At 40.5% G+C, this 144,179-nt stretch overlaps 1 protein-coding gene across 5 annotated transcripts; it reads right to left on the bottom strand.

Annotated features, from left to right (window-relative positions):
• Positions 1–23,268: 23,268 nt before the first annotated feature.
• mid2 (midline 2) lies at positions 23,269–118,650 on the bottom strand. 5 transcript variants are annotated; one of them, XM_078260520.1, is made up of 11 exons: positions 118,475–118,650; positions 93,396–94,276; positions 69,847–69,912; positions 68,438–68,533; positions 57,256–57,363; positions 49,078–49,226; positions 47,800–47,927; positions 47,332–47,475; positions 39,893–40,054; positions 24,859–25,066; positions 23,269–24,522 (listed from the first exon to the last, which is right to left on the bottom strand). In XM_078260520.1, the coding sequence occupies exons 2-11, from the start codon at positions 94,218–94,220 to the stop codon at positions 24,099–24,101; spliced, it is 2,310 nt and encodes a 769-aa protein (XP_078116646.1). In that variant the 5' UTR covers positions 94,221–94,276; positions 118,475–118,650; the 3' UTR covers positions 23,269–24,098. The 5 variants fall into 5 exon arrangements, with proteins under 5 accessions (XP_078116646.1, XP_078116641.1, XP_078116644.1 ...); XM_078260515.1 differs by lacking the exon at positions 118,475–118,650 and adding an exon at positions 104,516–104,621; XM_078260518.1 differs by lacking the exon at positions 118,475–118,650 and adding an exon at positions 104,511–104,620.
• Positions 118,651–144,179: the final 25,529 nt, after the last annotated feature.

The raw sequence follows: 144,179 nt of genomic DNA on the forward strand, positions 1-144,179 counted from the left end.
CCAAGTCTCACTCAGAGGTGGGGGGGTTTGTGTGAAAAAATGTTTTTCTTTGCTTGCCAATTACATTGAATCAAGAAAGCCAACCATTTATCATTTTTTTTATAACAGTTAATATTTTAAATTCATCATTATGATAACATTTTTGGGGGGTTAAACTGGCCACTTTTGATTATTGTTAACCCCCATCCCCCAAATGATACATTTGCGTGTACTTGTGGACCAACTCAACTCTGACAGATTGGGGAGGGGAGTGATAGTGGTCATGTAATATGGATTAATTTATAATTTATTATTATTATTATAAAAATTACTGTTCATAAACGAATAATGTATGGTCTTTCAACAATTTCAAAGTGAATAATATAACAATTTACAGAAAATATTGTTAAAGCTTGTGTCATGTGCTGGCCCAAGTGCCCTTATGGATAATCCGGGCATGCAGCCAACGTACAACTGGTCGGGGGTCACCCAACTTTTGTATTCATGAAAAAAGCAACATTTCAAAGTGGCTTGTTTGGTGCATATTTTTTCATGTAGCTCTTAGTCTCGGCCCTCCTTCGCTAACAGATGGGTCTAACCCATGAGTTTGCTGGGGGGTAGGGGGAGCACTGCCCCCCTGGTGGCTGAAACGGGTAATTGCATTGTTTAAAAAATGAGTGGAATAATTAATTATATCTGGCATGACCAGATATTTTATAAATATCTTAAATAACACTAAACAACTAAATGGTGGTAGGTAATACATCTGATTTCATATACTGCTTTAGTAAATAAAATATTACCTGGCTGACGATGGAAGCAGCAGGACGCAAAAAACGAAAGTTACTGTTGCACTATGTCTGGACATCTTGCCGTGCCAACCTTGCAATAAAGGTTTCCTAAATGCCATGTATATACATGTGATGTCAGCTTACTAATTGATTGCGGGTTTTGTTACTTTTATACGTTTATTCCACATTGTTTAAACGGTGAAGTGGAGAGGCCTCGTTCACCTGTTTGGAGCTGGCTGGTGAATGTGACGCCTTGCTGGATACACCGTGACTCTGTTTGTGGATCTACTGATCGCTGTGGATTACTTTTTTTCCGTGTTGTTGGATTATGGCAAAATACGGATCTTTTTTCGTAACATGTCTTAACGTTTTATGGTGAGTTTGGAGAGGAATTTAAGCGTCTGTCTATTGCGTTCCAAGACAACCGTGCCGCGATTGGATTTCATAAGGACGAATTGTTAAATTGTTACAATGTAACTTAAAATCTGCTTTAAAAATAAACATATGTGTTTTGGAATATAATTTTCAGCTTCGGCACCTTTACCTGTGTGCTAAAATATACAATGACGAAGCCTAGTGACTAAACTAAATTAGTCAAATTTAACAACTTAATGTTTCATTCCCACACTCTTATAACAGCGTAAAAAGCACAGAGCCCTCGCCAGATGACTGACAACGTTGTTTGGCTTATTTTCTGTAACTTTAACCAGTGTCCTGATAGAATGAGCAAGCGAACATTAACTAACTAATGTAAAGTTAGACAGCGGCCGCAAGCGGACTGCTCGTTCCCTGCACTTCTTTGCCGAGACACAGCGTTGAAGCCCTGGAGATGGGCAATCTGTTTAGCCATCTCCCGGTGTCCGCTGCTCGGCGGGGATTGAAGCAGGTGAACCGTAGGCTGCCGCTGCTGCTGTTCCGAGCAGCGCCGTTTCGTTTTGTTGTCACAGCGCTGCTGACGGACTCTGGGTAAAAAAAAAAAAAAAGTCCAGGCGGAGCTGGGAGGGGCAGTTATAACCTACGAAACATGCGCAGACGCTTACCCTCTAGGTCTCTTAACCGGGTTATGAGAACTCCGATTTTTAACCGGGGTAATGTGTATACATTGCATTTGAGAAACCGGGGTATTGCCTTAACCCGAATATAATCGTTTTTTTTAAACTGCATGTAAATGCACTGAATAACTTTAAAATGGGGATTCATCCTCAGGCTGCTAGAGGCTAACATCTTGTTAGATTATTAGATTGTTACGTGAACAGGTACATGCACACATGACTACATGAGTATACACAGCAACAGCACTAAACAAACCTGACCTATGTAAGTATGGCCCTGGGAGTAAGTGCATCAAAAATGACCTCACCCCAAGCTGTTTTCTCTGCGGCACTAACAGCACATGTTGCCCTCATAAATGCAATAATAGAGCTAATGTTCCTTGACTGGTCTGGAATTGCATTATATTCATGTGAATTATAGTCTGCAAAGAGGATTCATTTTTTTTCAGTTATGTTCCTGAATTTGACATTTGTTACAAGCTAGAATAGGTTCCAATGGTTGGCTGAAACTGAGGTTGAAAAATAAAACAAGGATTGTCTTTTCTCCACCACGTATACAGGAAGCATAATTTTCTCATGCAAAGTCGGCTGTAGATATTTCACCCTCTCTTCAGCTTTCATGTATGCGTGATCTTCTCATATCCCTACATGAAATTTGTGGCCTTGGGGACTCGCCTTTAACCTGACCTCTCTCTCAAAATAGCCTCTGCATCCTGTGGGAATTGATTGATGCACACGCCATCCAGCAAGCAGCATAGAAAAACGGTTATGCTCTGCTGTGTGGAAGCCGTATGGGAACAAATATACAGTTTGCATTATGTATTGTGCAAATCAGGATAGTGAAAGCTGTGGAAAATGTATTACATTAATGTCACTTTTCCTTGAGGAGTGCATAAGTGAAAGTGGCACAGAGAGTCATATTCGTGCACACATGAATGCACTTACAGGACATGAACATGGAAACAGGCATACTGACAAGCTTAGTCACTCACTCATCATCCACGGACTCACTAAAGCCAATTTGCACAATGCTGAAGGATCAAAGTTGTATAGGTTATAATGTACTTAGCTTGTAGATCACAAAATTCTGTCCCAAAACAAAGTCCCAATCCTGTACTTTTTACTCCAGATGATGTGTAATATTTATAATTACTAAATATCTTAGATAACTTTTACTAAATGCAAAGGAATGATGTTGATGTTTCTGATTTCGCTCCAATTTGCCAACTGACACACTATATCCTCTCATCCAACAATAATCCTACAGGATTAGCAATCAATGTCAGCCTCTATTATGCCACATACAAACATCTGTATGAAAAGTAATACCATACCAACACAACAATACAAGTTTCCTTACTGCTGCTCTTACAACTTGTTATTGGTCCACTTGTCAATCAAACCAGTTGTGATAACTGAGGTAAAAAACATTATATAACATGATTTCTAAAAACTAAGATGAAGATAAAATGATATGTATAAAGTACAGTTGGTGTTTAATGTACTGCACTGGGGTTCTTTGGTTTTCACAGTGCATCTACAGTGTGCATAGATGTGGATGCTTGCAGTTTAAAGAAGGAAGCAAGTCTTTGTTTTGCTGCATGCTGTGTTCTACTATATTTTTTTCTGCAGCTGTCTAGCACCTCTTCTACCAGCTGCTGTGGACAATCAGAATGAAATTTTCAATCAACCATCTGCAGTTCGGTTGGAGAAGGAGAATGTAAGAGCTCCAGAGTGCTGAGCAAAAGAGGGAGAAGCGCAGCAAACTGATGGTAGGCAGCTGGGATTAACAACCCAGAGTTGGTAGAACAAACTGCTAAACCTTGGGGCCACTCGGGACAAGCAAGAAAGTGAGAATCAGACAGAGCATTACCTAAACAGTACAGAGGCAAGAGCCCATTTTAAAGTGGTTTGACTAGCGACATGAGGTAGTGCTGTGAGACGACTAGTTTTCTTCATGTAGAAAAGGACAGAAACAGAGTGTATGTGGTCAAAGTTACCTTAATTTGAAAAAATAAAGATTGATGAATGATTAGAAGATGAATCATTCAAGCTATCATCATTCAAACTATTTTGCTACTCCAAATGTATTCACTTTGAGACCTTCAACTCAACAAAGAGACAAAGAACCTTCAATGTCCTTGGTTTCTAGTTTAATTTAGCATCCTGATTTTTTAAAGCTCCATTGTGTAATTTTTTGAGTTGATTCTTAGCAAAAAACCCTTTGTTCTTTCACAAATATGTGCTCATTCATGTGTAATTACTTCCACCCACTAATCAAAGTATTCTCGTATCATAGAATCTGCCATTCAGAATCATTCAGAATACATAGGAGCGATTCGCTCCTATGTATTCTACCATGTTGCGCATCCATCTTTAAAATACATTAGCCAAAGAGGGACATACCTCCATGTTTTGCGCTTTTACACTCAGTGGCAGCGTGACGAATGCCAGGGAGGGGGAGAATATTAATCAGCGACTGCCGGCAAATTTGAAAGCCAGTTGAAGATGGAGCATCATGCCTATTCTCTAGGACATGTAACAGAGTCGCCAAGGAGGTTAAAAACAGGCAAAGACCAACGTTAATATTGGAGTGGCTTTTCCAAGATGGAAAGAGCTCATAAGGAGCAAGGATTTTAAAAGGGACGCCGAAGTTGCCTGCTTTCTTCTCAAAAGGTAATTCTGCCTATTTGTGTAACTTCAAAGTTTTATAGTTGCTTGGCTAAATATAGCATGGTTGTGCATAACGCTAGAACGACGTCTAGGATACTTTTCCTTGTGTCAATGATGAAAAAGGATTGTCTACCTTGTAACATAAACGTAATCATATGTGTCGTGATTTCCCTGGCAGACAACTCACGTAATGGAGTTGTAACACATACTAGCTACAGCTAGAACAGCTGCGTGTAAACGATGGAGATACTAAGAGCTAATTTCGGTTTCATTGACATTGTTTATACTGCTCAGAGAAATATATTAAAAACACAAACCTCCGTTGCTTCTCTCCTAAGCTGTAAACATTACACTATTAATCTCGTACATTCTACAGAATAACGATAGCACTGATACTTTACTAACATTAGCTTGCATATGTTTGGGAACCTGATAGCTGATGTTAGCAATGAAATGGTACCAAAATAACGTAAAACTATTATTACACTGGAAGGAACACTCACGGGCGAAGTGGTACTTCTTGGAATAATACGGCCACCAGGAGTTTTAACGCGGAATGGGGGGGGGGTTAGAAAGTAATATTCAGTTGGTTGTCATATACAATTTCAACGCTAAATGGGAGAAATTCTTACACAATGTAGCTTTAAATAATTGTACCTACAGTATACTGATGCAGTGTTTCTCACAGATTAGAAAGCAATTTGTGGTGGGGGGGATACTTATTTTCATATCAAGTATCAAAAACTGCTGTCCTCCTCTCCTACTTCAATGCCTAATGAGTCTCTCTCTTTCTCTCCCTGACCCTGTCTTTCACTGGTTGAAGCCTGAAAATATTGTAAACAAATAACATAACTAATTAGACTGGTCGGACTGTTCAGCTCTGTTTCAGACTGATACCTCCGGTTCAGGCTGGTCCTCAACCTCAACACGTGCCTTTTTCAGTCGCGGAAAATATTTTTCAATTCTCATCTGGGTTGAAGCAGCAAACATTCAGTGTAAGAGTAAAAAAATGACATAACATTATTTATAATAGGTTTATTTGATTCATAGCTGCTACATATACCTAGTGTTTTTACCTCGACAACCCAACTGCATTTTACCGCAAACTTGCGACTAGTTAACTTTCTAAAGCAGGCACAATCGCTTGTTTGCTAAGAGTCGGGTCGGGACTCCAACATTAACACACTGACAACATTGTATTCAGAATATAAAATATTTTTATAGCACTTTTTAATGTGTGATTGTGATTGTGTGTGTGTGTGTGTGTGTGTGTGTGTGTGTGTGTGTGGGGGTGTGTGTGTGTGTGTGTGTGTGTGTGTGTGTGTGTGTGTATGTGAGCGAGACGCAAGTGACAGAGAGACGGAGGAGAGCAGGGAAAGGAAATGCAGCTGAACGTGTTTTAAATAGCGTTTAAAAAAAAAAAATTATAACGAAACGCAATAGTGCGGCGCACCGCCACACATTAGTCTATGTGTGGGAAACACTGCTGACGCACTGAGTCCTTTCTTGAACTCTCTCAAACACTCTGATGTTGAACATATTCAGTCCCTCTGAACATTGTAATATTAGACCCTGAAAATATAATTCACACATCACAGTGGTTTGATTAAAGCATTAAAGTCACTAATTAGAATAAAGAAACAAAAAATGCATCCCCCCCTTCCCTTTGTCTATTTAATATCTATTAGACCCTGTTCACCCTTGGTTTTAACAAGTGTTTCGGTGATCACACATGGACAGCGGAGATACATTGCAGCTGACATCTGTCTGTCATGCGTCTCCAGCTAACCAATTGTGTTCAGTTTTCGTTACTGCCTTTGTCGTTTCTGCTAGAAGATAAAAGGGCCCCGCACACAGTTATTATGTCCGCACTCTCGGAAGTCACCTTAGCGGTTGAGTCGGTACAGCTAGAGATATCGCTGTCAGCAGAATCCAACACATCCCCATACAGAGGGAAAAACGATGGACGGTCACGCAACACTTCGTCCAACTCAAGATATAGAGCATTGGCACGCTGTCACCAAAACAACCACCACATCCTGCATTGATGATGTATTTTCCTGTAACATCCTTGTTGGTGACGCATCAGGCACATTAGCATTTACTGCACACTACAAAAGATATGGTCAAATGTGTCCCAGACCACCTCGACAAGTAGTTGGAGTGATCGGACCACAATGCACCTTGGTGGTCGTTTACGCTTGCATTTTGCGCTGTCCACATGTGATCCGATCTCCCAACACGCATTTTTAAACCAAGTGTAAACAGGGTCAAAGTAATCTTATAGTGTACATGTTTTGCCAGACCAACAGAGTTAGTAGATACATGACATTTTAATGTTGGCTGTGGTGAAATGTCATCTTACAGATGAAAGTGACCAGTTCTCCACCCTGTGGATGTCTTCGCAAGTGGAACGGACAGAAGATTTAGAACTGGTTCAAAGCCAACTGGCCTTTTCTCAACACCCAGTGTACATTACGCTGTGATATTATATCATCATAGTGGTATTATGTGTGGAACTGGAGAGGTGATAGTAGCTGTCCACAAGTTATTGTATGCTGCTGTGAGAAATCTCTACTCAGCCCTACTTAGAATCAATAGAGTCAAAATGCAACAGGCAGAAATAATCTTCAAGACCAGGTTCATTATGATCAAAATCAGAAGCGTTGCAATTTATAGGACATCAGGTAGATGAGAGTGGTAGTTGTGGGGTATTGATGTGAAGCTGTGTGGGGCCTGAGGATAACAACATCATCATCTCTTCCTCTCCAAGGAATCCTGCTGTTCATGTCTTAGAAGAGAGGAAAAACAGTGAAAGCATCCTATTAATGCAAAGAAAGGATGACGGTCTTAATGTTTGTCCATTTATTTTATGACTGATTCATATTCAACTATAACTTTGCCAGCACTAGCAGACTATGTATGTATGAAAGTTAATGCCATATGTTTGCATTTGTTCAAGTCCATAAATTAACCATGGAGGAAATCCACATTCTGTATAAGCAGCTGGTCAAACATAGATTCTGCTGAAATGCCTATCCTCTGTAAACATGAAAAAGATGTATATAAAAAAAATAGCCATGGCCACGTTTGGAATTTTATTATTAAAATCTTGTCAAAACATCTTAGGAACAGAAAAATCTGTTGGCTGAGTCCTGCAGCGGTGCATGGTTCAAATCTGACCTGCTGCCCTTTGCTGTGTGTCATCCCCCATCTCTCTCCCCCTTTCATGTCTATCCACTCTCAAAATAAAGGGAAAAGCCCCAAAAATAATCTTTAAAAAGAAAATCTAGCTGTAAAATTGTAAAATTATTAGTGTTTACTAGCGTGACATGCAGTGATGCTTCTGTTGCCTTTAACATTTGTTTCCGAGCATCACAAAGCAGCACAGACATTTAAGTGACACCGTAATGAGGCACCGAAATCCGCGTAGCTATTTCGTCCGGTAGATACCGGGCACTGGTACCATATTAGGACTGGATTTTAACATGCGCCCTTAACGTGAACAGAAAATTGTGTTGCCTGTATGTTTTCACGGCAAACGCATGTGTGGAAAGCGCTTGCACAACAGCCAAAATGTTGTGTTGTGCACATACGTAGTGTTTAAACTTTACGGAGACAACCAAATAAAATATTGACATTTGACTTTTGAAATAAGATTTTTCAGTTTTGTAGGTTTTGATTTGTTTTTATATATTTAAAAAAACACAAATACTGAACAGGTGGTTGCCAAAGGGGGCAACCAGAGGCCACAAAACAAACACTCTTTTTCAAATATTTCTTTTTACAATGTACAATATTTTATCTTAATGCATCAATGGGTAAGTAATGGTTGAATCTCCCATTTTGAGCACACAATACCCAATTCTATATTCCTAAATTTCGAGTGCATGTGCTGAGTATCACATGTGCATGAAGAATGGTACTGGACAGTAGCAGAAAATAGTTTTTGGCAATGAAACAAGCTGAAAATAACGTTAACATATTATCACCTTATAAAGTTGATATGATGAACATGTTTAGAAACCATTGCCTTCACACATTGAGGAGACTTGGAGAAATATCACTATCAGCAACAGCAACACAATAACAGTCTTTTGATACATTGTTTTGCAAAATATTGATTACATGTAGAGCAGCTTTAGAAGAGTTGTGTCAGAAGAGTGATTTAGTTGCATGGTGAGTTGTTATCAAAGGTTTTAAAATCTGGATACTAGATGTAAGTAAAGGAAAAACATTTCAAAGGCAAATGCCATATTGCCAACTATCTGTTGTTAGAAATATTGTATTCTGGTGGCATCACTCTATGCCTGTAGTGGTTTATCATTATATCTCTGCCGTCACAGCAAATCCCTAGTAAACATCTCTAACCAAGAAAAGGCACGCACGTGGGTCAAGGTCAGTTATTTATATCATGAGCTGTATCTAATGTTCCATGTTAACTACATGTCAATCTTAAACCATCTGCAGCTAATGGGCTTCCATCAGCATGAAAGATAGCTTGATAAATATCAAAGGTGAGGATAGACAAGAGAGGAGACAGCTTGATATTAATGATAATACATGGGATCATTTAGATGGAGATGGCGGTTTTGGTGCACGGATCAGATATGCATAGATCAAAGTGTCAACATGGTTCACTTGACAAAATCATCAAGCTGTGTTTACTTTTGATTATGATCTCTCCCCAGAAAATGAATTAGGTTGAGAGTTTAGATAATCAATCATAGTGGAGTCACTGTCACGCTGTGTTTATGAGCTTGTAAGCCTCATAGGCCCAACAAAAGGGGGCCTGCTTCTCACTGCTTATAATTAAACTACTGTTAAAAACTAGGGGTGCAACGGATCACAAAACTCACGGTTCGGATAAACTTTTGGACCAGCACAAAAAAGGGGGGGTTTAAATGATTTATTAAAAAATTTAATAATTACTTATAAAAATAATAACTTATTTCACAAGTAAATTGCTGTTAAAACAACAAAAACAGACGATAAAAGGGTATTTTACAATAACTTTGAATGCACCACGAGGTTTACCAGTTTCAAGTAAATGTACCATTTATTCCCGTCTTTGTTGTTTTTCTGACAACAGCAGTGACCTAGTGCTAGTTTTTATCTTTAGCTGCAGACTGTTGTACGTCCCGGTGAATCCTGTACAGTGAAATACAGTCACACTTTTACACTGTTAAGCTGTCAGCATTTTAACAGTGTTTAATCCAGCTACTAGCTAAACTTTGCAATTTATTGGCTGTTCACATGCATTCCGAACCATGTTGATCATACGGACCACGGATCAACTATGGTCTGTTACACCACTAGTAAAAACTGCTTCAACAAAGCCCACTTAAGTGCACTAAACCTCTGATGTCAGTCCACATTTAGTCTCTGCACCACGGTGGCTCAAGGCAGGGAATTTATTCTTCATAAAAAGGATTGTTCACAACTGTCTGTGAAGTTTTGACATCATCATTTTGCGGCTTGTGTATCAGCTATTTCAATAAAGGTTATTCCATTTTCTGTCTGTCTGCAATGATGTACAGAAACATATGCAAAAAATACTGGCCTCACCAATCTCTATCAAGAATCATCAATTCCCCATCAACAAAGTGCGCTGTAAATCACAACCTGTGAAAGTGGCTGTAGGGAATGATAAAGAGATCCTCCAAGACACTCTCCCCTCTGGCTAAACCAAAACTGTTTCATCTAAATAGAAGCACTCAATCTTACGGACAGCTTGGTCAAAAGTGATGCAGCACATCCACTGTAAGTGCGGGTCATCCATTAGTGCTTTAGATACAGTTTTACAGAACAGAGTTGTCAAAATGATGCGGAACTGATACCTGAATCATTTTATCTTCTACAGACATCTCATATAAACCTAAAGAGCCCAAATATCAGTAAGGTGTACAATATCTCTAGAATTTAATGTCAATTCTTGCACATCACTTAATACAGTTTACAGTCATAACAGTGCCAGATTTACTGTCAAAATAGGTTAAAAAAAATTTAACGCAATGGGTCCTTATTACAGACCATTTTAGTCAAAAGTAGGCTTCTTGGTTAGCCAGCGTCCACTGATTTTTTCACAGATTTTGTCACTTAATTAGCTAGCTAGCTAATTAAGCTAGCTCCATGAGTTGGTTGAAAATGCTGTCTCCAGCAAACTTTTAATGTTTCCAGCTAACTCTTTGAATCTTGTAAAAGGTGTCTTGATATCAACTTAAGTTGCATACACAATATCATGCTAAAAGGCTGAGTTTAAATCTACATGTCACAGGTAAAAAAAAGTCACTATCCTCACCAGTTTATGATATTCCTATGATTGAGAACATGGAATTACACAGCAATGCAGTAAGCCAGTAACAGTAGTTGGACATGCAACACTTCTTCACACTTTTTCTCTTGTGTATGTGGTTTTGTAAAGACTATGAGAATACAGACACCACTCTCAAAACTGTGACGTTTGGAGCTATGATCTAAACCCACTGTTCAGGGTTTAGCTAACGGTCAAGAGGATAGAGAATGACCCTACTAACACCCAATCCTGCCCACATTATTCCTCCGGTTTTCTCCCAAAACTGTTCATCAATGTGTCAGCAACAGCAACAATATCTCTATGAAACCAACCCCCTGTCACATCCATAGGGAAAGATGGAAAGGTAGAGATTTTCTGCTGAGATCTCTCTAAAGCACCTGGACATATCACTCTCTTTCAGCAGCACTGTCAAGCCTCCATGGCTCTCTGAGACGCCACCATTCTGGTTGATTGATTCCACCCTCAGAGATAAAGATATTGAATGTGTGTGGTGTGAGTGTTAGTGTGTGTCTGGGTGTTTGAGTCAGAGAAGGAGAGACAGTGTCTGATAGAGACAGAGCCAGTGGGGTTGGTAATCTACAGCCTGTTTAGATCCTCATTTCCCAAAGTTCATAGCTCTCTTCCATCAACCCGCAGGCAGGGAGCCAAGTTTTTGCACTCTCCACCACGGTGGTCTAATTCATCCTCACTTAGGAAAGGAAAGGCTACCTCTGTCTACCTCAACAGGTCCAAAGGCAACTCATTTTTATCACTTCACTTTGATCTGCATTTGCTGTATTTCTTATCTTTGAATCATTGTGTGGATTGTGTGATGTTGATCTTTTTGTTTTTATGCTGCATGCACTTAGTGGAAATGGAAAAAGGAGCCTCAGTCTTTGAATAATTTACCTAAAGTAAAAGGTTAAATAGATGAAAATGTAGGCAGGGGAAGAAAACAACCTTACAAGACATGTACCCACCCACACAAAATGCACAATGCAAGTGGTCATAAATACACACAGAACACACATGCAGGTTTGTGCACACTTGCACTACACATTGTCAAACTCCTATTTGAAAGCAAACCACCCTCTAATTAAACCAGATTTAAATAACTTCCTCCAAAGCAGATGGTAATAAAATGAGGTTTTTTTCTTGGATATCACTCCTGGGCAGGTATTGTGCAGCTGGAGCAAGTGTATGCTGGTGAAAACAAGGCCAGGGGCTTGATGTAGATTTGCAGTTCATTATATCCAGCTGTGCATTGTGTAGCTCTGACAGACCGTCACTGCAGACACCTCACTGCCACACACAGATGGCCGTCCACAGCTGATGACAAATCTGGCTGGATTTAGTGAAGGGGGCAGAATTACTGTGATGGGAACAGTAATGACATATTTTAATGTTGGCAACAATGATTAACCCACAGACTTGAATTTAGTCCAACTTCTCTCCCACATATGATGTATTGACAAGAAGAAGTAATAAAATATGCTAAAGGAATAGGGTCTTTGAATTGCCCTGCCAATAATTGTTTGCACTATTTATTACGTTATTGATACGTTTTGATGAGATGCTATTAAAACTTAAGAGACTGATTCAGTTTGGGAGGGTATCAGCCTGCCTGCATTTATTCATGTACATCATCTTTAGTATACTATTTATAGAGCTGTTAAATGTACTGCTTTGAATGAGCCATCAGAAGTAGGCCTATATTATTTCATACCAACTATGCCTAATAATCTGCAACAACAAGGAATGTTGTGTTCAATGTGCTTCACAATTAATTAAAGTCAAATGCAGAAAACAAAGCCCCAGTCAGACCAGAAAGTGGCTTAGTTTGATAGAGTTACATCAAGAAAAAAAATGTGATGATAGAGATAGAATGTCAAAGTATACATAGGCCTAAATGGAATAACACCACAGAGCCCTGATGTCCAAACCAACAATAAATGCCATTATATAATAGCACTTTGCAGCCTGTGTGTACAACTGATTATCAATTACAAATATACAACCACGTTCCTCAATAGCTTTGGACACCAAGGAGGGTGCAACAATATAAAGCCACAATAACCTGCAGACGCTTCTTTTAGAATCAACAGCAGCATAAAACATCACCAAAGCTGACACAACACGGATAAACAATAAACTACCGGCTGCAGCCACAAACACACATATTAAAGCAAAGGAAAGGAGAGTGCCCAGTTTGCAAACTCCATAGCAATGTAGTAACAGCAAAAAATACGTTTGTTTTTGTAGGACTTCTCTGAACGACATTCTGTGGGCCTCGTGCACCGCGAAGTCATCCTCAAACTGCTCCAGGTTCAACTTCTCTGCTCGTTCATTTTGAGTGCATAATATGCATACACTCAAAGTCCCAGTATAACCAGTCCACCCAGCCTCTCAGTCCAAGTATAACCAGTCCACCCAGCCTCTCAGTCCCAGTATAACCAGTCCACTCCTCTATCTGTCGCTCCATCTGCGCTTTAGTCAAAGTTGTCAAAAATATTGAGCTGAATGAGGCTCTGAAGTCACATCAGGGATTCCTGTCAGAAACAGGCCTCACCCACCTAATTACTGAAGGTAAAAAGCCACAGCTGGACTATCACCAAAATGCAACTTAGGGTCTTTTTGTGAATGTACCCGAGTCAAACTTTAGCTCGATGGTGTTTATTGCCCCCAACGGCTCCTTCCAGGCATCGCTGCGACCGCTGCCTCCAAGGCACGTAACCCTAATCTAAACCATAACCAGTGCCTAATCCTAGTAAGCCGTTTTTTGTGATTGTTGCGGGCAAAAATCCTTGATTATGCGGCACGTTTTCTTTGAATGTGATGGAATATGCGGGATATTTATGTGATGAAATTGCGGGAACTTGCAAAAATTGCAGTTTCATCATGGCTTCATCGCAGGGTTTGCAGCTTTTTGATGATGTTCATGTCACGTAATTACGTCACTTCATAACGTTCCCATGGCAACAGGGGAAAATGGCTGCTCTTGTGTGAAGTAAACGCAACATTTTTCAACTTTCTGCTAAGATATATGTGACTTTTTTGCAACGAAAATGCGAGGATTATGAAATCATGCAAGCCCCAAATATTTTGCACGGAAATCGGCAATTTATGCGCGAAAGTGCGGCGTATTTGAAAAAATGTGGCCCCCGCATTAATATGCGGACTTTGGCTGATTATGCATTGAATTATGTGATCGCATAATCGTGTTTTTCTGGAGGGACTGAAAAGCATAATTACGATGGAAGCTCAACACAACATGAAACTTTGCTCCAAGTATCACCAGGGGCTCACATGAACTTGAGCATTGAGAACATTGTTTGTGTACACAGACACTTTTTGACTGGCAGGATGGCGGCAAGCGGAAAAAAAACAACTGCTAAAGTGAGTTGTTCAAAACCTTTCTTCACCAATTTAGAATTTAGCATGTTAGCTAGACACAGCCTGGTGTGCACCTGTCGGTGGTTAGCTTGTAGGCTAACGTTCCCATCTGGGTGTGTTCATTTGGGCTCGCCAGGTGGTGCATTAAATCATTGATTAATTAAGGTAGATGTAACTTCAAAATGCCATTTTTTTTCAAACCATAACCACATCCCGTAATGATGTGATCCGTAATTGTATTGCATTGGTTTTTTTTGTTTTTTTTGTACTGTTCACTAACTGAAAGCCCCAGCCCAGGTGCGACCACGCCTCCATCCTCCATTTCCAATTCTTCCACTTCTTTGTGGTTTATTGGCGGTTGGCAAACAACGATTTGGTGCACTACCGCCATCAACTGGTATGGAGTGTGGAGGATATCTAATGTGTATAATACTCAAAAACGAAAATAAAACAATGACAAAAAAAGATAATGATGAGAAAAAATACATAACTAAACTCATACCTTCTCAATCATATTTATTTGTCTAAGATACTGAAATAATACTTGATAACTACTTGCATTACTACTTGAGTGTGGAGCAGTAGTGGCAGAAAATCAAACCAAATAAAATAAAAATAAAAAGCAGATTCCCCAATGTGATATTGTATTTTTCATCAGTTAGGCTAGTCCTGATATTAATTCCCTTCTTTCTTCATCATACCTGTTGCAATCTATCAGTACATGATTGACAGTCTGGGTTATAACAGTGTATGCACAGCCCAGTAGGGAGCTTGCCTATTCTGTGGAGTGTTTGATTTAATCCTGTATGAGCTATTCTCAGACAGGTAATGACCATCTCTTCCCTTAGGCTCCTGCTCCGTATTCCACCAACGCATACGTGTTTATATATAATGTAAAGATGACATCCTTAAGTCCCAGTATTCCTGCCACATTTTGTGTGTGTAGTCCTTAATGATTGGATTAATGAAGTTTTAACCCCTGCTTTACCACCTGACACTCAGCTGAGTCTGACTGTCACTTTCTTTTTCTCTGCTGCTGCAGCAGCTGATTGGCTCCTTTGTTTCTTTTCAAATCGGAATAGGAAGCCATAAGCCAAACCATAAGACAGAAAACATGCAACATGCAGCAAATATGTGCAAATAGTTACTTGGTTTTTATTTATTAACTTTAACTAAAGTCTCTGGGTGGTAAAAAGAGTCATCAGAGGACCTGAGCACTAATGCGTCTATGAAGCATTTTCTGAGCATGTTCATATAGTGAGGAGATTTAAAAAAAATGCTTTGCTAAAACAGCATTCTGAGTTGTAGAGTTGTTGCTACTGTCTTTTTTGGGAGTACATTATAATAAGCTATGGCCTGCTGGTGAAGAAAGCGTACATTATAGTCTTTCACTGTTCTCTGAAGCCTGACCTTGCTGTATTTCATAGGTGAGAGAAAGCAGTTTGGCCACATCTTTAATGCTCTATGCCGAGACCACACACACACACACACACACACACACACACACACACACACACACACACACACACACACACACACACACACACACACACACACACACACACACACACACACACACACACACACACACACACAGTGTTTTGTGATTAGAAGCATTAGAAGATTTAAACGTAGATGCTGGACAAAGTAATGGCCCATTTAGTAAGGAACAAATAATAACAAACAAAAAATCAAGGAAAGGAAGAAATATGCTTTTTCAGGCGAAATTAAAGCCACAGGTAGTGACGCAATGTTCCCCCCCATGTAGACTTTTCATTCGATGTAATTAGAGAGTTGTTGTACGCCACATTAGAGGCTTTGGTGACAAATGACTTAACGAGCTACGCAGGGAGTCCTAATTATTCTGCAATTAGAAATGTAATTACGGGTTGCTCCAACAGCTTGCTTGCTAGTTGGCTGGCAGTGTGAGGGAGCAGAGACAGAGTGAGCACCACATTTAAATGCCAGCTAATCTGTCACACATGGAAAGGTGCATAGGCCTCAAATCACAGCCCTTTGTGGACAGTATGGGACAGAGCTTAGGCACTAAGGTTTGTAATCTATCACTGCGAACCCACACTGGGTTAAAATACTGCTTCAAATGTACCTAAAACAAGTAACAACCAGTTTCCAGACTACTGCTGTTCTAATGTACCAGACAGAGTTGTCAAGTGTTGATCCAGAGGCAGGCAGGTAATGGGTTGTAATTGGATTTCCCTCAGCCTCTCAGTGTTAAGCTAGTAGTTATTAGGTTACTAAGAAAATTTACACCTCTATATGATCATCTCATGGAGGTCAGAAAATTAAGAACAAGACGATACCATAGACTTTTATTAAAGCTAAAACCAATATTACCATATCAGAGACCTAAGGGTCAGAGTCTGATGTGGTGTGTGTTCTGCAGCAACAATCTATCCATTTAAGCTAAATGTTTTGGCTTGATTGAAATGAAGTAAGATGTCTGCCAACAGAGCAAACAAGTCTGAAGTCATTTATCAATATGCTGTTTGTACCCAGACAGGACTGAACAGGGATAATATTTATACAGCAGTTTCAGCCAATCAAATGATTTATAATGGATTTATTTTTATTTTACAGGTCTGCTATTTGCTAATAATTTCATATAGGTTTCTTAGAAAGAGCTGTAATTTGGTACAAATGACAGAAAAAAAGAGACACAAAGTTCTGAGATTAATTTCTTTAGTTTGTTGTGTTGAGTTTAAAAGCAGTTGTTGATTTCCAACTGAATTTCTGCTTCACTTTTACCCCAAGTACATATTAATTCCTCATTAATTAGGTCTAATTCTATGTTTATCTGTAGACAATTTTCACATTTTGCATGTTCAGCTGACCTGTGCACTGACTCTTTTCTAAAAAGACTCTAGGATCTTTTAATTTATTGAGTTTCAAGTTTTTAATGGATTTTAAGTCTACACAAAAATCTACACAAGGGCATTGGAGCCGAACTACACTCTTTGGCCTTTCCTCCAAAAAACTCTGGAAACTTCGACGTTCTGCCTCCAGCAGTAACAGCACTACTAAGGAGTTGGGTGTCTTCAAAATAGGTATAATATAATCATTTTGTAAAGAATTTGTAAAGGTTACAACATTCAAGAACAAAACACATTACTATGTTGTATGTCATGTCTGTGTCTTCTGAATGGACCTTGAGTCTGGCAATAAAGTTGATGATTGATGATGATTACAGTTACAACACTGCTGGGCTGAATAATATCATTCAGTGTCACAGTGCACAGTGGACGCCAGGGTAACAATGGCAATGCTTTCACTTACAGGTGTTAATTCCAAATAATTTCCAAGTAGTTTCTTGGAAAGAACTATGTTATTTTGATCTAATGATGGCTATTCCAGGGTCCTGGACTGTTTTTGGACTAACAATTTGTTTTAGCACATTTTCTAGCTTTAGGTTAGACATTTGCACAGATTTGGTCCAAACCATCCAAGGTCATGGATATAATGTATGTGTGTGATGCCATATTGATCCCCGAGGGAGATAATTATTTTTTTCAGCAGGGGTAGCAGTGTGAGTCACAACAGTAACCTTGCACATAATATTATTTCAGTGCCTTGCTCCAGGATATTGCAGGGCAGACAAAGGGTTACATGGCCAAATAATTTGCATGCTATTATTTGTATGTTTCTATATTCACATACTTTTTTTATAATTTAATATGGTGATCAATATATGCTTTCAATGGTTTTAGTGACTGAGATTCCCTTGGCTCCCTCATGACATTGTCTTCCTCACAGGAAAACAAGCTACAAAATATATGAGCATATTGTTCATCGTTTCAGGGTCAGTGTTGGGACCCATGCTTTACAGTACTATGTTGTAGTAATGAGGCATTCATGCAAGACGGTATAGTCCTACTAACCCCATCCTGAGTTCTGGATGACCTGCCAGCCTGACAGCCTCACTCTGCCTTTAACCCAGCTCTTTTGAAAGCTTTGGGCTGCATTTTAAATTGGTGTCCAAACACAAAAGAGTTCAGAAGCTCTATTTATGTATGACATGCCTCTCAAAAGTATATTTATTACAATTCTTTATATATTCATGAGCCACATTGCAGGTTTAGATGCATTAAACATTAATAACTTAAAGAGCTTTTTGCTTTTGAACAATGATGCATTCACTTACCGTTGTAGTTGTACTTATTTAAGTATAGGTCTAAGTGTGTCTGTTTATGTGAATATATAATCACATCTTTTGGAATAGTTGTATTTTTTAATGTGCTAACAAACTAAATAAAAAGAGTATCAAGGCAACACAGCTGAGAAAAAGAATTGTGACACCAACACATTTGGGATCAGACTTTTAATTGGACTTAAATTCACATAAATAACATTGGTTCAGATATATTTAGTATATTATACAACTTTATATAATATATATTTCCCCCTATGATATACATTCCTCTCTGGCTAAAATTATCTCTCATATCTACGGAAACAGAAAGCCTTGCATGAATGCAACGCAGCTCTTTTTGTGCTGTTTATCAAAGTCCAAACGCCAAAATGAGAGGAGCATTTCTCATGAGTTGTAAAAAATAATTTCCCAAGTTACACAAACAGAAAAGCAAAAAAGGAGAGTCTATTGTATTGTCTCTAGGGTATTACACTGCACTACAAGGAGTGGGTAGCTATTGAAAATCATTCACCGTATATATTTTACTGTATTGACTTGTGACACAAAGAAAGAAAGAGCACTGCAAACTATTTGATATGCATGGCAATATCTACGTGTTCATGGTTCCTTTTTTTTTTGCAAAAAAAGAGGATATGCTTGACTCAAGATAAGAAACCGCATCATGAAGATAAGGAAAGAATTATGAACCTGTAGCAAGGTCACGTAATCATGCAGTGACCCAGCCAAGCACGCTTGCACAGATGAGTTGAGCTTGTCAGTCTGGATCACAAATCAACACATGGCCGTTTCGAGCCTGTGACCGACATTATTCAACAAGATGGGTGGATATCTGGAAGTCAGGAAACATTCACTAATCTCCCTGACAGAAAAAAGATAACCCTCCCCCCTTATACTGGAGCTCCTCCTGCGTTGCCTTTGACCAGTGGATTATCTCTGTTGCCTGTAGCGCTCATGCAATCAATATCTCCATCACACAATCATGACTGAAGCATCACCACACAGTTGCACTAAGTAAACACTGCAGTTTGAAAGGTGCACTGGGAGGTCATTACATGTCAGATTTTCACTACCTTTCCATAGCTGAGAGTTTAACATCACTGAAACTTTGCTTTAATTCATGATTAAGTAACCAAGTTACTAGCAAATGATTGAAATCAGTTTTCCTGTATTTTTTATGTCAAGCAAATCATATCTTGTCAATATAAATGTTACATGACATTCAACATTATAAGTACATACCTGGTGATGTGTTAAAAGACTGAAAATGGCCATGAGGTGTCAAATCTAACAAGATGGTATGTATAACATCAGCTTTTTATCACAATCCCTCCCTACTGCTTCCTGCTACACACTCTCTTAAATCTGCATAAACTATGATACACGTTTGATTGTCTGAATCAGAGCCGCTACCTGAATATCAAACCAGAGAGAAACTGTCACTGTCACCCACACAAGGCCTTCAAATCCAAATAAAAAGCAAATAATGGATCCGGCTACAGTTGTATGTGAATAGTGATGGTTGACAAACAGAGGTCAGGTCTGTTGTAAGCGAAGGTGAGTCAGTATCTGATGAAAAACAAGATTTAGTGAACTTGAAAAAAGCTACTTAAAATACCCAGTAAACTGGTGTGGGATCCTACAATGTTTCATGCATTTATCATGACAAGGCCAACTTAAAGGAATACGCCGACTTATTGGGACTTTAGCTTATTCACCGTAACCCCCAGAGTAAGACAAGTCGATACATACCCTTCTCGTGTCGGTGCGTGTTGTAACGCTGTCTGACGGTTCCACCGGTAGCTTAGCCTAGCACAGAACCTGCAGGTATCTGGTTCCAACTAGCCTACTGCTCCGAATAAGTGACAAAATAACGCCAACATGTTCCTATTTACATGTTGTGATTAGTAGAGTCACAGCATGTACAAAAAACAACGTAACATGAGCCACAGCCGTCTTCTAACCGTAAACAAACTGGGAACTATATTCTCAGAAAGGCTTGTTGCAAAGCAAATCACTCCGCCCAAGTAACAGAAGTAGCAGAGCTTCACCTTTCTGAGAATATAGTTCCCAGTTTGTTTACGGTTAGAAGACGGCTGTGGCTCATGTTATGTTGTTTTTTGTACACGCTGTGACTCTACTAATCACAACATGTAAATAGGAACATGTTGGCGTTATTTTGTCACTTATTCGGAGCAGTAGGCTAGTTGGAACCAATTACCTGCAGGTTCTGTGCTAGGCTAAGCTACCGGTACACATGCATGGACACGAGAAGGGTATGTATCGACTTGTCTTACTCTGGAGATTGCGGTGAATAAGCTAAAGTCCCAATAAGTCGGCGTGTTCCTTTAAATGAAACATGACATGTGTGTTGGTTTGTGTATATATGTACCTGTGTGTGTGTGTGTTAACAAATCACAGAGAAAAACACAATCATGCCATGACATTGCGACAGACAGCAAGTTAAAGTGTTAACCCCCTCCTTCTCTGAATAGTCGACGAGCGAAGTTTTTTTTTAAAACAGCTATTAGTTTATCATAATTTCATCATGATAAAAATCGCATAAACATCATCATAATCATATCCCTTTTCTAAACAAGATAAAGTTATTAGATGCTGTTGAAAAGAGCCACAGGGAGGGAAAGTCACTTGTGTTCAAAGCACAGTGCAAAAACCTTTTTTAACTTTACAGCAGGGGCTTCTGTTTCATTACACTAGATAAAGCCCGTGACACACTAACCTGACGGCCGACCGTTGGCAGAAAAGGCAGGTGGACTGATCAGTCGGCTCCCTGAGGTCCAAAAAGTGCCTCAGAACACACTGAAACGACGCTGACTTGACCGTGTAATACGTCTTCATAACAGCAGGCGGCGCTAATCTGTATTGTCGCTAGAGATGCACCGATAGACCGACCGGTGACCGGAATTGACCGGTTTTCACGTGCTCGGCCATGACCGGTGACCGGTAGGTCAGTCTGACATATGCCGATTTCATGCCAGTCAATGCTACAATTAACTGACAACATAAGTTATATGAGTTACAGTTCTCAAGGATGCGACAGCATAGTCTCTTTTTCCTTTCTCTCAACTTTTCCGCCGTGTGTCGCGCGTACCCGCTAGCGGTGTGAAGCGTGTGTCCGTGCTATTTTTGAACATGTAGGGAACCTTGTGAATTAACCTGCAACATGTCAGCTGTTTGGAAATTCTTCACCGTGTGTGCAGAAGATAAGAAGTCTGCAATATGCAACACCTGCAAGGAAAAAGTAGGGCGTGGAGGCATGACACCAAAAACCAAACTTTTTTTTGTTGGATATTGGATGTGAAAAAAAGGAAATGGTTCTAACGTTGCACTTTAGATGTGTGTGAATTTCCCACACCTGGAGTAATTTATATAGTTCTATTTTATAGTGATCCATTATCTGTTCAAAAAAATGTCTATGTTCTGTGCAAAATGTTCTATCAAAGAAAAGATAGAAAATAAATATTTGTGTGTGCTGTAAAGTGGTTAGAAAAAATGAAATCGGAATCGGCTAAAATCGGTATCGGCTGGCCTAACTCAATGAAAATCGTAAATCGGAATCGGCCTAGAAAGTTGTAATCGGTGCATCTCTAACTGTCGCCCAAAAAATGAAAACTGGCAGCTGATTGGACGAACGCGTCACATGGGTCTGGTTTCTCCGGAAATTCAAAGCCAGACTGTCATGGCGGCTTGTTCAGAATATGATCTCATATTTTACTAAAATAGTTCACCGAAACGTGTTTCTGAAAACATTTTAAGCGAGAAATAGGCCATGCAGTTGCTGAATCTGTCTTCATTTCAGATCGACAAAGGTCAGCTTAAAAGATTTTCGTCAGATTTTGTGAGGCTTAGTCACGCTCATACTGCTCGTCATTTCCGGGTTAGCACTCCACCAATCAGATTAGTCATGGAATCTGACTGCCCGCCCTCTGACGCAACATGTCAGGCCGACTGCTCCTCGGACAGATGAAAGCACGGAACACACCGAACAGACTCGGGTCACTGACCTCGCCAGACTGTCCGACGGCCGATTATCGGGTTGGTGTGTCACTGCCTTTAGGTGTTAGCAAAACATTTTTAAATGACAGTGTTTTATTGCAATACTTTATTATGGTTAATATCCTGTAACCATTATTAATTTTAGACTATAAATCAATTTTGAAATATAAGTAGGAAAATAAGGTGATGTATATTTTTCAGAGGAGTCTTTCACGGCCAGCAGTAGTGCTAGTTGTCACTTTGCCTCCTCATTACATCCCAGCCTCTCAGCTCCATCTACTTTAATACTCGTAGAGTGGAAATAGTGTTAATCAAAAAGTGCATCATGAATATGTTGAGATTAATAATAAAAGTAAACCATCTTTTTTGTCATAAATAACACTTTTTTCCTATAATATTCAATAAACCTCTTATTATACAAGTTGAGTAGTCACATGAACATCTTGTTCATATCTGGGAGCAAAGTTAACACTTCCTGAAACTCAGAAGCTACAACCAGCCAACACAAACAGGACTGCTGTGTCAAAACTAGCAGGAAGATCAAGGAAAAGACTTTAGCAACGACCACTTACAGCTACTGAGGCTACAACACGTGAACAGTGATGTGAAGCAACACAAAATGTCCACAGCTAGCATGTATTTGCATTAGCAAGATGGTAGCATCTAGTTCACACATTAAAATGGATTAAAGAAGGCACATCCTCATTTAAAGGAAGAAATGTTTTGGGAGACATGCTTATTCCCTTTCTTGTCAAGAGTTAGATTAAAAGAATGATACCAACTCTCATGTTTGTACGCTAATAAAGCTAGCAGTTAGCTTAGTTTATAAGAAAGGCGGGAAACACAGGGAAACTGCTAGTCTGGCTCAGTCCAAAGGTAAAAAAACACCTCAAAAGCTCACCATTGTACACATAATATCTAATTTGTTTACTGAGAAATGTAAAATCAACACTGTAGTTTTACAGGAAGTTATGTGCTGGAACTAGGCTGGAGGCCGCCCAGTCTTTATGCTATGCTAAATTAACCCGGCTGCTGGCTCTAGCTTCAGATTTAATGTACAAACATGAGAGTGGTATCGATCTTCTCATATAACTCTTGCCAAGAAAACAGATAATGTTAGTGTATTTTTCATAAAGGCAAACTATTATTTTAGCTGCTAATTTAAAATATATTTTTTGTCACATTGAGTTCACTTGACATATCAGTTAAAATGTCTGTAGTCTTCATTGGATATTTTTTTACTGCCTCTGCATTGTGCTGAGTTTTTTTTTTACCTACCACAGCTGAGACGTAATCTCACTGTTCAAATGTTGTAACTTCAAACTCTAAATGGCGGATGAGAACATTCCTTCCTTGGTCTTCAGCCTAGGGTCAATTCAAGAGGAAGATAAATCAAAAAGGAAGACCTTAAATGGTCATTAAAACTAGATGCCCAGCCCTGCCCTGAGTGATGCTAGGACATCAGATGATTTTAGGTCTACTGACGTTTGCGCTCAAGAGACCTTGTTCCCACTGATGGATTAGCAAAGCATTGGATCGCTACAAACTAACAGGACTGACATTTTTCCAGACTGGTGTGCATATCTTCAACACTTTCTAAATCCATAAGAAAGTAACTGTTCCTCGCTTAATGCAGAGAATAGAACTCAGTCACACTGTCAATGTCTTTCAGCTCCCAATCAACCAGTCACCGGTCATGAGTGGACTCTGCTAGGCCCTTGGTGGGCCTTTTCTCAGTGGCAGGTCTTCATCCCGGTCAAGTATGGAGACTCTTGTCGGCACAGGCCCATCTGCTGCTGTTGCTGCTCTTGAAGATCTGAGGCCAAACCATCGACAAAGTCGGGGACGGGTAGCCCTGAGAGTATCATGACTGACTTGTTCCAGATCATGAAAGTGGGTACAACGGGCAGGAGGAAGGAAATTTCAAAGGTGTGAATGTGCTGGGAGTTCATGGCATCATAGAAGGACAGTGAATTGTTGTCGTAGTCCAGCAGGACACCCAGCCGCCTCAGCTGCAGGCTTGCCTCCACCAGCATCTCCTTGCCGTCATGGCGCACCATAAAGTTGTTGTTGCAGCGCGAGAACACCCATGAGGACGAATTCTTGCCGCTCCATTCGTTTTTCGGGGCTGATTTGTAAGCCACGCCGATGGCATACCTGCAGGGAAGGAACATTTTAGAATGCATTAGTGATCTGAAATGAGTGTCCTCCTTAATGACTTTACTTGCACAGTCAAGCAACCTCATGCTGAGGACACACAAGATAGGCTCGGGCCCTTTGGGTCTTTCCTGCATGAAGAGGTCTACTTCAGAGCCAATTAGTGAAAAGAATATAAAAAGGATAAGAGTATACACTGTGTGTGGTGAGAGTGTCTGTTGTGTGTGTGGGTTTGCATAACAGCCTAGATTTAAACTCCCTAAAGAAAGACATTACAGTTTATCGAGCGTCCTTGCAGTCTTATATAATGCACTCTTCTGCATGTGTGTTTCTTACCATGTGGACGCTCCCAGCAGCACCTCCCAGTAGTGACACCCGCTGTCAATGAAGACGTTACCAGCTGCGCCATAAGAGCCCGTGCCGCTGAAGCGTTCCGGGGTGTGGCTCTTCTTCAGCGAGCTCTCGTCTTTCTCCATGGTCAGACAGTCGTTGGACAGACGCAGCTTCTTGTGGGCCGTCTTTGGGTCTAACTTAAAGGGTTGACCTGTGAAGAGACAGCATGTTGTGCTTTAAAGGGTATTTTACTGTGTTGGCAGCTAATGATGATAATGATGACATAATCATCATTATCACCAACATCATTATCGTCATCATCATCATCGTTTTCTTTGGCACAAAGTGTCTTTCTGAAAAGTATAAAACTGTAACATGATGCAACATACATGGAGACAAAAATAACTACATTAAGAATAATATATCAAATTAAAATGAGTTACATAAAAGCAAGGCTAATAAAATCCCTGCATTCCCTTAATGTAATCACTGTACAAATCCCAGTCTTTTTATCATGTTATAAGCTATTTTCCTATTTATGTACATAAGATGGCAGTAACTGGAAGCCAAGTCATTGTGTGTAAGTTTTAGCTTTAACTTTGCCTTTGTGTAGATGTTCTTGTTGAACAGAACAAGCTCTGGCTACAGAGCTTCTTTCTTTATCACAAACTCAATGCAAAAAAATCTGAAATCTAACTTTTTTGAACAATTTCCAATTTAAATGTTTTGTGTTTGTGATCCCTCGATATTGTCACGCGGAAAAAGGCAGAAGATACCACAATATCAGAAGGCGAAAGAGCTGAGAGTAAGAATAAAAATTAGAGCAAGATTTTAAGTCAGAGCGGCAGCAAAAGACGAAAATAAATAGAAAGTGGGGTGAGAAGTGCTCGCAGAGAACTCACAGAGAGAGACAGAAGAGAAGAATGTTTGAAATACAAGGGCAAGAGTCTAAACTTCAAAGCCTCTTGCAGCCTTTAGTGAAAATATTTCATAACAGTGGAGGAAGCCGCCCGGCATTCTCCTCTGTGCCTCCCATCACACAGACTTGGAAAGTAAGGAAATAGCCTTCACTTCCACTGCAGTAGGTAGCTGTTGAGGCTATCCAGTGGAAATGTTGCTATCCGGTTGCAACAATTCAATTTGCAATGACACCAGTAATTTGGGTGTAATGGGTGGAAAATTGAGAGGGTGAAAGTAAGTGAGTGGCAGAGAGAGAGAGAGAGAGAGAGAGAGAGAGAGAGAGAGAGAGAGAGGGGAGTTAGGGAGTGAGGAGGAGAGGAGAAGTTAAGGGGATAATATGAGGCTGAAGATTCAGCAGAGGATCCCCTCTCTATGTCCGTAATGTGTGTGTGTGTAGGCTTCATGGAGGTCAGCCACGTCCCTTCCAGACCTGACATTTAACTCTGACACCTCTCATCTCTTCTCTCAGCTTCCCTGAGCCTCCCACGGCTTAATGAGCAACACAATGAGGACCTCGACTCCTCTTCCCCTTCCTCTCTCTGTCCTTCCCTTCATCTTTCTTCCCCCATTCTCTCATTCTCATCCTCTCTCCTCTCTCACACACTCCCCTCCAATAATCCGCGTGGTGAGTGTGTGTTACCACGTGTGGATATGAGACGACAAGGCCAATGTGCTGCTGGCAGCCAATTACATTAATGCGCTCTCTTCTTTGAACTGCTTATCGCTGCCAGCGCAGCCATTTCCAAACACTGGGGCTCTGTCATGCCTTTCCAGGGGATGACTCCTGAGAGCCCTGGCTGGGCCCGAGGTTGGGGAAGGGGAGACACACGTTAGAGGACAAGCAGACACACACACACAGAGCATCAACTCCGGCCTACACACAAGCAGACATACAATAAGTGGCCAAGTGGAAATGTTTTGAACCAATGCCAGCAGGATTCTTGTAAATGGATAAGCTTGGGTGTAAATGGTGAATTCTTGGTATGTGAGAATAAATGTGTATATCATATATACATAGGGCTGGAAGAATTCTCCAAATGAAACTGAACTTGGGGGTTTGCAAAGACAAAATGGCAGGTGCACCACTAAAAGGACTCTTGTACTCGGTTTTAATTGCCATAGTATTGCCAGGCTGGCAAAGCAAATTGTTCCCAATTTTCACACAACTTCAATGAATCATTGTGTGCAACTACTCAATGCTGTCATGTGATGTTGGGGACCCTTTGGTCTCGCATTGCAGACCTATCTCTACAGCATTGTCAAGTATAATTTTTACTTGTGTACTGTTTTGTGGAAACCATGTCCACAACCAAAATGAGTCACAAGCTCTGACTTTTATGTCAGCCCCATGAAGAGACAACAAACTTACATATTAAATCTACAGAGATGACACTGATTCTTATCATCTTGTCACGCACACACACAAGCACACACACACACACACACACACACACACACACACACACACACACACACACACACACACACACACACACACACACACACACACACTCCCATGCTGTCAGATTGTATATTACAGAAAATAAAGACAGGTCAAGATAATAGCACATTATATCCCACAGACTGGATTTCTTAGCAGTGTCTGCAATACAGTAACAATTAGAGATGTTTTCAACTGTCTGCAGACGTGATAAGTGTTCTCTGTTTGAGTGCCTGGAAGCTGTGCTTTGTTACGAACTGGGAAGTCTTTAATGGAAACTTGTAAAACACAAAAAAGAAAGGAAAAATAGGGAGTGAAATAAAAGGGACTACTGTTGGGGGAGCGTTTATAAAAAGCAATTTCATTCCGACTTCATTTCACCGGGTCCTTGTTGGAATACTTGCAGTGGGATAGCATCTGGGTAATCAACTTTATTTCAATTCAGTCAATTTCACTCACTTCTTTTTTTCCTGGCTCACATTTTTGCTGAGGGATAGATTGAGCTGCCTCTGTAATGAGGTAGATAGAAAAAAAGATCCATTTTACTGCATAACTAAACAATTACTGCAGTAGAAACAGAATTATCAGGGACGTAGAAAGCTCTTTAGAGCTCCAACCTTATATCTTTTCATGTTTCCACATCTCTGTTGAACTTGCAAATCATTCCATGTCATTAAAATGCATGGCTATGTGCCACTTGGCTTCTAATGATTGATCCATATGTAATGTCTTATGTAATCCAACAGTGCTGACTACTAAAACACAGATTTACACTGGCGAGATTAAAAATGCATAAATCATGTAACATGGTTATAGCACAGCAGGCGTATGAGGTGCATAGCAGGGATTCCTGGCAATGTGTATTACATCTTGTTTTCTCGCCCCTCACTGGGCAATTCTTGGCTCTTTCTACTCAACTTCCACAAAAACTGCAAATGTCTTTGTTTAGTAAAGGGCAAAGACAAACAGTAGTCACTGATATTCTCCAACTTCACCCTTTAATGAACTCGACAATCTTCAGAGTCCAGTGCTAGAAAAATCTTTTTCAGTAAGGCTTTTTCAGTAAGGAAGAATTTCACTGTGATTAAGGAGCTGTTTTTGGAAGGAAAGTGTCTGTGATGGTTAGTTAGAGTAAAAGAATGTGAAAGATCCCCCCTCCCCCCCAACAAGTCACTGTCAGTACTATTGGTTTTGTGTGTAAAATGTAGTAATTCATTAAAACTCAGGCCTTTCTTAATGATACTGATCAATGCATGTATTGCAGAATAAAGGACTTGAAAGCATTATCAGTTAATATCAAGGTTTCCTTGGTGAGTGCCAATTCAGTCTGTCTATCTTTGAGAAAAAATATTAGCAAATAAGCAAACAAAAAATAAAAACAACTTCCCAGCCAACTGCCGTTTTAATACACTCCCAATCTCCCTTCCACCTGATGGCATTTTCACCTGCTCAGTGAATGAAGGAAGGTGCTTTGAGCTGGCAAACACATCACACAACTCTTTGTTGTTAAGCTCCAAAAGCCAAATGACAAAACATTGTGATTTAATGCTGTTTAATGTTAATCTCAGTTCTAATAAGCTTGCTCTCGGCAGTCCATTGTGAAGAGGTGACTTCATTTTTGCATCAATGACAGCCAAGCTGAAATATGTAATGTTTTAAAGGAGGAGGGGAAAAAGTTACAGATAAAAGATTCAACCTGTCCTTTGCACTCAGCCCCAAGCCCATTGGTTCTTAAGTCAATCTATGAAACTGAGTCACAAATATGTAGTTTCATTTTTAAACACTGATAACATTTTTTTTGTTTTTTTGCAATGTTATTCAAACAGGAGTAAATAGTGCATTTGTTGGGAACTATTTTCAGCCGCAGTGCAGTGAGTAGTAAGTAAATTGATTGTAGTCTTTAGTCGTTTTTATGGGATTTGTAGACAAAAAGGAAAAACATACATTATCACCAGCCTTATCCTTTAAGCAGGGCTAGGGACACGATGTCCATTTTACTGCAGTTCCTACTGCTTGCTGATAGAGTTGGAGAGAAGTTCCTACATTATTAAGATTCTGATACCAAAAGGGTGCTGCTCTACCCCTTTTTATGTTAATCTATTTTAAAGCGGGACCTTTCTATCCTCAACAAGGAAATATGTCAGAACCAGTTTGTCTTCGCTTCTCCTCTCCTGTTCTTTTTTGTAGATACTTTGTCAGCATTTTTTGCCTTTGTTTGACATTTCACAGTAAACACAGACAGGAAACACGGGGAGAAAGCACAAACAGGTTACTAATAATCCTAAAGGGAGTAAAGAGAGCAGGACGTCGCCTATTAGTTTGTGGTCTTCCGTTTTCAAGCCAGCAGTCATGCAACAAAGGTCTCCCACCAGAATCAAACCAGGGACATTGTAATCACAGAGTACATGCATGCGTAACATACTATTCCATGGGTACACCTCTGTCCTCTCATTTTCTATCCTCCTCTTCACATCTTTCTCTTCTTCTTCTCCCAGCACCCATCTTGCCTCTTCCCTCGCTATCTCTCCACCTCCTACTGTTTACTTTAGGGGCTGTGTGGTAGCTTGAGGCCTGTCATCAGAGATGCATGCAGGTCCTTTAACAGGAAGTTAAGATGTACCCTGGGGCACCTTGACGTGTGATATTTTCAGACTGGATTTTAGCTGCTTATACTCAACACAGGGACTGGGATCCGAGAAATACACACATACTGTACGTGCACTCACATGTACACACACACTCTGGGGTGTTTGCTGAATCCCTGCTTCATAATATGGATGCCGAGAATAGTTTACCAACAGGATGGCTGCCATTATAAAGTCAACAGTCCAGTGTTTGACTGTCAGCACTGTAATGCATTCAGATTAGCTTTTGTTTTGACACAAACAATATGTTCACTCAAAATAGAGCTCAGTCTTCACTTGTAAACAATAGAGCTGCTAAATGTAAGTGTGGATTTATGCTGTTGGTACTCCTACAGTACTTCACACCATCCTGCAGCTTTGGACTACAAAATGACAAAAGTGGATGTTGATGTTTGGATGACTGTGGGACAGGGGCTACCAGGATGCTGGGATCTCAACTCGATTGTGTGCTTACAATAAAAGCACACAATCGTACGCCGAGCAGGATTTAACCAGAGTTGGCCCCTTTTCAAATGCACCATTCACAATTACAAAATCAGGTACATTAATCAAGTAATTAATAAAGTTTTACCTTCCTGTAAAATGACATTTAAAAACCTGTGAGGAAAGCAAATATCAGTGCGCACGGAAATGCAACAAAATATTCCACATAAACAGCCTTCACAGAACCTTCAAAACATCTTTAAAAACAGATGTTCTGCCCTGGGTACATGCGCTGGATTTATAGCTGAGAAAATCATATCTTGTTGTTGACTTCTACCTGCACACACAAACGTTGGTACAAACAGGTGTTTCTGATCGGACCTGATAGTCACTGCCTACAGTATGGAATAGTAAGCTCAGAGAAGAAGAGACAACACAGATACGGACACATCCTGCATAATAATACTGTAAGACCACCTAACAATCTATAAGCTGCTGATACTACTCAGTCTAAATTTGAACACTTTCCTCCATCGTTAATTAATAAACTACTTTCCTCTCCTACTGCAACTTTGTTTCTTGTTGGTATGAATTCATCACTGAGAGAGACAGCCAATTAAAAAGCATAAACAGAGCACAGTCTAATAAAAGCTGTCCTGATTTACATGGCTTCTTGTTCTGTCAGATGCCACTCTAATAACTTGTGACCAAACTCAGACGAAACCTTAATTAAATTTCATGCTTATGAATGCCTGATTGGAATACAGTGCTATGAACACAAATATAATGATTATTATGTAGCCAACCAGAAGATGCGGCTTTGCCTTTTTAATGTTAAAATGGAAGGACACATGCTTGGATTTTAATTAATTAATTCTGATTCTAATTGCTTAATTATTTCTGCTTTTGATACAAAATTAATGTATATATATTTAATATAAAAAAACTGCAAATCCTGAGCCGTATGAACAGAAAACAAGTGCTTTTATTTTGTGTTTTAATAATATTACAGTTTGATTGTTGACTTAAGATTTAGAAACTGTTGCTGGACTGGCACAGTGTAATCTTGCTATGTGCATTGCTCAGGCATGGACTGTATTAATGGGTAAAAAGCAGTGGATTGAGGGCACTCATGTCCGCGGACACTCATCACTGCAAAGTGCTATTTGGTGTCCTCTATTCGTTCAACACTCTCCTCTCACTCTCAATCTGTCACTTTTCATCCACTTTCATACTCTCTCTGTCTCTTTGTAGGTTCCACCCTTCACTTTAGAGGACAGTCGTGTAGAAACCTGGTCACAGTTCGCTCTGAGGTAAAAGCAGAAGTATGGTCATAGCAATAAAAGGTCACACCCACACCCACACCCACACACACACACTTCTTAACTGCCTCCTTCTTCATCATACTATATTCATACGCGTTTCAAGAAGCCTTCTTCACGTTAGCTATGAGAATGTAACAGCACAGTGACACTTCTACGGCATATACTAACTACAGCATTAGTGCCACGGTTGGCTGTGAGCCACTCAGGGTTCAATGAATGGTTTCATTGGAGTGACAGTGGAGTGACCTAAAAATGCTTCGAAAGCTTTAAGACTTCACAACAGGATTTTAAATGTTGTCTCCATCAAGCTGACTGAATTGCACGAGACAGGACTGCAGCAGAGGCGTGAAGCCAGTAAAAAAGTACTTCACCAATTTCACATTGCAGTCCTATAACATTGTCGGACTCATGGTGGATTTAAAACAAAAAGGGATCAACATGTGGCAAAACCACAGAGTCTTCTTGGTTCTTCCTTGTCGCCTACATTATCCACAATGCAGCACGACCACTGACAGTTTGGTCAGAGAATTGTGTGTTATGCTAGTAGCATCTAATGTCGCCTTCGAGCCGCTACCCTTAAGTAGAGATGAGGAGCGTGCTACAGAGGTCTCATTTCTTTCTAGTTCCACATCCACAGATTTTATTAATTTGTCAAACAGTAGCTTGTAGTTTTCAGCTCCCAACGATGCTGACTCAAGTGACATCACTTGAGGCAATTTATCATACTTTGTAGCTCCCTCTGAAGCCACCAAAGGCCTTTCATATGCAGTAGTGCTCACCAGGCCTTGGTAAGTAAACTTGTAACATTGGTGCAGTTCCCCTTTCTGTTCCTGGGTACCATGATGATGATATTATACCTTCATCATATACCTTCATTTTTTTCACGATTTTCTTAAATAGACAGTATGTTGTTTGGACACCATTTGACAAACCAATGCTTAAGGTCTTTGGGGCTAATTTGGCTGTCTGCTGCTGTAACATTTAATCAACTCCACATAAATTGCTACATTTGACCTTTCTAATACAATTGCACAAATAGCTACAAGCTAAAGTTATTCCAGGTGTCTTCATAGCGATGCTGAATAGGGTTCTTGAAGGCAGACGCAGTAGCAGCAAAACATTGTCTTGTTTCTCCTTACCCTCTACCAGACAAACACACACATTTACATAGCCAAAAAGGTGTATACAAACCGAGTTTGTGTTTACATCTGTGTGGGATTACAGCACACATCTGGCCTGTCCTTGCAATGAGACCAAAAGTTGTGGCATCTTGGGATGAAAAGATTTACCTCTCAAGTGAATTGTCAGATAGAGATTGAAGAAAGGGCACCAGAAGAGGAGATCATATGCCATAGCCAGTGGTAACAGAGGACAGCAGACCAAGAGAGGGGTTAGAGAGGGACATAATGTAGGAACATGCAAAGATTGAGGCCAAGACATTGCATAAGAGAACAGACTTTAACAATGCCTCTTGAAGTCCAGGACAACAAAAAAAAGGCCTGCGTCAAATTCTTTCATTTCTTGCCAACATGAGCAGTTCCCATGAACTTTGTTTCAGTTGTTAACAATCAGTTGGTTGTTAAGAGAGACGAGGACACGTGTTGTGATGCAAAACTTCAGGTGTGTGAATGAGCTTTTCCTTAACATTGTATGTCATTGTTGTTATGTCCTCTGAGGTACCGTTAAACTAGAGCAATGTATTCTTTTGCAAAATCTGTGATTGCAGAGAAAACAGTTCAGATGTATACTGTAATTGACATTATACAGTTGAAAAAATAGCTGGCAGTGCACTGATGTGCTTGCCTTTGTGGTGCAATATTGACACAGTTTCATTCAAATTTGTGTTACACATATACATACATACAGTGCAGCATTTATGGGTGTACTTGAACAGACATGGCTGTGATGCACTACTTTCCAGTATCTGCATGACTTGTCACTGCCTTCTTTGCTTTGTAAGCATCTGCCTGAAATATATGATGAGCTTAGGCTAAAAGCCTCCAGAGCCTCTCATCTTAAAAATGTGACAGCAGTAAACCCTCCAATCTAGCCACAGACAGAAAGAGAGACTTCAAGTGCAAGGAAAATAACTTGTGGTTCTCAGCACAAAAGCTTGCTACTAGAGCTTGAACATGAGCGGAGTCTCGAGAGAAACCCTAATAAGCCTGTCAAAGTGAGATATTTGTGATCAGTTTTGTTGCGACCCATTTTAATCCAAAAACACTGCATGGCTTCACCAGAGCAGAGGAGCGAGGCACTTTAATCTGAATACCGATCCCTCTGAGAAGAAGAGGGAAGAGGGAGGAGGGAGGAGAGGGAGTGGGAGATAAGAGAAAAAATGAGAGACAAGGACGTATGAACAGACTGACAGACACATGCACAAACACACATGATGTGGTGACATGATGCCAAACCACAATAGCTCAATCATGGATAAAAATATTGAATGTTTTATTTGTTATTTTGATGGCTTGTCTAAACCAGCACAGCAGAGAGAAATGCCCGTTGCCAATCACAGGCTCAAAATCTCAACCAAACAAGCCGTGGGTGGACAAGCTTTCCCCCCTGATAGCACCGGCTGCCAGAGAAGAAGATGACCGACAGTGGGAATGGAAAAGGAGAGAGGGGGAAATTCTCTTTTAGCATTGTACTGTACACTGACACTGGACATTATATACTGCACTATATTGTACTGATTAACACGGATGGTAATGGGAACAGAGAGGACAGAGATTTGTTTTTTAATTTCAGGTTGCTGTAGATTTAAAGGAACACGCTAACTTATTGGGACTTTAGCTTATTCACCGTAACCCCCAGAGTTAGATAAGTCCATACATACCCTTCTCATCGCAGTCCGTGTTGTAACTCTGTCCGACAGTTCCACCGGTAGCTTAGCCTAGCACGGATCCTGAAGGTAATCGATTCCAACTAGCCTACTGCTCCCAATAAATGAAAAAAATAACGCCAACCATGTTCCTATTTACATGTTGTGATTTGTATAGTCACAGCGTGCACAAATAACAAGGTCACATGAGACACAGCCATCTTCTAACCGTATATAAACTGGGAACCATATTCTCAGAAAGGCGAAGCAGTGCTACTTCTGCTACTTGGGCTGAGTGATATGCTTGCAGCACCTGAGAAGCCCCGAGCAGATCAGCAATGCTTCGCCTTTCTGAGAATACAGTTCCCAGTTTATATGCGGTTAGAAGATGGCTGTGTCTCATGTGACGTTGTTATTTGTACACGCTGTGACTATACAAATCACAACATATAAATAGGAACATGTTGGCGTTATTTTGTCACTTATTGGGAGCAGTAGGCTAGTTGGAACCAATTACCTCCAGGATCCGTGCTAGGCTAAGCTACCGGTGGAACCGTCGGACAGAGTTACGACACGCACGGAGATAAGAAGGGTATGTATGGACTTATCTAACTCTGGGGCTTACGATGAATAAGCTAAAGTCACAATTCATCGGCGTGTTCCTTTAAATAGATTCTGCTCTCCTAGAAATTACATGTAAATGTTTGTCATGAATTGCATGCATACATTGCTGCCTAGATTATGTTAACAGACATTTTTTGCACCGCGGCATGTCATAAGGAGGAGGTCAGGCTGGAGCATGGGCTTACAGAGTGCCGTGGTCTACATCCAGAGAACCAAACCTGAGAACTAAACAAAGATATTTTTCTATCCTCTACCGAGTGCTTTCTGTGCCTAAACATAACCATAAAAAGTGCAATACCACTTTAGTTGCTTTGAGCAGATATTGTAGGGAAAACAAATTAACATTTTGTGTGACTTGCCAGAAACTTTAATTAAAAACATTTCCTCGTTACCTTGATAAAAAAAAACCTGGTGGCATTACACTTCCTTCAAACGTGTTAGCTGTTGCAAATTAGTATATGAACGTCATTTTTAGGGTTGCTGTGACTACAGGTACAGTATATGCTTTGGAAAGATATCTATATGTCATTCCCAAAATAAGACATTATTCAGATCCTCTTTGGTGAAACTGTAATGTGGCAAAACTGGCAGAAGAATAATATATACCTGTTTTTCATGAAGCAAGCTTTTGTGTTAATTAGTGTTATTACTAATAAGTTGTTTAATTTCATATAGTTCACAAAACAATATTTATGTATTCATTGTATGTAGTATTATTGAAAGGGTTGAAAGGGATTGGAAGTATCTTGGCATGTTGCTCGATGACATTTACATTTAAATAACCACATTAGGAACCTTGTTTGCAAATTATGACAAAAGATTGGCTTTTATTCAGAAATAAACTTTCCCTTAAACTGTAGGAAGGGGATAGTTGAATCAACTGACCTATCAATTTTGGCTTATATGGATGTAATATACAGACACACTGCTGCCTCCACACTAAGGCCCTGAGATTGTGTTTAACACTCAGTCCTGACATGTATTAACGGTGATGGTGAGAGCTACAGTACTCGTATGTTTGGGCCTCTCTGACTAAGAGACGTAATAATCACTGATATCTGTTTATCTTTAAAGCCCTGGTCAGAAACTCACCATCATATATTACATCTATATTGCGTTGAAACCCTGGTCCCCTTTTAACTCGATCCAGTGACGGGCTGGTTCTTCAGGTACCTCGTGCCAAGACTGAACATGGAAAGAGTATTAGTATTAGTGCAGCAGCCACTTGCATCTCTTGCAACATGACCTTAAACTGCATACTTTTATATCGCTTGGACGCTATTTATGTAGTCCACTATCAACCTGTAACTCTTATTGTTACTGAACTGATATGGTTTGTTGGTTTGTATGATTGTATTTCTTTTCTTTTTTTTGTTTGATATTTTTTGGGCATTTTTCCGCCTTTAATGATAGGAAAGCAACGAAAGGGAGAGAGAGGGGGGGAAGACATGCAGGAAATCGTCCCAGGTCGGACTCGAACCCTGGACATTCTGCGTCAAGGCATAAACCTCTGTATATGTGCTCCCGCTCTACCGACTGAGCTATCCTGGCCACTGTATGATTGTATTTCTATTTTGAACTGGTCTGTTATTGATTGTTTGCGTTCTTTGTTCATGCTCAATCGAAAATGAGGATCTCCCTCAACTGATTCCCTGAGTCTTAAACAAAGGTTTTAAATAAAACGATTCACTTTAATCTGTTTATGTATATTGGCAACATATTTTTTTAAATGTAAATGCAAGGCAACAAATCTTCATTAACTGAACTGAGAGACAGAGACATAACGGATGTGAGATTAACGATGAAAAATAACCTAAACACGCTCATTCCATTTATCTGTGTTAAGGGAGCATATTATAAATCCAACTGCTACTTAGTGTTATTTATATTGTGCCTGGTAAGAGTCATGAGCATCAGTGACAGTGAGCTGACTGCCAACTCCAGATACCCTGCACTTCACCTCAAAACGCTCCCCGGCTACATGCCGTGCCCAAATCACAAGGAGGCAGTAATCCACTGTAATGCCATAAGAAAAGAGTTCAAGTACTGACATGCACTATGTCCCACAGGCAGGGTGGGTCTAGAAGATTTTGACTTGGGGGGCAGAGATTCAGATGAGAGGGCCTGCTGATATTGGATGGATAAAGGGTTCACTTAAAAGTGCCAGATGGCAGTATCAAATAGAGGACAGGTGAATTGGTTGAGACAGGGTAGAGCTCTCTTTAGAGGCCACTCACTCTTAACTATAAAATATATTTAATGGGTAATACGAACATAAAAAGGGAATAAGATGTAAAGCATGCCCATTTGCCCTATAAGCTTGGCACCAACATTCTGCTACCAAAGGTATTTAAAGAGAGAACATTCCCAACAGTAATGGCACTTTTTTTTCAAAGATTTTTTCGGGGCATTTCAGCCTTTAATGGAAAGAACAGATATATGAAAGAGGAGAGAGAGGGGGATGACATGCAGGAAATCACCTCAGGTCAGACTCGAACCGTAGGCCTTCTGCGTCGAGGTATACACCTCCATATATGTGCGCCCACTCTACCAATTGAGTAACCCGGCCACGGGTAACAGCACTTTTAACAACAACTTATATACTTTATGCTACATCTTGCTGTTAACTCAAAGCAAAAATCGGATTGATTGCACACACATTAGAACACGAACAATGCAAGTTGTGATTGCAGTAGTCTCTGCCACACCTTCCTCCACAGCACCGCAGAGGAGGGTCTGGCTAGTCCACATAGCATTTCGGTCTGGGAGAAAAACATGCTCTGGTTTATTGCCATTTCTTTAAACCAATCACAATTGTCACAGGCGGCACTAAGCTCCGCACGGATGTGCTGCAAAATAGCCTCGGTAAGGAACTTGTTTTGGTGGACCGTGTACGTTCAAAAGTTGTTTTAGTCGTGCAACAGAAAACTCAGATTGGACAGACAGTCTAGCTAGCTGTCTGGATTTACCCTGCAGAGATCTGAGGAGCAGTTAACCATAGTCCTCATAAATCCCCTGGAGTTTAAAATTCCAACACATAGAAAGCGGAAGGAAACGGAAACGGAAAAGTGGAATGTCGAGGATATAGACTATGATTGCAGTAACAGCACTTCAATAGAGTGCAGGCTACACTGTAGAGTCCCTATATAGAAGTCCAGCAAATAAACTCTTGGTGTTTATAGTTGTATTTATTTATGCCTGTGCTTGGTCATTAGTCTTAAAGATGGAGCTGACAGGTTTAGATTAAGTGTCACCCCTGGACCTTTCCCTGCTCAGGTCCATTTAGAGGGCAAGCGAGAGTAAGTAAAGTGAGAGAGAGAGGGTGTGTTTGTGTCAGTGACTGAGATCCCCTGACTACTGCGGTTTCCCACACACCTATTTAAATTTAGCAGAGTGTATCCAGATTACAGTTAATCCTAAATGCCACAGCCAGACTCCAGACAGCAGCTAAGAGGAGGAGTTGGCATATCAACTCCATTTTAGCTTCACTGCACTACTGCTGTACATTTTAAAATGTTATTGGGCACCCTTGAGGCATATCCTAATTAGCTTTATAGCATTGGTTTTAACCCTTTATATGCTACAGTTGAGCCTGAAACATTGGTGAGGAATATTTACATAGAGACAGCCATATTGCCCCTCTTTACTGTTTCAAAAAGGTACATTAAAAATGCCCACCTTTTACTTGAACTATGATTTGTTTGTTATGCTGTATGCTGTGTAGTATGTTTTCCTTGTTAATATGTATATTGGGTTAACTGTAACCTAACATGCCCCAACTTAAATACTTATGATACTTTACACATTTTCTCCGTTTACTTAATCACATTTTGTTCATCATTGCTTTATTAAGTGTATTTCCTTATAAGTATTTATTGTGTACTGTTACAGGGACATTTCAAGTCCAGGACAAGATTCTGCAGCAGAGAATAACAACAAAAAACAAACAGGTAGAGGTGTCAATGAAACACATTATTTTCAAAGTGAAAAATATTGCTTTCACCCAGTTAGAGAAACAAGTACTGTATATGTGCCAGAAACAAGGAGAGTGTGACTATCGAAGAAGAGAAGAACTTCCTTAGTGTAGAAAAGTCACTGCTAAACATGAAACTGAGCAACTCAGCTGAGACAGAAAGAGAGAGAGAGAGAGAGAGAGAGAGAGAGAGAGAGAGGTTGGGGTTTACCCAATGCAAGTCAGGCTAGTTTGTGATTTTTTTGTTAAAAATGTCTGATCTCAAACCCTCTGTTAAAAAAAGTCACAGAAAGTGTGTTCATATCCAGATTCTCTGTTCTCATTGTCGATGCTGCAACTGTAAAACCGGAAACTTCTAACACATCATGTGATGGACAACGACACCTAACTTTCATATCTCAAAAGAAGTGTTTCACACTTATTTGACACCTTGCATTTACACGATCCATTTTGTATCCAGAGATTTCCAGCAGATTTTGCATTCTGCATTGTATTTACTTATAAAAGGAAATCATTCATGGAAGCACTCATGGAACATGAAAGGAAATGTTTGTGACATAAATCTGTCAAGCACTAAAGGCACTTGTTACCTTTTGGACAGAACATATTTTTCTACTAATCAAATTAGTTCTAATTCTGCTACTTATCCTTCACTCATTTATAAATCAAAGATACCCCCCTGGGGAGAGCTTTGATAAGTTATGTTGCACACATGATACAGACAGAAGAAAACTTTGTATTAAATATCAAAAAACTAAATTAGCAAGGCTTGTAAATATTCATAGAAAAGCAGGCAGAGGTGTCACATAAGCCTTCACTTACTGTTGGTTTTGAGGCGGGCTGGCTCGCTGTTGCGGCTTCCTGCCTGGTTGATAGCCTTGACAAAGAAGATATATCGGGTGCCACTCTGCAAGCCGTGCACCGTGTAGTGGTTCTGCTTGATGTTGGGTACGATCATCCAGCTGTCTGCTGAGTTGTACAAACCTGGCAGATGCAGAGAAACACACACACACACACACACACACACACACACACACACACACACACACACACACACACACACACACACACACACACACACATACAGCATGAGTAACTGTTACTGTTTTCAGAGTAAGCACAGTGAGCCCTGCTGAGAATATTTTTGGTGATGTTCAAAAGAGCAAGAAAACAGTTCTCCCCAAAAATCTGACCACAGCAGTATGTTATTTTTTCTCCAAACATCACACATCAGTAAGAAGCTCAGAGACCATACAGCCTGCGATGTCATGCAGTGTGTACATACTGATCCACCCCATTTCCTTTCCATCAGGTTTATCATAGCGAGCTCCCCTGAGGCGATATTGTTGTTCACTAAGCTGAATCTATAACCCATTAAGAACAAGGTACTTCAACAATATGACAGAATGTCTGTAGTAAGTGCCGGAGGGCAAAAGAGTGTGATACCTTTAATGTTCAAATGTATGGAAATGTGAGAAATACCAACATGAGCACAGTTGGTGGCACTTTAATTCAAAGTGGCTTGTAGTAGAGGGCAAGTAATGGCTGGGTTAGCTCTGCAGTCACCTGCTTCTAAACAGTCTTTTCAGTCTCTCAGCTTCAGCCGACTGTGAAGGATAAAAAGGAAATAGCAGCTCAGGGCTGAGGCTCGTCTACAATGGGGTGTTCTTTTTGGCCTCTAGTCTTGTGTATAATAACGTGGATGAATTTAAACACTAACATTACTACTACCTTCCCCTTAACTAACCCACGGCATATCATTTTATAAGTGGTGTTTGTCATCTGCGCTCTGCACCGTCATTGCAGCCAGGGAATGACTGTAATGGCACTGTAGTGGCACTTTCTAGTATAGTTGTGACATCACTACCGTACGGAAGTCCTGACGGCTCGTTTAAAGGCACAGTTTCTAAATGTGCATTTTTCCTTGGATTGAGCGTTTTGATGCTTTTACAGTTTATGTACCACCTCGACCTGCTTTATAATAAAAAATTACAAGGTATCTCACTTTTTACAATATGGAACCTTTAAAGCTTTAAAACTTTCAACACAAGGTGAGAGCTGTGTATTTTAAGATTGCAGATTGTAGTTGTTGTTGAATCAGATATTGCAAAACTTGAAAATGTGACAAAATCTGACAGACTGCTGCACTTGTGTTTTTAGTGGATGTGTGAAAAAAAAAGAAGTGAAATGTGCCACTGTCTTGCACAGATTTTACTGGCATTGTCATTGGCTGTAGGGAATCTCTTACCACGTTCAATGATGAGTTATTAATTACACTGCTAACTTCTCCACCAGTCTGAGTATAACTGCCATGATGTGCCAATAGAAGACCGGACAGAAATCATGTTTTATGAGCAAACACTGACTGCCAGCCTTAACATCTTTTTCACCCATCGAAAAAATTCTGAATACATTCAAATATACCCTTGCCAAAACAAACAAAGCATTTTATTTAGTAGCACTACAGCTGAAGTTAATGTTTGTAGATGATGGTAGAATAACAATCCTTTTCATTGTCCCATCCTTCCTCCACCCTGCAGATTTGCAGGAAAATAAAAATCCTTAAAGGGAGAGAGATTTCAGGGCCATGCCTGCCTTGTCCCTTCTGGTGAGTATGCCTTGTGAATTATTAAACAAGATGGCAACAGCATGCATAAGTAATAGTGGAGAGTCTGCTTGTAAATATAAATACTTCACAGGACGCAAATAAGGCCTTTAAAAGTGAGGCAGCTTTAAGAATGAATGAAGGGAGGTGACTGTTAAAGTAAAAGTGAAGGTTGCATCTTTACATATCTGTCAACTTCCACAAGCTTTACTCAGACAAAGAATACACTGCAGAGGGCTTTCATCTTCCTTTAAGATTAGAGAGAAAGAAAAAGTGAGGGAGTTTAAGAGAGGCTTCTTTACACCTTGCATGTACACAATTCATTTGGCCAGCAGATTAATGTGCATTTTATCTCAGCCTGCTCTTACATATACACACCCACTATCAACAATGTAATCCTTACAAAAAAACAAGTATGTTGTTTCACTGGGACAGCTGTCCCTTGTTTTGGAAATTATGCCTCCCACCTGTCTTTTTTATGCTTCCTGTAGAAATTAGTGAGGCTACAATGTTATGTGAACTTTCAAAAAGAGATACAGGGTAAAGACGAGGGAGAAGGACTTTACACTGATTTCCATTTTTAAAGCTTTTGATCTCCATAGCACCTCTCCCTTTTTTGCTAAATCAAATTAGGTCAGTACACAGCAATACTGCTACTGCTACTTTTACCACTGAAAAGGGGCTTTCTGCTGCTGCTATTGGGAGCATTGTGACTTCAAAGTGTAGTGGAGCAACAACTGAATATGCCATTGTAAAAGAGATAGAAAAAGGGGGAGAAATAGATTGGTTTGTGTCTTGCATCCAGACATCAAGTGAGAGTGTGTGTGTGTATGTGTATGTTTGTGTGTGTGTGTGTTTGTCTGTTTGTGTCTATGGACAGATGAGGAGGGAACCGAAACACAAAGTATCCTGGGACTACAGGATACTACATTGTCGTTTATGATGCAATAGCAAGTTAATGTCGACTGTGTGTGTGCGTGTGTGTGTGTGTGTGTGTGTGTGTGTGTGTGTGTGTGTGTGGGCCTGCATGGTTCTGTGTTGCATGTGTGTATAAGTGCTACTCATTTTTTTCTGGAGGAACAGACTGTGTGTATGTGTGAGCAGGTGTGCATCATTAAAAACAATACTACGTATCACCTGCATCTATCTCTTGGTGCCTCCACATAACTTTGATAAACGTACTGTAGTCTGGCTGTTTTCCTGCAAAGACTGTACCCTTATCAACATTTCATCAAACTCTGCTACGAACATTGATCCTGCTGATACTCTAAAAGATGCCCTGTCAAGAGACAGAGATTTTACTAAACTCTGGGCTTTCCTTATGCCCACTGCGATACTGCTTTTACCTTTGATAATTATATTAATGCTTCAGTGCTTATGAATACACATATTGCTTGTGTGGCTAACATGCAGGCGCCTAGAAAAATGTACAAATTGACAATAGAAACGAAAAGTCATGCAGAGGTTGGTGCAGGAGTATGGACCCTTATCAGTCCAGACAGATACAGTACAAATCAGATGAGCAGTGCAGGAAAACTGATGAGTCTGGAATTAGTGAGACTATTTGGGCAATAGTTATTAATATGACAGCCATGAGGAGAGGCATTAAAAGAAACAAAGTGGCTGTAAGAGCCTACAATGGCGCTATAGATATAAAGTGGGAAGACTTATTACTGGAGGCCATCATGACGATGCTGATACATTAGTATCTTGTTTTTACAAAACAGTTTCAGAACAGATTTCCTCTTGAGGTAGTCAAAATATCTAATATTCAGTAACAACAGTTTGACATTTTGAGAAATGTGCTTATTTGCTTTCTCACAGAGTTAGATGAGAATAATGATACAACTCTCATGTGTGTATGCTAAATAAGAAGCTAGAACATAGAGGTGGTTAGTTTAGGTCACATGTGTCAAACTCAAGGCCCACGGGCCAAATCTGGCCCCTCGCAGATTATGATATATTGATATGCCCGCATATGAATTTAGGTTCACAGTACATTTTGACCCACCTAGTTTTTGTCGCTTTTTCTGACGTTGTTGTCATTTCTTTTTGACGATTTGTAACTTTTTCCAGACAAGTTTTTGTCACTTTTTCTGATGTTTTTGCCACTTTTTCCGAACTGTAAGTGCGAAGACTATATTACGCATGCAATAATACAGTCAAAGATATTTGACTTTTTCGATTAAATAAAAACAATATCAATAAACTAAACATGGCTGGCCCTTGATGTGACTCTTATTTTCCAGTGTGGCCCTTAGTGAAGTTGAGTTTGACACCCCTGGTTTAGGTGTAGCCTTAAATAGTGTTTAGATCAGCGTCACTGTCTAACATAAAATAACAACATCAAGAGAGTGTGAATCAACACTGAAGGCTCAAAAGGAAATCATATATTCTATTTCTAGATCAATTAATCAGCAATTACACCGTCTTGAGCCCTGCCATCTTTCTTGATCTTCATCGCAGGAATCAACATCATAAAATATAAGTCAACTGACTATAATATGTATGAGTATTAAGCATGAGAATGAGATTACAAAGTAAAAAGAAAAATAAATATTTTCAGTGGCGTGGATGTATAGTATAAGTAGATACTTGGGGATGTCAGCTGGCAGATAAATAAATAGGTCAACAACACTAGACATTGGAACTTGCAAAGGGCCACAGGTAGCAGCTACACTAGTATAGACATCTTTACTTGGAGTCATATTTGGCTTTTTGACACTGCTTACTTTTCTCCATGGTTTTTGGTTTCACTTGCTGATTCTATTTTCTGCTGCTGTGCTTGGATGATCCTGCAGAGGCAGGGTTCACAAGACCTCCGTCCTCATGGGAGGGCCAAGGCTGAGGATGAGGCCAGGGAAATAGAGAGAGAGAAACGATGGCGCTCAAGTGGGAGCATTTAGCCACTTGGAAAGTTGGAGAAAAATGCTATGGTAAAAATCAAGTGGCATGGCAGGCTAAATGGGTTTCTCTCTTTCTCAGTTTCTCCGGTGAATCTCTGAGGACTCTGTGGCAGCACACTGCTGAATATCTGAGTCACTCAGCCTATCACAGCTGAAATGTATCCGTATGTTTCAAATGGCTGGGGCACTTGAGTTGCATGGTTAGATGGAGAAATGTCAGGCTGCACAGACAGGAGGAGAGGAGAAGAGATGAGATGATGAGGGAATTCAAGAGTGGAGGGAAAGTGGAGAGGCACAGGTGTGTGTGCACGTGCACAGTTATGTACATCAATCATATCCTCCTCATTTATGTAAGTGGTAAGTCTCACCTCCCCTATGTAACCATTATCCACTTTGATTCTCACCCGTTTCTTCAGTTCCTTTCCTCCTCCACCGTGGTCTTTCTTTCCCTTCAATTATGTAGTGATAGACAATCAGCTGTAATGCTGATTAGCTAACAGGGGCCAGGCTTTTGGTAAATATCTAAATCCTGTCCAGGAATATTAGAACTTTGAATAAATATTGAGTAAAACCCATGACTACAGAGTTCATTTAATGTACAGTGTCATAACGCCATGGCCTCAACCTTTGGCAAAATGTCATCACATTTTGCAGGTTTGTTCAGATATATTATGTGCATGTGTCATATAAATTTAGTTAGAATTGCACACAAATAATGGCTCATTCTGACATAGCATGCAAAATATGGGGAGGATTGGATAATATATTTAAGGAGTGATCAAAATCAAAAATCGTTTTGTGACCATGGTGGTGGGTTTGACTTTAAAGAAGGAACTTTCTGTTCTGAGCATCATGCTCGGGAGTTATGAGCCAAAACATGAAGGGCTGCATAGACAGCCACATGGTGGTGATAACCTTGTATCTCCATATTTTGTCTTTTTTTTCATAAATCAATGCTATTGGTCACCCTTTATGTCTGTCTGTGGGTTTTTACAAATAAATTATTTAAACAGTGATGAGGCGATTTCTTCTGACTTTGTAAATAGGTAAATAGCTCAATCAAATATTTTCAACTTAGCGAGTCTTTTTTCATTTCCTGAAAAACAGCGGTTTTGTACATGCAAGGTTTTCACCCAACAAGAACGATATGTAACAAGACAAGCACCAATAGAAAGACCTGAAGCATGACAGGGTTAGAGATGGATTTATGAGGCAAATCAGAAAATGTAAGATTTGAGAGACTTTAACTCTGCTGCCAGATCCAAAATGCTTGCAAAATATCCCAAATATAAATCCTGATATCCTGACAAGGCTAAAACAAAGATGAGCTTTGGTATAGGGAGAAACAGAAGAGATCAAAAGAGGGCAGCAGTGATTTTACATTCTCATCTCTTTGTTCTGCAATCGTTTCACACAGCTTAAACGAAAACCAGATACTAAATAGTGAATCTCTTCAAAGCATCCCCTCGTGATGTACTGTATGTCCTATTTTTATGACAAGAAGTCTTGATAACTCAGCTCCATCTCTTTATAAATATAAGCACGGAGGACAACAAAAAATCTAGGTTATGCAACACAGTTGGTATTAAATATTGAACATATGAAAATAAGACTGAGCAATGCTGAAAGTATTGTGGTGCTCCAGATTTTGCCTCTTTGTGACTGTAGAGAGGTCAGTGCCAATGGAAGATTTATTTGGAGCGTGTGCATGGGTGTGTGTGTAGGTGCAGATAGGTATTTGTACATTATATGGCTGGAGGACTCTTATTATGGTGAATGCTACTAATAAAGCTGCCGTCTCCCATATTTGTGCTCCTTTGTATATTGTGTTTGTGTGCATGAGTCAAAAGAACCCACTTTTAACAGACTTAAAATTAGATTATGTCACTTTTGCTAAACAGCAGCACAATTACAGGATACTGGTAAATAAAATGTAGCATAACAGTAGCACAAGCTGGGAAGAGTCAGACATCCAGAAAACTGACTCTGTAATGTTAAGCAGCTAAATCTTACTAAAATTAGCTAACATTAGTTACCAAAAGCTACTGGTCTTACCAGACCATGTGAAGCTTTAGCAGCAAAACCCCTGTGTAAGATAGTGTTTTATGCTTATGAATTCAACTTTTCATTTAGTAAGAGTAAGATGTTATTTCTTCTTTCAAAAGTTACATAATCTCACTTTAAAAGCTTTTTGAATTGGCAGCGTTTGATAAAAACCCTCTTGATGATTAAAACCGATCGAGACTTTGAAGTTACCATGCAGGTATTTTGCTCTAATGATATAGCAGGAGGCTTCATGTTAGCGGACCTTCAAGAGTGCAGTTAGAATCATGCATTACCAGTGTTACTCAGTTGTTTCTATTGGCGACTGTATGACTACTGGATGGGAATGCTCCTTCGAAAGCTTTATATAGCCAGTTTGATATTTAAAGGAATTACTTCCTCAGTGAAGCATATCAGAAACAAATCAAATATGTCTGCCAGTTTCCCAATTCTCTATTAAATTGAACTTGTATGGCATTTAAACAAAGGTCAACAAAGTATATGATCCCTCTTGGCCAAACCTTGAGTAAAACAAATCCCATGAAAATCCCCTAGATATTGCTGAAATGCATTTGAATATGAACTTCCTTCTAGGCTCAGATATTGAGTGCATGTGATCTACAGTACGGATCTAATTACTTAACTTGTGTATGTGTGTGTGTGTGTGTGTGTGTGTGTGTGTGTGTGTGTGTGTACACAAGACTCACTGATGAAATTTGTTTGGCCAGTGTAGATGGTGTACTGCAGCTCGTAGGAGGTGACACTGAACTCGTCCTCTGACGTCCAGTGAACAGTGATGGTGTCATGGGAGGCGGTGCACAGCTCGTCTCTTATGGATGGCGGGCTGGGAGCTACAGGTGTAAGAATCAACATCAATATGATTGATCGTAAAAACAAAAGCTATAAATGGTCATAATTAACTTGTTTGAACTAATATATAAGTAATTCTAAGAGAGATAATGTGTTACCTCAAGATTAACATGAAGTAAAGTACATCTTTAAATGCAGCAGAGCAGAAACCACTGTCAAATATAATAATATAAAAAGTAATAAGTAATCTAAATAGTTATAAGTAGAAAATGAGTTTAATCAAAAGTTATGTTTTGTTATTGTTATGTTTTATGTAAATGCTATATATATAAATACTGTTGGTGTCCATCGTGGACCAGACAGACCTGTTAGGTAATCTAGTCCTTCCAGAATCTTCTTCTCCCGGGAAAAGTCCAAGGCAAAGTTGTCAAACGCCTCATTCAGGTTGACGTCAGGGATGAGTACCTGGGAGGAGGCCGTCGCCATGGCAACCCTTTAGTGCGGTCAGGACACGGGAGCGAGGAAAGGAAATGTCAGAGGAACGGCGGAGAGGTGAGGGAGCAGAGAAGGGCCGAGATGTCAGATGGAAAAGACGAAAGGTGATGAAGAGGTAGACAAATGTGAGGAGAGAGAAGAAGGAAGTGAGGTGACAAGAGGGGAGAGGTGGCAGACAAGTAGTTTGTGAGAAAAAGATGAGAGAGAGAGAGAGAGAGGGAAGGATGGAGGGAAAGAAAATATAGAATATATATATTTGAAATTGAAAAAATACAATATAAACATATTTACAGCATCAAACAGAACAGTGTCTGCAACATAAATTACCACTAACTCACAGTTGTATGTTAACCCAGAGAGCCATCAAAACACAGACAAACCAGACACACACTGACACACTGACTCCATAGTCTGTGCAGCTTTGTGGAAACTTGTGCCTACTTCTGCTTTGGGCATCAGTGATCCGTCTGTGGCAGGAGCCAGCCTGAACCACAGTGCTGGCAGGGTTACCGAGCAGTGCAGAGCTAGTCCTTGAGACTTGCGCTCCTCAGTGAAGAGAAACAAGACGGCCAATAAAGCGCCTGGCCAGGTGCTAGAAAAAATTAGAGTCTGTGCCAAATAAAAAGATGCTACGTTAGCTGCAGATTTTGCACAGACCTTTGTCTGTGTGAGAGAAAGAGAGAGACAGCTGTCGGCTGCCTGTGGTGGGAGGAAGGGATGAAGGTATTACAGAAGGAAGGCAGAAAGAGAAACGGCATAGTTGGCCTTAACAGATGATTTTCATTAGAGGCCTGGCATTGATCTCAGGAGCTAAAAAGGTTTTGATATAATGCTGATTTCACCAGCAGCGTTACAAGAACAAAATCATTCTCATTGTAACGTAGGGCAGGGGTTTTAAGATTTTTGTGTCTTACCAGTGATAGTCAAAGGACGTTTATTTCTGTGTGTCTCTTTTTATGACTCTTTCTAAGCAGCCTGTTGATGTACATATGTCCAGGTCTGTCACTAGGGATGTGGTGTAAAATAACTGAAAACTACCTTCTAAACATCCACGGATGTAAGCAAAGTTTACCGTCCACTACGTCACTTTTTCTCCCTCACTGTGTGTGTGCATATGTGTGTGTGCGTCTCTGCATTACATCACCCACCTTTCTGCTACATTTCGAGCGGTCTGGAGGAAGCGGGCGTGGTCGTTCTCCTTCAGGCTCTGTTCGGCTTGTGTGATGAGGGCACTAGAGCGCTCCAGACACTGGCGACAGTTTGCGATCTGCTGAGCCAACTTACGCAGTTTCATCACCTGGAACAAACACAAATACAGTACACGTCACTATGTTGCGACACATCAATTTATATTCAGCGCTCAATCTGAGCCTTGAAGGAACACATTGCTGTTTGGGTGACTTGACTGTTCAATTTTTCTCTTGGTCTCTCGGTATGAGGCATTTATCATTGTGACAGTCACTAATCCGCAAATATGTTCAACACTTCCTGAAATATAATTCAGCTTTCCTGCCAAATTGCTCTAAAAGACTAACATAAGGTCATCACTGGTAGCACTCCCTGAGATAATTCCTGCTAGGTGAAACCAACAAGTTGCCATATTGCACACAATCGACAAAGCTGAAGTTGTATTACAACACTAAAACAAACACAAACCCTCTGCGGGAGTCTTGGATAGATATTGAATGTGTTGGACACTGATTAAATATTATCTTGTCAAAGGAATCTTTGAATTACGTGCAATTAATTTAGCTTTATTTAACTGATGGAAGGAGTAAAAACCTGAAAATCTGCATTAAGCTGTCGTTCTACACTCAGCCAAGCCAGTGATGTAACCCATGTTTCAGATAAACTTCTCACAAATCCACCTTTTCTATCACCTTGTGACAGTTGGCTGTCATACATTCAATAATAAACCTTCCATGTATAAGCACGCTCATAGACACAGTGATGCAGATACATGCACAGACATAAGACAGGAAAACACAGAGACAGAAAGACACCAAGAATGCAGCAGAGAGGACAGAGGTGAGAGTTGAAGCGAGGCCACTGGCTCTTTATTTTCACACTGACCTTATGAACATGTTGCGTAATAGAAGGGCAGAGATGAATAGCATAATGCATTGTTATACGATATAATAACCGTCAGAGCAGGGGTTACAGCATGCTAATCCTAATGTGTCCTTGTTTATTAATTAATGTACTAAGAAAAATATTTGCAAAATGGACTAGAAACCACTATGGATGTACTTTTCTTGCCCTCACCAACTAAACCACAGTTACATTGCTTCCGCCTTGTAAACACTTATTTATCTCCATACACTTGGTGTGCATGTTTCCAATGTACCAGGCAGCTGGAGGAATTTCACGTCCTGAAAAACAAGCAAGAAATGGATGATTTTGGCCCACAAATGCCCTTATTAACTTGCTTCATCTTTGTCACAAACAACCATGCCGTGCACGGCAAGAGGCAGGTCAATCTGTCAGGTCAGATTATACACAAACACACATAGGGTTTGTTTGGTTTGTTTTGACTGTAATTAGTCAATGGCTCTACTGTAATATTATTTCCGACTAGGAATAGGAAGTCATTCTATGCTCATTTGAAATTAAAATAATCAATTTATCTTCGTTACGGTTCATATCCTGATTCCTCAAATAAACTTAGTTTGATGAAACTCACCACAGGAAATAACACAGGCTGCTTGTGAGCCTCGAGACTGTCAATGAAAGGTGAGCTGTAGAATTAAATAGTAGCTTTAGTATGGAGAGCCTCTTGGCAATGATGATTAAATGAAACCTTGGTGAACCTTTAAATGGCAAATGGTAAAGTTGCTTCATTGTCTGAAAAAGCATATTTTCAGTGACAGCTAATAACTTGAATATCTAAACACTAAAATAAAACAAAAAAGAGAGCAGATTTAACATTCAAAATCATTAGTGCCCTTAAAGGATTTCAGCAACATATGTTTTGCTTGCAGGGCTTTGATTATGCAAATAAGAATTCAGAAAAAACACACTGGGTTACAATCGGTTAAGAGCTCATCATCAAAAGCTCTCAAAGAATCAAAACAATATCTAATGTTCACTATCTTTCGACTGCTGAGAAAGCTGGTGCTGCTTAGAAGCCTCTCTTAGCTGACTTCTTAATGGAGTTTTCAATTGACTTCTTGACTACTGACCATAATCTTTAGTCACTAAAAACAACATTTAAGCAGGTTGTTGACTGCACTGAGAGGAAAGGCAAGATGGGTTTAATGGATGGGTTATTATTTGGCAACATGTTCACCAAACAACGATTTTAAAGATGATTACTCCCTGTCTTTCTGAATAATGGACAATATGGCAGGGTTTGTGTTTGTGTGTGAGCGTCATACCTTGTGTAAAGACACCCTTATCTAAAGCTAAATATAACCGTCTAATCATAGCTTAAATGTTGGGACGATGGGAAATTTTGAGCAAAGAAAAAGATACTTTGCACATGAATTATATATTTTGTAGGATGTAATTATTATCACGCAAGGAATAATTAAATCTGGGCAAAGGAAAATCATTGTGCTCAATACATTTATTTGTGTGTTTGCTATCATCCACATAAGCGCACAATTATGGCTGCACGATTATGGCCAAACTGATAATCACGATTATTTTGATCAATATATTGATCACGATTAATTATCACGATTATTTGTTGATTTTAACCAAAACAAATTTTATTGTCACATAGGCTAATTATAACTGCTTTCACATCCATATTGTGCTACATTCCTCCTTTGTTGAAAGATACTATGAAAGAGAATGCCATTTCAGCTGTTGTGCGACCGCTTTCCAAACATGCGCGTTTGCCGTGAAAAGACACAGGCAACGCAATTTTCTGTTCACGTTAATGGTGCATGTTAAAATCCCGTGCCAATAGGGCACCGGTGCCCGGTATCTACCGGTCTAAATAGCAACGCGGATTACGGTGCCTCATTACGGCACCACTTAAATGTCTGCGTTGTGCTCTGATGCTCCAAAACAGACGTTAGAGGCACCAGAAACATCGCTGCATGTCACGCTAGTAAACACTAATAACACGTTACACAGCAGGTAACGTTAGCCTACCATTAGCTACAGTAGTAACTGGATTAAACACGGCTAAAATGCTGACAGCTAAACGGTGTAGTGTGACTGTATTTCACTGTAGAGGATTAAAACAGCGGGACGTACAACAGTCTGTTGCTAAAGCTATGAGCTAAAAGACACAAACTAGCATTGGTCACTGCTGTTGTCTGAAAAACAACACAGACGGGACAAAATGTTGCGTTTACTGGTAAACTGGTAGACCTAGTGATGACTTATGACCGACTGCTACCTGTTGTGGAATTTTCCTCACGTTACTCTGTCCTCTGTGACTGTCAACATCTAAACTAAGCTGCGCAATGCAGGCAACAACTCTGATTGGCTCATGGAGGCACGTGATCAGAGAGTGGGTTACGGAGCTTTGAAAAAAACAAACTTTGACACAGAGCGTTCTATGAACGTAATGAAGCATTTTAAATATCGCTCGTTCACGTGAATTTGATCGTGGGAAGCCAAAATCATGATCGTGATTAAAATGTGATTAATTGTGCAGCCCTACGCACAATAATACCTATCTTACTAAATTTTACTCATTTGCTCTCTCTTAACATCCCTGCCATGTGTGCTCTCAAGTTCGCAAAGCCTGAAACAGAGTTACAGTGTGTGACAAGTCGGACTCATCCTTCTTTAAAATGCTAGGATAGCACAGGAAGTGGAGGGTCAGAAAATGTTGTCTGAACAACAATATAAACATGGAACACTACAGCCACTCGTAAGTAGTTTACACAGTTTTGTCAAACTTTATGAAATCAGTTTGTAAGTTAGTCTGCACTTTATTATGTAAGCTTCTTGAGTAGCTAATTTTGGCCAGAGAAGCAGTAGTTTCAGTAACTAAGCTAGTTAGCTAATTGGTTAGCCATTTCTGCTGTTTCTAAACTATATGCTAATTCTATGCTAGCTAAGCTAAGCAACTGCTGGCTCCAGCTATACATTTACTGTATAGACATGAGAGTGATATCAATCTTTTCATCGAACCCTCGACAAGAAAGCAAACAAATGTATTTCCCCAAATGTCAAACTATTCCTTAAAGTCATTTTCAGGAGATATTGTGGTCATGGTTAATCAAAACCAACTTTTTTTTTTTTTTTAAGATTATTTTTTGGGGCTTTTCCCTTTATTATAGTGACAGTGGATAGACACAAAAGGGGGAGAGAGATGACATGCAGCAAAGGGCCACAGGTCAGATTCGAACCCAGGCCGCTGCAGGACTCAGCCAACGTGGGGCGAGCGCTCTTACTGGGTGAGCTAGAAGATGTTTTTCTACTCTACCAGCCGTTGTACACTGAAGGTAAAAGTGGAATCTGTTTTGAGAAATCAAGTGATTTTTAAAAAAAACATTTGAGTTGTTAATCCTGAAGGCTCTGAAGGAGTTGAAATAGTTTTCCGCATGAGAAAGAGAGGCAGAGAATGGTGGAGGACAAGCAAACACACACCAGAACATGGAAATAGTGTGTGTTTTGTTTGGGCAGGGAGAGATTAGACATGACTGCCGAGTCTCCTTAGAGAGAGAATGGGAGCACCTTGCAAGGCTCTGCTTACCATGATCACGCCGACATAATCCTGTTATTCTGTTGCAGAGTCACCTCTGAACACTTCCATTTCCGACACTGTCCTTAAAGGGGTGATAGAATGATTCTATAGGGTATTTTACCCTGTTCCTTAAGGTCTCCTAATAGGGTATGTAACATTGGTTGGGCTGAAAATTGCCCAAATGCTATTTTATTAGGCCCTTAACTACCCTGTGAATATGGCTTTATTTGGAACAAGAGCTTTTCTTCCAAATACGGTATCCTCATGAATATTTAGATGAGCTGCGCGCTGATTGGTTTGAGCGAACCCCATAGAAACACATTGGAGACGAGACAGCAGGTCTCATATTTCAGACACTGCAAAGGTATACATTGTTTGTCGGGCTATTTCGTTATTAAATTCACTTCTGAGACTTTTTTAAGCGAGAAATCAACTATATAAAGCTCAAATATGGGCCGTTTTACGAAAACGTATGGCTAATTGCAAATTTAGTAAGACGTGTCGGACTTTAGGAGCTCCACACAGTCTGACGAGAAAGCGGAAACCTCCATACCCAGTTAAAGTCACCGTTTCTCGGTTACTGGACGACCGGGGCTCGGGGCTCCGCGGAGCTCCGGAGCTGCAAGCTAGGCTATGTGTCCCATTTAATCCTATGAAAAGATCGTTGCTACACTTTCGGCATAACTTTCGTATATTTACAGTTTGAATTTCGTCACGCCACTTACATAACATGTACCCCAAGGTCTTATAAAGCTAACAATGGTGTCCGATTTCAATTTAATTAATTTTTGTGAACATTAGGGGTTTCGTTAGCTGCGACTGTCCCTCCAATCCTATGTTTACAGATTGCGGCTAGTTAGCTTCACTTTCGGCATAATTAGAGTATATTTACAGTTTGAATTTCGTCATGCCACTTACATAACATGTACCCCAAGGTCTTATAAAGCTAACAATGGTGTCCGATTTCAATTTAATGCATTTTTGTGAACATTAGGGGTTTCGTTAGCTGCGACTGTCCCTCCAATCCTATGTTTACAGATTGCGGCTAGTTAGCTTCACTTTCGGCATAATTAGAGTATATTTACAGTTTGAATTTCGTCATGCCACTTACATAACATGTACCCCAAGGTCTTATAAAGCTAACAATGGTGTCCGATTTCAATTTAATGCATTTTTGTGAACATTAGGGATTTCGTTAGCTGCTACTGTCCCTTCAATCCTATGAATCGCGGCTAGCTGCAGGCCCTGGAGCTCCATCAGGGCCTCGGCATTTTGTAGTCCAGTAAGCCAGAACTGGTGACTTTGCGCGGGTATGGAGTGCCGCGGGCTTCCCTTCGTGACGGAGATCCAGCTAGCTCACAGCGAGCCAGAGTCTATGAAGTAGGACACGCCGGGCGGCGAGGCAGCACCGGCCGCTGTCACGTAGCCTGCTGAGCTCCTGCTGAACTGCGACACACAGTCGGAGAAAATTTGCAATTAGCCATCAATTTTCGTAAAACGGCCCATATTTGACCTCTACATAGTTGATGTCTCGCATATAAAAGTCTCAGAAGTGAATTCAGTAATTGAATAGCGGACCTCTGGAGATCTGCATGACCTAGTTAGATTCAGAAGACTAAGCTGACCTCAGGTCAGTGGTGTAGCCTATGCAAATGTTGGGGCGTGACAAAGACTAGGATTTGGGATGCTTACGTCAGCTTCCAGCTTTGTTGAGATTCGCCCGTTTTCAGCAGGAGTTTCAAAATGTGAGATTTGCAGAGGATAGGGGTATCAATGGGATTTTGAGCTTCTATGTATGTCCTATTTACCCACCGAACTGTCATTATTCAACTATGACAAGGTAAAATCGGTTTTGCATTCTATCACCCCTTTAACAGAAAAACGTTTTTTTGTTTGCTGAAATGCCTTAAACAACCTACTTTACCTCTGGTGGTCTTCTCTTTTCTCATCTCAGGCAGACATCCATTTTAGCACATCCCTGATTAGTTGAATTACTCAAGGTGCATTTCATTCATATTTCTTGACTGTTAAACAGTCTCAAATATTAACAAATCACCTGCAGGGTGACATCAATCAAGCGGTCCTCTGGTGTTTTATGTGTACTTCCCTCTATTCTCCGTCTCTTGCATTTCACTCCTCTACCCTCTGCTAGACAGCCTTTTACAGACCCAGACTCTCAGGAGAACAAGCATTGCTCTTTGTCTGCAATCACTGTGGACACACTCTGACACGCTTGCACTCTCACACCCACACCCTTCAGTCCTTGTGTACGGTGTTTGGAAATCTTTCATCTCTCGACAAGGCTCTATTTGCTCCCTCAGAGGATCTTCCACAAGCACTTAAAACTTCACCTCTGGGAGGGTGAGATTTAGGGTTTGCCTCTGTCCAAAATCCTTGGCACTCATAGGGCAACAAACCACACACACACACACACACACACACACACACACACACACACACACACACACACACACACACACACACACACACACACACACACACACCTGTACAGTAAGTCCTGCAGCAAGTTTACAACCGTCTTTCTGCCATTTCAAATTCTTTCCACACACATTCAGGTTGGTTGCCTACATGTGGAAGAGGCAGTCACTGCTCTCTTTATCCTCGCTTGTCTTTTCCATTTTTCCTAAAGCCTCCATGTGATGTATGTTTGGGTAAACAATTGAGCAACTACAGAGGCAGCATTAAAAAACAACAACAATGAAAGACCTGGATGAATATACTGTATTCTGTCTACAGCGCTCCTGCTCTCATAGTCATTCTCAACCACTGTTTCTCCGCCAGTGGACTTTGCTGAGCTGAGCTGAGTTTCTTAAATATGTATTTGCCAATTTGGCTGTTTCAAATGGCAGTTAGGCATACCTGTTTAAACTGATGTACTGAATGCAACAATGTGAAATCAATAAACCTAAAACTGCAATACAGAGAATTATCCTTAAACTCTGTATCTCTATGGAGCTGGCTACTTTTAGCTCTCTGTTTTAGTTTCAAGGCACATCTGAACAAAGATGTACTATATGGTTTAGTCTCACCACTCCCATCAACACCATTTCCACCAGCAAACCGAATGTACGCTACCTGACCGCCACACAATGTTAGTGACTAGCTGGTGAAGAAAGTCAAATATCTACGTATATTTCTCAGGGGTTGGTAGAGACCAAACCAGAGCTAAAACGGTCAATGAACCGCATTTAAATAGCTCTTTTTTAGTCTACTGACCACTCAAAGCGCTTTACAACACATCATTAACCCATTCACACACATTAATACACTGATGGCAGAGGCTACCATGCAAGGTGCCAACCTACTCATCAGGAGCGGTTAGCGGTTCAGGGTCTTGCTTAAGGACACTTCGGTACGCTCTCTGGAGGAGCCGGGGATCGAACAATCTACAATCCACCCCTATGGCTCAGGGGGCGGCATGTACGCTTTAGCTTTAGTAATTCACCAAACGGTCAGTGAAATGATTTGACTTATATTTGTTTACATTTTGTTTTTATGCCAGGCTTAATGGCCAAAAATCAGTCCATGTAGCTTTAACTTGCTGAAACCAGCCATCTTCATATTTCCAGCTTGCAATTTAATAATCTTGTAGTAAAATCTCTCTCTAGCCGAAAACTGAAAAAGTATAAAAGTTATCCTGGGAATATTTTACCTTGGATTCTTTGATCTTCACAGCGATGACCTGTTTTCTCTGGCGGATTATTTCGACTAGCTCATCACACTCCTCCACCAGCTTGGCTTCATGCATGGCTGTGTTCACCTGGAGACAGAAGCAGGTACACACGAGAATATGAGGCTTGCTTACACACATACACACTCACAAATCACACCAACCTGGCCATATGTTACATTTTTAAACAAAAACGATATATGCCACTTTTTCATCCTTTTTGTTTGCAGGGAGCTTTGTAAGATGTCTGGATTGGCAGCCAAGACGATTCATATCATCACTTACATGCAGAGCACGTCATTGTTTTCTTCATTTCATTATGCATTCAACACACCAGGAAAAGCCTTTTTTCTAACAACACATGTTTATTTCACTCATTATGAACAAGAAATATGTTCTTCATTAAAAAAGATCCCGAAAAGTGCCTGTGTAGACACTCATTAATTCACTGACAGAATTTTGCTTTCACAACGTTGATTTAATAGATTCCGTGATTATTTTAGGACCAAAGTTGCCAAGGCAACCCATCATCAGTTTACCATCTCAGGCTAACACTAAATGAAGAGCCAGCAACTTTAAACTTGTGTGGGTGTGTGGATGTTACTTAGACACTAAGGGTGTCTGTTGAATTGAAATACTGAAATGCTACCAAACAGTTTGCCAGTTGTAAAATCCAATTATAACTTTACCAAAATGGGGCAGAGGGTTCAAATGAAAAAAGTTCAGATATACTGCTCCAGCTTCTCTGCTGAGGGACAACTGACCCCTCAAAATTCAGGGACTGATGGTTTACCACTGAGTTGGCTGTAGTTGCCGTTTCATCTAATTCTAATCAATTCCGCCACAGTGGTGGCAGGAGTCACTGTTATTTTGTCTGCACAAGCCAATTCAGAACACCAGAGAAATCAGACATTTACTCCACAATATACTAAAGAAAATCACTCAGCACAATGACAATGGGAAGCTTTCACTCAAACTGGCAGCTTCAGAAGTACCCAGAGAAGTCAGCACTGGAGAGGAGGAATTCCACTAGCAGATCAAATAGAGGCTCACCATCAAGGATGGCCTTTAAGGCCACCAGAACTCACAAACAACACTAGTGCTTTAACTGCTTCACTAGATGCTATAGTCACAAAAACACGGGTGAGTGTTTTATGCAGTGCACTGACTGTAGCAAGAGTACTGCTGAGCTGGCAAACCTAATACACCAGAGAATACATTGTGAGAAGAGACCCTTTCACTGCTCTGACAGGATGTGGCAATTTGTAAGTAATGCAAATATTCAATATAATCAGCATTGTGACAATAAAGACACACACACACACACACACACACACACACACACACACACCTGCATGAAATGGCTAACAAGTACAGTATGCTGAAAGATTGAGAATCTAAGAAAGTCTGCTCAGTTTGGATTTGGAAGAGCTTCTTAATAACTAATTGTGAGAATGAAAAACGAGAGATCAAGTCTACATGAAATGTAGGTTTTCTTTAAACTTACAAATAAAATAGTTTATTTCAGTTTTATTGTGACTCTTCAGCAGTTACAGTTTCTCCCTGATTGTCTCTAATGACTTCTTTTCATATCAATATAAATAGATGCAGCACCTGTGATTTTTATGTCTATACTTTTTACCATTACAAATAAAGTAATTTTTATTTATTTTTGTTATTTGTCACTTTCGGTCATGCTGCAGACTATCAAACTACTTACCGCAACAACCAAGTTCTACTCATCACTCCAGAAAGCTCATTACAAGGCGCCGATCCACTTAAGCCTCATTATTCTCACACTCACACTCACACACACACACACACACACACACACACACACACACACACACACACTTAATTCTGCAAAAAGCAATCTTATGATTGCAGGTTAGTAATTAAGCAGGATAAATGCAGCCGTCTAGGATCACTTTGAATTACAACTGAGCTACTTGGCAGCTTAGAGTTACGGAAACAATCTTCATCTCCGTTCTCCTCCTCTTTCACCTCACTCAAAACCTTCACCTTCCTGTGCCAGCTCCTGACATTATTATCTACTCCCAGCTACACAAACACTGTTACCTACTGTGCATCTCCCTATTCATCAGCCTCCTCTGCAGGTGCACTGCAATCACAGTGCAAACTCCACGCTAAAGGTCTTATTGGAAAATGTGAAGAACAAGATTGAAAACACTTTTAATGCCAAAGACTTTCTAGATGCTCCTGCTTTCAAGAAGGTTGTGAAAATCAGTAAAAACAGGGTCTGAGATGGATTGAAAGAAAATAAAGCTACACTCTGTGCTAATTTAATATGTCAGAAATTATAATAAAAGGGATCTTAGTGGTTGATATTTATGATTATGATATTTCATTATTGTACACACATTTAGCACACAATGTATCATATCTTATTAATTCATCCTGTTAATGCATATCTATTCTCACTTGGCTACGTATTCATCTTTACGGTAATGAAGCTGACATTTGAGTGCACTGCATCCAGTATCATCCAGCCAAAAAAATAAATAAATCACAGCTACATGTTAGCGTAAGCAGCCATCATTTCATTCTATTAGGTAAGGAGATGCAGACTTAATTAGCAACTGAATAGTATTAAATAAGCCCATCTAGACCAGTATAATCACAATGTAGCCCACAGAGTGCGATCTGACAGCAGAATCAATAAATGAAAAGAATTGTACATTATAAACCTTATAACTTCACCACATCCTCCACCTCTGATTCTCTTACAGGAGGGTTACACTGAGCACGTATGCTCCCACACATCATTAGGTTGAGTTCAGCTCCCGCATTATGTCAAGATTAAATGTATCGCCCTTATTTACATACCATGGAAATGAGGACTGTATTACTTACAAGCTAAAATGAAATAAAATGAGCTATGCAGCTACATTTTTGACTGACAGTCACCATTCACCACCCACTCTGTGCTGTTTCAGCAAATAAAGACATGACTGATGTGTGTGGCCAAGCAGAGTCACTCAGATGCTGTCGATCACACAGAGGTGGGCTGAGGTCCAAATGAGGAGGCAAGTCCTAAATTCCTCTCTTGTGATTCAACATTGTAATCTCTCTATTTTGTGATTTTGACGAAATCTATTGACTCCAGATAGATGAACTGAATTGTGTGTGTGAGTTTTAATGATGTTGCAATTCTCATTAGTCTTGATAAAGCTATGTGTATTTGTCACAAGAACTTGTCACAGCTGCAACACCACAATAACATCACAAACCCTGGTAAACAATGCTAAATTACCCTCCCACTCTGACATAACAAATCCCAATTTATTTTCTTAAACTCATGTTGTCTTATCAAGCATTGTTCAAACTCACAACTTTATTTTGTGGCGCTCCCAAATGTACCATAGTGTACATACCAACTATGGCAGGTGTAGACAATGTTTAACAAGTTGTCTACATTATTAGTAGATCCAAGGAAGTGTTAGAATGAGAAGATAGAGAATAAAACAGTATTAAATATTTAGATTTTCTAAAGTTTTTGGGGAAAAGAAAGAGTTTCAGCCTAAAGTTCTAAGTCAGTTTAAAACTTCTGTGAAAGCCTGAATGTCATCTTGGACAGATGGCAACTCAGACAGTAAGACACAATCACACATGAAGTGACATAATTTCAGTTGTGGTTTAGTTTCAACAAAATCTGACCACTGTTGTCTAAGGTATCATGTTTTTAAAAGTGCCCCCCACATTTTGGGCATTAGTACAAATAAGACCAGTGATATATAACCAAAGATAATATACTGTATTTTTATAATTATATAATTATTTTGGGGCATGTAATGCTTTTACAGACAGAAAACAGAAAATGAGTGAATGTCACACAACAAAGGTCCCAGCTGGATGTGAATCAGGGATCATGGTTGGCGCCTTAACCCTAAGGCCACCAGTGCGCCCCCAACATAGATCATTTTAATTAACTGGCACAGTCTATAGTCCCGCTCGGGCTGGGAGATAATTTAAGTTTAGCTGCTACTGACTTTCAGTGGAATTGTGTCATACTAACACAATCATATAGTGATTTATAAAATATTGTTACACTGTAAGTTAATGATTCTAAGCAAACTGTAATTAAAAACTACAGTTACAACACATTATAACACATTTGAATGCCCTAAACATTATTTATTCAGATGTTATTTTGCATGCATTTGCCATATTGTGGTATATCAATATTGCAAACAATTTGCCCTGCCCTACAGCACACCAACTGACTTTAGCATGTGGACACCCGGGGTTCCAAATGCAGACAACAAGCACGACAATTGAACAATGTATGGCTCCCAAAACAATCTCCTCTAGCCAAAGTGGCCTCCATTCAAACTGAGTAGGGACTGGTCCAGGTTCGGAACAGCTGTTAACCTCTTGCTGACACCAAAACCTTCACATCTTAAATCAATTCTGTGCTCATTCCAGCCCTATCAATCCTGTACTGCCTCCATACCACTTTACGTTTTCCCACTTTATTCTATTATTCCTCTCGTCCCCATTCTGTCTGCTCCTCACTGACCACTTCAATACCCCCTGCCCCGACATATCTCTTCTCTCTCCCCCCACACACACACAGTCGCCTCTGTCTTGATCTTGTTCTTCTCAAACAGATGCAAGGATTCAGTCTGACAGCTTTGTCTCTGATGCTGTCCAAAGACTCTGGGATGTTTCCCAGAGATTTATGACACCAGAGTGGCACCTAGCTCTAAAACCGGGCAATGTGGCTTTATGAGTGGAGTAAAAGAAACTGCGAGACATATATCTTGGATGTTATGTCAGAAAGAGGTGATAACTGGAAATGCTTCACTGGCAATGAATTTGAAGTATGGCTTTTTAAGCCCACAAATGTTCATGTAAACTTTTATATGCTAACTAGATTTACTAACATTAATCACTGACTATTAACCATGATAATATATAACATATGTGTTAGTAGATAAACCTAGACAGTCCTGTTTAAGTAGTAAGTACATTTATTCTGTTTTAGTCTTTTTAGCCACACTAGCTGATAGCAATGTTGGTCTGCTGTTGGTCTGTACAGACTGAAATATATCACACCTATTAGATGGATTGCAATGACATTTTGTACAGACATTCCTGGTGCCTAGAGGATGAATCCTAATGACTTTCGTGACTCATGACATTTCCTCTAGAGTCATTTCAAGTCACAGTTTTCACTAACTCTAACCCTATTCTGTAAAAGATCTCAACATCTACTACATAAATTGACTCAAGATTGTGTACAGACATTCATACGTAGTTCCCAGACAATGTAATCAAAGACTTAGATGATCCTTTGACTTTTCATCTAGCGTTCCAAATTTCAACCTGTCCATTACTTTGGTTTTGCCAAATACCTGCAAAACAAATAACATCAGCCGTACTTCATGTTTAGTGCTACTTATAAGATGTTAGAATGCCAAAATGCTAAACTAAGATGGTGAACATGGTAAACAGTATAGGCGCTAAACTTGAGCATGTTAGCATTTGGCTAAAAGTGTTGCTGCCCTTTCACTAAAATTAATTGACTAGACAGATAGAAGGAGGAGCATTGACACAAAAACTGAGAAATATATAGATTTACACAAAAACATGGTGTGGCCCTCTGTTAAAAGCATAGGCGAGAATTTAATTTCATTATATGCCATTATCCCACTGCACTGATGTCTTCATCTTTGGCTAAAAATGGAACCGCAAATGGCTTTAGAAATATAGCAAAGACAAACAACAGCAGTGGACTCTTCGATCTCACTGATACTCCGGTATAAAAAGGTAAAGAGAGGCGAGATGAGACCTGGTACAAAGGATTAGGCAGCATTACAGCCATCTCAGGATCAGCTTCAGTGTACATAAACCAAGACAAGTCTGGCTAATGACTTCCAGCTCAATGTTTATACATGTCTGAGCATTAAACCCACTGGACTTCTATTTGATGCAATACTTTCCTTTTTCCATCAGTCCTATTACGCACAACTTACAACCCTATCACTGAGCTAATTTAGTTTCCTCCAAACACAATTTCTGGGGTTGGAAAAACTGGCTGCTGCTTTGACTGCTTCCTCAAACAATTCTTACGAGTTCCCTACCCTGAGACACAGTATATGAGTTAGGCATTGTATGCTTATTAGAGAGTGCCATCATTAAAAAGACGCCAAAGAACACGCCTCATCACAACACAATCTGTGTTTCAGGAGGGTTAGTTGAACCCCAGACATAGAGAGTAAAAGTTAGAGAAAGTAGGACAGAGCCAGAAAATCGGATCAACTGTAAAGTTGCAAGAAAAATTCAAAGGAAAGAGATGTTAATGTGTAAATCCTTAACTTCACAACAATTACAAGTTCCAAGTCTCAAGTGCACAAGCCTTTAAGGAGGTATTATTTAAGTATGAAAGAAGAGGCTATATAGGTATATATATACCCCAAATATTTTAATAAGAAGAGAGGCCTCTCAACAAAAAAAAAAAAACACATTCTACTAGGGCTGTCAAACGATTAAGTTTTCTTAATCGCGATTAATCGCTGAATTTGCATAGTTAATCGCGATTAATTGCATATTTTATTATTATTATTTCACATTTCAGAACAGTTTTTAAGTACATATTAACAATTGAAAGCAATTCTTACCAGTGTATCTTGATTGGGAATCAAATTAATGCACAGAAAGTTACTTTATGAACTTTACTTTAAGATTTATATTTGTTATTATTTATTTACTGTAAACAAAAGAAAAATGTGTGAATCTGTCATTATTGCACAATTCCTCCAAGTACCTAACTAAAAAACTAAAAATCCCTATCCTTACCAGAGTCAATATAGTGTGCAGTAACTCCTAAATAATTTTGATTACTCACTGACGTCCAGTGATCACCGGTTAATGAGACAGCGTTTGCAGCACCTTGCAGCAGGGCTGCTTTCTCCGTGTCATACAGGCTGTGTATGGTGAAACTACTGTCCCCCTCGACGGCAATGAGACGGGTCAGAACATGCCAACCGTAGTACGTCTTGACGGCACGACGCAAAGTCGAGTGAAGTGTAAAATAAATTAATAAATGCCGGCATGCGATAAATGTGATTAAAAAAATGAACGCGTTATGATCGACCCTTAATCGCATCGCGATTAACGCGTTAATGCTGACAGCCCTACATTCTACACATCAGCAAGTCATCTCAACTTTCCTATAACTGAAGAGAACTCCCCAGACAGAAGCCCAGGAGAACAGGGCTGCATCGGTGCTGTGCGCTGACACTGAAAGCTGACTCACACTGTGTTTGATCATATCTTCAGCATAAATACAATATAATGCAAACAAGGAGGAGAGGAAACCAGGTCATGCTCAAAGCCCTTCAGAGATTTCTTACTTTGTGCACACACTTCTCTCACTCCACCAAACCTCTCTTTTCTTTAAATTCCCCATCTGTGTTGTATTGCATTCTTGCTGAGCGTGTTGTTCCACACAGTGCCTGTACTGTAACTGTTTCAGTCAGAGAGATCTTTTGTTGTCATGTTAACACTCACAGCCTCTTTTCCTCTTCCTCTGCCTGCCCTCTTAACCCTGCTCTTTATCTTCTCCTTTCATTATCCTCTGGCTTCCTCTACTTTCCTAACATTTCCATCTTCCTCAATCTTTTTCTCATTTGTGCTCCTTTCTCCTCTCCTCTCCTTTACTCTAAAGACCCACATTAATATGAACTCACCTGTAAAACATTGCACTCCCTCATTCCTCATGTCAATAATTAAAAGAACCTCTTGACATTGACATCACACAGGAGAATAGTTCTGAATTGGTACAAGCATGGCGGGAAAACAGTTTCTTTTCATGATTTGCGTAAGAGTCAATGGAGCATGTTTCCCTCCATGCTATCACTCCTCATTTATTTTTGATGAATAAGTGATGAGATTCTGCTGTTGTTGTTGGCAGTGGCACAACTTGGTATGCAGGCCAAGACAATATGCAGACAGACTTTTCTTTCTCTCTCCATGCGTTGTTGACAAACAGTTTGTCTGTACGTAATGAATCACTCAGCGATCATTTAATTTTGATTGGGTGAGCGGCTGCATGAGTTGTTGTTCATGGACCTCAGAGTGAAAATGGAGTCAGGCCCGGCTAATAAGAAATGAACCGCAGACAGAGTGATGGCGGCACCAAAGTGCATTTGTCCTCTATGGCCATTACTGTCAACTCTCACAGAGAAATTATGGCGTTTATTAAGAGCGAGTGCGTTGAGACAGAAATTATGCGCTTGCGTGTGTTTGTGCATGCACATGTTAGTGATGCAGGCGCAAACAACACTAGGTGGCTAAGCATTAGTATTCTCTGGCTGGATTCACACGGTGTCTCCATTAAATCAAAGCACAAGCCCAAATGGAAGAGGTCAGCAGTGACAAGACTGGCTGAGGTATAATGTTCTGCAGATAGGTATGGGTTCATGCTAAAATTATAACTAAATCCAAACCAGGTGAGCTGTGAAACATTGCCGGCTTGTGACAAGTCAAATATAGTTTCTACTTGGAAGATACATGCCATTTGACACAATCTTTTCTGCTTTGACCTGAGAGTATACATTTCTTGTATGAGTGACTCCAGCGGGACTTAAACTGTTGAGTGCTGCAACAGTAATTCATCATATTCAACAGAGTAAGATGCATGAGAACCAAAGCTCATAGTATAACAAGACACAGATGAGAAAATGACCTTAGAGAGGCAAACAGTAAAGGCATCACATTAAGCTGTTAGCACCTTGGAAGTAGGGAATATTGTGTGTGTGTTTTGGTAGTAGCTTTGCTTTTCAGTAAAGTGGTCATTCCAAACTTTGAAGTTGTCTGAATTACATAACTGCCCCCTTTAGAGAGTGGATGGTTGCTGTAACAGAGCTACTCCAGCTCATCCTTTGTTCTTGAGTCATGGTTTGAGTCAGATTGTCTGGAGAGCTACCATCGGCAAAGTACAAGAGGTCATTGAGAGCCTAAATGGTATCTGGTGTTTTCATTTTCATGGCAGTACATTGCATCAGTCACTGGATCAAATGAAAGATAACGAGATCATTCTGCACAAATACATTTCAGCGCATGTCTGCATTTGTCTGTGCTATTAACTTTACGTTTATGTATGTATTGATATGTGGCAGCCTTTATGTCCAAGACAAATTTCCTGAGGGATATATTAAGTACTGTAATCCTGAATCTTGATTGTAAAGATAAAGAGATTACAGATAAAATAGATTTTAAAGACACATTTAAGTCATTGTTAATGTATCTATTTATTTGGTATGGTTTCCTCTCGTCTTTGGCTTCCAAGTAATAATACTTTAATATAAATTGTCTGAAAACAGTGCTGCAATGCTGATGTTATGAACCCACAATAGGGAACTGAAATTCACTTTTAGTTTTGAGACAAATCAATATTTGATCAGTAGCAAGAATGGAAGATGAAAGAATGGAGTGCTGATTTTATTGCTGGCACAACCGTGATCCAGGAGGAGTGAGAGAAAAAAAAAGGAAAGCAAGAAAGAAAGAAATTAAAGTTCAATTTCTACCACTGTGCTTTTTCTATCAGAAATGTTCCAGAGTCAGAGACAAAGTGTCAGGAGCGTGACATCAGAGCAGTCACCAATAGCAGAGGCAGTGAACTGTACACAATCACAAAACAAAACAGGCTTCGGGGTGATTACGGTTTATCTATTCGTGAAAGAGAGAAAATTCATTCAGGTTGAGGCCTCAATCATCTAAACTTTCTCTCTAATGCCTTGCATGGGTCAGCGACAAAATCTTTAAACTTCAGCTTCTTTTGTGATTGTTTTTGAAACTTGACACCAGGGGCCCGTTTCAGAAAGCAGAGGCCTGTACTACGAAGCAAGATTTGGCGTTAACGAGGTAACTTCAGGATCAACCCAGGGTTTTGCGTATCACGACATTGGATCACTTGTTACCGGGTTAAATCGCCATGGTAACTTATGCTGAACACCTAATCTGCTAGGGAGCAGGTTATGCTGAAGATTAGAGATCAACTGATGTGACCAATCAATACTCGATTGATAACGGCGTCACTGTTCTTAGAAGATCAGGCGGAGCTCGGTGTGCAGAGAGAGAGAGGTTCGCTCATAAAAGTTAAAACATTTAGAGACCGACAACCCCGTTAACATTCCCTGATGGGTATTTTTATGAAAGATATAGATTTTCAGCAAAGGGAATTACGTCAGCTTCTTGAGCCGTGTGTTGCCAATGCGCATCGGTTTGAATTATGTTTTTATATTTTTTATTTGCTCTCACGATCGCTTCCCACTGCCAGGGGTGCAAATAAAATAATAGGCTAAAGCAACAACAGTTTATAGAAAGCACAAGTGTAATTATGGTCAGATCTTGTGCCTGACTGATGGGGAAGTGATATTGATAAGCCTTGTAATTTACGCGTTTACAGCATCGACTATTTTTTGCCAAGCAGCGACTGTATTGTGTTTTGCCTGTAAAACCATGTCTATGTTCTTCATATTTATGTAGAATTATAGTTTGCGCTTCTTATGTAAAATATGCGGCTCTGGTAGATGTTTGCGATTGGCCATGTAGAGAAAACACGTTGTTAGTACGTTGGTAGGTTAAATACGTTACATAAACAACTTAACATTGACTTTTGGTTTCACACGGGATAGGAACAGCAGTCTCCGTGTGAAAGTCCTGTTTGTTTGACCGATCCATCCACCCCGACCTTCTCCCTACGCTGACTTTCGCGGACTTTAATTAGAAAAGTTTTCGTGAATGTAAACCTGGGACAAAATTTGTTTCCCTTGAACATAATTGAGAATGCAGTTTTGTTGGTCTATGGGAACATATTTTTTAAAAGACAGGGCTGGTCTTTGAACATATACTCCAAATCCAGGGTAGCTCTTGTGGAGTTGCGGGGCAGTAATTGATTTCAATTGATCCACTTTCATTTGATCTAGACTAGGGTTCTAGTTTTGCACAAATATGGAATATGGAAGCTTCATGGCTGCTATCCTGATCCCGACCAAAACCTACCCTAAAACTATGGGGATCAATTGAGAATCTCACTGTGGTTTTAATTACTGTCACAGTGACAGTTAAGCATGACTACTTGAACCTTTTCTTCTGTGAACAACTAAAGACACGGACATATAGACATGTTGCATACCTCAACCTGTTGACAGATCTGGATAAGCTTTGCCATTTGGTTCTCCAGTTCGCTGTTTCTCTTCACCAGGTTGGTCAGGTTGTTCTCCAGGGTTTGCTGTTAGGGGGGAGGAGGAGGAAGGAGCAGGGAGACAAGGCTGAACATTAGCACATATTCTCGTGTGCAAAATGTGCATTACGTTATGGATGCAATTGTATATTTTAATTTCAAACATTAAGTTTAAGACACTGGCCAAAAACCTGATGGATTAATTATTATAATTTCTTAACATGCAATTGTGTTTTTTCATTAAAACAACAAATTCATAAATTGTTCTCTATTACATGAATCTGGCAGCAGCATGCCATAGTATGTGATGTTTTTGGTGAAGTCTGTAATATCAGTAACCTGTAATGAACCTCATACCTACTAAGTACTAATTCACATGTTCATATTCATACATTTTTACAGTTATACTGAAAAGCTGAAGTAAATGTTAAAGTCCTACACTGTAAGCTTGTGCTGTAACCTATAGTGCGATTCTAATACTGCATTGAAAATCAAAGGAAAGAAAACAAATTGAATCCCAATTCCATCCCAATTAATTGCTTTTTAACTGCTACAAATGCTCATATAGCAGATTTATTTATTTATTTTAACATATTGTCTGTAATATGGAAACTGTCTGACCTTGTCATACTTTAAAGCCACAAAAAAAGAAATTTGGCACCTGAACAATTACACCAATCAACCTCCACTGGCAATTTGAATGATCAAACACTCAATTACTATCCCTTAACTGTTTGTCAAATGCAAAAAAAATAACACACACACACACACACACACACACACACACACACACACACACACACACACACACACACACACACACACACACACACACACACACACACACACACACACACACACACACACACACACACACACACACACACACACACACTACAAAAGATGAAAATGGAAACAACAAGCAAATAGCCAGAAATGGAAATGCCGATCAAAAGGAAGCAAATCAGCGATGGCGGCGACGGCGTTGGGCATCAAAACAACAACAACAAGCACAGCTGCAAAGAGAACAGTAGAACAAAGCAGCAGACAAGCGGCGGTGTTTGAAGTAGCTCTACTCATGCAAGTGAAAGGGAGGTGGGCTGGGCAAGCACCTGGCCACCACTGTGACTGTCTGACTGTACCTCTCTGCTTTCCAATATCTCCTCTGCCTGTCGCTCAGCCTGATTTACTGTCGGTTGTCTGTTTGACTTTGCACCCACTTAATTATTTATCTGCCTGCTTAACTCCCTCATTGCATCCCTTCCTTATCCATCCAGGTGTCTACCTGTGTGCCTGTCTGCCTATATACAGGGATAGGTGAGGAGGGTGGTGGGGTTGGAAAAGGCAGCCAAGGAACTCACCGCAGCGCTTGTCTTTGAAGCCTCCATTACCGCATCTGACACTCTGCCCGGGCTCACCTGATAAGCCTACGAACACACACACACATACACCCACATGAGTGCACGTAAACACACATACGCAGACGAGCCTGAGCCCACAGCATCTGTCACCTAAACGCAACTGAAGAGGAGAACTCCTCCCAGAACAAGTTTCTCTTATTATGGCCTTCTACATGAATGCAGACAATAGTGTGGCTCACAGTGTCTGCTAATATTTCCCTGAAACTGGAGTTACATCACTGGGTCTTGCATTTGGTTGTTGTGTCGCAGCCCTGTGCGAGAGTGTTTGTGTAAGAGGGAGTTTGAAGTGGAACATCAGTGAGAAGGGACAGATGGGTCATTAATTAGCAAGCTGGAGACGAAGATGATTAATACATCAGAACACAGCTGCCTCCCATGGGACTGCAGTGAAACAAACTCCTCTGTCCTCTACATACATAGGCCTACATGCATGTGTGTGTGTATTTTTGTCTTTAAGTGTGTGACTCAGTAGGTGGATCTGCATTTATACATTCAAGACACACGGCGTGTGTACGTCTCTGTGTATGAAGATGACATCTGCCTGTACTTGTACATGTACTGTAGGTGAATAGAGGCACTAAACTTTAAATTGTGTGTATCTGCTCTATGAGTGATCACAAAACGTCTGTTGTGTGTGTGTAAATAGGGTTCTGCCTGACTTGTGTTGGCACTGCTGTGGCTTCTGCCCAGCAGGCAGGACAAGTGACAGAGAGAGAGAGAGAGAGAGAGAGATAGAGAGAGAGAGAGAGATAGATAGATAGATAGATAGATAGATAGATAGATAGATAGAGAGAGAGAGAGAGAGAGAGAGAGAGAGAGAGAGAGAGAGAGAGATGGGGAAGGCTGAGCAATCGTCAACAACAAACTCATTAAAACACACAACAGACATCAAAAACGGCAAGAACCACTCGGAGATAGAGAGGGGGAGCAGAGAAGAACATGGATAAAGGGAGGAATGGAGGCAGAAAAAGGGTGAGATGGGTGGGAGAAGGTGCCAGCAAGTGTTGAATGGATGGTGACTTGCAGGAGGTGGCAAAATTATTTGTCAAGGCAAACAAGGATAACATTTTTATAATATAATGTGATGTCTTGCTATTCTGTCAAAACCGTTATTAGAGCAGCCTCCTCAGTTCTACTACTAGCTAGTTTCAAACCAGGTTGCACCATTAAAACGTCATGTCTTAACTAGTAAAGACTAATAGTGGTGCTATTAATGTGTAAATCGGTTGCTAGGAAATACCTGGTTTGGATTGGATTCCTGATCCAATCAAAAACTATATAAACAGAAAGTCATTGTAGCATCATGAGCTGTAACATAACTTCCAAAATTTAAATGTCTATCATGACAAACAATAAATTAAATCTTCACTTAGTAAACACATAGTTGTTATAACCAGGCTTGGTTTAAACTTTAGCACTACATTTTCTTAATCTATCAACTATACCTACATGTTTACTAGTATGGAAAGTAAAAAGGTGATACATACAATAAGGCACACAATTACAGAAAGAGGGAGAAATAAACGAGATGGAGGGAGGAGTGAGAGAAGGGTGGAATGAGAGAAGGGAAAGCAGAGAAAGACATGAATGGAGGGAGGAGGAAAATAAACGGCAAGCAGAAAAGACGAATTGCATTTCAGTTGTTTGAGGCACATGATTGGGCTTGCTGGGGTAGGCAGGGCTCTTAGCATATGGTTATATCATTCATTCACTGATTCAGCTTTGGACATGGCATGTCATGAGAGTGAACAGAGAGAGAGAGAAAGAGATCGAGGGGGTTGATGGGATGGAAATAGGCATGAGTCCTGTGCTGAGAGGGGCAGCTTGGCAGAGTAACTCAAGTCTGGCCTGCCCTCTCTTCTAGTCTTCTGTCTCTTCTGCTGCTGTCTTTTCTCTCGTTATCTGTCTTCTTGTCACTCTCTACCTTTGTCTCTTTTCTACAGTACGTCTTCTCTCCCTCTTACCTGGCTTTCTGTCTCCTACCTCGCTCTGTGTCTCGCTACTTCAGTCCTTATTCTGTCCGTCTCGGAACAGTTACAACTACAGCTGCTGACAGCCCATCATCTTGGGTTAGATCACCACCCCCTCATATGACTGCATTGTGTTGAGGAGCTCCAGGGTTTCATTGCTTTACAGATGATCCCATTTCTCTTTGAAACAAAAAGGACAGCTCCCTATTTATATTATAGTAGCTACAGAGACTTGAGAAAGGGATTGTGGGAGAAATAAAAGGATACCTCTGTCTTACAGGAGACTTGCGTATGATGGAAGGTTTACTGAACGCACATTTGTATCAAAGTTGAGACTGCTGTCACAGTTTAATCTTCACTGTTTAAAGAGTCTGTAGATCAATTCACATTACTGCTAAACCATGAAATTACACAGAATTACATCACAAAGTACCAAAAAAGAAATACAGTTACAGTAATTGTGTTTTTAAATACATTTCTGGGAAATCCAACAAGCCAATGACTGATTTCTGCAAACATGTCTGTGTTTCAGTAGTAACTGTGACGAATAAGCAGTTGGCAATTTCTGAAATCGTATTACGTTAATCCAATTGCAGGATAATGTGTTACTCCCCAACCTGAGGTGTGGGCAGAGCTCATTGTTACTCTGCTACAGGAACATTAAAACAGTCAAGAGGAGGTCAAGAATGTAATCACAAAGAAAATTAGGCAGTAAGAGAAATGGACACAAGTGTTATGAGAAGTCTCCCAGAAATTAATAAGTGCTTGGCCATAGGAAAAAAAATATATGCAGTGTTTTTATGCTGCCTGCATCACATGCCTAATAAGATGTAATTGTCCAGTGGCTGAATCTCCGGGTCGTTACCACAACGTTACAACAAAAATTAAACTGCCGCCACAACAAAAATGGAACTGAATGCCCTGAGGCCAAGTATCCAACTTCAAAGTCTTTTTTTCTTTTAATTAATTCAGGATCCTCCCCCGTGCACAACGAGACAGTAAGAGAAACAGAAATGAAAGTGAGAGAAAGAGGGAGAGATTAAACTCGAGAAAGAGCAATAGAATAGAACAAGCTCACTTTACAGCTGTTGTTAACAAGAGGTTTTTCAGAGTCTGGATGTGTCAGTAACACAAGCCTTCTGGGAAACAGGGTTTGTGTCTGAGGAGAATATTCCATAGGGCAGAGCTTTTGAGACCAACCAATTGTAGCAGGGTATAACAAACAGGGAGTCACGTCTGTCTCATAACCTGCTGGCTGAAGACCAATTAATGAGAGATGCTTAAAACTAAAATGGTCACACTTTTTTTGTTTTTATCTTACAACCAAAAACAGTCCATTTGTGCATTTTGGCTTAGCCTGTTGTGCAAGGTAGAAGAGTTATGTTTAACAATGACTTTAAGGTACTCCCTTTCACATGAATAGGATGCTTCACATGTTTGAACTCCGAATGAACTCCTTTGACCTTCAAGCTATGAGCGAAAAATGGGAGCAGACAGCGAGAAGATGCTTGCTTTCATTTACACGTCTGGTTGGGGAATTTAAATAAAGTTGCTGGGAAGGGTACGGAAGGACAAGTCCATACTGTCATAGTCAATTTCTCTTCTTTACAAATCCCAATTGTTTCTTCTCCCCGAAACCATTAATATGAGAAAAAGACATCTTAAATGGAAACAAATCCAATAGTAATTCAACGTTTTAGACATGTGAGGGGATTAGGATCAGGAAATGTCTCTCTGTAGGTTTGAAAGGGAATAATGGATCGTCATGAGTACTGAACAGCAACGAGGAGGCCAGACACAAGCTGGCATTTGATTTTGTTTATAAGACTCTGGGATATCTCATGGGTGCGTGTGTGCTTTTAGCTTCCCAATTATTTGTTTGGGTCAGGGGCAGACTGACCCAGGACTGCTAAAACCAAGAAGAAAGGACAGAAAGAATAAGTGTGAAAAAGAAAAAGACAGAAATAGATGCCACATGAGGCAAAGCCATATCCCTGACCATTTCCCAATGGCCTTTATTAGACAATTTCATATCATTTTACAGGCTGAGGATGCTGTGATATTCAACTGTAAAGAGATGGGAACTTAAAGCTGTGGATTAGCGGGGGTCTGGACTGAGATGAAGTGGGGTTAGTAGTAAACAGTGATATGGTTGAATGAGCTTAAAGGATCTTTCTGTTTCATTTCAATCGGCCTACACTGGATTCTTGTTGGAACAGTGCAATTATTTGTCATGGATTAATACTGAGAAAGGAAAATACCATATATATGTGGCTTGGCTTTTGTTCAATATGATCAATATCTCTGCTTAAGAGAGAGAGAACATGCTTTTTTGAGCCAACAGTGATACTACCTAACTGTGTTTTGTGCATATGAGTATCTTACAAATGGAGCATGCAGAAACAGCAGACCAATAAACAAAATTGGGCTGATTAAATTCCTTAAAACATACAATAATTAGTACTCTAAGAAACACCAGTTCTGCAAATGTCACTTTTGTTAACATCAATATACAGCCCTTATATCATATAGAGCAGATACTACTCATATTTGTATCCATACTCAAAGGCAACACCTCGGGACTCCTGATAATATCTGGACTGTGACAGATGTAAACAAAACACAAGAAGGATCTAATCGAACTCTAGGGTAAAAACAGCAAATGAGTACGTTTCAAATGTTGGATAATTCCTTTAAGGGCCTAAAAGGGCTACAGTAGTATGTTTCACATCTTAAATTGTAGGCTTCAATAGGCAGCAGAGTGTCCTAATCAGCAGGGAGGCTTGATTCTCCAATCAGAAAATCCAGGTTAAATATCTCTGCTGAAGTGTCCTTCAGCAACACACTAAATTCCTGCTGCCTCTGAAAACACGGTCCGGTAGCTAACCTAAACCTCTAACCTCTCTGTGAAACTGGAAGAGCGAATGTCCTATGGAGTTTTTTTCTTTTTCTTTCTTTCTGGCTGTCTTTCTTTCTTTCTTTCTTTCAAAAACGAACAAAAATCAACAGTCTTGGCATCATTTGCACAGTAGCGACAGTTCGGCTCCCACAGCATTATCTACATAAAGCTGGCTTGTTATTTTTGCAATGTCAGGCAAATTGGTTCTACAATATACAACAGGACATTGTTATGCTTTCTCATATAATCTCATATAACCCACATAATTCTGATATTTCCTCAGCAGTCTTTACCTTTGGGGGTTTGTATTGGGTATGGAAAAAAAAAACTTTTTAAATTGTTTTAAATTTTAAAATGTGCATAGTCACAATAAAATAAACAAATAAATATATGAGCCATCCACTGTAGATATTTTGGTATTTGGAGTTGAAATAGATGCCGTGCACTATGAATTTTTTCTTCTTTTTTTATCTCTACCTTCGTTCTTTAGTAGTTCTTCTCCGGTTTTATATTGTATGCTTTAATTGTGTTTTTCTGTAACCAATGTTTTATGTATACAGATTAATAGTTGTAATTTTACTTTCACCGTTCTAAAAAAAAAAAAAGGAAAATGAATGAGCACTGACTTGACTAATTCACTGTCTGTACAATACTCTGTAGCTCAATAAAAAGAAATAATGACAAAAAAAGAAACAAAATAGATGCCGTGTGTGACAGTAAGGGCAAGGCCCAGCTCGTTAGGTAGGATTTCCATGGCCTGTTAACAGCTGCTTGTCCTCTACGCTCACCTCCCACGGCACCAGCTCTGAGTGGCAGCCTTCAGCATGATGGGCTCCACTGTCTTCTCCTCCTGATTGGTTGCCATTGCAAATGGATTGTATATTCACAAATTCTTTTAGCCAAAATGCTTGACTGCTTAACTTGGCATGAAAAACCAGATGAGGTAGAGAAATCGACAACGAGACTGAGAAAGAAAAAAAGAGAAAGAAAGAGCACCTAACAGCAAGATAGTCACACTGACAGACAGGCAGCACACAACATTTTATTGGCTGTAATGCAATTATCCAGCTGCCGGCTCTTTGGTATATTCATATGATACGGTTATTCATTTTGCCTTATTTTCTAAAATTCAATAACAGAGAAAGCTGTGTTTTGGGTCTGAGTCATTCTAACTGATAGGAACCCAGAGGACATTGCTTAGCTCTGTGTCTCTAAACCAAACAAAATACCTACTTTTTTGCAAAGCACTGCTATGAATTTCCACCAATTTTGTCCTCAGAAGTCAAAAGAATGAGTCATACTTTCATTTAGTTCGGTCCAAGGTTCTTGTAGACAATATTTATGGAGTGTTTCTCAGACACATGTTGAACTGTGCCCACACAGTAACTAAATCAACTATGACAGTAACTAAAATCAAATGAGATGTATGATGGACAAATATTACCAACTAGCAAAATGTGGTGTGGAATTAAGTAGAGAGGAGGAATGTATTTCATTTGACTGTGAAATTAATCGCGATTAACTGTGTGACTGGTCAAAAAGTGAAAAAAAGATTATATTTCAATGAAAGCGCAGAGCTGCAAAGCCAGTACCCACAGGAGATCACAGAGACGTGCGGTCTACACCCTCAAAAATATAACAACGTAATGAGAACCGCAGCTGACACAAAAACATGCGGCTGCTGCAGAAGATGTTTGCCAAGAGAAAAAAACAGGCAACCTGATTGGTTATCTGGGTGCAGAGAGTGCAGAAAATCCTAACATGAGGCAGGAAAGATTTGTATATTTTGTATTAGTAAATATTACGGATGCGTGCACAAGCATAAAACAACCTCATGTTGGTTTTTGCTCACTGGAGCCAGAGATTTCAGAGGCAATTTTATAGCAGCTTTGCAATTTTACATTGGCTCCATGAATCTCATACCGACATCCTTTACTTGAATAACTACAATCAGGATGGGCTTCTGATGAAGCACTATAATCCTACGTGATTTAAATTAATTAAATGCAGCGTTGTTCAAAAAGTTACCACAGAAGTGAGATAAGCACGGCAGTCAGTTGCGCCCAGTTTGTTAGTTAGTTCCAAAAAAAATCCTTTTCTGAAACCAAGGTGTTTTTACAAAACCTCCCCTTAAGCCTTTAAGCAGCAAGACATCCACGCAGAGCGAGGAGGAGAGACAGAGATGTGGTGATATCAAAGAAGTCACATTTATGTGGAGGTGACAAATGTCTTGTTTGCCTAGTTACAAAGCGGATACAAATCTATGGCAAATGTTAAAAACTGTGACCTGGGCATAGTGACGATCTTTACACTCTCAGACTCAGATTAATTGGCCCTCTCTGGTTTGTCACCTGCACATTATGCTTGCTCTCTCTCATTATATTTTATTACTAAGGAAAACATTATTGAAAGCCGTTAGGAAAGACTGATAGAGAGCAGCTGGCGCTGTATTCCCATAAGATACTGAGATTCAGAGCTGTTTGCCTGTGAAAACACAATGAATAACTGAAATGACAGTTGTGAAGTTTTCATCACGGCCCCACCGTTTTGAGAGTCCTTGACAGTGTTTTACTATATCACTTGTGGCAAAGTGACATTGACCCAAAGCACATTTGAGCTTGTGGAAAATTCATGTGCACTTCACAAACACTGGATATGCACAGTTTTCTGGTCGAGAGGGTACATGCACCTCAAACCCATTTTCCCTTTCTGAGACGAGGGTGCATGGTAGAGGAAACTGATTCAGGCACAGGAAGATATTTTCTCGGAATGGTATCACCATCACCATCATAATCATCTTTTTCTATTGCATCATTGTAATCTCTCTTTCTGTGCACAACATGTACACTGGGAATGTCAGCTCCTCTCTCTGTGTTTTCAAAAACACAGAAATACCATAGTAGAGCTGATTGAATTTCTACAGACTTGTGTCACATATCAGGGAAATAGGCTTATTTACGTTCTCACAGAGAGTTATATAAGAAGGTCAATACCACTCTTATGTCTGTACAATAAATACGTAGCTGGAGCCAGGAGCCTTTTAGCTTAGCTCAGCATAAAGAATGGAAGCAGGAGGAAACAGCTAGCCTGGCTCTTTCCAAACATAACATAATTTGCCAAACAGCATCTCTTAAACTCATTAATTAGCACATTAATTAACACATGACAGCTCGTTTGTTTAATACGTACAAAAGCTGTAGTGTAAAAACGACAATTCACCACTTTATGGGAGGTTTAGTGCCAGACTATTTCTTTGCCGTCACTTTTACCTTTCAGTTTTTGTATGGATAAACAAGCAAAATATAACATGGTAATTAGTGAGCTTTGGAGGAGCAGATTTTGTTACTTTTGGACAGAGCTAGGCTAGATGTTTCCTTCTGCTTCCAGTATTTATGCTGAGCTAAGCTACATATTTATTGATCTTCTCATCTAACTCTTATTGAGAAAGCCAATAAGCACATTTCCCTAAATTGTCAAACTACTGCTTTAAACAGCATTTCTGCACAATCTTAAAGGAGAAATCCGGCGCAAAATGAGCCTAGGGGTTAATAACACGTGTACCGAGTCGACCGTTCTCTGAGATATGTTTTTATGCTAATCGAATGTGACCAGTTTTAGTGCAAACCGCTAATTAGCTTATAACGTTAGTCGGCGGGGCACGCAAAGTGAAAAGAAAACGCTATTTCTATACCACTAACAAGGCTCAAAATAGCACCACACTTCCACTGTAGCATAATGAGGGTCCCTACATGTAAACCGAAGCATTGAGAACTTTGTAAGTATACAGACAGTTTATTAAAAAGATAGTTTATAAAGACTGTACCATTCACTATATAGGCAGGCGCCATCTTGGGAAGACGAACGCTGTGCAACCAGTAACATAGCTCAAGCACGGCGTTTGTCGTACCCATGTGTTATTAACCCATAGGTTCATTTTGCGCTGGATTTCTCCCTCTCTTTTAGTTCATCTATTTCCTATTTTCCTTGTTGACAGCTGAAGCCTCAACTGTGGGTCAGCTGGAGGCAAGTTGGCTAGACACAAGGTCTCGTCATTTAAATCGTAAGCAATGATTAAACATTGAACATCATGGAATCCCTATAGCTTCTCTTTCCCTTCGCTTGTTGTTTCCATGCCACTTCTGATCTCTCATCCCCACTCTTCTATAATGTCAGCTGTCGCCCTCTCCTAATTTCTTCCTCAACCCTAACCTTAATCATCTTGTCCTTCACTTCTTTATTCTGACTTTTTAATAACCTGTAAAAACTAAATAAATATATAATATTATAAAAATAATAAGGTGTGGTGCTATCTCTACTTCTCAGTTTAAATTTTAACATGTTTTATTAGGCCGGTTACCTAAAGATAGCAGACGTTACAACTTTGGCTGCCATAGCAAATAGCAGTCCAACTTGAAATGACACGTTTATTTTCGATCTTTAATAATTGAAGTTCTACAAAATCAATCTACCCTCTCTTTGGACTTCTTTTTGCTGTACATGTCATCTTTTTAAACGTTCAGTAACAGGGATAATAATCTGGTGTGACTAACACTTCCCAAGCTTCTAGTAAAACATCCAGAGGAGTTCATCTGAACTCATAGACTACAGAACTGGGGGTTGGTTCTGCGAGTGTGTGATATGTTGTTATGAGCAACATAGTTAGTCGATTTCTTTTGAGGTGAGAAGGTTCAGAGGCAGCGAACGCCTCATTTCTGAAAGCATATGACATTAATGCAACCAGTAGGAGGGTAAACACACCCATATATGTAACATGAACTTAAAACACACACAGAGGAGCATATGTCATGACGTGTGTCGAAATTAAACCTGAGGTGCTGCCACATGCTCATGGACATCTTAATGCAAAATGTGTATCATTACTGACACATTATTTATGGGGAAAAGGAGACACAGAAGGCTCTGACTTAAAGCAACTGGGATTCTAAGCTACGTTTAGTGCAGTCTCAAATATAGCTTCCAAAAAAACGTCCTCTCTAAGACTTTTGCTTATCTTGACAGATCTCGAGCGGTTTTAACTCAATCTGCCACAAATATACTTCTCCACTTCCCCGCCTCTCGGATTAAAAACCTTGCTTTTGCACCAACCACATTTTTCAGCAGTTAATAACCAAGTGACTTATTGAATGGATTCCCTGAGCTCTGTATTTCAGGGAATACATGTTTGAAATTGACTTGCAGTACATAAAGGGCAAGTGGAAAAAAAGCACAATTGGAGTTATTAAGGGAAACAGCAGCTTTTTGTTTACTGCTGTTTCAGCGGTATTGAATGTGATAGTAGATAATACCAAACAGAGGCCTGTTTGAGAGAAACGGTGAGATTTCGACCCTGAAGCGTTTTATCTTGCACACCAAAGTGTGACCCCCTACTGAGCCCGGCAGGTATTCAAATGTGGAACAGAAAAAGACCCTGACTCTCATCTTCCCAGGCTGCAGCAGGCAACGTACAACAAATCATACAAATATACACACACACACACAATGCACAATAAAATGAAGTCAGAGCCTGCACACACTCCTCTCCTCCCTTTCACTCAGTGACAAGACAGAGCGACTCTATTAGTATCAAAGTGGATCTGTCCACCCTAACAGATGGGTTTGCTTCCTCCAAGGTGGGCAAAGTGATTTACTCTCTATCTCTTCTATACTTTGCCTTATCTAATTGGACTGACGGTGCCCAGGAAGCAGGCCAGTAAATCATGTCACTATCATGTATTTATAGATGAGGTCATGTAACTCTAGTGCTGATGGCAGCTACATAACATCTATATATGACACCTGTTACTGTGTAACTGGCTGCTGGCAAGATGCCTAAAAAATTAGATGGACACTGCAGCAAGAGGAGTACGAGCAGAAAGAGAGGACGCGAGCAAATGTGAGAGAGGCAGAGACAATGATAACAGGAAGCAAAAAAAAAAAAGCATTACGAACGCACACATAAACATGACATCTGAAAGCATGTTTCGTGTTGCATGAGAGTGTGTGTTGAGAGATGCTTATTTTCTGTATTTTGTGTTGTCCTTGTAAAGCTGCAGAAAGGACAGAGTCCAAAACAAATTTCCCTTCGGGGACAATAAAGTAGATCTTATCTTATCCTAAGACATATTGTGTTGATTGTGACATGTTACAACACCATGAATTCACATGCTGAGAATCCCAGCTCCAGCTTACTTAAAGAAAATGAAAAATCTTAAAGGGTGACAGTCCAAGTGGAGAATCACATAATCCGAGCTGTGGCTCAGCTTCACTGCTATGCATCCCTGATTTGGCCAGACACCAGAGTTATAGTGCAGGGAACCACTCTGGACAGAACCTGCGACGGTAACAAGGCTCGCTGCAAACAGGGGAAACACATTCCCTGCGTTCCTGTGATTCTGCATGGTTGGCTCTCTGGCGTCGACATCTAGAACAGACATTCCTCTTGGTACGACTCCCCGCGGAGCTGAACTTCCTTTGCGTAACCCGAGCTAAACAGAAACTTCCAGGGATGTTCTTGCAGATCAGTGACAGTATTTGACATTTGTTTGTTTTTACATTAAAAACTAACATCACATCTACACCTATCAAAATCATACCTAATCAAAAACAAGCAGCCACCTGCAGAATTGAATGAATAAAACCAAACAGATATTTTCTCTTCCATCTTCTCACTGAGGTTGGGTTATAGGACAATGCAGCCAGTGCTATCAAACATAGAGAAGGCATGTTCACAATCTCTCTGTCACATGACATGAACAAGCTCCAGGTGACTCAAGTTTTCCAAATTGTCCTGGTGCTCCTCCTCTCTTTTTGGCTCCGGTGGCAGAATTTTGTCAAAAATCTTGTAAACTTAAATAACCTGTAAATCTTGGCCTAACACTGCCAGATGTCTGGTGTTCCTCACAGACGTGGGTTAACTTGCGGTCAAGAGTTCATGCTGTGGAGAAATGCAGCCCTGAACGGCTGAATACAAGCAAGCAGAGACTATATTTTAAATGTTTAATCTAAACACACATTTTGTATTTTGTGCCAAAAACAATGGTTGCATTTTATGGACTGATTAACTTTTATTTTCTGGTTCAGCTTCGATACGGACGGTTTTGGAACATAATATTCACAGTGGATGAGTAATTAGAATTGGAAAGACTTTCAGGAAATAAACGTAACATTTTTTTCTTTTTTCTTTTTCTCCTGTTTCTTAAATGAATACTTAATGATACAAGCAATACATATGTAACTGCTTAAAATACAAATCAATTCAGAATATATTAAAAACTTTAACTTACACTGCCACATACATCCGCATCAAAAAATGAATCTGCAGTAACAATATGTTACATGGCATACAAGCGGAGACTTTTAGATCTTATATGCAGCACTTTCTTGCTTCTCACACTGTGTGTCACTGTGTTAGATAATGGTGCTCACCATTTTTTGGGCATGTGTGTGTGCGCAAGTGTGTGTTTAGAAAGTGAATGTGCATGTTTCAGGAAGCAAAAGATTCATGGGAATGGAATGAAGAACATTTCTGTCCAAGGCAGCTGTGTCTGGGACAGAACAAGATGCCTGAGAACAGTGTGGGAGACTGAAATTCTCCTCAGCCAGCCAAAACAACACACACACACACACGCTTGGAAATCCATTTCAAGAACTTTGCGCCAAAGAAAATGTATGGATGGGAATAACTTTATGTAAGAGAAATATGTTACAATACAAAGATGGGACAAGGCAACTTAAAAGATGTGTATCCTCAAAATGTCAACAAATTTAACATTTTCAAACATCTTGAACATTCTTGCATATTACTCAAACTATGCAACCACTTGTGTTTCCCCATGTACCTTTCCATTTTACAGTCCTACAGACACTTCTACAAAACAACAAAATGATTTTAATGAAATCTGAATAACCCATGTTGAATTTGGAAACTAGGAAAACTGTAAACATCAGTTTACCTGCCAATATTTCTTTTTGATCAACTTTTCTCCCATATTTCACTTTTCTCTCTTAACTTGTGATTTTGAACTAAGCCAACTGATTCCTGACTGACCAGGCCTTCACAGGGATGCAATTATTCACTGTTACTGTAATAGGATTTCCTAAGCTGTCTTGTTGCAGCTTCAATGACATGAAAGCCTAAAACATAACTCAATTTGTGAGATGATGTTCAACCTGGTGTAACTGTAAGCAGATAGGCAATATTGGTTTCTCAGCTTACTTAAGTAGCTGTGCATACTCTGGCCTTCATCCAGTTTTGGTCATTTGTTGCTCTTAACACCCTCAGGTAGATTTACTAACATTAGCGCAGTTTACGCTGGGTCTGTTTATGCAAGTTCGGTAATAGCGCACGCTATGTTTCCTCATTTTGGGTAGTATTTATCAAACCTGACACCTATTAGGCAATCAGCGCATACTCCGCCCTCTAGCGTAATTAGCACGCCTCTAAAAGAGTAAAGAATGGGCCCGCATGTATCTATCATGGATCTTCCTACGGGAAAAAGAAACAAGCTTAAATGTAGTGACGATGAAATGAACCTATTAGTGCATGAAGTAACAACAAACCCGAACATATTACAGGGCAGAACATCCACACCCTCGGAATTCTTTTTATTTGGATTGCCATAACAAATAAAATCAACTCGTTATCGTCTATAAGGAGAGAAGTGAAGGAGGTAAAAAAACGGTGGCAAGACATAAAGCGCAGAACAAAAGAAAAGGTAGCGTACAACCGGGCACAATCGAGGAGAACCGGTTCAGGTCCACCAGAAATAGAAACGCTCTCTACTATTGAAGAGGTGGTGAACAGGTAGAAGGTGTGGACGGCATAGATACTGCTGAGATCTTTGTAGAGAATGAAGGTGTGGTCTGTTATGATACTGTTGTGTTGGCTTTATGTATGTATACATATGTTTATATCATTTATATGTCAACCCAACCGGTTAAGTCATTAAAGAGTGTTATATAGTTAAATTATAGCAAAATTGTTCATCAAAAATGAAACAGACATGGAGGCATTTTTTTTATTTAGTTTTTAGTCTGCTGCCATTGAATAAGGTACATTTTTACACACAGGAAAACGCGCTTCCTGGTTTAGACCTGCTTTTAAGAGTAGAACAGAGGCGCACTCTTACTGGCAGTCTTTGTAATTACTGCGGAATATATAATTAGGCACACTTTATGCGTATCCTCACACCTTTTTGGGTGGAACTCCCACTTTCCCCATGACCATAACCACCAAACGCATATTGAAAGCGCAACTTGTCTCTTCTCGCTCATGTGGCAGGACCTGTTTGTAAATAGCCCGCATCGGTTAAGTCAGTCTTTGCATACAATTAACGCTTGGAAACAGGCACAAACGGCTTGATAAATCTAGCCCCCAGTGTCATTGAGTTCTTTAGCTCCCTGCTGAATGGAAAATCATGTGTTTTACATTACAAGCAGTTACAACAGTAAAGCTGCTAAAAAGGAAACCAGCTGTCTTAGAGACAAAACTGAAGTGGACAGAGCCACTGCCTTCAAAAAGGAAAAGCACTCCATAATGAGAATGTATGATGAGAAACGACTATCACCAAGTAGTTTGCAAGATCAGAGAGAACGGAGCAAATGAGGCTTGTTTGGCTTCCAGTTATCAGTCTAGTTGAGTCAGTACAGTACAGTACATTGAATTCAAAACACCACGAAAATCAAAAAATATTTGATAATATAATTTGACACCACAATGTAGAGTTCCCATCAAGAGATGATCAAGGCAAAAGACCTAATGGGTGCTTTAATTTTCAATCCTTCAGCTGCCACTTCCATCAATGAAGCAGATTTTTACAGGTTTCGCTAGTAATGTAGAGTTCTCTACAGTCACTTCTAGTGCTACCATTTTCTGGTGTGACCAAATCTTTTAACCTGCATTTATTAATGCTAAAAACTATAACCACCTTATAACGTTATGGTGGACATGTTGGCATATACTGTAGTTGCCTATTTATGCATCAAGGAGACACGGAGCAACATTAGCAATTTGAAATGCTTTTAGCTCTGTTTTGGTATCCACCAACTCCACTATGTTCACCAGCTAGGCGCTAGCTCTGCATGTCTGCTGTCTTGTGCTGGGCAGGTAGGCAGGTACTATGGCTGAAAGCGACACTGATACAGTGCCAAAACAGTCTATCCATAGAGCTGAGGGGAACTGCAAAGTAAGGTGTGCCATGGTGCCATTATTAATATAAAATATGTATAACGCAGCTTTAAAGGCACACTTTAAAGTGCATATTTAATTTCAGAACAAAGCAGGACTGCAGGAAATGACATGATAAGAATACATTATTATTTTATTAAACTGATTGAGTTGTTATAGGCTGAATAGCCATTAAAAATGCTTAAAATTCACCCTTCAACATTAAGATAATAGATGATTCAATCCTCACAACTATTACTAACCTATGATTACTGTTACCCAGGTGCAGCTCAGAGAACCAACAGGCCATTTTAAGTTTGGGGATGAATCAGAGGCCCCCATTGTCCTAAGGCCGTGCTGTTCATCGAACACTGGTGTCGTTAGTTTAAAGTCTCTTCCCAGCCGTGACACACTGTTCCTGCCTGGCAGCCTCACAACAGGACACAGAACTCATCACATACACATCAGCACACACATACTTCTGTGTATGTGTGTGTGTATGTGATAAAAAAAATTCAGAAGTTGGATGCTGACTGATGTTCCAGACTCAGTATAAAGATTCCTGTTATGCTTCATTGTCTTGTCCACTGTCCCCCAAGCCACAAACCAAAACAGCTTCTGCCAGAGTCAGGCTGTGATTTATCCGTTCTCTTGTATGCTCTTGTATGAAATGAAAATTTGTCGAATTTTATCAAGCCTTTACAATTTTTTACAAATTCCCCAGAAACACTCAAAATGTAATTTGTAAATCAAGTAATGTTCATAGACTGCATGTGTCATCCTCAAACAGAGCCCCTCCCGTCCCCTCATATAAATGTGATCTGAGCCAGGGATTGTTGCAGATTAATACTAGAGAGTGCTTACTCATCAGATATTACAGGCAAATAATGTGGCAATATATGAAGGGTTGGAACCAAAATGCTTCGAAGCCAGTGGAAAATAACATCAGCATAGCAAGATGAGTTTCCACTGTTAATTAATGTGTAAATCCTCTTACGTTGTGGTGTGTAGCTGACAGACATCTGATGACAAGACATATACAGAGTTTATGATCTGCGGTGCATTATGACAAACCATGCACATGAATACAGCTACTGTAAAAAAAAAGAAGAGGTATATCACACATTTTAAGACCAGAAACAACATAAACATGAACTAATTCTGGCACACTTGAATGCATTGTAAATAAACATACAAATGTTTGTATGGTAGGCGCCACAGGAATACAAACGTTGTATTTATCAGCTGCTTAGTCAAAATGGTTTTCCTTGTCTGTCAACAGAGTCAGAGGCTCAGCTAAGCTTTGCTATGTTGTCAACTTCTTACAGCTTTACACTAAAATACACACAGCACAAGCCTTCAAGTGCCTGAATTCCAGTTTTAAGCCTTGTAAAAAAGGAAGAAAAAGAGGTGACAAAATGGCAAATAAAAAAGAAAGACAGGAAGGAAAATCTAGCAGGGTTCAACCAGCATGGATTTAGAGGGCAGATACTGGGCTACAGTATGAGGGTGATGGTCTTAAATATTTTGTGCAGATTTTCAGTGTTTTTGAAGTTGACTATTTTCATGCTAAAAAAATCCAGTTTACTCAGGAATTATATCCTTGGGAGTGTGAAAAATCCCTTAAAACATGATTTAGTACATAGGACACCCTAAAACGATAAGGAAATTATTTAAGACTCAGCACACATAGTAGGAAAGACCGTGGGATAAATTGGACTTTTAAATAACCAAGTTATTTAAAATTAATGCTATTGAGTGAGTAGATTATTAAGTATAAGATGCAGAGTTTCTACTAAGTCATGAGAACATCACTGATTCACAGATACAACTCTTGGGAGTAACCCTTTGAGTGTAGCTAATCAATTCCGATATAGATCACATAGCAGTGAATCAGTATCATACTGTTTACGGAACGCTGCTCACATTTTATGAAAAAAAAGTGATTGAATGTATAATGGATAAATGGGAATGGAAAAATGTGTACATTGCTCTCAAGCATATAGTACACACAAAACTCAAAGATAAGTAATGTTGGTTATATCCCTATTTCTGCATTGCATTGTATCACTGCTGACACCAAAGCTCTTAAAAGCTTTCCACTTTCGTCTGCATAAATTGTGCATATGCATGATGCAGAGCCTGGGAGTGATTTAATACGTTTTTTCTTTTTTTTCATGACCCACTAAATGTGATGGGCTGGCATGTCATATTTTCACACATGCACATGCATGATGCATTGACAGTAGTGAAGTATAGCCAGTTGCATGCATGCACACGCGCACGCACGCGCACACGCATGCACGCACGCACGCACGCACGCACGCACACACGCACGCACACACACACACACACACACACACACACACACACACACACACACACACACACACACACACACACACACACTCACTCACTCACTCACTCACTCACTCACTCACTCACTCACTCACTCCCTGATAGGCATGTTAATGCACATAGGCACAGAAGTGGCACACACAGTCTCTAAAAGCTTTCTACTACATCCTTGGTAGTTCCGTCAGCATGACTAAGTGTGCTCCATCTCACACTGGTCTCCAGATACAGCCATAATTTCCCCTGGCATCCAACACTTAGCTCCCAATCACTCCACACATGTCAGAGCTAATAGCATCTGCTTCGACACACATACACACCCACATATGCTTGCAGGCACACCTGTAGATACTGCACACAGGTTCACATATTTAAAGGCAATCATATACCCTCCTACACACAAACACACTGCAGGGCTGTGAGTCTCCCTCTCACCAGCAATCTGCTGCTGCAGCAGCAGCGTATGTGGGTTTGTGGGCGACTGCAGGCAGAGGAGTGGTGTTACCTAAAACAAGGTGGACTGGCCAGAGGCAAAATGAGGGAGAGGGAGGAGAGAGAGAAACGGAGAGCAGGTGGGAAGGATGATGTTTATGTGGCTGCATGCAAAAGTGAGAGAAATATAGTGACAGAGGCGGAGGACAGCAGCAGGAGAGTGGGGAGAGGCTGTGCATGCCAGGAAAACAATGAGAAAATTGTACGAGACAGAAATAGTTGGGTGTGCATGAAGAATTCAGCTTGGTTGAATACTTGACATTGCTGTCTTTTCATTTCCTCTTAAAATAATTACTGTCTGTGTTTAGCGTAGATCAGATAGCTGAGCTGAATTTTATTTTTGCACATGTGCCTGTATCTGTGTGTAAACAGTCAGGAAGTACAAGTACGTTTGTGGGTGTGGATGGGACTGAATGCAAATTAATGTGTGTGTCTGTCTGTGCGTGCTCATGCACAAGCTCGCCTCTGGATTTAGCAAAGCAAATGAGTGTAAATACAGCGGGACTGGAGTTAGCAGCAGGAGCTGGGGTGATGCACACATGGCAAAGAAAAATAGTTAGACAGTGCCTTAAGGAGCTTAGATGGGGGAAAAGTAGAAGATATGAGGGGAGGGGGGGGTGAAGGATAAAAACAGCGTGGATAAAGGGAAAGAAGCAGGGCTGGAGGGACTGAAGGAAATATAGAGAGGGGAGAGTTAGAGAGCAAAGGGTGGAGAGGAGAGGGGAGTGGGGGTGGTGTCAGTATGCTATGACTTGCCTCTTCCAAAACAGGAATTAATCCAATAATCACTTGGAAATGTTTTGCATATTTCTTAATTCTTCTCATGTACATAACAGACTAGTATCTGCTACAAGTATGCGTGAGACTTGTCAAGACCTTGGAGACACACACACATGCAACAACAAATTCCATTCCATCCATTCAGTGCTCATGTGACGCCACAGAGTTGAAGATCCAGAGTCTAAGTCATAGACTGTTAATATTAATGGACAGAGCATCCAGTTCGGCGAAGTGCTGCAAATTCGGTGCCTTAAACTTGCATTCTATCTGAATTCAAGCAGGGGGCGACACATGCGGTAGCAAAAAGGAGGTCGGTTTCTGTAGAAGTCTATGAGAAAGTGACCCACTTCTCACTTGATTTATTACCTCAGTAAACATTTTCATAATGATTTTAAAATCAGCGATAAAGCAGGGGGTGTTTTAGGGCGTGGCTATGATGTGATTGCCAGTGAAATTGTGTAACGTAACGTAGAGTGTAAGGGCACCTCCCTCACGTCTAAAATCGTCACATCCCCAACCAGGATGGCTGCGCCCGTAACGGCAAACTCAACGACTCATAGCAGATCTCCACAAACCAATGGGTGACGTCACACATGCTCTGTCCATTAATATTAACAGTCTATGGTCTAAGTTTATCTGCCACTTATTTCAAGTGTTGCTCACAAATGTCAGCAGCCCTGCTAAAGGCTTTGTTGCCATGTCATGTCTCATGTCTCTTGTCTGTGCCGCTCAGCACACTTGATGCACACATACTTCAAACCCCCAAAAGCCTGATAGTCAGTAAATGAACTGCCAGTAATGGAGAAGAGAAGGACTTCTTATGCTTGTGATGTGATCCATTTATCACCTTTTCTCCATTTCCTTCAGTCTTTGTCCAGTTTATTCCTCATCTTGCTGTCTCTCTCCTTGTCTTTCGGCTTCTCCCTTAACACTTATTTTTATTCAGGTGTCTCCATTAATCAAACAATGACTACTGCTCTTTAGGTGCTGAGAGAAAGTGAGTGAAACATGTAGACAGAAAAAAGTACGTGGCTTAACGAAAACACTGTCACACACATTTAACATAAAACAAAATTAAGTAAAATTACACAGATTACATAGAAATAAATGAATGAGTCAGTGAACAAATAACTGAAAGCCTGGGATAACAGATAAGAAATTATTTTTCTGGCTTGCACAGTGGCTAGTACAGCTCTGTCGAAAGCTCATAAAATCTGCCTACCAGCACTTCTAAAGCTCACTAATCAACACTTAATATATCATTTGTTTATTCAGCACAAAAAATAAAAAAATAAAAAAGTTTAAAAACACCAATTCGCTGTTTTATGATGGGTTATGTGATGGACTATTTCTTGGCAGGGAGCAGCAACTTTCTGGTGACACTGCTGGTTGCCATTTGCTTCCAGCCAAGAAATCTAAATGCAAAGCTAAGCTAACCGGCTGCTGGATCCAGCTACATATTCCATAACGACGTGAGAGCGATCTTAAGCGGACTTCCCAAAATCCCCAAAACACACAGAGGCAAATATGAAATGAAACACAAAAGAACTTCTGAAACGGAAAAAAACTACAAAAATCTCAGTTACAATCTACCAGGATTGGAAATTGGACTTCACACTATTCTAACCTCTTGTAGCTTTAGCATACCTGCATATGTATCAAAGCAAGCCCATTCACAATTTGTAGTACTTCTGCAAAACCTCTGCTTTGCATCTTTGCATTGATAAAGCACAGAAACCTCAACTTATTCTGGACTCTTATTACGTTGTGACCAGCCATTAACCTTGTGGTAGACATTTCACCCACATTGTTGCAATTTTCACCTTCCAGCATTACATCACACATGTAAGCGACTCAAATCCTGTGCTGAGAACACACAACACACACTTCAGCTTCTTGATTTTGTCTAACCAGCCTCTGATAGGGGATGTTAGGCTGCCACAAAATGACACTCTAATGAGCCACATACACTTCCAAAGCAGCAGGTGAGGAAACATTCACTGCTAAAGCAAAAAGTATCTTAGCTGGAAGTGGCTTCAGTGAATACGATTTTGTGAAAACAAATACAAATCTAAAGTATACTGCCTTTAAGCTGCAGTCTTTTAAGAATATAAAAGTAAAACACTATTACCAAGGTCTGCTAATTATAAGACACAAATGTCTTTGCTTCTGAGCAAAGAGCTCTACTTAGCAGCTGCCTGGGGAATTGATTCACTTCCATGCAGTTTCAGCTGTGGCACATTTTGTCTTTTACAGCACTGGCACTTGTTGTGATTTTCTCTACCGAAATAGCCACCCTCCTTGCCTGAGGGAGGCTTACCTTTCCCTTAATGTGTGAGAAATCCTTTCTTGACAGAGTAGCCCCTAGCGTGCACAGCAGACAGAGGAAATAAAGTGAAAGGTAATCCAGAGGTCAAAGATCAAATTGAGTGAGGCAGGGGTCAAACCAAGGCTACGGAGTGTAATTATTTAGCAGAAATGACAAGTGGCCAATAACAAGAGTTGAGTGGGGCACTGCAGAACACAAGAAGAGACAACCAGCAGTGTTTCAATGAATAGTGTTAAAAAGACACAGATGAAAAGGAGAATGCAGTAGAAGAACAGACACCTTTTTGAGCTACATCTTCCATGATTAGCTTTGCAGAAATAGGACTTCCTCTCCTCCGCCTTGCCACGAGTGAGAAGAAGATTATAAGTTAGCTGCCACTGCCACTAGTGAGCTGAGTTGGAGCTCGGACTGGGGCTGGTCTCCTCCCAGATTTGGGGTAGATTGGGGATTTCAAAGTCAAGCAAGTTCAAAGCCTTGGCTGGGGAACGTTCAAAAGAACCACAGCCAGCCATGAAGTGGAGAGGAAAGGAGGGGGAGAGCGAGCTACTTACAGTAAACTCTCCCACAGTCTGTAGAGAATGTGGTGACAGAAGAGTGTGTGGGGGGGGGAGGGGGGAGTTTGTAGTAAAAAAGGGTGAATGCTAGTGAAAATAAACTCCACGCTCCAGTGGGTTGAGTTGATGTGAGGTGCTGAGCAGGTGGAATTTTGCCGACATGTTGGTGCAAAACTGAAAGGGAGAGCCAAAGTTGTGGTAGGGGAAATCATCAATAATACAGAATGTGGGATTGCATTTTTACTGAATCACACAATGAGATGGCTTTTTGTTGTACATGGACTGTTAACAATGTCTCTGGAAACATTGTTAACATATTCTCACACCCACACTTTTATAAGGTAGAGTGACATAAAAGCCCAAATGTGAAACCATTAAAATGTACTTTCATTGTGAAAAAGAACATCAACCTACAAACACGCACTGTTCTACAGATAAGGCTCTAACACTGCCAATGTAGCGCTTTCTCAGGTATATATTTTGTCTCTGTGTTCTACACAAAGCATTTGACACCATGGCAATCAAACCATGGCAACGCCCTAGCACCCTGGGGACAGAAAACATAATCGGAATTTGATCTAATCTAGATGACTGAAAATGTACAGTTAAGTACAAAGGATCATGTCTTCAATTGGGAGATTTACTTTTTAGTAAGTAGATAATCTTCATATATCAAGTATATATAGTGCTTTCACAATGCAGTGTCAGTGAAAACTCAAAAAACTTTCAGCCATTATATTTTTTAGATAGTAACAGTAAAGTTGTCTCTATCACACTACAGGATACAAATACCAGAGCCTGGGTCTCTACATCTAAAATTCATGTCCGGGCAATATCTGAATTTCACTATCTACATTCACACGTTCTGATTTCACAGCTTTAATTTTTGCTGTCTGTGCAGACATACACTATAGAAAACAAAGATAATCAAGAGGCATTTGCTATTAACATGGACCATTATTCTGTTAATTGGTTTATTGTACCAATAGGGATGTTCATTAGCAGGGTAACCATCATAAGACCTTAACTGAGTTCTTCTTTGCCAGTGTACATTGAGTAAGGGGTAACACACTGAACACATTCCCTTCCTTAGCAGTATGATGCTATGGGAGTTTAAGATTACTTATGGAAGCTATCCCAAAATCATAATCCAACTTAAATATTCAATTCCTTTGACTCATGCTAGCATAATATCAGTTACACTGCAAGTGTCTGTGATAATGTTTCATTTTGGAAAAAGGGTGCATAAAGAGGTATGTAAACACACCAAAGACGACTTGTGGTAAAGGTTTTTAGGCCAGCTGATGTGGCCGGCTGCTTTAGGTCTTTAGTGGTGGAATTAGCTCCCTGCTCTCTGTTGTTTTTCACCCTGATTCAGCAGTCCTGGACTTTACGCAGAGCCTCTGAAAGCTCAGTGGCCACAGGGAATGCCAGCTCATCGACTATTATAATGACGGCCTCCCTATTGCTCTCCGTCTCTCTCTGCCCTTCTCACCAGCACACCAGCCCAATTGTCTCTCTCATTCTTTCTGTTTACCATCTGTCTTTCTGCCCTTCTTGCTGAACAAAGGCTGGTGTGAGTGTGTATGATGCAATTGTGGCATTGCTGAAAGTTCACAGTCAACAGAAATGCACAGAATGAACATCCCCAAGGTAAGAATGGATGGATTAAAGATTTTGCTGTTTGGCAAACTGCAAACAAAGATATCATAATGAATGTTGCAGGCTATAAATGAGAACCTCTTTGTGAGGATGGGAATAAGCTTCAAAGATCAACTGTAAATCATCTGTCTTTTTCAATCAAATCTGGTTCCATATGGTGACTTACCTTGCTTCAGTAACACGGAAGTCAAACAACAGAAAATAGGAGGAGTACACAGAAATTGTTGCTGATATGACATTATCGCATGCTTTGTAAACTGAAAAGAACATGCTAAGGACTAACCTTGAGCTTATCAAAGCGTTCAGTGAGTGAGGACACCTGGTGATCCCGGTGACGCCCCACCAGCTTGCAGAGGGCACAAATGAGCTGGTCATCCACCAAGCAGTACATGTTGACCTTCTCATTCTCGTGCTCCAGGCAGGTCAGGCCGCGGATGTGAGTGTCTGGCACCGGCTCCACAAGGCGGTGGCTTGTGAACGGCTTCTTGTTAGGGTGTGTTGCGCGGAGGCAGCGGTCGCAGTACGATACCTCACACGTGACACACGTTTTGACAGCCTCACGCGGCGGATCCTGCTCACAGAACTGGCAGCTGATGCGTGGATCCATTTTAGCAACGACAGCTGGGCTGTGGTTTGCGTTGGTGTGGTTGGTGTGATTGGTGTGGTTGGCGTGCGGGTGGGAGTGGCTGGAAGTGGCCGGGCTGCCGCGGGCGCTGCTTCCACTTGTGCCACCACCACCGCCGCCGATTGTCCCAGCTATTGTACCGCTAATGGTGGCGGTGTAGGGCCGCTGCGGCTGCAGGCGCCGGCTCTCAGTGGGGGAATTGGGGCCGCTAAGGGAGGCCTTTTGAAAGCGGTCAATGATGTTCTGCAGCGTCACATTGCGCTTAAGGCCCTCCAGGCCGCGGTGATTCAGCGTGATGACGTAACGACAGGTGGGGCACTGAAAGGCCGATATGGACTCGAGGGGCTTGCTGGTGGAGCAGTGAGACACCAGGATGCGGTGAGCACAGTTAAAACACAGGCTGTGGGCGCAGGGCAAAAGCAGAGGATCTTCAAACAACTCCAGGCAGATCGGGCAGGTCAGCTCAGACTCCAGTGTTTCCATCTTCAGTTGAACCAATCTAGAGGTGACATCAAATCCCACAAAAGCTGGCCAATTACCTGCATGAAGAAGAAAAAGAAATGTATCAGTATTTACAGTACAGTTACACATTAAATGGGAACTTCAGCTTTACTGTACATTTTTCCTGGGCTATGTTTTACTGAATTGAACAGCGAAAACTCTGCAGAAGCCATCACCCATTTCTGATTTTAACTGAATCAGTCATGAAATATTAGCTTCAGGTAAGACAGACTGGCCTGTGCAGATTCAGCAGAAACATCACTAAACGCACACATCTTCTTGTACTATTCTATATCAGCTGCTCCATGTTGAAGCCTTTAAAGGGGTGATAGAATGCAAAACCGATTTTACCTTGTCATAGTTTAATAATGACAGTTTGGTGGGTAAATAGAACATACATAGAACCTCAAAATCCCACTGACACCTGGATGTGCTGGATGGAGCGCTATCAATGAGAGCTAGCTTGCCTCCTCCTAACGAGAACTCTGAAATTCACAAAAATGCCTTAAATTGAAATCGGACAAAAGTATTAGCTAAGCTTTGTAAGACCTTAGGGTAGCTGTGATATACATGCCGTGACAAAATTCAAAGTGTAAATATACTATAGTTATGCCGAAAGTGTAGCTAGCTAGCCGTGATCTTTACCCATAGGATTGAAGGGACACTAGCAGCTAACGAAACCCCTCAAATTCACAAAAATGCATTAAATTGAAATCGGACATAAGTCTTAGCTTTGTAAGACCTTAGGGTAGTTGTAATATAAGTGGAGTGACAAAATTCAAACTGTAAATATACTATAGTTATGCCGGCAGCCGACCAGCTCGGCGGAGCCCTGAGCCCCGGTAGTCCAGTCACCCAGAAACGGTGACTTTGCCCTGGGTATGGAGCCCAGCCCGACACGTCTTACCAAATTTGCAATTAGCCATACATTTTCGTAAAACGGCCCATATTTGAGCTTTATATAGTTGATTTCTCGCATAAAAAAGTCTCAGAAGTGAATTTAATAACAAAATAGCAGACAAACAATGTATAACGTTGCAGTGTCTGAAATATGAGACCTGCTGTCTCGTCTCCAATGTATGTGTATGTGGTTCGCTCACCAATCAGCACGCAGCTCATCTAAATATTCATGAGCATACCATATTTCGAAGAAAAGCTCTTGTTCCAAATAGAGACATATTCACAGGGTAGTTAAGGGCCCACAGAATAGCACTTGGGCAATTTTCAGCCCAACCAATGTTACATACCCTATAGACCTTAAGGAACAGTGTGAAATACCCTATATAATCCTTCTATCACCCCTTTAGCACACAATTCCTCCTGCAGAGCTGCAACAGAAAATGAGGAATGACTGCATGAACAGGGAGAAAAAAAATAAAGGTAAGTTGAATGGTAGGAAAGAAGTAAAAATCAATGTAGTGAAGAGAATAGTGAGGAAGGGAGAGACAGATGCATACAAACTTGTAAAACAGAGTACCATTTCTGTTAAACTGAAAGACTCTTAACCTTACATTTTTCAACTCTTCATTCTTCCTCATACATTTTACTTCCATATTTCTCCAGCTCACCACTGACTGTCTATTCTTCATGGCAAGAAGATTGATTTCAGATCCTCCGCCTCTTTCTCCAAGCCCGCCGAATCGCAGCACCTTGTGGCCTGCATACCAAGCTGTCTCCCCTGGGTGGCCTTAAAACCAGTGATATGAGAAATCACCAATAAGCCCCCCACCCCATCCCACCCCCACACTCGCTGATTCAGTGGCATAGCAGCGCAGCTTGCAGTGGCTCTATATTCTTTTAAAGAAACAAAGCAGGCACTGTTAAACTACAGTATTTAACAAAACGACCCCAGATAGCTGACAATTTCCTTAGTTGAGGTTGTTCTGAAACACTGCCCTCATCTCCCTTTGCGCCAGTCATACAGCATTTACTGATGACTGGGATTTACCGGTTATGACTAATCAAAAAGTACTTAAGTTTAGTACAGGGTTTAAAATCCTGTGAGTGACCTCTCCAAACCTTAGGTCATTGTGTACATAAAGATGACTATGTTCAGACAGTTAAAATAAGTTTTAACTTGGGTGAAAACATGTTATTAAGAAAAGGGCAGCAGATACAAAGGACACTAACATTATTGAGATAGTTTAAAGACACTTTAAAAGATTTAAAAGTACAATTTCAAAGTGAAGAAGTGCTGAGCATGAAATGAGTAAGCTTGACGGTCCACAATGGCTGCTTATCAGTAGGTCCATCCAGTAACCGGGCATTCAGCCTCCTGGGTTTCCAACTGGATTCCATTCTTAACACCTATTACTCAAAATAAAGCAAAAAAACAGTCGCAACTTTAAAAACAGTCACAGTCTGGCATTTCATTTCATTTTGTCCCAGTATTTTTGCTTGGCTGGCTCTTTTTCCATACAGACACTTCTATGTCCAATACAGGGAAAGATCTTTTGAAAGCCCCAAAGATTGTGTTTAGTCTATCCTAATCTGCCGATGATTTTCTTAATTTAGTCAATAAAATGTTGAAAAAAATTACAATTTTTATTTTATTTACGATTCTCCGAGCCCACAGTGATGTCTTCAATGTGCTTGTATTGTCTGACCAACTGTCCAAAAGCCTAAGATTTTCTGTCTCATTTGACAAAGAAAAGTCGCAAATCCTCACATTTTCAAAAGCTGAAACAACTGTAACGATTAGTCGATTATTAAAATATTTGCCAATTAGTTTCCTGTCGATCTACTAATCAAATATTTTACCAATCGCTGCAGCTCTACTAACAACATGTATTGTGCATTTTGCAGCTAAACGGTGTTGGAGGTATGACCTTAATCAGTTAAGCCTGACTCCAGATGGATAATTAAATTCACAACTTGTTGTCAAAACATCATGCTGAAGTGTGGCATTGTCCTCGTTTTGAATCTATGTAATTTCTCACATTACGATATATTGAGTTAGCTCTGCCATCCATAGCCCATTGGAATAACTACATTGTGTTGTGACACTATCCTCACTCGGTAGTGTGAATTCACTTGCATTGAGAACTACACAACTTCCCATAATCTCTGGGAGCAGCAAAGTACAAGCTGAAGACAGCACTATATAAAGACAGAAGCAGAGCTCAAAGGCTCAAACTCATTTGCACTCACAAAAGTCTCCTCCCTTCTGCTGCACCAGAAACCAAGCCTCGACACTGAGCTGTTTTCAAAGCAAACATGATTTGAGCAGCAGCTAAGTGCTTGGGAAAGCCACTCAACTAAAGAAAGTAGTTATATGCATGAAGCAAGTTCTTTACAAAGTTCATTATCTGGAAAGAAAACAAATAACTTCTCACAGCCAATCCTGCTGATTTTAGGCTGTTAAAAGGCAATGGGCATTGTGTGTGTGTGTGAGGCTGTATATGAGTATTACATGTTAGGTATTTGTTTCTGAGAAAGCTGTGTGTATGGGTGCACATAATGTCCTCCAATATTCACCTTGGCTGCTATTTATCAGATGCTTTATGTAGTTGTTATCGCACAGCCTGGCTGTGTAAGGAATACGAGAGAGAGAGAGAGAGAGAGAGAGAGAGAGAGAGAGAGAGAGTTCAGAGGCGAGCTACCACAGAGTGAGCAAGCATGAGGTTCTGCTTCATCACGCCAACAATAGGTCTAATTTATCTCCACTGTATCAGCTAGTTGATAACCAGGGGCAGACAAATGGAGAAACCCCCCCCAGAGAAACAGGAAGTGGGGGGGAGGTGATGAGGCCATGCAAGGACAATCTTTGAGACCATTTGATGACAAGCAAGGCCACTGGCCCCTCAGATTGTTGACTCAAGGTACAAATATGATGTCATTCTGCACACAAACCTCAAACCTTTACACCTTAGGTAACCATTAGCCTGTCATGTTCAAATCTGCAGCCCATTTTTCAGTGGATTCTTTTTTAATCAGCAAGACAGACTACTTACTACTACACAATTAAACAAGTAAATGATGTTAAAATATTCAAAGTCAGTGAGATCAAATATTTTCACAAGGAATTTAGTTCTCTGTCACTGAGAGCAGCGTAAGGATGAACAACTGGTCAGCTCCATATGACTGCTGGTGAAATATGTCAACAGGAAACATGGCACACATTCATTAAGCCTCTCAGGATACACATTGGCTCAAAATCATCAGGTCATTGTACGACCATGTGAACTTTACTTGAGTAAAATTGAAAAGAACAATTTCAATCAATACTTTTTGTTTTTGCACTTCAGAAAAGGATTTTCTTCAAATTCATGCCTCTCTGTTCCTCAGTGTTTGACAAATAAAAAAAAGGACGTCACACAAATCCCTCAGTTCTTATCTTACTCACAGAAATAAAAAAGTCATCACAGCAAATATGCTGTGGGATTGTACATCTGTCAAGACAGCAGAATCATAACAGGAAAACAATTAACAATATATATACACAGAGAACAAAACGATCAAAACCCTCAATTGTTAAGCCGATCATATCAATAGAGATGAGTGTATGACCCTTATCCTGAATTTGTACAAATGTTGACTGAATCAGCAGTCTTACTTTATTCCCTGGGACAGAGTTAAACAGTGCTGCCAATGCTGATGTTAATGTGACTGTGTCTAACAGTGCTTGGTGTTATAATTAACACCAAGCTTTAACACACCATCACCAGGCCCATTAAGCTTTAGCTATGTCACTCTGGGGAGACAATGACGACACTTGGGGATTGAAACACTAGCTTCATGGTAAAGGTGTTTCTTCTGCAGACTGGCGCGCGCGCACACACACACACACACACACACACACACACACACACACACACACACAAACAAACAAACACATGCACAGCTGCACATTTACAAGCACAAACTCTTTCTGTCTCATTGTCTCTCTTCATCTGCCATTCTTGTTCAGGTGAAGTGTTCCATCTGGAAGGAGAACAGCTTGAGCCGGTGCTTGAGGAAAGCGACTATAGGTTGTTATTTAACCTGTCTGGTGAGAGTGCATCCACCGTCACTCTCTCTCTGTCGCTCAGCCACACACTCACTGCATCAACCTGTGTTAACAACCTAAAAATATAGGAATGAAACACCGTGTTTGAAACACGTATGCTGTCAAATATGAAAAAAAGTAGCAAATTGCACCTACAATAAATTGCGATGTTTTAGAGCTCCCCCTAAATTTGTCAAATAAGGGCTTTCTGGGTCGTTTAGGGATGTATTGAGGAAGTGGATCAGATGATGGATCGCGTGTTACCAGCAGAAACATTGTTGCGCCTACTCGTTTCTTTGCTGTGGTCCAGCCAAACACACACACACACACACACACACACACACACACACACACACACACACACACACACACACACACAGACATAAAGCTGTGTGGCACTTACTCTGATCTATTGTTATGCTGATTAATGTAGCATTAATCTGATTTTTAGGTCTCACTCAGAGCTTATTTGAAAAACAGATGAAAAAATAAAAGACATCATTGATGATGCATTAGTCTGTCTGGAGAGGCGGGTCTGGAAAAACAATTTTCTTTAGCGCAGACTGTGAATTCTAATCTGATATGCTTTGTGCCTATGCTTCTGACATTCTTTTAACAGGTTCACATCCATAAGCAGAAAACCATTTCAGTCAATGGATTTGATGATTTAGACATTCAAATCTTACACCCCAAAAGTAGAACGCTGATGTTGTGGTTTGTCACACACAATAGGCTCCTTTATTTGAATAGTCAAAATCCCTTTTAGTGTTTGCTTTGCCAATAGGGACCTGTATGAGCTTTAAGTAGTAGCACAGCATTCGGATGCCTGGCCAGGTCTTAAACACAACGGCAATCAAGCAGCTACCTTGCTATTGTGGAGTGCTAAAGTTTAATGGCTATAAAGGATTGTGACAAATTGCTGTCATTGCTGCATTCATATCTACTAATATCAGTTTTTTATGCTTCAATTAGATTCAATAAGTGTGGCAGCAGTAATGAATTCCTCTACCAGTTTAAGAGACATGACCTTGGGTAATGCCTCTAAATAGAAAAGACTGATATTACGGTTTCTGTCATTTCATAATCTTGCAAACTTGAAAGAAGAAACGTTTGTTTATTTAAAAGCACAGCAACCCGGTCCCCTGGGTTTATACTTGCATGTGTATGAATTAACTTTGTTGGCGCATGCATCATTATAGAGAAAAGGCATTTGTGAAACAAAGATGATTATCCTTGAATAAACAATCCACTTGTAAAAACCAAATTGCTCCCCACTGAATTGTAATCGCACAGCTGCAGAGCCAAAACAGGAGCTTAATGGACACTTGATGATGCTGGGATGAAGGGGCAAGAGTCAAAACAAATCACCACACCTCAGAAGTGCACTCCCACTGCAGTAGTTGTATTTCATGTTTAAAGAAACATTGTCAAGAGCACAAAAGCTCAAATACTTGCATTCCTGTTTAGTGATGTTGGTAACCATATTTGCACTTAACGTCTTTTTTTTTCATATGAAATCCATATTTTATGTACATTTTCATGTGTCAAAATGTTCAAAATCTTGGATTACATTTATTGAATATCATATTTTCCAAGGATGAATTGTAGAATCATTGCAAGGCTCATTTCCCCCACTGGGATCATTAACATCTAATCAAATAAAATCTAATCTAATCTAAACCAGACAAAACACACACACACACACACACACACACACACACACACACACACACACACATACACACACACAAACCTTCAGAAATTGAAAATACGGAACATGTAATGTGCTGTTACTGAATGGATACAAGCAATGAATCCTCCTTTCTTTACTGAATTTACTCAAAGACACAAAGGACATGCTGAGGTCCAACCAGAGCCAGATGTTAGACATCTATCAAAGAGACTTGTTCCCTGGGTGGAAAGCAAAATAAAAGATGACTTCCAGGAAAGGCTATGCTTCAGTGCAAGGTGGTATATGGGTATTAACAAGGCACAAGCACATATGGTTACACATCCATATGTGTAACCCTTAACCTGAACAAACACATTGACATATAATGTGTGCATACAGAGAAACACACACACACACACACACACACACACACACACACACACACAGCTGTACTTTAAGCCCTTGGTCACTACTCTAGTACCAATATCTATCAGCTTCATCTCAACATTGAGAATCTACTGTACGGTGAATCACCAGTTTTCATTTTCAGATTGACAGTGTATCTGCCACAACTCATCCCCCCCAGACCCCCACTCAATCCCTCCATCTGCACTCCTACTACTCTATCTTCCCTAAGTGTACCTGGAATCAATCCATTTCACTGGAGGCTGTCAATCATAGGCTTATAAAGGAAGAGGCGCAGAAAATCACATAGTTGAGGTTTAAAGGCTTCAGAAAGCAAGACGACAGTAAACAACAGCAGCAGGGGGGGCGGCAGTCTTCCTTTTGCAGGGGCTTTGGAAAACACACCCTGAGACATTGTCATATTTATACCTGTGGGATGTTAAAGCTGGAGAAAAAAAACAACTAAACAGTGCTTTTTGGTAGTGGGTGAAAAAAATAATTGACATTACTTGTGAAATAAATAGCTTAAACAAAGAGAAGTTAATTGAAGCCGTAGCCAGTGAGGTAATTTACCATTCTCAGTGTCTCTAATATACTACAGGTAATGGAAACAAAACTGGAGAGCAAAACTTCCCTTAAGATTAAAGGACAAGTTGAACAACAATTTGTCAAACCAGTGTTGCCAGGGTTAGGGTTAACCCGCTAAGCGACTTTATTTCTAAAAAGCAACTAATTTAGGGAAATCAGGGGAAAGCGAGATATATTATTATATTATTATATTTCCATGCATGCTGCTCAGAGTAATCACAGTCCACAGCTCTCCTCCCAACAGCACGGGTTCTCTCTCTCCCTCTCCTCTTGCGCCGTGCAGCAGGCAGTCAGCCGACACAACCACTAAGCTTTATGCAAACGATACGCAATGATGTCACCAACATGCAAATGAACATATGATGTCATCTAGCGACTTTTAGCAACTTTTTTTAAGCTAGTGCTAGCTACTTTCATTGGAAAAGAGTTGGCATCACTTCATCAAACACTTATATTGTTCTGAAGAAAGCTGAGAAAGGGGAGTTTTAGCTTTGTGCATGTCACGGCACACAAACTGCATTGATGTTTCAGCTTACACACATAGATAGATGGATGGATGGATAGATGGAGGATTACTTTATTGAAAGAATGGTTGGACATTTTGGGAACTACAGTACGTTTTATCGATACCACTCTATCGAAAGTGAAATAAAGAACCCGCTAATCAGCAGAGGTGCTAGTTAGCTCTATAATTAACACGTTATATGTTGTGGTTTCATTTTGTACATAAACCGAAGTGTAAAAAAACAATACATCGTGGTTTTATGTGCTGGAGTAGTTTTTGGCTGTGCACACTTCCTGAAGTTTACCTAGTTGTCTGGCAACTTCACAGTTACGACAGGACTCCACAACTTCAACAATAACACAAACAAAAAGTGAGCTCTAGAGGTGCTGGTAGGTGGATTTTGTTATGTTTTGACAGAGCCAGGCTAGCTGTTTTCCCGTTTCAAGTTTTTTATGCTAAGTGACTACTGGCTGTACATGCTTGGCTTCACATTTACAGTACAGACATGAGAGTGGTATCAATCTTCTCATCCAACTCTCGGCAGGAAAGCAAAGAAGTGTATTTCCCCAAAAAGTCAAACTATTCCTTTAAACGAATACTGTAGAGGAAGCTGAAATTAAGCAGTGATAGTTTAACTCCATCGGTGTTTCAATAGACAGGAGGGCGACAACATAAAATGTGTTGGCTAAATGTTTTAGTCCCAGTGTGCAATAGCACATTAGTTGTTTTCTAGGGGTCTGCCAGAGGCCAGTTGCATTCATGGTAGCCATCAGGTTGATTCTCCACAGTGGTTCGGGGCTGAACAAAGACAGATGCTATTCAACTGACAAGCCCAGCCTGTAGTCTATGACCTCAATCTGCTGTGGACCTGTTGTTATGCAGTGAGCATTACACAAACATCTCTAAACAAGCAAAAGGTTAAAGATGCTAATAACAAATTAAAGGCTGTGTCTGCCAACTTGCTCCAGTGAAACAACAACACATTACTAATTCAAAAGCTGCCAAAAAAAAATTAAGCTTGAAAATGAAATGGAGCAGGAAAAATGTTCAAACATAGCATGACAAGATGGCGGCTTAATTTCTCCCTCTCTGCCTCACACTCTGTTTCTAAAACAAGGAGCTTTCATTCATTACTTTATGAGGGTTCAAAATACCATACCTGGAGCCAAAACAAGTCTCTCCACAGAGAATGGCTGGCCTGTTTGTGCAATGTTGGTAAATCAAAGACCCTTTCACATTATGGCAAGGTACATATTAAAATGACTAACAAAAACACTCTACTGCAGCGCTGCTGTATGAATACTTCCATTAGTGATCGAGTTAGCAAACATAGCTCTCAAGCTCTGGCCCTAAACATGGCATTTACCCTAAAACCGAGCATTTAAACCAGAAAGAAACAGGACATTGTTTGAGTGGATTCAGTGGCATTCAGACACACTAGTGGACTGAATGCTGGCATTTTTTGGAGGGTAATTCATTTTAGCATTTTAGCAATTTGAATTAAAAATACCCACAAGCATAAGACACATGTCAGGACTAGGCACTGCTGACTTTTGCTAGACACCAAGAGACTACATTTATTTCACTGAAATGGTTTTGGAAAAAGGAAATGGGGCAACACCAAAAATGAAACAACCTCTAGTTGACCAGAACACACAAACTGTGCATACAGTATGATTATATAAGTGGGCTCAAGCTGCACATTAAACTTGTTGTGTTACATTTCCGTGCATTCTTTGACAGGAGCTGTCTCAATGCAGCCGCTTGATGGGATAAAAAGACATGCTTTCATATATGATTAACTGTCCAGGTTTCCTTTAGCCACCCCCTTTCACTCTCACTGTCTCTCTTCATCTTTTACTCTCTTCTTCCTCTACTCTCACTTTTCTTCCTGCCTACACTTGCCCAACCTTTTCTCTCTCTATCAAATTTAATTTGCCTCATTGGCATGAACAAAACAAAAAAAAACATGTTGTTGCCAATGGAGTTTACAGAAAAGGCATATACATATGACATATTAAATACTGTACTGATCGCTATACAACACACTACTATACAAAACAATTACATTACACAATAAGATACATTACAATGTTGTATAATTTATATAATTACCATACAATAATATGCAATATACAAATCTGTAATTTTAGGATCCGTGGCAGGCAGATCCATATTTAGCTGCCAAAGAAGCTGCTGTCCCATCTCCTAGGAGAACTGCCAGCTTAGCTCTCTTCTGGGGTTAACAAAGGGAAGTTTGGTATTTTTCCGAAGCGTAAATCTTTACCTAACCCCTCCCCCCCCTCCCTTTCCCTCTCTCTCTTTCTTTCTGCAGCAGTCCTCAGAGCGGGGCTGGGTTCATCAACATGTGATTCCTATTCATAGAATGTAAACAGTAATACAGCCATGCCGGTTTTTCCATTTCACATTCAGTCCAGTTGAGCAGGCTGGCTTAAGCTTAACGCTCTCACAGCTACACGGACTGGTTTTGTAATAGGAGTCCTATTACAAAACCAATTTCAAAATAAATCTTGAATGATATGTTGCATTTTGACACATCTTGAGCTGCTATGTTGCTTACATCTTATCCATTTAGGACTGGTGTTTAAAGGAAACAACAACACATCTGCAAACACTGCACTGCAAATTGATTACACAATTTAGTTTCAAGCTGCCTGCAAGAGTCCTTATAAGGGGAACATTTCACTTTTTTAAAAGATTTTTCAACAAAAGCTACTTTTTCAATTGCCTAGCAAGCATCAGACAGGCTTTAAGGTCAGCCTGCTCTCTTCCACCCCATAGTATGAAAACAAGGCAGCAGGCAGAGCTGTGACTCACTGTATCAGTTAACTTTCCCATTCCCTGGTTACCAGTGTTAGCTCTTGATGGGGAAAATATGGGCTGGGACTCTGGGAACAAGTTAGCTCACCTCACTGTGCCTCAACGGATCTCATGGAAACTCCCGTTATTATGTAACAAATAACGTCACAAGAAAATGCTGCATGAATGATATTTGCACAGTAGGGAACTGATCGATTGGTGAGTTATTGATGTATTGGATGTCATCCAAAGTCAAATTTAGCATTGACATGATTTATTGTTTGTAAATATAATCATTTAGCGATGACATACTGATTTTTTACTTTATAAACCATGAACACAGTACATGTCTTATATATATATATATATATATATATATATATATATATATATATATATATATATATGACATATAAATGAAGGAATGTTTTCCAACACAAAAATTTACAGTTTATGTCATTATACACTAATTTAGGGCTGGGACGATTCATCGACGTCATCGATTACAAAAATACGTAAATTTGCATAATGTGCGTCGATGCATTGGAATAGAGGAAGATGGCAGTGCCCATAAGGCATGGTTTTGTCTGAAGAAGCTTCAGCTCAAAAAACATCGCCAACGGTCAGCATGATTTATGGTCCTGCAGAGGCTCCACATAGAGCTTTCGCCGTAGCCTACATAAGTGGTCTGAAGTTAATACTTGTGCATTGGTGTGTGCGTCGATGTCTTTAGGAGAATAGTAGGACCGATGTGTGTGTGCGTGGGGAGTGTGTGGTACAGCGAGTGAGAGAGTGATGGGGATTAATTTTGGAGCGAGTACCGACTCTAGAGTCATAGTGAGAGAGTTAACTTTTCCTGCTACAGGTTTCCCATTTCCCACCGTGGACAGAAAGCACAGGGAAGACACAATGTTTCTCTCACTATGACCCTAGAGTCGGTACTCGCTCCGAAGCTAATCCCCGGCTCTACCACACACTCCCAATGCACACACACATGCCAGCCCTGCTATTCTCTTAAAGAATGACGCACACACCAATGCACAAGTATAAACTACAGGCCACATACGTAGGCTGGAGCCCTGCGTTTGAATTATTTTCCTTGCCCCACACTGATGCAAAAATACATTTGCCAGTGATCATCTTAACTGCATATTACTCCAGTGATGAAATAAATCCATGTCATAGCCATTTTAAGTTTTATGTCAAGTACATAAGTGTCAAAAATATTGATTCTCCAAAGTTCAGTTCAAAAATCTTTAGAATAATGTGCAAATTAATCATATTTATTAATTATTATAATTAATTAAAAAGAATCGTTAGATTAATCAATGACAAAAATAATCGTTAGAGACAGCTCTACACTAATTCAAAATTATTTCTTACATTTTCCCTTGATTTTAAAATGTTTTCAATTCACACAACTATGAAACAGAGGAAAGCGTGGTTGTATGCGCCTTGCTATAGAATCTTGTGTGTTTGCAGAGCTGCATATTCTTCCGCCACTGACCTACATTATATTTAAATGTTCTTTGAGTGCTGCCACTATCCCCAGATTCTATATTAAATTAGCTGTGCTGGTGCATTTGTAATAATGTGTTATGCTTTGGCTACACTGCATTCGTAATGTATGCGGACTCTTCGCGGAGCGGATTTGCAGCGTAATGTATCTTTTAACTGGCTACATCTGCAGCTCACACACAGCGTTTGCTTTGGGATTGGATTGTTGTTGTTTTTTCAGTTTTTGGAGCCGGCACAGCGCTGTGAAACGTCAATCTACTGTCAGCTGTTATCATAGGCCACAGGTGAGGTAAACAGGAAATAAAAACAAAAACTTTCAAAACGAAACTGCCAATACGCGCATTGACAGTCATTAAGTCATTTCCTGTATATCGGTAGTTTAATTTAAAAGAAATAAAGACACTTTATGATCCATTTCTGAGTAAAAGGGTCGCACACACCTCATGTAAAAAATATAAATAGAATGCTGTCCTATTTTTACGCTTGTAGAGCGGATCTCTGCGGTGCATATGCATCACTCCCATGCTGGTCTCATGTCCGGTGTAGCCAGTTTCATTGATTATAGTGGAAGCGTAGTGTTGGAGCATCCACGCCGCACACGTTACACGTGCAATGTAGCCGGTCCGGAAGGGTTGGTGTCAATATGTGAACAGTGCTATGTGCTTCTGTGTGTGTTTTTTGTTTTGTTTCTTACACATGACCAGTATTTGTTTTGTTTACAATTCATGTTCAGATGCAGGTGTGTCTCAAAGTATTACAGACTCACGTGACTCTGCGGTCTTGTCATTGTAGGTGCAGCTGGGTGTGTGGTTGCATTACACCCACACTCATTTTCACAGCTGTATTTGTTTCCTATGTTCTTTTCCTTGCCTGTCAGCAGTGCTGATGAGAGCTCTAATGTGTGAAGGACATTTGCTGATGCAAGACACTGAAAATGAAATAAACAATCAATTATTGTCAAGGCCAAGCCAGACTTGCTAATTGGTTTAAAACATTTATACATGAAAGTGGAATGAAATAAGATTTTCACAGAGTTGTGACAGTGAGAACAACACAACTCTTCTCGTTCACCCTCCACTTAATGCTTCTGCCTGTTACAGCTTGGCAGCCTGTGGGTAATGAAGTTAATACTGTCAGAAGCCATCTCATCAGCTCTCCGAGGCTCTTTTGCTGCGGTGGGGAGCCTTATCAGGTCTCAACACAACACTGAATAGCAACCATGCCCCTGCCTCACTTCATGTCGCTTCCATTATTGATGTGCATTTGCCCAGGTGAGAACAAACCCGGGATCAGAATTTGGCAGAACAGCTTATTAGATATTAAGACTCAGCTGAGCGTGCTGGAGGGAGGAACGGATGAAGAGTGAGGGAGAACAGAGTTACCGCTGTCAACAAAGGCAAAAAATTTAATCGGTACGCAGGCTTCAAGCCCAATAGCTAATGTTAGGGGTGTAAACTTTTGACCCAGGAAATCAGGCTTTAAGATGGGCTGTGATCAAGTGGACAGTATCATGTAAATCCTCTCTTTAAATATTTTGCTTGCAGGACTTGGATACACTGTCCATATGTTTGTTCTTAAAAAACAATATGAATGTCTTTATTTTTATTACTCTGCCTCTCTGTCTCTCTTGCTTTGCTGCCTGCAGTATAAAACTTTTAAATATACTGAATTTGGCTGAAGTTTGCTTTCATATACACAAAAAATATTGACTAACATTATCAAAGCTAGTTCACCTTGAATATTGTCCAAGAGCTACAACATTGATTCTGTTTTCTATGAGTAAGCACCACAGAACTCTATATTTTGGAAGAAAATGATTCCCCTACATGTATTGATGAAACTAAAACAACATCAAATCAGATGATGGAGAGAAAAAGCACAAGCTGCAGAAGTTGACAAATCTATTGCCTTGCCTTGCAGAAAACAAACTTGCTTGTGTTTACAGTTGACTCCAATTCAGCTTCAATTTTTCTATATTTCTATCTGTGTGTATGTACGTGTACAAGAGCATGGCGCCAAGTTAATGGCTTACCTTTTACTGGTATTTTCTATATATATGCAAATTTACTCCACATAGTGTGAAAAAGCAATCTACGCACCACATAAACGGCGCTTTCAGCTTCCGAAAAGAAGTTCTTTTCTGTGGGAAATTGCATCCTGTACACCTATATTAGCCTGAAATGACTGTCAAGAAAACAATAGCCCTCTGTATGAAGATTGACGATATATTCCTGAAAATTTTTCCCATTGTGAAAAACGGCTGACGTCTTTGAATGCATCGTATTTGTGCTCTAAAAGAACTAACTGAGCCGTAAGACGCCAGCCACTTTGTCAGTATCGTGCCAAACTGTATTAGCAAATGGTGTTGTCCAAGCTGGTGTTATTGATTCTAGACGACAGAGGCAGACACACAGGTCAATACTAAGGTCTCAAAGGCATCAACAATCCCGACTGCTCGTATGACAAATGTCCTTATTAAGAAACATCTCTGAGAAAAAATAGCCTGCTGTGCTACTACAATGGATTTTGACATTTGTCTTCTCCTCACCGTAAGATAAAAACCAAAATGTTTCAGGGGAGGAAACCCTATACTCTTGCAGCTACAGATTCAGCTAGTATTTGTGGTGATAAGAATGAGATTAGGGAGACAAAGAGTCAAAGGCAGAATGCCTAGGTGGCGAATGTGTGCGTCCTTGTTTATGTGTGTGTGCATGCTGTTTCCTAAATCTGCCTGCACCGGCAGCTGGGGCTCAATCTTCCAAGCCGTCTGCACAGCCTGCCAGCCGAGGGAAATACATTTATGCGCCTGATACAAAAGATAGCACAGATGAAAGACTTGTTGGAGTTGCCTCGGCTGAATCATCCGTAACCTCATTACACACAGTCAGAGCAACGAACCTCGTTTTGGGGACAACTCTGTCTCCCTCCCTCCTTTTCACGTAAAGGAGAAAAAAAACAGTGTGAAATGACGAAATGAAATCGACATTTCAATATTTTAAACCCTAGATGGATTTTCCATTTCAGCTCTGGTGGTCTCAGTGGGAAAGGCCTTACTGCTACACCTCATGCTGCATATACATATAGACCATGTGTGTCTGCAGCGGCTGCATTTATCCAAATGCAAAAGGAAAATTTCTCATAACCGTTCAATTAAACGGAACTGTATTGAGCTGTCAGCAGCGAAAAAAGGCTGCTTGACCAAAACCATTAAACACGAGCTTTTCTGCTCTAAGTACAGCATTCACCTTGGATCGAAGTCTGTTCACTCGGCCCCAAAAATAATACATCCAGGAAGGCCATTTGCCACTTTAACTGTAGATGTAGAATGTGCCATTAATAAAGCAGGACGTGTTTGTGATGTGTTACTAGGCTGTTTTAGTTATTCATTATGACCGGGTGTCAGGGAAAGAGAGAGAGAGAGAGAGAGAGAGAGAGAGAGAGAGAGAGAGAGAGAGAGAGAGAGAGAAAAAATACAGTAAACAAAAGTAGATGGAAAAAACACAAGGTCAAAAGAAATCAGCTCAAAAATAGATCACACACCCAGAGAGAGAAAAACAATAAGAGCAATAAAGTTACGAGAGAGTGGCGAGGTGGGAGACCTTGCCATCCGTGTGACCCCAGGGAGGGTGTTCCTGTCCTCTATCTCGCCCTCTCACTCTACAAAGTCAGAGCCTTCTATTTATACAGCGCTGTAATGTTTGGCATTTCCTTCAAGGGGGGAAGAGTATGAGCCATTGTTTCCCCTGGCTGCTGTGTGATTGGCTCAGCAAGCTCCATGCGTTGAAATGTCAGAGGCTTGTAGCTCTATATGTTCGATTAGTTTTATTTATCACAGATAAACAATCATTTGTCCCTTCTCGAGATGGGAAATATTGTTGATCTGCAGTTCAGACAGCCGTTTGATGGATTGAGGTTGTTTTTTTTCTCTCTACCCTTTGTGAAATATTGATATGAGACATGTTGTAGGTTGCTAGTGTGTACATGCTGGGAGAGGTAATACAATAACAACACAACTGTCCAAAGGCAGATCTGAGCTTGCAGCCGCTGCCGCAACAATGATGTTGCAATGATATGCAACATACAGTCATTGGAAACTCATCTGCAGTGGCGAGCAGTCACTCTAAACTTAAGGAGCAGACAACTCCACTGACAAAGAGGCAGGTAGTTTAATATCACAGAAATATGTAAAAATATGCAGCCAGAATTCTAATGTGAAAGCTTTTTGAAAAAGAAAAAAGGCTTCTTTTTTTTAAAAACTTGGGGCAAGATGGAGTTAGGTCTTACATATGCTCTAAAACATTTTGAAAAATGTGTTTGTGAACTGAGAAAACAAAAACCAATCCCCCTCCGTATAGCCCTGCAACTGAAGCTGACACAAATCAATAGGTTGTTAGTTAAACAATAGCTGCCCAACACTGCCGGCATTTTAAAAATAGCCATTCCCCAGGGCACTGCAAAACCAAAGAGAATAATTGTGAAGGTTAACAATGCCTGCTGCTATATCAAAATTGAACTGAACCAATGGCCTGGAAAGAGTTCAGTCCAAGGGTTTTTTGCTGGAGGCAGGTTTACAGGAACTCCCACTAATAGTAATGACGGGTCTGGATAAAATGATCAACTTCAGCGGAGCAAGTTTATATTTTATGGAACTGACAGTGTTTATAACCTCCTATGGGTACTGACAGATGATCTAGCTTTGGCAGAGTGTCTTAGAATTATATCAGAGATTCCTAGAGATCGCTGTAACTGTAATCAACCAGCAAGAGAGGAACAGAGCTGCTTTTAGAGAGAAGGTGTTCCTTAAAAATGCCTGCTGGGTGGATGAGTGTGTATGATAAAAGTATGTATATGCGAGCATGAGAAAATCGAAGAAAGAGCCATGTTTTTTTCCCCTCCTCTACCCCCATGACTTCTTGTCTTTGCTCTCTGCTCTGTGCAGCTATTAACCCTCCCCAGAATCCTCCAAACATCCTTGAAGCTCAAAAATCTTTTTTCACGCCTCCTCCTGTTTACACCTACCCTCTCAAACTGTCTCTTTATAGTTATTTTATCTCTCTCAGCCACCGTTCTCCATGCCCAATCCCACCAAACCCACTATTTTTATTACAACTGTGCTGGCATTATAGAGTTGTTCATTATAGCTCTGTTAAATGGCCCAGAAATAAAGAGAGTGAAAGTTAGTAACAGGTTTTTCACTATAATCTAATCTTCTAATGCAGTGACGTGTGAAGCAAGAATATTCTTGGATACTTTTTTATGTTATGCATTTTGTAGAATCTTCCATAATTCCATCCTCAGATGAAAACAAACACCTCAACACTATGCTCACATGTCATGTACAGTATTTACCCCTGGGTCACACCACCATTCCCTGGGCAGAGCTCCCCACTCGCCAACACCTCAATGGCTCCTGCATCCCAGAAAAAGGAGGTGTGGTACACTCTACCCAACAGAGAGGCTTCTGGGATGGGCAGCATGATGGCAGAACTGGGCCTATCCCCAAGCTCCCGGTGCCAGCAGGTGAGATCATGGGAAACACGTGTGTCTCTGTGGAGTATACACAGGCAGCTGGCTGTTAACTAGCATGGTGGGAGGTTGGATGCCTCCTCAGCTCAACTGCTGCTGTTAGGCTGGAGTGGAAAGAAAAGCCCCTTCTCTCCTCCTGTCCTGTTAGACCCTAGAGTTTTGAGGGTTTTTTGGGGGTGTTTTGCACACATCAGAGCAACAGAACAAGCTAAGGCTGCGATTCACACCTACAGTTATTTTGGATCAAACCACAACCCAAATATTACTTTGACTACATTTTTGTATTTGGTTGTTTAGGTTCAAGCTGTCAAGTTGCTTGATCATTAGACACAGTATTGGCAGTCAGGATGTCGAAATAAATCTCTACATTTAGATAACATTTTTACTTCAGCTTAACAAGAAAGATTTATTTCTTCATGTTTACAGTTTATAATATTCTACAGGAAAAAAAAGTTATTTCTTCCCCCATGTCAAGCTTTCATCTCTGCTTTCCCCACCCTCTTAAAGCTCCTCTCATTCACACATTTCTATTTACATCACCAAACAACAGTATAAATCCAACACCAACAACTGAACAGAGCTGTCATCTATTAATGGAGTCTAACTCATTGTAAATATCAATATACACTTCAAGTTGATTCTCTTTATTGAACTGAGCACCTGCACTCCTTTCAAAATCTAGCCTCCTGCTAACTGACTGAGACTCTCTTTCTGAGGCATCAAAGTCATCCGAGTTCAAATTACATTTTTCTCACCTCCCAAATCACACTAAATGACATGTAAACTGAAAGTGGAAGAAAGACCTCAGAATCCTCAAATGATCTTGGTGTGAATGCCACTCTAAAATAAGACATTGTTAATGTGGCCAATGTAACAGTCCGAGGTGCAGTCTAGCGAGCTCCCTTGCTGATTACGTTTCAAAGGCACCACTCACAAGGAGCAATGGCAGATAATTAGATTTCAGTCTCGTGGGATTCCAATCCACACTGATGCAGTGTAATGTTATCAAACTCTCTGGACATCCAGCCATTACACAGGGTGAACACAGCCAATAAACATTTTGTCTAATGTAGTAAACATGTGTAAACAATTCACCTGTTACTGTGACAGATCTTTGAAGTAAAGCTTGTAATCTGTTGCACACATGCTCCACGAGTTTATTTATTTATGACACTAGAACTGTGTATGTAATCCATTACCCATGTGCACCACACTTGTGTACAGTACAGTGTATATCACACTGCCATTAATGTCAACTGAAAAGGCTTGCACTTGTCTCAGATGACACTGAGACACAGAGACGGAAGGAAAGAAAGCAGCAGAAGAAGAAATGCAAAGACAGGAGTAAAATAAGTTATAGTGGTATTTGCCTCCGTCATTCTTTAAATGTATTTTGTTCTTCATGTGTTTCAGATTATTGGTTTCCAAACATCTCTTTTCTAGGTCAGTGGGTTGTTAAAGCTGGAATCAGTTCAGCCTGTAGCCCCGAGCTAAAGCCTGGGCCTCTGCCTGCAGCTTAATGGCTTTCACTGGTTTACCTTAAGAGAGCATGACATGCTCTCTGCCACTGCCAGTTTGTTGTCTGATCTACCCCCTGCTCCTCACATGTAAAGTTATTACCTAATGAGCAATGTTTATTAGGTAATGTTACTTATGTTAACTGTAATGCTACGTGGTCAAGAGTGGTACTGCAGTGAGTCTGTTAACATCCCAAATGTCCAAAAACATCCCAAAACATACAACTAGTCTTTGGTTTTGGAGCAGAAAACATAATCTTTTCTTCAGCATTTTCCCCAAATATTCCTTATTATACATATGTGTGTTCTGCTCAGATAGTGTTGCAAGCCAGCTGAACAACTGAATGCAACTGCTCATTCAAAGTCTGAACTTTTCAGTTCAAAAAGCAGTGAGGTAGATGTAACACCCAACCAGTATCACCATAACATCACATTAATGATGTTTTTGGCCCGAAAGTTAAGCAATGTGGTGCTAAGCTCTTTGCTAAACTACATGCAGTATGAAATGTATCCGGGAGAGAGGCTATACCTTCACTCAGTGCAATGAAGAGATCAAAGGAGTCTGGAAACAAAAACAGGAGGCAATCTGTCACACCATACATCCATCCATGCTATGTCTGCCTCGACTCCCACATTCATTCCCTTGATCCATTCTATATCACTCAGAAACCCTTCCCTCTGCTAATGAATACTCCCCAGTAAAGACTTAGCAATCTGTTAGTTGCATTCAGTTTTTGTACATTCCCCAACTAATCACTACAGCTTTCACACATGCATTTCATGCATAATTTCACCTACATCATGCTTCTCATAACTGTGGCTATAAAAGTGAGTAATTCTTTCACTGAAAACAATATTTATATTGTCTTTGTTTGGCTAATATGAATAACATGAAGGCATTTACTTATCTCCACTGCTGTCTGCTACTCGGGCGAAACTGGGTTGCCAGTTATTGCAAAACTATTTGTGTTGCACCTCAGTCTACTGCAAGACGTAAATTTAATCTTAGAGTAGAAGAGGGAAGGATTTATTGATTTTTTAAATAATATATGATTTTCGATAGGATGAGGGATAGGATGAGTCTCTTCTAAAACAGTGCCTGGTTAGGGCCCAAGGAATGAAACTGCTGTTCCACCTGTTTTGGCACTTCCCATTTAACATAGGTAGAGCCACGCTTCCTTCTTTCTGTTCCAACTATTGTGGTTAATATGAAGCTTGTTAACATATCCCTGTTGCACATGTTATTTTGAAAAAGAGCTTTCTGTCAGAACACACGTATTGGCATAAACAACTAACAAAAGCGTGAAGACCATTCGATACTATGATTATTACGGTGGCCCTGAAGTGCAAATCACAACAGCAAATAGAAAAACGCAACAGTAAATCATAAAACACAACGGCAAATAGGAAAACACGACAGCAAATATGAAAACACGACAGCAAATATGAAAACACTTCAACAAATATGAAAACACAACGGCATTAACTTCTACCGGAAAAGGTAGGGCCTATCTAGTAGAGGATGGACCCTCCTGATTGGACAGACGGACTGTCTGTCTTTTAACAGGAAGAAGAGGTGAAAAAACACGGAAAAGCGCCTACTTTTAACAGAGAGACAGTCCGTCTGTCCAATCAGGAGGCTCCGTCCTCTGCTAGATAGGCCCTACCTTTTCCGGTAGAAGTTAATGCCGTCGTGTTTTCGTATTTGCTGTCGTGTTTTCCTATTTGCCGTCGTGTTTTCATATTTGCCGTCGTGTTTTCATATTTGCCGTTGCGTTTTATGATTTGCTGTTGTGATTTGCACTTCAGGGCCACCGATTATACTTACTTCAATGCTCCCAACACAATACTTTTATACCCAGCATACAAGCATGTCCTCCTGGGTATTGCTGCTATTGTATAAAAGAGACAAAAACCTTCTTTTTTTTACCACAATAACACAAACACTGAAAACGAACAACATATTTAAAACAAGGTCAGACAATCAGTCAGATTATGTTATTTATTCAAAATTGTTTTAAAGTTTCATCAAGGTAAATGCAAGACTTTCAAGACCTTTTAATGCCACTTAGAAATTAGATGTACGACTTATGTCACCTCTGAAATGAAGATGAAAAAATGTTCTGCCTAACTGGACTTATTTCTAAGCTGCTGAACACTAGACTTTATTTAAAAGTTGTCAAGGACTTTTGAGGACCTTGAGTAAAGGTGAGAAACACCATATAATTTATGATCTAATAAGTACCCGCAGACACCTAGATAAATCAGATAAATGTCACAAGTCACTAAATGTAAAAAATGGCCAGAGGGCAATCAGAGATATTATTTAGATTTTTTTTTTCTATTGTTCACTGACCTGCTGTGCTATGTTATTAACACCCTGTTATGGTCTGATTGTTGCAGTCACTGCACACAAAGTCAAAGGATTCAAAGTAATAATTATCATCAGTATTATATTCCAGTTCATTTGCACAATTCTGTTTTAAAGGGACACATGCCTTTTACAATCCAAACCATGACAAGCCATTGGGCATTAAAGCTTTGTGTTAATGACCAATAAACAAATAAATGTATCTCCCTTGATCCTTTAAATTCAGTTTGACACCATATAGGACAACAATGTTTCTTTAAAGCTACCACTTAACCTTAATCTTCTTGCTGTCTTCGGTTAATACCAAGACAAACAAACAAACAAAATAGGTTAACAGCAGGTGAAGCTGACACAAAATAGTGAGCTTTGCAATGTGCCTTGGAGCACTGACAGGGAACAGCATCCACCTTTCCTCAGAGCAGGAGAGGAGAGAGACTCAGGGAGTTGGATGGAAGGAGAGAGAAAGGAGACAGATGATTGATGCATGGATAAACCAAGAGAGAGAAAAATGAGAGACACTTAGAATGAGAGGGAGGAAGGGAGGATGAGAGAGACCACAGGAAAACAACCCTAAAGATAGACAGTCAGTCAGGAAAGGGAATGTATGGCTTTTGAAGGTTTAAGTGGCAGCCTAGAGCACTGACTCTTGTTTATTGAGATGGAAGCATACATGAGTGTGCCAATGTGTAATCGGCCTTATGAGCCACATTGTGTAATGGTAAGAGACAGCGCAGCTCTGAGGCTCTATGGCAAAAAAAACTGAACCGGGTAAACTACTACTACAGTGCACAACATGCACAGGGCTGATTGGGTTTGTGCTCTAAGTCCAACTTATCATGCTTTCGCTTTGCACAGAGAGAGAAAGAGAGGGGCGTATCAATCTGTGAAAAAGGATTTAAGATTTAGCAATGAGCCACTGATTTAAGTTAAGGTTGGAGTCCAATAAAAAGCAGCTCACTACTCAAGATGTACTCTGTTCATCTTCTAACAATAGTGACAACAGCTTCCCTGTTAAAGCTACCCTAACACCTTAGCACACAGAGGCATTCAAAGCAGCCCAACAACAAACACATTCCCTCATACTGTCAGCTGAGCTCAGTGGGATCATCAGCACATAGTTCAGCACTGCATGAGCTGAATTATGTGCAGCGACACTTCAACACTCTCCTGACAACTTTGTGCATTTCAACACAATTTGACAGGGTATTCATTCTGGGGCACCGGCTTATTTCGCTACTCTGTGGCAGATTTGTTTTGGATTTTAAAGTCATTGCTTCAGATCAGCTGAAATCATCATCCGTGTACAAACTATATATGCATTTCTGTCAAACTATTATTATTCAGTGAGACTGACGTGGGAATCTTAAAATGTGAAAAATGAATCAACATTCAATTTACGTTAAAAAGATATTGCATAACAATCACATCTAAACTCTTAAGACGAGTATTACAGGGGTATTACAGTGATACTTAAGAAGACTATAAAGGTAACGTCACTATTGATTATCAAAGACACAAATGCTACTGTACAAAAACATACAAGAACAGTTTAGGTCACTGCTTTTCTTTTGGAAGAATGAGAATGCCAAGAGGACCCATACATCCCTAACAAAATCAACAGATCAAATGTAAATAACCCAAAGTGTCTGTCATGACACAGAAACCTTGCAGCTCCCCAACTGAGGCTGAAACTAACATAAGCCCTAACATACGCAGAGGGACACATGTGCTTCACTGTTTCACATACTTTTGCAGACAGCAACACATGACTCTCACTGCTGAATCATTCGAATAAGAGTCTGCATTCTCTGTGTACCCAAAGTAGGGTACGGGCCACCTATGGTCCGATGGGAGTTACAGGGGACTTCCAAGCAAAATGTAGAAATCGTGTCATTTTACCAATCCCAGTGAGAAAAACCTGTTAATCTTATGTTTAGTCTCAGCACACACATCTACACAGAATACTGTCCAATTTGGTAGCTTGCTAAACCAACAACTGTCCATATATGGCAAAACATCACCGCATGTCTTTAGACATGAAAACACAAAATAAACCCTGTCCATAAAGCACCACGTGTCTAAGTTTGAGCATTATACCAGCAGTCTATTTCAGACAGGTTTGTTTGAATCTGGTCCATTCAAGAGAAAGCTAGCGGAGAACACAACAACACAATGTCAGTCTATGGTGGAAAAAATAACCACCGGTTCCCGTCACTATCCCCGGGCGCCTTTCTCACCATTGCGTGTGCCACAAAGCTGAAGCCCACACAGCGCCAGAGCCAGCCAGACACCTCTCTGCGCGGAGAGGAGGGGTTACAGACACCTACCAGCTTTACATGCCGAACTCTCTTTTCTTCTGTCATCTTGAACGTGGCCCGAAATGAAGTTAGAAGAAACAGAGGAGAGATGGACAGACAGATCCGAGCCGGGATACTGTAGCCTAGAGGACTCCTTCTCCCAAAGTCTGTTCCACACGGCGCAGCGCAAAATACCAGCCCAGTGCGTTCAGTCAGTGGTGCTGCACCGCTCCGCTGGCTACAGCACACAGGCAAGCGGAATATTCAACTTTGGAAAAATGAGAGAGGGAAGGAGACACACCGAGAGCGAGCGGGCGAGAGAGAGAGAGAGAGAGAGAGAGAGAGAGAGAGAGAGAGAGAGAGAGAGAGCAGCCATACAATCACAGGAAAGCGGCTCCTCCTACCCACAATACAAAAAGCAAAAGCCAGCAGATAGAGAAGCTTTAGGGCATGTTACTCCGAACTGTAACGCGCTGTCACTGTAGCCTAATAACTAATTTATTGTGTAGCAGCAGACTACACAACACACTTATTCATACAGTTTATTTGATAATCCAATTTAAATCTAAGTGCAAAGTGGATGATGAAAACTATCGACTTTATGGAATGAAGTTACCTCGCAACTACAGCGTTGCTGCTCAGTAACAGGGTCACACAATGAGGTCACCAACGGTAACAGAGGCAGTTAGAGGAGATGACAGCAGTTTTCCAGCCTGCATGACGAATGAATTAAAGTGCTCATATTATGCTCATTTTCAGGTTCATAATTGTATTTAGAGGTTGTACTAGAATAGGTTCACATGGTTTAATTTTCAAAAAACACCATATTTTTGTTGTTCTGCACATTGCTGCAGCTCCTCTTTTCACCCTGTGTGTTGAGCTCTCTGTTTTAGGTACTCATCAGGCATCTCACTTCTGTACCATCTTTGTTGGGAGTCGCACATGCGCAGTAGCTAGGTAAGGACTACTAGCTAGACAGTTGCAGAGTATGAGGGTGCGCCACGCTAGCAGCTAGGCGAGCATTATAACGTGTGTTACAAAGTGACGCACGTTTGTCACGGAAGTAAAGGCTGGACTACAACAGAGAAGTTTGGAGCAGTTTGTGAACAGTGTTTTCTCTGGAAGATGGTAAGTCCCTTTGGGGTGGACTTTGAGCTTTTTCACTTTGTAAACCTATAACATGCACAAAAAAGATACATAACACAATAAAGGAAAGGGAAAAAGCCAAAGCATAATATGAGCACTTTAATAACCACAATTGCCCTTCATTTTCTTTTCTGGAAAATGATGCAACCCCGGGTAATAAAGCAGGCCTCAGATATTAGACGTCCTGCATTCTTCTTTACTATCAATAAGTAAAACAGGGAGGTAATTCCATGTTCAATTGCACACAAAGAAGGCTCAAAGGTGGCAATTAGAATATTCATAGATTTCAACATGGGCAAAAGTGGTTTATAATAAGGGCGATATCACACCTTAATTTCCTGGATTAATTACATGATTGTGTGTGTGTGTGTGTGTGTGTGTGTGTGTGTGTGTGTGTGTGTGTGTGTGTGTCTCAAGTAATGCCTGTGTGTTTTAGTGTGAGTGTAATACTCCTACACGACAGTCTGTCTGTTACTTGATGATATGTCCCACGTTTATTGTAGTATTCCCATCATATTTCTACAGGATACCACATACACTGGAGACATAAACTACAAAAATATGTATCAGAGAATCAGTACAACTTTGTTCTGAGCAGTAGGGTGTGCTGTCTGTGTCTGCAGGTGTGTGTGTATGCGCTTGTGCTTGGAAACAGTGCAGAGGTTAAGAGGTTTTACAGAGCTTTTCAGCAGACTGCTAGCCTGGTTGACACCAGACCCTTCTCAGTTGTAACTGTGAGTGGATCTGGGGAACGTTCATTCACAGCCCATTTCCAAAGGGGCGTCACCCTCCGGACGCCGTTCAAATGCCTCTGGGCGAAACTGGATAGTCCTTCAACCAATCAGACCAACGATTCGGGGGACATAGCAGCAACAGCAGCATCAACGGGTTGCTGCGCTTTGATGTTGAATGTAAACAAAAAGCTGCTTTCCGTCGCTGCGCTATCGTCATTGTGTAAAGCCCGCCTCAACGGTTGTGATTGGTGCCTTGATTTGGAAAAATTGGAAATGGGCTTGAATGGGCTCTTGGCCAGACTGACTTGCAGAGCAAATCTCAAATTTGCCAGAAGTTCGTCAGGGTTTGCCCAGGCTAGCAGACTGCTGTAGCGTGCTGTTGCTGCTCTCTGCCAGCCTGTCCTGCACCTGTCGGACCTAACACTGCTTGTAATACAATTTATTCCCTATGCATTGCTCTCTGCATTTGGGGCACATATACACTGGTTAAACTGTGGGTGCCTCATAATAACAGATGCAAAAAAATAGCCAGATTTAAAGTATGTAATATTGATGTAAATGCTACTCAAAACTGATCACATACTGCATTAGGCTCCTACAGAGTTTAGAAAGGTGTATTTGACATTTTGACAAACTGTATAAAAAAGTATTTTAAAGCCAAGTTCAAAGGATGCTTTGAAGACTTATTTCTGACTATTGCCTCCAAAAATGTCTCATCACTGGTCATGTCAAATACTAAAACCTTTTTCCTCTTTTATCAAAGGCCATAGCCTATATACAAAGTCACTTTTGAGGCATCACTGCTAGCCACTGCTTGACACTGAAGACATACATTTAGATTTCTGAAATGTGAAAAACTTGTATCTAATAGTTTACAAGCGAGTCAAATGAGCCTACAGTGTAAAAAGAATCAAAACACAGTAAGTAGGCTGCTGTAGGTAGCCAGACAAGGTGTGGCCAGACAAGCAGGTGTGCTCTATGACTGTCAACAAGAGCCACCGCAAATCGTCTGAGAGCCTGTCTGTTTCTTTGAGCTTACTGTTTACTATATTTACCTATCTGTTTATATTCAATATATCTACAAACACAGATGTCATGCCTTTTCTTGTCTTGATAACTGTTTGTGGACCCGCCTCTTTGCCAAACCCCTTCTTCCTGTCTGTAATGTCGGCCTCCCAGTGTGCAAATCTGTTCTGCACTGTACACGGTACAGTCTATCTGCTGTGATTGTTTTTCCACCAAGATACTGGGAAATCTTGTTTCTGTGAAGCCAAGGTGGTGTTTCCAGACAAACCGGTAGAATGGTATTTGTTTTTTGTCTCATTTACACGCTCCATGCTAAATTCCCACACATTTTCTGTGTGTGATAATAATTTATTAAAGGAACACCTTTTCTTGAGTACATGGTTTGAGCAAGCCACATATAACACACATGTAAATATTAAACTTTAATTCTCACAGGCGGTATTTGAGATTTTAATAGGTCTTTTACACTTTGAGTCTGACAAAATAGTTGGTTGAGTGACTGCACAGATTTTAGCCTGGATCCAGCCCCAGACATCCATCAGTGCATCTTCACTCAGATATCCTCACTGACCACGTGGACATCCGATTTTTGTGACTGGGAGTCGTCTCATCTGAAGGCAGCTCCAGCGTCCAGCACTCTAAATGAACTCAGCAATTTGCGGTGCTGGACAGTGCTGTTGTGTGTTTACTCTTAGTTTGTGCAGAGCAACCACTTGCTCTAGGGCTGTGATTGGTCAGATGATTGCTACTGATCATTTTTTTCAAGACTGGCTTGAGCTACTGGGACTCACTTGCTTCTGCACTAGCTGTTATTACACCATACTCCCATGTGATTACACCAAATATACAGATAAAAATGTATTACAGTAGTAGCATTTCATTAAAAGAAACTAGTTCAGGTAATCAACTCGAGTCTGCCGTTACACTCGAGATACTCCCTTTACTGCAAACATGTATCTAATGCTTCAGTGCCTCGTTAGCTCTTTTGCTGACACACTGCTCTTTGAAAGCTATGCTGTCACTTGAGGCTGCTACTGCCGCTGCCTCTGCTGCTACTCGTCATATAGCATTAAAGGCCCACATCCATCCCAGCAACCTGTTAAGTCCATGTTTCCCCTGGGGGTAAAGTTATTATCTTCACTCCCTACTCCCTGCTGTGCTGAGTTTGGTGCTTCTTTGGGAGGAGGGACGAGGTCATAGCCTAGATTGCCAAATATCAATTCTATATGTAGTCTACATTTACATAAAAAATCAATTCCTCGTGAGTTGGCTGACTAATATATTGTTTCACTGTTTTAATGAACTCTTGATGAACCCTTTCTGCTAAAGCCCAAAATGGTCTCCTAAGCCCCTCCCCCCACAAGGGAGAATGAATGTGTGTGCAGGAGCAGTGATTGACACACAGTAAGACACCCCTCTTGGCCCTGATTGGTGCATCTGAACAGGGAGCTGTGGAGTTTTGCAAATCGCACTACAGGCTGTAGGTGGTGCCAGAGGAGCCAGATTTCTTTTTAAATTACCCGTTTCATGTAGTTCTACTCGAACATACGGTCAGTTTCCGCAAATATGACAGAAAGTTAGTTTTATAAGTCTTACCTACTGCACCTTTAAATAAAAAGTTACTTGGGAAATGATTAATTGACTTTGCCACATGTTGCTGGGACTCTGATATTACTGCATTACTGTATGGTAAAATTGTATTGAAGCAGCATTTATTTGACTGTATTTAAATGGAAAGTTTACATCAGAAAATATAAGACATGATAAAAAGTGTGATAATTACTTATCAAAGACAGGGCAGAATGAGGACAGGCTGGAGGACTGAGGCTGCTGTCCACAGTAAACACACTGGCCACTGGAGACTTGGCCTCACTATTGTGTTGCTGTGGCCCAGACATGGGGCATATTACATATCAAATTACCATCAGCGCCAGTAACAATGTGTGTGTGTGCGTGTGTGCATTTAGAAGTGCATGATAAATCACCAACACCAACACACAGTGTGTCCAGAGGAAATGCATCAGCTCCTCTCTTCCTCTTTCCTCTCCCAGCCCACAGATCATCAGGGACTTATTGTACAGCACCAGGCTGTCTGTGTACTGCAGCAACATGAAGTGATGGGGAAAAACGCTCACAACAGGGACATAAAAAAACCCTATGTTCCCTTCGGAACATAGGAATTCTTTGGCCTAGTGCAGAAACCTCTAGAGAGTGGTCTGGTATTCTGTGCCTGCCTGTGTTTCTTACTATTGTGGTGCACTAATATGTACACTACTGTGGGAGTGGCGATCATTTCATTTCACTCCAATTTTCCTGAATTGTGATTCTTTGATTACAATCTCACTCATTCTTAACCTGGTGAGATAGCTGGGAGACGTTAGATAGTTCTGTGAAAACCTTTAGCCGCCTCACTTGCAACAAATGTTTCCAGTAATCTAACCGCACTTCACAAAGCAGAACAATAACAGCTCTGTAACTCAAAAAACTAATATTTATTTCTCCATTATTGTGATAAAATGCCCCATGTTGGTAGTAACACTTTCAATGTAGATAAAGGTGACATCCTCTAGGCCATCCTTTTCTTCATTTCAAATGGATGCCCTCATAAACAGATCAATTAAATAATCAGACAAGTTGCTGGGTGTGGCATCGCTCCATCAGCTTTCCATTAGTTTTGCAACCTCAAATCTGATATTTTTCACCAATAGAGTCAGACTGCAGACCTTTTCACTTTCACCTACATAGACAAATAACACAATTCATATGTTACACAGCAACAAGCTGTGCTTCTCCAAGTGAAGAATTTAAGGCACTGTGGTTTGTTAAATGTTGGCATTTTGACTTTTATAGAACAGAGATGGTGTGCTTTCCCCTCTGGAGTCCTTAAAGTTACAGTTAAACATTGTGTGCAATTCTAACTTGTCTCTTGTCACGCCTGATGTAAATGTGCCCAAAGTACCAGCTCTGCTTCTGTAGACATACTTCCTTAAAGCGATACTTCACCGATTTAGCATTAAGCTTTGTATCAGTAGAAACACAGTAGTATTTTTGAATGACCATGCTTCCCTCCCTCATGTCCCCCTGAGACGAGAGATCTCTGTATTGTGGGTCTGGAAAAAATCTTCCAATGACGGAAAACAACGATTTTTGCATAGTGGGGGTTGGACTGTCGTCTTTACCCGAAGCTTGCCGAAGCAAAACGAGTGTCAGCCATCTTGAAGCTTTGCTAAACTGGCTCCGTCTTTTCAGCAGAAAGAATATGCAGGAAACTTTATTACAGACGGAATACTCAACACACTACGCAAGCTTCGCCTGCTACGGAGACCAGCACCTCAGCCTGCGGTGTCGCCTAGCCGCTAGCCGGGGAAAGGGACCTCGACAGCAGTGTGCAGGAGTTCGAGGCGAGCTAGGTGGAAAGCTAACGCTAGCCAGCCACCTGTTCCATCAATCCTGCTTGCAAGTGTCCGCTCATTAGACAACAAACTGGACTACATCCAACTTCAACGAAACTCCCAACGCGAGTTCAGAGAGACTGCTGTGTTTTTGTTGCTGTGGAAACATGGCTGAACAACAGTGTACCGGACTATCCATCGACCAGGCCTGCTACTCCAAAGCAGCAAAAGCAAGTGCATTCTGGGATTTGGTGTCTTTCATCCACATGAGCAAAAAACACATTTTCTGGCTTTTCTCGGCCTAGAAGCCAACAATTTCTAAAAACAATTCACATTTCTACTACATAAGTGACACATTCAAATATATATTCATCTTTTCAACGGTGAAATATCCCTTTAAGTGGAATCAACAGTATAATCGATCCATCCGCTTCCCCCAGGATGTAGTTTGACATATTGAAGGGATTCCTAACTGTGAAGTGGTGCATATATTTAGACAGGCAACAGGTCAGATCTGTGTCACCATGACAGGATCAGATCTAAAGCTGGTATGAGAAAACTAGATTGGCGCTGGCAGTGTAAACCAAACTTAATACATGGTGACCCCTGTCTGATGAAATAACGCTATGTCCTTTGAATGGCAACTTGTGTGTGTGTGTGTGTGTGTGTGTGCGCACACATGCTCAGCAGAGGGAATGCCCAGACTTTCTTATCATAGTCACATTGCCTTCTTCACCCTCTGGCTCCACACCAAGACAGGCTGGAGCCGAACACAGACTGTCCACAGACACAGAGCCAAATCTAAGGAGTGACTACTACTGTGTTTGTACAAAAAAAAAAATACAATAAAAAGTGATGAAAACAAAATGTCCACTTTCCACCTGTTGACATATTATTTATAAGGGCATTTGGATAGACGTAGCAATGATCTATGTGCTGCCATATTTGTGAAATAAGAGAGACAGGACATCAGATTAACTGTATTTGACCTTTGCAGCTGAACTGCAAGCCTGGACTTTGTACTACATGTTGGCAAGTATAAACAGAGATTTTAATAGTTTGTATAGCCCCTTAACACTATTTGTCATAATTACAGTGCTTATCTAGCCAGTAATATTTCTAGATCATAATTTATATTAGATAATATTGGGACATTATAGAACTCAGATGCATTAAGGGGCTTTGGGCCACCTCATTAGGATTAGCAGACAAAAAAACATGCACAACCAATTTGTCAAACAGAGTTAGATGTCTGATGGAGACTAGAGCTTGTCTGTACATTTTGAGAGGAACTTAACGTACAGCACATGTATTTTATGGTTAACTATTGAACTATGCTGTGCCTGTGCACAACCTAGAAACATGCAATAATATTTCCTTTCAGAAGATGTACTAAATGCATCAAAATATAATTACGACCACTTGCATATAAAAAAAGGTCACCAGACCGTAGAAGAAAAAATTACAAATGGAAATTGAAAAGATCATAGACCTTATTAGTAAAAATAACCATACAACACATAGCAGAAAGAATTACAGCAACACTACCCAACACCAAACGTTTCATGACAACACTGTAATCATCTGATAGGCTTTCATTATAGCATGGCTGTCTGTAACCTTTTAAGACAATCTGGAGTAAAATTCAGCTTTAAAAACTTGTTTTCATAATGTCACGTTCGTTTTTTCTGCTTGAGAAGCTGCCCGGCTTGGGAACATGCAGTTTGTTGTCAGCTGTCAGAATCTTTAGAATCACAGGAGCTGCTTTTTCTTTTCTTTTTTTCTAAAGCTGCAACACGTTGGTGCTTGGTAGCACCAGACTGTATCACAGTTAGCAGAGTGGTTTGTTTCCAGAGGCTAGAGGATGAGTTGTTTGTGTGTGTGTGAGTGTGTGTGTGTTGCTGTTAGTTTCAAATGCAGCCCAACTGGGACACATAGCTCTTATTAACAGTTAGTGGGTCACCACACTGCTGCTTCATTACTGGTGTCTGTCACAAAGCCATTATTATGTATTTTACTTTATGATGACCTAATGAACTGCAGGGGTGGATATTAAATGGCTCACAAAAACAGTAGTGTGAAGAAAACAATGTACAGAAAACATCCGTTTGTGTGTCTTAACCAGATTTCACAGACGAGGCAGAGGGCAAGACATGGGAGTTTACGAGTATAGCGCCAGATTATTTGATGGCAGCCTTAAAACGTCACTATATTGTTGTTACTTCAAATTCATTCTTTTGTCAAAAATACAAAACTCCAAACCTGATTACAGGATTAATTTGTTGAAGTACTGACCTGTCACTCATAAGGAAATTGAACAGACAAAGAAAACAGAAGATTGAAATACAAATGATTAATAAACTGTATAATGACTACTTCTCTCTCTCTCTACATTGCAGATATATTCACGATTGAAGAATTTAATATCTATAAATGGAAAATCTCATTTTTTGTTATTCAGCCGATCACAATTGACCCTATCGCTAAGCCACGCCCGAAAACGGCCACAGGCCAATTGTGGATCAAATTTGGATCAAAGATCCAGCCTTTAAAATCAATTCCAAATTAGAGTGCTGCTTAGTATTGGTCAATTATGCAAATATGGTCAATTATGTAAAATGCATATCTCCCATCCCCTGGTACCACGGAAGTCGTTTAGGATTACAGACATTTGGAATTGGCTCACTCACCTTATCTCTGTCACAGTGGACCAAGAGGGCCCTCCTGCTAAGCACTTATAATTTAATTTCTCTTTTTGCAAAGACCTTTTGCTTCCTCCCAAGAGTAGCCTGCTAAAACCTGGGACTCTGCACCCTGCATTAGTTGTAGCCTCAACAACTTTCCCCCCCTCCGTTTGGATAGCTTTACTGTGTAATGATTGAGTGGTTCTTAGACTCAGAATCAGATGACATGAAGGGAGGCTACACTGAGGACAGTTTCACTAGTCTCGCTTTGCCAGACCTTCTTTCACGGCGCTGCGGAGGAGGGTCTGGCTAGTCCACATAGCATTCCGGGATGGGAGAAAAACGTGCTCTGGTTTATTGGCATTTCTTTAAACCAATCACAATCGTCATGGGTGGCGCTAAGCTTGGCACGGAGCCGCTGCAAAATAGCCTCGGGAAGGAACTTCTTTTGGTGGAACGTGTACGTTCCACCAAAAAGTAGTTTTAGTCGTGCAACAGAAAACTACGATTGGACAGATAGCTGTCTGGATTTACCCTGCAGAGATCTGAGGAGCAGTTAACCATAGTCCTCATAAATCCACCGCAGTTTAAAATTCCAACACAAAGAAAGCTGATGGTAACTGACATCGGCGAAAAGACATACATCCGGCGGAATTTCCTGCGGCACCGGAGCAATCCCGGAAGTGGAACGTCATGGATATAGACTACAGTTTCGCTGATCACAGATGACTGGAGAAGTGCTCAACATGATCAGTCACTGTATGTGTGTGTGTGCGCGCGTGTGTACTATACAGCATATACCATACTATACTATACACGTACACACACACACACACACACACACACACACACACACACACACACAACTAAAATAATCAGATCTGACACTTCATTGTTGGAATTAAACCGTCACTGGTGTACAATAAATAACAACTGATTATTGGTGAACAAAGCAAGAGTGTACTGTACACGCTGCTACTGCAGCATAAGTGAAAAAGACAGAGAGCCTGTGAGGGAGACTGGAGACATAAAAAGCAAAAACACGGAGGAGGCAGATAGAGAAAATATGGGTCAGACAGAGAAAGACAGGAAAAGATAATGTAAATCAGAATGTGTAAACATGTACAGGCCTAATCTCATTATCCCTCATCCTCCTGGGTATGTGATGCTTGATTAAAGCAGGAGATGAAAGAAAAGAGGTAGAGGACATATACGGAGGTAGGAGGGAGGAAGGTGATTAAGTAACCAAAGAAGAAATAAATAGAGATTGAGGGATTGTATGGAGCAGGCCCCGGTAAAGACTCTACAGTGTATTGTATGCTAGGAGCTGTGCAGCACTCATGAACATATGAGGGATGTATTTGCAGCATATTAAAACAAATGGAGAGCTTATGTCAAATTACATAAAATATGAAGATAATATCTCATCTGAAAACATGTTCTTTTGTGAAACTATTCAAAGTACATGGGGACTATATGGATGTGAGTATTTATGTGATGACGTGCAAGATTGTAGGTATTGTAATCATGATTTTTTCTCTAACAAATGGCCCTTCAAAATATCTCTGTTAACGTTGTGAAAATGATTTCTGTAAAATGGCACTGTGACCGATAGGAACAACAGTTAGAAATCAATTTAAGCAAACTCTAACCAACTGTATTGGGAAAAGTCTCTTATTTGCTACAGAGCATATGCCAAGAATACAATGGTTGCATCCAAATCAGAGTGGGGTAATATTTACACTTCATACTCTAATTAAGTGTGAAAACTGCTTTGTATAATTTCTGTAACCAAGACCAAGATGAGTTTATCCTTGATTAAAATAAGGCCATATTTTCCATTACATTTGTCTGTTTTTGTCACAAAGGATATGTTGCTGTTTGAGCTCTATTTTCATATGAATTAATGGTGCAAAGTCCAGCATTGAGCCAGCAAAGAGGCATTTTCCTGAGATGGAGTAATTTCCTTACCTACACCTGTTCAGTATTTGGGTGACTTGCCATGCAACACAGCTGTAGAAGAGGGACAGTAGGGGGGAACATCACTTCATCCATGTGTGTTTCATCCATCCCCTCTCATTTCTGCCTTTCCTGTCCTTTCAACTAGGGCGTAGTCTCGCATTGCCAGACCTATCTCCACAGCGTTGTGTCAGCGCCGGTATAATAGCAACAGCCCCCGAGATCCGCCCACAAAGCTACTTGCGTTTGGCGTTTGATACTTGCGTTTCAGATTGTTAAAATAGGGCCCTTATTCTGCTTGACCTGATATTCTCCCCTTTGGCTGCACCTACCAGGTTTGGGTGTGGTCCCACCTATTCACTTTTGCTTAAGGATCTTTGAAAGGAGGGCATGCTGAGGTGACTGGAGGCTCATTGGAAGATAGTGGGCCCTATTTTAAGTATCAAACGCCAAATGCAAGTAGCTTTGTGGGCGGATCTCGAGCGCTGTTGCTATTATACCGGCTGGATAAATGACTCTTGCGCCCGATGCAAATCTAAAATGGGTTGGTCTGAAGTAGCTACATTACTCATAGGTGTGGTTTGGGCATAATGTGCAATAAACCAATCAGAGCGTTATCTCACATTCCCTTTAAAAGCAGGCACGCTTGTTCCATGGCAGATTGCTATTATAATGGCAGATTTGCTAGGCGCACGCTCTTAATACATCCATGGGCGCACGCCAGGAGCAGTTCACAGCTGAGGAGACCTTTGCTATTGATTTTTCTTTTTGACAAAATGTAAATAAAGAAATGTTTTGGGCTCACTCTCACTGAATCACAAGGTTATGAATGCATGGTGATATTTTTGCAATGTAGTCTAACATTAGACCAGGATTACCTCACTATAGACGATGCAGCTCTTCTGTCTCTCCTCTCCCGTGCTGCTGCTGGGGCATTTGGGTTAAGTGGCATCGGCACATGCAGTTCAACATCACATCTCCTTAAGTCCTCTAATATTTCCTCATTTATGTCATCAACACATCCATGATTCATGGAAATGTTGTGTAAAACAAGGTCATATTTTTCCTTGTATTTATGTATGGTTTGTAAAAATGGGAACTGTACGCGCGGTGTGCACACTCTACATTACGGCCAAGCATGCCCCCTTAAAATAGCATCTGAATAACGCACCACTGACATTAGACTAGATTTTTCCTGGTCTGTGGCGGAACGGTTTTCTAAAACTGCAAAATAGCACTAGGGAACGTTTGCGTCGGAACACGCCTCCTCTTTTTACTGAACCGTCCCCGGGAGTGCAAGTTCATTCCCTAATTTACTGACGTGAGTCTGTTGGGGTAAAAGTCCGCTGTGCGTCGGGTGCAAAATAGGAATGATACATGCGTCGGTGTACGAAGTCAATTGCGCTGTGTGCAAGATAGGGCCCAGTATGTGTGTTAACAAAGACTGTTGTCATGACAGCTTTTTTGAGTAGTGAGCATAGGGAAATACTGACACGTGACATGAGGGGGGCGTGTTTGTGAAAACTGATTAACCCCGCCCACTGGCAGGTGACGAGATTTAGATGGAGATTGTTTGAGGAAGCGAGAGGGAGACAGCCTCGAGCGAACGGACACGCTGCAGAAGCATACTGAGAAAAATACTGTTTTTCCCTCCATGAGCTGGGGCTCCCCATACCTAGAGAGAGACAACGCTAAAACAGCTCAAGTGTGGGCTGTTCGCAACCGACAGTGGACACCGCAGCAAGCAGGCCGTCTTAAGAGGCGAAACCATGCAGTGTTCTGGGTGAGTAAGTTTGACACAGCACGAAACCCCTCCAGAAGTAGGAGGGATATGAATTAATTCAGAATAGTTTAGTCTCATTCTCACGTTGAACACAACACGTTGAGAGAGAAGACAGGGGGATAAATGTTGCCGGCTAACTTTTAGGCTAACTTTTGTTACTGTGTGTCTAACAAATAGGGTTAGCATTGCTGCCCGTAACACTGTCAAAATTAATAATTCTGCACATTAACTGATTATCAGAGTGCCTGGGCAGGCATGGAGCCAGCTCTGAAGAATGCAGGAAAAGATGCTGTAATGGTTTTTCAGCACAGCGCCACCATGACTGTGCAGGAGTAACAAGGCTTGTCATTTTGTGTTCGACCCCGACAGTTTAAACACTAGTCTAAAACTTGTTTGTTCATATGTTGTCTGATGGCCTTGCTGTGGAAGACTTAGGCTGACACTAATGCGCTGGATAAGTACTCTCTTAGTGCTCTGTTAACATGTTTACCCATTTGCCATAGGATTGTCGCTTGCCACAACAATTTATTCCCCTCCATTTGCTGCAGTCTCATAACCTGACGTGCCAGACGGTTTGTTACACAGAACCATCTAAGAAGCCGTCATTGGAAACTGATGGAAAAGAGCAGGCACTTTCAAAAAAATACCTGGCAGGTGATTGGATAAGCCATGTGTCTATCACGTCTGCCATGGACCTTTTTCACAGCAGACATTTTGACTTGTCACAGTGAAATTGATAACCTTGATGGCTCAATTCCATCAAGTGTCCCAGTGAGCTATTTCAGTGAGTCAGCATGCACAATACCAGGGTCTCTCCTAAGTGGAACGCAGCCATCATTAATGGTTTTGAATACACCTGTGCTTTTCCTACTATGACATGTCAACATGTCTGCCGTGAAAAAGGTCTATTGTTGTTTTGAAAGAACTGTCGCGTCTGTCACACACACACACACACACACACCTAAACCACGCCCATAGCTGCCAGTAGCTCCTTACTGAATGTGAGCTGGTAGTTCAGACACAAACGCATCACCTGAAGCCTGACAAGATGGAGTGTCGTGTGATATGCAATCTTGCGATTCTCGCGAAAAAGAGAGAGGTCCCACACAGATACAAGCTCAACAACGCATGTGCCCTACCAATTGTTGGTCTTTTATTTCAAGCATAAGCCATACAAGTAGTCATGTTGAGCAGACTAAGCTGCATATATAACAAAATAAATGCCTTTTGATTAAAGTTATTTCGCAAATAATTAACTAAAACTGAAATGAATCTGATTGGACTTTGGCGGACTTTAAAAAGTGCACGTACAACCCTGACGTTATCTCAGAGTAGAAAATTCCACCTTGATATAGACGTTCGTCAAATGAGAAGAAAATTGACAAAAAAAAAATTAAATAAAGTGCTCCCAGTTATTGAGTCTGGGAAAATAATGCAGTGGCATTTCCCACCTGAGATAGTTTCTCATACAGTTGGAGCAGACACCATGAAATAGCCTATAAAGGTGTTGTCAAAACATGCACTTCGACCTGTTCTAAAACCTGCACACAGTGCTGTTAAAGTGCTGTTATGGTAACTGTAGCCACATCAAATGACAGCTTGACTTGAGGTGTTGGCAAAAATTTCTTGAGCCTTGTTCTCCTGCTCTACCCTTCCTTATCTTCTTCCCCTTTTGTCTTGATTTTCTTTTCCCCTTTACTCTATGAAATGCTGGCCTCTTCCTCTTTCCCTAACTTTCCCCCCAGATCTACTCATTAACATATACAGTACCTCAACCCTTTTGCTACTTTCCTGCTTATTCCCCGATTCAGTGGTTCATTATTGTCTTCACACCTCCTCCTCCATGCCTCTTGCTTATCATCCTAATTCCCTCCTTCTTCTTTCCCCTTTCATTGCCCTCTCCTCCTCCTCATCACTCAGAGGAACAGCAGAGCTCTTCATCAAGCAGACGTCAGGCATCTGTCAGAGTCCAGGCCAGTCTCAGTGTGATTGATTTTTGGCCCACCTGTGTCTTTCGTAATGACCAACTGTCAGTTGTTTTACTGCCCGCATTGCATCCCCTCAGTATCACCTGTCACTGCAGCATCCAGAAGTCAAATCTTTCAGTTTACACCTGCAGTGCATTATCCAGCTTGTCTTCGGTTAAGATATATTTAGGTATACCATAGAACCCGCTTGTCTTTCCTCCAATTCACTGAGGAGAAAACCATCACTGATGGTTATTTTAAAGAAACAAATCAATTACCTTCTGACGGCAAACACAATATCTCTTTTATGCTTACATTTTTTTCAATTATTCCCAGGCAATGACTTTTCTGAATGAAGCTAATAAATGTGGGTTTGGACTTGAAAGCACACCGCTGTGTTTTGATTTGGTCTAGTAGTGGCTTGTGAAACAGTTTGGAAGCTGAGACAGCAGACTATTTTTACTAGAATGAAATGGTAACTCTGGAGAACTGCCACATACTGGAGCACAAGCAGGACATATTTTCTGTGTGGCAAGCCAATATCATTTCAAGTGGGGACTCAGCACATCCTATTGATTGGTTTGAATAGAAGGAATTTAAAATGTATCCCAAAACAATATCTTATAATAATATGTGTTATTTTCTTGAAAGAACGTGTTTTTCACAGAGACAAACATGTTACTTGTTCTGCTCTTTGATCAATATATTTCAATATAAGAGAGAGCAGCTTGCTTCCACTGTAACAAACAATCTCAAAAAAGAAATCTCAAATATGTGAGGACATCAGTCCTGAGTTAATTGGGCGCTGAGGACATCAGTCCTGAGTTGATTTGGCGCTGAAGCTGAACAAGACATTTCAATTTCACCTTTAGGGATAAAGTTCAATGGATTCTGTTGAAGGCAAAATATGTAACTTCTTCAACTGAACCCAGACCCCAGTGTGACAAGACATCAGATGATAAAAACATGTCAGGAACACTTTCAAAAACTCCTTCATGTCCCGTGGCGACCTCCAGACGGGTGTATAAGATGAGCTTCAAACTGGAAGTGGAGTGAAAGCAGGGGCATATTGCTTCCCCTAGCTGCACTCACCTGGAAGCCAAGATTCTTTGATCACCTACAGAGGCCAGGTGCAACTTCCGGATCTGGAGCAAGGCAAACTTTCAAGATCTCACTCTCTCTTTCTCTACTTTCTGTCGCTGTTTCTTGTAATCTTTCTCTCACTCTTTTGCCCTTACTTCCTTACTCTTTCTCCTTTCCTTGCCCTCTTTCTCTCCATCTGCCTGGCAGGGACAACTGAGTGCCCATGGAGAGCAGGAATGCAGCAGAAGGCATCTTTGAAAGGGAGCCCTGGCTGCAAACCTTTCATCTAGTGCTATACCTGGCCAAGGCCGGCTGCAGGGTACCTCGGTTGTCAGAAGGCTTACACCAGAGGAGGGAGGAGGGATGAGACAAGTAGAGAGGAAAGGAAATGAAATGCAATCAGCGGGAAAGAGAAAAGGGCAAACAAAACAAATAAAACTAGCCTCTCTGGAATTATTAATCTATTCTTGCTTTTGCCAGGCTAAAAAAAAGGGAGTAAATGAAGATGAGTAAGAAACAGACATCAGAGGAAAAAGATGGAGAGTAGAGAAGGGGGAAGCAGAAGTGGAGCAGAAAGATGAGAGACAGAGAGACCCTTGTGGCTCATAGAGGAGAGCCAATTTATAAAGCCCCTGCTAATGGGTCTTCCTGCTGCTTTTGCCTAAAATATGTCCAAGACAGAATCAGTCAATCATTGAAAGTGCTTAAGTTTGCTTTAAAGTGGCATTCCTACTTTATTGATCAATACGCATAAAGGAACAATAGGTAAAAGAGAGGGGCTTGACATGCTACAGACATCCACGACTGGATCAGAAGACATGCTCAAACTGAGCAATTTTGAAAATTTTGAAAGGGCAGTAAACACTATTTCAAAGTGTTGTGAAATGAATGCTGTTCATTCAAAGTGTACACTCATTGCTGCACGCGACATCACAACTTTGGCAGCGTGCCTGCCTGCATTATCTCAGCATGCCAATTGAATGTGCTGCAGAGTGTGCCTCCTTGACAGGCAAAAACTGAGTAAAGAGTGTGTGATGTGCCACGACAAGAGGAAGGCATAAAGTTAATGTGAGTGTGTGTATTGTTGAGTGCATCATGTGTGTAAAATCCTTCAGAAACTAGGGCTGAACGATTAATTGCATTTCCTAATCGCAAAGGCTGCAATTTAGTCACGTGACTCGAAGAGCAAATCAGTCTGCACCCGCAGAGAAAACATCAATTTAGCACGCTAACGCTACGCCGTACCTTGAGCAGATTTCTGTCATTCAAACAACTCTGAGTTGTAGTTTAAAACTTTTACAGCCATTTTAATAAAATGAAGGGTTTTATTCAAGCTCAAGTCCATACATGCAGTTAATGGATACAGGCACGCAGTACTGAAGGCTCGGTTAGCAACGATTAGCTCTGATTAGCGGTTAGTTCCAGTTAGCTAGCTCCGTTACAAAGATATGGAGTGGAGGAGACTGCCACGGGGAGGGGTAACAACAACAAATGACGTTCGCGGAGCCTTCACAGCAGCGTGGCTGCATTGTTTCAACGGTTTTATTAGTACAGTTAATCCCACAACAAGACCAGCAGCAGCATGCTACTACTAACGTAACTATAGCCTCTCTGTCTCTGAGTGTGAGTGCCATAGACATGTGCAATGTTGATGCTGTCATGCACACGGCACGCAACTTCATGAGGGGAGGGAGGGGCTGGAGGCAGCTCCTTTGTGTGCGCTGTAAAAAAAATACACCGTTGTATATACTGTATATATTTACTTATTTAACGGTCTAGTAAAGTTCAAAGACAGTGTTTAAAAAGTGCAATCCACATGTTTACATATGTTTATTACAGTAAAGTAGTACTACTACTACTACTAAGTGTGGTAAAGCCACATATTTGTTTTTATATTTCTGCAATCTGCCCTTTAGTTTGTGTGATTTGTTTCTGACTTTCATATGAATGTTTACACCAGGCTTGGTCAGTGCTCAATATACTTCTGTGACTGAAGTAGTTAAATAAAAGATGTCATTCATATAAATTCATGTATCACCTGATTTCATCATCACATCCAGGCCTGGCCTCAAGGAAAGAACAGTTTGTTTAATCTATCTAATCTTGTATTGTTCATACTATACAATGATTTATTGCTTGTCTTTGTTGAATAATACAGAAGACAAAGAGCTTAAAAAATAATCGCATATTGAATCGCAATCGCAATATTTTTGAAAAAAATCGCAATTAGATTATTTTCAAAAATCGTTCAGCCCTATCAGAAACCTCTCTAAAACAGGGTACATGCTTCTTTTGGTAAGGCAAATAATAACTCAAAAGCCTCCCATTGACAGCGGCTGTCTATAGCCGTGAAGGGCTGTGAGTTTGACAAATGGATTCTCTCATAGCCGTCTACCTGTGTAGGTTCTGCATGGGAAAATCAGGGAGGATACTGCAAGGCTCTGTCCTTAATCATTAATGGCACGTCTAGGAACACAGATGAGAATCATTACCGAGTCAGACTGTGTTGTTATGGCTGACAAAATGTTGCTTACCTTAGATGTGGCCAGCCCTTTCAAATTGTCTGTATCAAACAACAGAAAATTTGTCTTTTAAGTTGGCAGGTGTTTAAACCAGGCCACCATTAAACCAAACAATGCCGGTCAATAGGCAAAAGCCTGGCTTCAATTACTTATTTTATTTTATACTCCTTTTCTCCCTCTGTCCCTCCTCCCTTTTGTATCAAAGACAACCTTGATCAAGTTCATATTAAATATAAATGCTTCACATCAAAGACAAACAGTGTTACCATGGGAACCAAACCCCAAGTTCATTAGAAAAATAGATTGTTGTTATTAGGGGACCCCCTCCGATGGGATAAGTCAAAACATCAGTGCCACCTGGAAAGCTATAGAGCTGCATCTGAAAGCTGCATCATCTTAATAAATTGATCATCTATAATAAAGATGTTTAACTCATTTTTTTATTTTTACATTAATTGTGTAAAAAGGTCTCTAAAATAGGAGAGTAAACATTACTGAGGAAAAGTCTAGCTACCAGGGCTATGCTAATGGTTCAATCCATTTCAAGCTACTTTTTAACCATCACAGGAGTGTAAATAACTTCAATTGTTTATGTGTGAGAACTGCACAGCCACTCAACCTGTATATAATAAAGTCAACAAGCTTTTTCCACACAAACACAGAGAGCTTCGATAGTGTGGTACTTTTCCCCTGGAGGAGGTTATGTGCTGTAAGCTCTTGTTAGGAGGATATGCACCGGGAAAAGCCAGTCGAGCGGTCTTAAAAGACAAGAGGCTGAGGAGGGGGAGCTGACGAGGCCCCAGACTCTAGCTATACAGTCCAACAAGTGCATTATGTTTCCACTCGATGCCAGGCTCCATGCGAGGCAAGGTGGTAGCTTTACAAAGCATATCATATCCTCTCTCCACTTTTCTTTCCTCTACCTCAACTCACCCCACTAATTTATCATCATTTTACACATGCTTCCTATCTAATACATTTAATTTAAACCTATAATATGAATAAATAAAAAAAGAGGATAAGTCACCATCTAATGCCCTCCAGAAAAACGTGATTATGCGATTGCATAATTCAATGCATAATCAGCCAAAGTCCGCATATTTATGCGGGGGCCGCATTTTTTCAAATATGTCGCACTTTCGCCGCAAAATATGCGGGCTTGCATGATTTCATAATCCCCGCATTTTCGTTGCAAAAAAGTCACATATTTTAGCAGAAAGTTGAAAAATGTTGCGTTTACTTCACACAAGAGCAGCCATTTTCCCCTGTTGCCATGGGAATGTTAAGTGATGTAATTACTCGACGTGAACATCATTGAAAAGCTGCAAACCCTGCGATGTAACCCTGCGATTTTTGCCCACAACAACCACAAAAAAACTGGAAAGGACTGGTTGTTATGGAAACAAAAAGTCTGCACATTCATAGATGGTCAAAATGAAGTTGAGGCAGCGCTTCTTCAACCAAAAAATAGAAGAGCAGAAGAGAATTGGTCCACAGGCTTCTACCACTTGGCTGGAATCGTAGATAGGTAGGTACTGACAGAGATGTGAGTTGGGGTTGGAGAGGGAGAATCATCGGGAAGGATCCTGCAGAGTGGAGTTAAAAATAGAGCATGGAGTGGAGGAGGGGGAGGAAGAGGAGGGGGGAGGAGACGTACCTGTGGGCTTGGAGGCAGCCTAGTTAGCAATGAGCAGCACCACTGTGGATGATGCTGGGCTGGAGAGGGAGACAGAGAGAGATGGTGTGAGAAAGAGACAAAGAGAGGGAAGATAGAGACAAATGAGAGAGAAAGGATGAGGAAAAAGTGAGGTAAACAAGACGACACATAATGAGCAGAAAGGGAGAGAAGGAGAGAGGTTGGTGGGAGGATAATGAGAAAACAAGTCAGATTAGCATGAAGCCCCATGTTTAAGTCAAATACAGACAATTATTTCACAGTAGGCTGTGGATGGCAGCAGTGACTAGCAATAGTCCACGACATACGGCATGCTGAACTTACAAATGTTTCCCAAACATACAAACATACACACACTGGGTGCTCTATTGTAGGTGCTAGAGGTGGGGATTCCATAAATAATCCTTGAAGTTGAGCCTATATAAAAAAAACACAGCCATATATACAGTAGTAACATATTATGTCATGTCATGTTGCCTACTATCTAAGATAGTCATTCATAAATAAGATACCCCTACTACTTTCTAGTTTTGCTCCAATTTAATTTAAAGGTCCCATGGCATTATAATGTCACTTTATGAGGTTTTTTAACATTAATATGAGTTCCCCCAGCCTGCCTATGATCCCCCAGTGGCTAGAAATGGCGATAGGTGTAAACCGAGCCCTGGGTATCCTGCTCTGCCTTTGAGAAAATGAAAGCTCAGATGGGCTGATCTGGAATCTCCTCCTTATGGGGTCATAAGGAGGAAGGTTACCTCCCCTTTCTCTGCTTTGACCACCCAGAGAATTTGGCCCGCCCCCTCTCTCCTCCTCAATAGCATTTAAAGCTACAGACACAGAAATGGCACATCCTAAGGAAAGCTCATTGTGGGACTGGCTCTAGTGCCTGTAATTCTGCACCAAGGCTGAATTTTGGGAAAGAGACTTCAGATACAGTATTAGGGGACCACTAAGGCCTATATAAAAGCATCCAAAAAACAGCATGTCATAGGACCTTTAAGATGAAAGAGTGATCCTGAAAAATGCAATGTCACAGCCCATCACTTCCTTGTCTGTACATTCTTTTCTCTTGTAGTCTTTCGTATTAATGTATTTTTTTTTTGTGTTCACTTAAGAGTCTACTTTGACTGTTAATCCAGGCTCTGGCAACACCTTCCATTTTCAAAAATAAAAGGAAATCATACACACATTCAAACGCAGTAAACAAAAATCTTCTTATACAGCCCTAAGAAGATTTGTTTACCACTTCTGGCGTGTTACACTTTATAGAATGCCTCAGATTTTATATAAGGAATTACAGAAATTCAAGCAGGATCTGTCCTCAGAGTGGCTGCAGGTAAATATCATACCTGCAGGCAGCCAAACAGAGGCAACAGGAGGTAGTCAAGTCCCACCATGGACAATCAGTGCATTGTTTACTCCAGGGCCAGCAGGTGCGGTGTTACTTTTTTGTAAGAGTGAAATAATCTGAGAAAACAGAACACATGGCCCATCATTTGGGTCCTAATAAGTTATTGTTCCCAACCAGCTCAGGAAGGATTCCAGTGAGTCATCCACGACTGACAAGAGAGGAAGAGTTGGCAAGAGAGACTGTGCCGAGAAGCTGTGTTGAAAATACCTCAAATATCATACCTGAATACTGGGGATTTTGTAGTATTTAGTAAAGACTAAGAACATGTTGCTATGCTTGAGCTTTTTGATGCTCCTGCATGTCAAATGTTTGTTGCTTTGACATCACTTTGATCATGTGGAATGTTACACATGAAGACGATAAACGCACAAAGAAATAGTCACGTCAGGTTTATTAAAATGTGTCTGCAAGTTCTATTTACTCTTATTTATGATGCAGAGTTTTGAATTGATTTTATGGTCTCTTGTGGCTCTAAAATAATGATAATCAGAGTTACAAGCTATTCTTACAATAAACTAAATACATTTGTGTGATCACTCAATTCTTTTTATTTATTCTTTTCACTTTCTTTTTCTACTTTTCAATTAGGTTTATTTGCTGCAATCTGGATAATTAATTATGCTTCAAATCACTCTGAAAGCATTAATTAATTTTCAATACAGATCATTATTTAGCATATAAACTAATTCACATGAGGTGTGCTAACAAAAACATAGTTAATTATGGGTGACGTGGCTGCATGCTGCTCCTCCTGTCGTCCACCATTACTGTCTCTTAATCATTGGTGTGCATCAATGTGCCACAATTCACCATAATGATTGATTAATAAGAGGGAATAAGCAGAGAACAAGCCTGTCAATTGATGACAAAGAGGTTCAACAAGTTTTAATCTCCTCTGAATGCCAAGTAAATAGTCTCTTTATCACATACAAAAGAGATGAATAGAAAGAGAGAAAATACCTTTAAATGCATTTAAATATGCAGTTTGTACCAATTGGAAAAATGAGCGTTTTTCAATAGTTGATAGTAATAGAAATATGGGGGTCTGTATGTATTGTATTATATGTATTTTTTTTAATTTTGTTTCCAGTTCTAAAGTTGAGTTCTAAGCTTTAGATAAACATCATTCTGATAAATTGTTATCGCTGGCACTGTACTAATTCTTACTCGCTCTGGATGTTAGTGTCAGTTAATGTCTAATATCTAAATGTAAATGTGAGATTAGTGTCTATAACAGCACATATTACCCATCTGCTACTGCATTATGACAACTGAGAATGGTCTGTTTAAGCTGTCATATCAATTAGCAGTTATAAACAGAAAATTCAATCACCCACTAATGCACAATAAATCTTACAGTCTTGCACAGATGACATGAATTAGAAGAATACAATATGTGTTTCTACCTTGCAAACACTTTTAGTATACAGTACTTGGCAACAGCATTTAGAGTAGTTTTAGTTTTGTCTTTGAGAATTATGACTGTGCTTTTTTAATGACTAGGTTCCAAGTTTTACTTAAACGTTTAACCTCTTATAATAAACCCATAAAATGGTTTGATGTCAAATAAAGCCCTGAAGTCAAGTGACATTCAACATTCAAGTTCAAAATATCCAAACTGATACTGGCAATCCAACCTTGAATTTGTAAGCGCATTTCTTTGTTTAGCAATGTATATTTCATATTCCCTAGACACTGGAAGACAATGTGATGTTTCGCTGTACCAGCCTTTGTTAGTGGAATACTTTTCAACAAAAACTCAACAGTAAAACTCATCTAGGGCATCATCACCTCCCTCAACAGACCAGAATGAAATCCAATCATTAAATAGATCTTAGTAGGGGAATGCCTGTGATAACTGACACGCCAAAATGTCCACTAAAGACCCTTTCACACATGCACTACAAATCTGAACTTATCTAAGCATTACCGGAGGAGCTGTATGTGAAAACCCAAATGTCCGAATCAGTTGGACCAGACATTAAACAGACTTTACCTGTCTGCTCCCTTGTGCAAGGTCTGTGTAATGTCTGATTGAGCCTGTGTGAATATTGACCCTTTGCACGTGACGTCACGCTCCACTCGCGTGAATTATGAACGCCATGACGGACGGCGGAAGAGCTATGCTGTAGATCGTTTTCGTTCGTGTTCTCACATTCACAATCTGCAGAGTATACCTCACCAACACAAGCATGCAGAGTATACCTCACCAACACAAGCATGCAGAGTATACCTCACCAACACAAGCATGTGTATGTATTGCCTTTCTGTTTTAAATGAGTGATAAATAAAATTATCCTCAACCAGCTAGCTGCCATGCTAACCAGCTGTCCTGCTAACAGGTCCAACCCGATGATGACCCACATAACTAGCTAACATCGGTTATTCACTGACCTAGCTACATATCCAAAAAAGAAATCCGTTCCCTTGATCATTTAACTTAACACACATACAAAAAATATCGGTTAAATTAAAGACGACATGGCACGAAAACTAGCTTCAAAAACGAGTTAAATGCGGGTCTGCGGAGCTCCTACCCCAGCTAGCTGACGAGCTAGCTGCAGCTAGGTTTGGACTGCTCGCTAGCTGCTGCCCATCGCGTCGTAATATCCACCGGTCAAATCTAAACATAGGCTACACAGTGAATATAATCACAGATAAGAAGATGGCTAGATGTTACAATTATGTGTGGTTACTACTAATCATAGACACTCCGTGATTTACTGCATGGATTAACGTGTGATAGATAATTAATGACTGCACTTCCCAGAGCTGGGATGTGTTCAGGCATCCATTAGCTAAGAAGTTGCATTGGCACACCCAGTGAACAACGGTATGTGGGTAGCCATGACCGACCATGTCCTCTAAAAACATGGGCTACGTGTTATATAAATCTTTACTTAAGTAAAGAATAGATGTTAATACAAAATAAACCCTAGATTGATGTCTTATCTTTGCCATTATGAGGTACCTCCCCCCGCCGTTAGCGTAGCATCGCATATCTGTAACCCAGCCAGCTACAAAGAACTGGTAAGCATCCAGACTTTTAAAAGCTTTGAGATCAGCACCAGTATATGGGGATACCCCGTTTACCACAAAGTGGTACAGATCATCACCAGTATATGGGGGTACCCCGTTTACCTCATAGTGGTACAGATCGTGTGGACTGAAGTCGGGCAGACTCGGGGATTTAATGAGGTCCGTGAAAACGGAGGGAGAAAGAATTAAGGGTCGGTATCCAATCCTGCTATCTCCAACTTCTCCAAATACTGCTCTTTGTGAGCACCTACCAGATGCCCTACCTCGACCGATAACGGCACGACAACTTGTTCAATAGAAGAAGCCATATAAAGCCATAAATACAGTTTATTTAGTGTTATGTATTTCAAACTGATTGAAACTATGAAACTTTCCGCTCGTCCACTACTGTTTAGCCTGTGCTTCTGCCGTCCGTCATGGCGCCGTCACGTGGTCGTGTGACGTGTTTGCAAAGGGTCAATAGCAGGTCACTGTCCAGAGAATTCACAACGAGCGAGTGGGCATGTTGATGACATTTCTATCATGATGCTGGAGCAAAACCAGAAGAAAACAAACATCCGAGGGTGGAGAAAAACACAAAGACGGAAATGAAAATGAGAGATGACAAGATTCGGGCTGATCGTCAGACAAATTCAAAGAGAGGCAAGAGACTCGGTTGTTTATTATCAAATTACAAACCAGCTACATGACCCCTGTGTAATGTCCTGTCATGTCCTTCCTCCTACATGCTCTACTTTTCCAGTAAGTGACAATGCGTCTTACATGGACATTATTTCCTGTTTCCTGTCCGGACAATGTCTGGACCTGATTCTCCCGACATTGTCCTGAGTTCTTATGAAAAAAATGGCTAAATATATGTGGCGAGCCCACATGTACCAATTTGATCAAATATTGCCATCACTGCAATGTCAGAATTGGACCCAAGTTAAATGGGTTGATTCTGTGACATGATCAAAATATTTATGAGAAACCCTCTCTACTTTACAATCTATATGGTAATTTAAAGCATTACAAAGTAACTCCTGGAATGCATTACTGATTGATGTCTTCCATCCATCTGCTGTTTATCTGGGCCCACATGTCCCTCTCCCTAACAACGTCTTCAGGCTCCTCAAGGAAGATGAGATAAATAATTCCTCCATCGTTTTCTGGGTCTACCCCAGGATCCTCTATCAGTTGGACGTGCCAGGAAAACCTCCAAAGGGCGCCCAGGAGGCATCCTGATCAGAAGGCCGAACCACTTCAACTGGAGGTTGGCTGCAAACTGCCCCAGTGTGTGCTGGAGGTCACATCTGATAAAGCAAACAGAACCAC

Source organism: Sander vitreus, chromosome 10 (assembly GCF_031162955.1).
Source record: "Sander vitreus isolate 19-12246 chromosome 10, sanVit1, whole genome shotgun sequence".
Classification (NCBI taxonomy): domain Eukaryota; kingdom Metazoa; phylum Chordata; class Actinopteri; order Perciformes; family Percidae; genus Sander; species Sander vitreus.

What these genes read in the sequence shown, in the direction of transcription:
- mid2 (XM_078260515.1), bottom strand. Translation starts at nt 104,600, where the DNA reads ATGGGACAGCAGCTTCTTTGGCAGCTAAATATGGATCTGCCTGCCACG. An exon ending in GCTCGAAATGTAGCAGAAAG is followed by an intron (nt 47,928 to 49,077) that starts GTGGGTGATGTA and finishes ACCGCACTAAAG; the next exon opens with GGTTGCCATGGCGACGGCCT. An exon ending in TGGCCAAACAAATTTCATCA is followed by an intron (nt 40,055 to 47,331) that starts GTGAGTCTTGTG and finishes TGCATCTGCCAG; the next exon opens with GTTTGTACAACTCAGCAGAC.